The sequence below is a fragment of the Pararge aegeria genome, chromosome 24, assembly GCF_905163445.1.
Source record: "Pararge aegeria chromosome 24, ilParAegt1.1, whole genome shotgun sequence".
Classification (NCBI taxonomy): Eukaryota; Metazoa; Arthropoda; class Insecta; order Lepidoptera; family Nymphalidae; genus Pararge; species Pararge aegeria.
The window spans coordinates 3259455-3403633 of NC_053203.1; the positions used below are offsets into that span (position 1 = coordinate 3259455).

The window sequence follows — 144179 nt, forward strand, 5'->3', positions numbered from 1 at the left end:
CAAAACGTGAGTAGGTCCTCGGGCATTTACGATTGGCAATGTTTACGTGATTGTAGGCGGCTCAGGAACAGAAGAAGAAGAAGTGATTGTAGGTTTCAAATAGAGGGTGATTGAAGCTCCAAGAGCAAAAACAGATGTGTTATTCGTCATCATAAGTTTGTCTATTAGCCAGTTTGAAGTACGATTGGAAAAACTAAGTGTTGATTATGTAGCAGTACGCTGCATCCCGTAATTTACGCGGGGCACATCTTGTATTTAACTAAACACTCTTTTGTAAAATTTATGTCCTCTCGGTTACGCAAAGTTAATTGAGCCTTTACCGCCAGTAAATGCTTTATAGAAAGAAATCCAAAACTTCATACCTGTGGACACATCTTGCAGTGGTACTTCCTCGCATGGGCATGCAAAGGCTGTAGTTTCGTGGGGCCCTTGCCCAGAGGCTGGGGCACCACTAACAAACCGCTGCCAGTGTTCGTGCCCCCAACTGGTGACGATGACGATGACCCTGGGGACAGGGGATAAAAGTACATAAATATAAGCACATTAATTTACTCACAATATGAATAAGCGTTGTGAAACCGTAGCATAGTTATGTGATGTTTTGTCGTGTTCCTTGCATGCCCGGCGTAGTGTTGCTCTGTTTGTCCAAAAAAAACCATCTCCTGGTTTTCCACTAACAATCAGATGGACGGCTTGGTCCTTCAATTATAATTTAAAAAAATAAGCTGCCTTTTTACAATCTCCCTGAGTCGTCGTTGCTAAGCCTCATGCCCCTGTCAAAAACCCTGGCAATCATGCCCTTTAAACCGACACAGAGCAATGCGGTAATGCTTAGACGGCCGATTAGCGCAGTGGGCAGCGACCCTGCTTTCTGAATCAAGGCTGTATGTTCGATCCCACAGCTGAAAAACGTTTGTGTGTTTATCGGTATAAACGTAATAAGTATTTATCTAAATTATTCATGAAAATATTCAATCATCTTAGCACCCATAACACAAGCTACGCTTACTTTGGGGCTAGATAACGATGGGTGTGTATTGTTGAAGTATCTTTATTTATTTATTTTTATAATTACTTCCTATGACAAGGTTGCTTGGAAGCATCCGGCTCCGCTCTCATCTCTCATAAGATAAAAAATGTATGTTAAAATGGAAAATGTAAAATTTAAACAGTTGATGTTGGAAAAGAGCAACTTTTTTGCCAGCTTCTTCTCGGTAGAATCTGCCTTCCGAACCAGTGGTAAAGTTACTACAAACAGACAGACTTGACTTGCTTATATTATAAATTCTTGAAATAAATGCAGTTTGAATTGTATGACGAGCTCTGTCACTAAAAACTCTAACACTACTACTTATTCTATGCCACCTTGTGACCTTATGTTCATTTTGAGGATCTCCAGCACCTCTGAGCCCCAATATCCATCTATTGCCTCCAAACAAGCTCGCTTAGGATTTAATACTACTAACCCGACCGACCTGGTCCTAAACCGGATCCATACAGCATCTGGCTCATAGACTGGTGGTGACTGAGACGGTCGTCCGCCTTCTGATGACCGCCCATTGCACCATCCCCCGTAGTCATCTTGGCCTGGAATAGAAAGACATTACTTTTTTAAATATCATCTTAGAAGGAAGCTCGAATATCTGGGACATATAATGCGCAATCTAAAATACGAACTGCCCCAACTGATTATTTAAGAGTCGAATTTCCTGGCCGAATAATCTACACCAGTTGTTTAGCATGAGTGCAAGGTCTCTGTTAACTGTGTGGAACCGGACAAATCTGTACTTAAAATTTGTAATTTGCCCTTTATTTTCTAGCTAGATCCACAACGCTGTGACAATTGCGATTTTATCACAAGTTAGTTATAGCCAATTTCCCAAAATTCGTTCATCATCATCGCGCCCGCAGAGCACGAGTCTCCTCCCAAAATGAGAAGGGTTTAGAATCCACCACTCTGGCCCAGTGCGGATTTGCGGAATCGACACGCCTTTTAAAAACATTATGGAGAACTTTCAGGAGTTTCCTCACGATATTTTCCTGCACCGTTGAAGCAAGTGTTATTTTAATTGCTTAAACCGCATATAACTATGGCGGGTAGAGGTAAGGAGAGTCATCTGTGTATATGATATCGAAACTATATTTATATTGCAGAAAAGAGCTGTACGGTCAGTATATAAACTTAAATCACGCGAATCCCTCCGTGAGAAGTTTAAAGAAATAGGCATACTTACTGTAGCTTCACAATATATTTATAACAATACAGTATTTGTAAGACAACATATTAGTCTTTATAAACAAAAAGTGAACATAAACAGTCGACTTACAAGAAATGGTCATAAATTAGTGTCATCTGCATATCGTCTGCGTAAGGTACAGGGATCATTTGTGGGATTGAGTATACGCTTTTATAATATGATTCCTAAGGTGATTTTGGACCTGCCAATGCACAAGTTTAAAGAATTTGTTAAAACACATTTATTACAGCGAGGTTACTATACAATTGATGAATTTTTTAATGACAAGGTTGCTTGGAAGCATCCGGCTCCGTTTTCAGCTCTCACAAGATAGAAAAATGAATGTTAAAATGCAAAATGTAAATTGTTGATGTTGGAAAAGAGCAACTGCTGAGTTTCTTGCCGGCTTCTTCTCGGTAGAATCTGCCTTCCGAACCGGTGGTAGAATCACTACAAACAGACAGACTTGACGTTTCAAAAGTGCTTATATTAGGCCTACTTGAAATAAATGAATTTTGAATTTGAATTTGAATTTGAATATGAAAAAGTGTCGTCAAAATGTATTAAATTAGGATGGCGCCACATTTGCATCAGGGTAACTCTTAAAAGAAGCGCCAAATATAAATATTGTTAGAGTAGGCTTGAAAAATAAACAAGGAAGTCTGGAGATACAAGGAAGTAAGGTTATATTTACCACAATATTTTGTACAACGTAAGTTGTTGAAATTCTCAATAATTAACTACTTTAGTCGATAATGACATTAAATTTTTTAACTCGGCATACTTCAATTCATCTACGATTGCTACATTCATACCATACCCTGTGCATCCACCAGCGCCATTGTGGAGGATTTTTGAACTGTTATTTAGCGCAACAACTGGACACTTTTTCAACTTTTCTCCCATATAAGATGACTCTCCTTACCTCTACCCTCCATACACATAACTTAGAAAAGTCAGAGATGCGTGCTGGGATTCGAACTCGTCCGTTTGTCACCGCTAACTTATAGCTCAACCCTGGATTCGAACCCAGGGCCTCACGATTCATAACTCAATACGCTAACTACTAGGTAAGACCAAAGAGTTAGAATGAATCCAAATAAGATTGAATAAATAAACAATAGTAGGTAGAGTACGAAATATAAACTGAGATGATTCACCTTAAGTTTAACCCGCCTAACAAAAACATCTACCCCTAAATTACCCTCGGCTAAGACGATAAATAACTGAGCGATAACGGGTTACCCCCCTGTGACGGTGGTCAGTTAGTCAAACACGCGTGACTTATAAATGAGTGGTCAGATAAATCATCGAAACTTGACTGTTTTTATCAGAACTTCAACTTGGATGAAACAATCTATTTATTATGTTTGTAAATATAAATGGTTTCGAGTTTGTAAATGGAAGGGTTAGAGATGATATTACCTCTCGATTTTTCTGCTATATATCGATAGTTATACGTTTATATCACTCATTACATAAAGCAGTGAGATTGCAGTTAAGAGCAAGTAAGTCTTTGCCTGGACAAAAAAAATATCTGTGCTCTATGCTCATAAGTCGTCTTCTATGACAGCCGATTGGCGCAGTGGGCAGCGACCCTGCTTTCTGAGTCCAAGGCCGTGGGTTCGATTCCCACAACTGGAAAATGTTTATGTGATGAACATGAATGTTTTTCAGTGTCTGGGTGTTTATATGTATATTATAAGTATTTATGTATGTTATTCATATAAATATTTATCAGTCACCTTAGAACCCATAACACAAGCTACGCTTACTTTGGGGCTAGATGGCGATGTCTGTATTGTCGTGGTATATTTAGTATATGAGACACGAAGCCTGTGATCAGCATCGGAACATAAATTTGCTACGGATACGAAGCAAATTTATGTTCCGATGCTGATCACAGGCTTCGTGTCTCATATACTAAATATACCACGACAATACAGACATCGCCATCTAGCCCCAAAGTAAGCGTAGCTTGTGTTATGGGTTCTAAGGTGACTGATAAATATTTATATGAATAACATACATAAATACTTATAATATACATATAAACACCCAGACACTGAAAAACATTCATGTTCATCACATAAACATTTTCCAGTTGTGGGAATCGAACCCACGGCCTTGGACTCAGAAAGCAGGGTCGCTGCCCACTGCGCCAATCGGCTGTCATAGAAGACGACTTATGAGCATAGAGCACAGATATTTTTTTTGTCCAGGCAAAGACTTACTTGCTCTTAACTGCAATCTCACTGCTTTATGTAATGAGTGATATAAACGTATATATATATATTTACGAACCAAACAGACGGACAGACGGCCTACCGCATGGCAAGTGAAAATCGCCTATCAGATCAACACTAAGCATGGCATGCAAAGTACACGTCCTCCATGTGTTAAGCCTCACATGCACTTCACCCCTTCAGCGGAACACAGCATTGCGATAAACTGCTTTGCGGCAGAAATAAGCGATAAAATGAATGGGGATAGTACAAGTTCTGTCACTAAAAAACTACTTAATTTACTACCGGCTCTGCCAGTAGGTATACCTACTTCCCTGATAAGTCTCTGAAAATAAAAATAAAAACTTGCGTGGTAGTCTTTGGGAATTGCCGTTAGGAGTGAAAACTGAATCTATATACATTATAAATGTATCATATACAGAGTATACATACAGCTCATGGGAAGCGTTCGGAGACGATGACGCAAGTTTCATTATTTTTTGTTCACCCAAAAAGTGCTCCACGCCTTAACAAATTTTAACTTTAAAAAAAACACGTACAGTGTAACCATAGGAGGAATGCAAATTTATCTTTATAACGGCTGCTGTTACTATTTCTGTTTATCTGTGAGCACACTACCTTTTTAATCTAGAACACAGACAAACACGTTATACATTTCGGGATGCGAGTAAACAACCGGACAACTCACCTACATCGGATATCTAATCCATTTAATTTAACGCTGCGAAGTTAAGTCGAGAGAGCAAAAAGCACTTGCTATAATGGTCACTTCAGTTTTGAGTACACAAAGAGATATGTATAGAGATGCCATTACCCCCAATTTACTCAATATATTGTATGGTCGTACAAAGATTTGAATTAAAATTATGTGTTCTTTTTGGTCGCTGGCTCCTTTCTTTTTATTCCATTATAAGTAAGCCTTTGACTGTAATCCTAGTGCGAAGTCGGAAGATGTTAGGGGTATGTCAGTTATTGATGCCATAGCCCCAGTCGTTTTCTACGCGGTATTACACCGGAGTGCTATATCGCTTTGCAGCACATTTTTGGTTGGGTGGTGTCAGGCCACTGCTGAAGGTTCACTCCCATAAGACCAGGCCCAAGAAAATGGCTTCTGCTACATACCTATCTCATCACTGTGCCAAGAAGCTAGCTAGCTGTAGCAAGAACAAACAGCAATAAAAAGTTATCGGCATCATCATCAATGTCTTATTACAGTCCACTGCTGGACACAACGCCTCTCCCAACGGAAGGATTTGCCCATTGATTATCGCCATTATGGACCCACGATACCCCTGGTATCTTGGCAGTGGCGTGCACTCCATACATGCACAAAAGCACTGCATACCCTAACATTGATATATAACTCGAATAGGGGGAGAATTTGTGCCGTTTTATGGAATTTTCCTGGTGTATGCATACCCTGGTAAGAAACCCAATGCACGCCACTGTATCTTGGGTATTTTAAAGTGACACGAAACCACTGTTTTAAGTAACCGTAGTATAGTGCTCATTCATGGTTCTGCATTGCCTTGTACTTAGGTATTTCATAATCCGTTAAGTATCGCAGTAGGTGGTAATATCAGCTCTATATTAAATCGTTACCAAAATAAAGATATGTCAGGGGGCAGTGCGAAACTAATATTTTACACACCCAAGGAGCAGTAGTAATTAAGTGTGTCCGGGCGCTAAATCGAGTGTTCCTAAATCGGACGTCCTTATGTAAATTATTGTAATTTTGGACACCCTATCGCTAAGTTAGAAAATTGGCTGTGTCAACCGCTTTGTCTTGGAGAGCACGTCAAGCCATCAGTCCCGGTTATTATCACTCAGCCCACCAACCGACATTGGAGCAACGTGGTGGGTCTATGTATTATAGATATCTATATATTATCCTGTTTTGGGTATATTACGAGGCATGGTACCCAAATGCTCGATCGCATTGTAGTTAAGGACGTAACGAGCTACGGCCGAAGCCTCCCACCAGATCAGACAAGAGAAAATTCAATAATAGTAAACTCCCAAATTTCTACTGCCGAACTTGAATTTGAAATTTGAATTTGAAATTTGAATTTTGAATTTGAATTTTAAATTTGAAATTTGAATTTGAAATTTGAATTTTCGATTTGAATTTTCGATTTGAATTTAGAATTTGAATTCAGAATTCTGAACTTTAATGTGAGACATTGATATAGGTAGAACTATCCAGAGTAATCACATAAAAGTTCTGAACGTAACATTACAGTATGGTACAAACAAACTATAAATCACAAACTATTCGGACCCGACACCACCAATGGGTTATTCGTTACAAATTAATTTCAAGATAACCCCCGCACGGGACGTGAAATTTAATTTAAGCGATCACATCCGCAGTTTAGGGTTAAATTCCGTGTACTTCATTACTTTAAAATGTAGGTAGAAGCGGCGATATTGATCTTTAACGGGCTTTATAAAAAAATATGTTTCGCGTGAAATGGGACGTTAATTAAGTCGGTAGCGCTAACAGATGTATACATACAGCGCAACATAAATGCCCAAGTTAACATTTTTTCTTTAAAGAGTCCTGCCATTAAATCTTAACCTACCTAACCTGATGACAATCGGAACCATAAGAAAGTATACGTACCGTTTCAAAAGCCTTACTTATGGGGCTGGAATGTCCTCGAGGATAAAAGTATAAAAAAAAAATAAAGATAAAAAAAGCCTTATATTAAATAATCAATTTGATATTCGGCAGAGAGTAGTTAGGTTTCAGCAAAACTTTACATATATGTGTATATTGTTTCTACTACTTTTATTGTACTAAAGGTGGTGCGTTTTGATTTTTTTGGTATATTATTTTGTTTATTTTTCTTCGTTTATATAACCTAAAAAAAATCTTTTTGATGTGAAACATTACACGGAGGGTAAACCTGATTTTTGACGTGGCGACACATGCCGTGGCATCGCATCGCCAAGCTATATGGTTGAATTTTTGTATTTCGTAAGTAACAATAAAAATTAATATTAATTTTGTAATAAAACAGTTATTAACCGACTTACAAAATGGAGTGGTTATCCATTTGGTTGTATTTTTTTTATTTGTGGAACAAATTTGTAATGCTTTACCTATTCATTATGCAATAACTTACAGAAAACAATTTCGATGTTTCACATCTGCCAGGCGTCCCGTGACGGCTCACACGTTTTTTTTGACATGCTAGACTCTAACACAGACTCCGGTCAAATTGAGCTGCAGAAATAGGAAGATCCTAAGCACCAGCAATGAAATAGCTCTTTTTAGCGAGTGCTTCGATTTTATTAGATACAGAATGATATAAGTTTTCTTATATTAAACAATAGATGAAAAAAGAAACGCTTCATCACGGGATTTGTAAAAAAACTCGTGTTAGGTAAACGCGGGAAACAGCTAAAAGTTTTTTTTTTTTCAATCGATTGAAAAATGACAGAGTTCTAAGGTATCAAAATTAAAAGGCTAGTACAAACTTAGGTAGGTGTGTACCGAAGTCTGAGTAGATATTATACCTAAAGCTGTTATCGGAGTCAAATAATATATAAACCATAAAATCTAGAGTGATCACATAAAAGTTTAAACTTGGTCGAAATAACCCTAAAATGTCTATGTGGGTCGGAAAAACACCGCTATTTGTTACCGAGCGCTGCAGTTTACGTCAAAAGTCGCTATTAACTGCGATAGATGGCGCTGCTCTAAAGAATCCGCCAAGGATACGTTGACGTTATATTTTCCTTTTTACGACATGTTGCGAAAGAACTTTTGTTAGATATTGCTATTGACGCTGTATTTTAGTGTGTGGATCTTTAAACTTTTCTTATACCTATTCCTACAAGCAAGAACAAAACGCCTTAAAACTATTTTAGAATAGTAAAGCTATAGCAAAACTAAAAGCTGTGCTACGGATCAATCGTCATTTTTAACTAACTTCGGCTAAATGATTGTCCCACTAAAGGCACAATCTTAGAACATATAATCATATATAAAAGGGGGATGCTATTTAAACAGTGGCGTGCATATAAGGTATGCACGGGGTATGTAGATGTAGATGAAAGAAAAGCTATCCTTATAATAAAACTGTAACTGGAAGATTTCTATACATTTAATATATTTTGAAAATTTTAACCGGGGGATGCTTTATAATCGATACTGAGTCCAAAACAGATTTTTATTTAATTTTTGTCTGTCTGTCTGTCCGGGCATCATGTGAAAACTACTGAACGGATTTAAATACAATTTAGTATAGTCGTAGCTGATATTCCGGGTCAACATATAGGATACTTTTTATCCTGCTAAACAGTAAGCTTCCCCCGGGAAACGGGATGATATTTTTTATCAATTTTACTTCATAGCTCCGTTAAATTAGAACCGATTTTAATAATTCTTTTTTTATTTGAAAGTGTATACTATGAGACATGTGTGGTCTAATTTTAATGAAGATTTGATAAATATTGTCGGAGATAAAGGACATAACTCTTCACAAATAACAGTAAGTCGCAAGGCATATGGGAAAACGATAAATGCATGCATACCGTCCTACTAATAATATCAATGCAAACGTTTGTGAGGATGGATGTATGGATGGATGTATCAACTAATATCATGACAACAGGCATGACATTATAATGATAACCCACGATGATTATTATGTTAGCATCAGATCTATTCTAGCTTCTCGATTGACTCGTACGCGGACGAAGTCGCGATGGTCCGCTAGTCTCCAATACGAGGCATAACGACCGACTGGCGCAGTGGGCAGCGCCGTGGGTTCGAATCCCACAACTGGAAGATGTTTTTGTGATGGTCGTGAATGTTTTTTAGTATGTGTTTCTCTGTATTTTACATATAAGTATTTATTTGTATAACATTGATAAAAATATTCATCAGCTAACTTAGTACCCATAACACAAGCTACGCTTACTTTGGGACTAGATGGCGATGTGTGTAATGTCGTAGTGTATAAATTATAAAATGAAGAAAATCTCCAGTACAAGTTATAAATACTTAGTGCTTTTTATAACTCTAATAAAGCCTATACATATATATATACATATATCTGCATACCCTGTGCATACTCTCTATGCACGCCACTGCCATTTGGGAAGCCTTTAGTCCAACAGTGGACTGTTTAAGGCTATTGATGTGCTTTACAATGGTGTGTTTTAAAAGTGGATAATCGGGGATACCGATATTGTATCCTGCGTCTGCTAACCAAACTAATGAACGTTGGAGTCCCAAGCAGTGGCGTGCATAGAGGGTATGCACAGGGTATGCAGATGATATAAAATGAAGAAAAACTCCAGTTCATAAAAAAATAAGGATATGCATTGTAAGAGTTATAAAAAGCCTACCCTTAAGTATTTATAACTCGTATTGGTCCACTGGAGACTTTCTTCAGTTTATATCACCTCTGCATACCCTCTATGCACGCCACAATATGTAGATATTAGCCCGTCAATCCAAGCTGCTGTAGTGTGGACTGGCGGGCTTATAATATAACCGGAAATGAAGGCTTTCCATGCTCTCTGACGCACGGAAGTGGTAACCACATATTTACTAACTTCAGGCGGGTATTGAGGACTTTCAGAAAACATCTCCATTTTTGATGACCTCCCTGGCGCAACGGTGAGCGTCCCGTGTTCGATTCTCGGCAGGGGAAATATGGGAATTTATAATTGCTGAATTCTCTCAGGTCTTGTCTGGTGGGAGGCTTTGGCCGTGGCTAGTTACCACCCTACCGACAAAGTCGTGTCGCTAAACTAGGTGTTCCGGTGCGATATCGCGTAGAAACCGATTTAGCGGTATGTCTACCATTCTCCCTAACAGGTTAGCTCGCTACCATCTTAGACTGCATTATCACGTACCACCAGGTGTGATTGCTAACAAAATTCTTAATAATTCTTCGCCTGACCTGTGAATCGAATCTAGGACTTCATGATTCGCAGATGCTACCTACTAAAACAACGTACATAAAAAATGTTTAGGCTTTTATTTTTATGTAACGATAACTATGTATTCATTTTAGAAATCCTATTACAATTGCATGAATGTATACAAAGAATATATATTATATTCTTTATCAAATATTTGTACAAGCGTACGGTTAAATATGTTTATGCCATAATTATAAATTTCTGTAAAAAGTATTTACATACACAATTACCTCAAAAAAAGCAGTTGTTAGAATGCGTCTTTTTGACAAACACTCTGGCACAATGGTGAGAACTGTAGTCTTACAAGTAACAGAAATATCTTGGGCGTGGGCAATTTAGGAATAAATAAGTCCAGAATGTTCTGCGACAAAGCCGTTTCGCTAAGATTTTGCGATTTTGCGCTCCGGTAGGTACGATGACGCGCATTATAGATGCAAAGAGTGTATAGACTATAGTCCACTGCGGCCAAGTGCGGATTGGTAGACTTCACACTGCCCTGGAAAACATGGAGAACTCTCGGGTATGCCGGTTTCCACACGATGTTTTATTTCACCGTTGAAGCGGTTATATTTAACTGCTTAAATATAAAACGCACGTAGCTCCGTAAAGTCAGTATTGCATGCTGGGGATCGAACACGGTCTTCTTCTAAAGGTAAGCCGAAGCTTTAGCCACGTGGCTAACCGGTATTATACAGGACTACATTTTCTAGATGAACTACCCTCGGTAACCGAATTCGTAAAGCAGAACGCAAACCACTGCTATAGAGGTCGCCAAAATCTCTTTAAGTACACGTGTGATATTCTTCCTGAGGGACTCATAGAGGGTCCGGGAGTGACAAAGAACTCTCATTTGCAACTGTCTCCAGCAGGAAACACGCCCCCCATCTGCGTTCCTTGTCTGAGTTTGTTTTTTGAAATTTCACATTAGTCATAAAATTAGGTCATATTATATTATGGTCCTTTTCATCTTACTTTGTAACTTGCTCTGTAATTATCTTATTTTGTTAAGAATATTTTTACAACTTTTTATTGTAATAGTATATTGTGCAACAAGTGCGATAAGACACTTTAAAATGGGCAAACAGCACTTTTTCAACCGCAACAGCGAGTACTAAGATACAACTTATCCCGCATGAGTAATAAAAATAATTTTTTTATTACTCATGCGGGATAAAAATAAAGTAAAAATAATTAATTAATATTGAGCTGTTTAATTCTACGCATTGATTGTTCCAAATAAATTTATTATATTTTGTTAATTAATATTAATTAATTAGTATTTATTGTTTGAAGTATATTTGTTTCTTTTTTTTAAACTTTTCATCCGTTTGTTGGCACTTGGGATTTTGTGCCCACATAAATCTCCGCATTTGTAATAAAAAATAGTATCTGCAACCCGTGCGATGTTGTCGATTGCCCTTTTTGCACAATATACTATTTGTAAATCTTAAAATGTATTGCTACGTATGTTTTATAAATCTTAAAATCAACAATTTTTTTTTCTAGCATGGTCTATTTAATCCATTACCAACTCACTACAGGGTACTGGTCTCCTCTCAGAATGAGAAGGGTTTAGGCCGAAGTCCACCACGCCGGCCAAGTGTGGATGGGTAGAATTCACATTCCTCTAAGAACATTATAGAGAACTCTCAGTTTTGCTTCACTGAAAAGTTAGAGGTGCCTTCTGGGATCGAAATCGGTCCCGTTTGAAAATAAGTCCATCGTCTTAACTGCTAAGCTATAATCATTAATTGTTTACATGTATTGTAACCAAATTTTACCACACTTGCTTTAATGAAAGACATATCATTATATATATTTTTGACATAAAAAAAGAAGTAAGAAATAGTGGGTACAAGTATATTTGTACGAGTATGTTTATAATACACAGAAATAAAGAACGAATTATATGATTTACACGGTTAATCGCTATTTCTCTAGTTTTTCTAACTAATAATTCTCACGTATTTTGATTGAATATATGAATACAGTTTTATTGTACGCCAAAGAAAAAACAGTAGTAACAGAGATATAAACATAACAGAACTTTTGTATGCTGGTTACTACGTTGTATATTTTTGACAGAATTCACGTTTTTCTACCTATTTATTAATTCACATATTTATTACTAACAAATGACCACACCAGGTAAGAGGTAAACTCAGAAAGGTTGTGGGACTAATAACAAACATCTTTCCATAATAGGTGACACCGATACCATGCTTGGAGGCGGATGAATCACCAACGCACGTCACGCTTGGATGGCTGGAGTAGCAAGCACAGCAGGAAAGAGTTCGGGAAGAAGAAGAAGATATATCTATCAGTAATTACGTTATTTATAGATCTATTCTACAACTATAGTATTTTCAAGTATTTTCTACGATATTTACAGAAATGTGTAATTGCATTTCAAGTACATTAATTATTTCCTATTCTGTGTATCTATTTGGTAATTCCGCTAAATAATAATTTAAAAAAAAAAGAAATAAAAACAAAAGAAAGAGTTATGCAGTGCGTAACGGCTACAAAAGACACAAACTACAACGGCTACGAAGTCTACAACGTCTACAACATCGACAACAGCTACAATTCCTACAATTCCTACGACTCTCACCTCGTAGCCCTGCTTGATGGTCATCGCGCCCCGTGGTCGAGACCACGCGGCGTAATCCAGACCATCTTTTTGTTGGCAATGCTGTAGGACAAAATAGTATTTTTTTAATTACTTAAAAGTTTTGATAATAATCATTCTTAAATATTTTTTACCAAGGTAGGTAAGCGAGTTAAAGTTCCGGTACGATGCCGCTAATTCGATTATGGGTATAGAAGTTATACCCCTGATCGAATTAGCGGCATATATTTCGGGTTAGCCCGCTACCATCTTCGACTGCATAATAACTTCTTACAAGACACGATTGAAGCCACTTTTAGTGGAATAAAATATCATCGTATACAGCGTGAGAAATAATAAATTTTAAATGATAATAATTTTAAATAGTAAAAAAAATACGTACAAAAACCTAAAAACTTTAAATATTTATTTGATAACCTTTAGTATAAAATAAACTATAAATGGAAAAGTAAATATATTATACAAACTTTTTGAATAGGTGCGAAGTAAACTCGAAAGAGTTATAAGGTACCTGCCTTGCTACATTATGTTATGCTATGTTCAAAGTACATAGTAATTTGGGAACCCAATACCTAAAGATTGTTTGCTCAATCCGAGAATGGAACCCAGGTCCCCGTCATCTGTAGTTAGTTGAACATGCTTACCACAGCAACACGAGGTAGAGTCAGAAGGTATGATTATTGTCGGCCGATTTGCGCAATAGGCAGCGACCTTGCTTTGCGTATCAAGGGCCGTGGGTTCGATTCCCACAAATGTTTGTGTTAACATGAATGTTTTTTAGTGTAAGGGTGTTTATATATATATTGTAAGTATTTATGTATATTATTGTTGATAAAAATATTCATCAGTCATCTTACTCATAACAAAAGTACTCTTTGGGCTTAGATGGCGATGTGTGAATTGTCGTAGTATAAAACCAAAAAAAAAACTTAATGTGCCTGACTAAAAATTCATTCAATTCTTAGTTCTTCTTTATTGGAGCCGTGTGGTGGGTTTATGCTCTAAAACCCTCTCCTATGAGGGAGGAGGCCTGTGCCCCAGCAGCAGGACGTCAATAGGTTAATGGTGATACCTTCAACTTTAATAAAATATATAAATATACTACGACAATACACACATCGCCACCTAGCCCCAAAGAAAGCGTAGCTTGTGTTATGGGTACTAAGATGACTGATGAATATTTTAATGAATAATGTACATAAATAAATAGCAATATACATATGAACACTGAAAATCATTCCTACTCATCACACAAACATTTTCCAGTAGTGGGAACCGAACCCACGGCGTTGGACTCAGAAAGCAGGGTCGCTGCAAGCTGCGCCAATCGGCCGTCAAACTTACCTTTATTACTTTGTTACCTTATAGTCTTCCATATAAGAGATCGTTTCCCTAGCTGACTCAACCAGGAATCAAACCTAGTAGCCCTTTGATTAAAGCCCATTGTTCTCATTACTATGCCAAAGAGAACCAGGTTATTACGTCGCTTCTAAGAAACGCATAATAAAAGAAGCACCACACAATAGCTATAATTCTCTATTATTAAAGATTTCTAATGCCTCATACTATATAGTCGCAGAGCTAGTGCAATATTTTCATGGAGCTTTTCAATAAGGTTTTTGGCGATCACCCTGTATATTGAGACGTTAGAGTGGAAGGTCTAGGTAAGATTTCCAGCTTGTAGTGAATTACAATATCTACATTATGAATTGGGCTGCGGCTCGGTACTTTCCTATTTAGCGTACCGGTACGCTAACGCGTAGAAAACAATAATTACAGGTGTAATTTAGATAAATTCCATATTCTCTTTTATGTCTCGTTAATGTTGTGAAAAATACGAGAATATATATAGAAACTCAATATCTTGCTAAAAATTTTAATTTGATATTATTGAGCGGTGGAAACCTAGTGGTGGCTACACTTTCGAGGGACCGAGTTCGAAACCCACCACGAGCCTCGTAACTTTTCAAAGTTATGTGCGATTTAAGTAATTAAAATATCACTTGCATCAACGGCGAAGGAAAACATCGTGAGGAAATCTGCATGGCTCACAGTTCTCAATAATATTCTCAAAGAAGTGTCGAGACCACCAATCCCTACCTGGAAAGTTCTCATTGTGGGAGAAGACCCGTGCCCTGTAGTGGGCCGTTAATAGGTTGATATGATGGTGGTGATGGTGATAATGATGATGATGACGATGATTATGAGAATGATATTATGGTTGTTCTGGTGTTAAAGATTTTTTTAATTTTTTTTTTAACAAAACTGCCATTCTAACTCTAAATTCTTACTCTAAAGCGGGCTTGTCTTTAATTGCATTGTTACTGAATGAGTTTGATGAGAACAAAGTCATGTATAAACTTGTAAATGAATAAAAATAGTCATGCGCCACCTCGTAACGGATTAAAAGAATTGATGTCATATATTATAGAAACACAATTCTAGGCCTAGTGGAATTTTTATTTCATTTAACATTTGCCAAGTACCTATTTCATGAAAATTGTTCACCGACTCTTCGACTAATACGTTATACCTAGCATACTTATATGGGAAAAACGATTTTATATCCATGACCCGGCTAACATATAAAATGTTAGTCCTAAACTTATATCGCTCTCTTTCTAAATGTGTGTGTGTGAGGGAGTCGGATAATCACGTGTGACGCAGACGACGTTTGTATGTGGGACGTGAAAACTTCCGAATGGTGTGGAGTCGGTATGTTTAGTTTCTTTTTTTTAATTTTGTTACTTCAATTTAATATTGCATTATTTTATAGTATTTTTGGCTAGTTGCAATATTAAAAAAAAAAATTGGTTGTCTGTAAAGTCGGTTTACTGACGATAGTTGAACGTGACAACGTCGTAAGAAATTACTGATGGGATGGTTGCATTTTTCCAAATGATATTTTAATTTTATTTGTTTGATAGATATTATCGTTGCTATAAACAATTGACACCACATTCACTTTTCACTGCACTTCATCATTGCCGAAAACATGTAAATGTATTATTGTATAGAAGCTGTCCACGCGGACTCATCGCTCACACAAGTAGGAGAGAGACAGATGTCGAACGCGGAGGCCGACTGTGCCTCTTTGTCGCTCGTTCGTGCCGCGCTCTCGCTTGCACTTCAAGCCTTGAATGGAACGCCTCAGAGCGAGGTAACGCCGCATTCGTCATGTTTGCAGCCAGCTCCATCGAATTATAAGACGTTGTCACGTCAAAAAAAAAATGACATTAGATTACCTAATAATAATAGGTCTAAATGTCGCGATGGCAGTGTAGAAACTCAACACTTCTATTTTTTAATAAATTTCAGACGATAGGTTTTACACTAAATCGAAACAAAATATCAATCATCGATAATTCAAAAACAGAATTATTTAGGCTTGATATTTTGTTGTGTTTGTTAATACGTTGGTAGCGGTGATAGTTCAGTGGTTAAGACTTCGGCTTCACTTTCGTGGGGCCAAGTTTGTATCATAGCACGCACCTTTAACTTTTCTAAGTTATGTGCGTTCTAAGCATTTAAAATATTATTTACTTTAATGGTGAAGGAAAATATCGTGAGGTTTTTTTTCTGGTCTAATTAGATTTGTATAATGTCATAATGTTCCTATATAAAATATGTATTTCTCATGCAATATCATCAAAAATCAATACACAAATTATTTAAATTCATTTGTAAAACTATAATTTAATGCAATTTAGTGTGTTACCTATCATCGTAATCTATCATTTAAGTAAATATTTAACCTCTAGATATTCCGATTTCAATATACATATAAAAATATTTCGATGTAGAAAAAAATATTTCGTCTCCATCACATCGCTGTTCCCAAGAAAAACCCGCGACACGAGTATTTTTCTTAAGCTTTTCATGTGTGCGCCGTTTATATGTGTGTGTGCATCTATGTGTGCGTGTGGGGTAGTAAAATATTATGCTGTCGGGTCTAGAAATAACATTGTATAGATAATCAATAACAGAGCATTTTTATGTGCTATCCTGAATTCAAGACGCTCGTTTGGGGCAGGTTAAGTACTGAAGATACCGACATGCCTATAAAGACATAGTGTTAAGTATATGTTAAAATTATGTTATATATACAAATTATGTTTATTGTTCAGCGCAATAAACATGTTATTGCAACCAGGGTTTTGCAAAGTAAGACACTTTTTTTTTCCACTACAAGTTAGCCCTTGACTGCAATCTCACCTGGTGGTAAGTTATGATGCGGTCTAAGATGGTAGCGGGTTAACCTGTTAGGGAGTATGATAGTCATACCCCTAATCGGTTACAACACGACATCGCACCGGAACAATAAATCGCTTAACGGCACGTCTTTGTCGGTAGGGTGGTAACTAGCTACGGCAAAAGCCTCCCACCAGATCAAAAACACAATGCATTTTTCTTGTAAATACTCATTATAAAGAAGCCATTACGGAGTACGTATCTCCTCCCAGAAGGGAGATAAGGGTTTAGACCTTGGTCCACCACGCTGGCCAAGTGTCGCTACGTGGGCTCCAAATTCAATTATGAACATTATGGAAAGCTCTCAGGTATGTTAAATAAAGTGATATTTAATTGCTTAAAATGCTCATTCCCATTCATTTCCCAATTAATCTGTGTAGAATTTATGATTGCTGGTTTTTCCGAAGTTTTCCCGAATGCCCGTTTCCTGAATGCAATCTACGGCGAAACAACAAATTTCCACGTAATCAGTTTTATGGTGAACATGTTAGCAGTAGCGTGCATAGAGGGTACGCAGACGATATAAAATAAAGAAAATCTCCAGTACGAGTTATAAATAGTTTTTTTTTTTATTTACTTTTTATAACTCTTACAATGCCTATCCTTAAGTTTTTTATAACTCGTAGTGGAGATTTTCTTCATTTTATATCATCTGAATACCCTGTGCATACCCTCTATGCACGCCAATGTACGTTAGATAGCCACAAACCTACAGAAAGACTCACTTTAACGTTAATAATTTTTTCATATTGGTAATTGATCCGTAGAAGAACCAGAGTTACCGACATTGCTCAGCAAGTCGCAAAGCTGAAGTGGAAATGGGCGGGGCACATAGCTCGGAGAAAGATAGACGTTGGGGTTCCAAGGTGTTGGAATGGCGACCCGGCACAGGTAAACGCAGCGTTGGTCGGCCCCAACGAGGTGGACAGACGACAGCAAACAAGTCGCTGAGAGCCGCTGGAAGCAAGCGGCCCAGGACTCCCTACAAAAGACCTATGTCCAATGGATTGAACACAAATACCAATCAGTATTTGTGTTTTTAACTTTAGTTGCTAAAAAAAAATTTTGACAAAAAAGAAACGACTTTGTAAAACAACTAAAAAGCGAGAAATAAATATTTTCTGCAACATTTTTAAGTCGGTGCCAAGTAAAATGTATTTTTACAACTTTTACATAGTAGCAAGGAAAGTATCTAGTAATTATCTATTTTACTTGGCACCGCCTTAAAAATGTTGTAGAAAATATTTATTTCTTACTTTTTACCTGTTTTCAAAGTCGGTTCGTTTGTTTTGTCTGTCAAAAAATCATCAAAATCGGTGTATAGGCAGAGTAATCGCGTAACAAATATAAAAAAATAATAGTTTTTTTTTTATTGAGTATGATATCTATGTAATTTATTTTCAAATTATTTATGTAGTATTGTGGAATATTGTTAATATTTAGAGTATATTTTTAGTAGTTATCATTAAGTATATTGTACCTTTATTTGACCTTATAACACATTATAAAATCATCTTACCCACATCCTGGGTTCATCCTGGGGATGGAAGAGATCTCTTATAGAGATAAGCTTTCCTTTGTACACTTCATATATTTATGTTTGCAATCACAATTTATGGTACATCCTACTGATAGCATAAATGTGAAAGTGTGGATGTTTGTAACTCAATCACGCAAAAACGGCTGAGCGGATTAGAATGAAATTTGGCATGTAGCCTTTGACATGGAAAACAAAACAGGCTACCTTTTATCCCATTTCCGTAAGTAGTTTACGAAGGAATATTAAAAATTGTTTACCAGTTAAGCCACGGGCAGACAGCTTTGCCATTTCGTACGCATGTCACCTACGCTATGGAAACGGACATGTACTTTCTGTACCGATCTCTCAAATAGTTACAGTGGTAAGATTAAAAATTGTTAACGAGCGAAGCTTTAGACCCAATTCTGAATTGGGTCGCGTGAATCCATGCTTTCTTGTAATGCTATAAGCTGTACATGTATTGGATTTAGGATTGCTATAATACCCCTGGGGGCTGGTTGGTTAGTTGACCACAGTAAAACCTGTGTACTTTACTTCGTTACTTTAGCCCTCCGATAATAGCTTAGGGAATAGTTATATGGACTTGTTTGCGGTAGTTTTCTTTACAACTTGGCGTTTACTTTGAAACAAAGATGTCCGACGATCCAACACATTTTTTCGCATAGTTACGAGTATATCAACCATCTAACGACGGATGACTTATCAATGTTTTATCTTATATCCTTTATTAAATTGATGATATTCAAAGTCAAAGTCAAAGTCAAATATTTCTTTATTCAAATAGGCACATAGATGGCACTTTTGATGCGTACATTACATGTAAAATATGACATAGGAGTGTGTTGATGGCGATAAATAAAACTAAAGCTACGAGGGTTCCAAACGCGCCCTGGTCTAAGAAGGAGCCCACAACAAACTTAGCCGGTTGTTATTTTTTTTTGTTATCACCATCTCACATTGTCCTTTAAAAACTATTAAAGAAGCAACCTGGTTAGAGCAATAATTTACACCCAAGCATTTTTATCGTTGACGTAGTCCTTAATACTATAATAGGACTTTTCTATAAGCTTACGTTTAATACAAACTTTGAACTTTTTCAGAGACATCTCCAATATATAAACTGGTAATTTATTGTAAAGTTGTATACAATTTCCTTTAAATGAATTAATTAAACATGGTATTGTATTTAACATGTTAATAATATTATTAACACTCAAATCCCTTTATAAGAGACACTGGGTTGGTAAATTCAAATTCGAAATTCAATTATTTCAAGTAGGCCTAATTTATAAGCACTATTGAAACGTCAAGTCAGTCTGTTTGTAGTGACTACCGGTTCGGAAGGCAGCTTCCACATCATTTTATAGTTTAACAATCTTTAGAATTTTTCTGTTTTGTGAGAGATGAGAGCGGAGTGGCCTGCTTACAAGCAGCCTTGTCGTTAATCATTCATCAATCATGTAACCACGATTTCTTAAATGTGTTTTAATATATAGTTTAAACATACACACTCCTATACCAAGTGCTCAAGAGGGTACTTACCTTAATTAGGAGATATTTATAATAATAATAATAATAATAATAACAATAATGAGATTTATTGCATAAATACACGTAGATAATCAGATGTTACCAATTCAGCTTTTGTTGTTGAAACAGTGTATTACCATTAATTTGGCGTGCAACTTACAATCATATCATATGAAATAAAAACATAAATATAAAACATTAAAAAAGAAATTACAACCACAATTTGAACGCAAAAATATATAAATTATAATATCGATGGTGAAAATCATCTAATGAAATGGAAATAAGCCGTTTAGTCAAAATACAAGTATATTTTAATGAAATTAACAAAGTCATCCTTGAATAATATCCATTATGTTGTTGATGATACATGCATACAAAATTTGTCGAAAATAATAACATTAAGTGAAGTAAAAAAAATCATTAATTGAGTAAAAGCAATTAAACAATTTTCTCTTTGAATAAAGAAAGATTCATTCCTTTAATGGATTCTGTATATTTATAGGCTTGGCCAAATTTTTTAAATTTATAAAATAGTAAATTAGTTAGTTTTATTTGTATATGTATGAACGCTTCATAAGTGCCTGTGATAGGCCTAAATGAATAAAGAAATTTTAAATTTGAATTTTTTGAATGTTTCAATAATATTGTAGTATTCATTGTTTTGTATTTATTTATCTAAAACTACGAAAATTTTATCTAATAATCTAATAAATAATATATCAATACAATAATATGATGTCAAGATAATGGCGCGGATCATAAGGCGCTGTATTATTGGGGACATAAATCTTTTGCTACTTGGCTGCTATTTGCAAAGGGGTGAGTATCGCAGGGTTAAGAATGTCTTTGTTGTCAATTAGAGTGAGTAGTCTTGATAATTTTCCTTCTTAAATATAATAGGTTTAATTTTATTTTATTTACGTTTTATAACCGAACCGACCTTCCTGAGTCTAAAGCCGTGGCTTCTATTCCCACAACTGTAAAATGTTTGTGTGATGAGCATGAATGTTTTTCAGTGTCTGGGTGTTTATCTGTATATTATAAGTATTTATGTGTATTATTCATAAAAATATTCATCTGTCAGTACCCATAACGCAAGCTACGCTTACTTTGGGGCTAGATGGCGATGTGTGTATTGTTGTAGTATATTTATTTTATTTTATTTTATTTATTAGAGTAAAACGTCATCATCAGATCAGGTAGTAGTGGCACAGAAGATACTGCTGCCATTTCGTTGTTATATTTCCTTAGTCACCTCGTACGACCTCCTCGCGGGAAGAGGAGGGGTGGTGACAAATGTTTCCTGATGAGCCATCACCACCTATGTTATAAAATTAAGCGATCTAGTGACTGACTGACTGACTGATCTATCCACGCACAGCTCAAACCACTTTACGAATCGGGCCGAAATTTCGCACACAGATAGTTATTACAACAAAAAGGCATCAATTAGCTTTGTAGTTAAAATTTACCAAATCAAAAATTTTACATAACGTGAGCGAAGCGGGTAAACGCTTTCGCCCTAGATTAAGCCGCTCAGAACAACAATCTCGTACAAATTTTAGTAGTAAGTTTTGCCCATATTCCTGGATATAATGAAATTCCTTATAATTGTCGGGATTTACACGACTATTTTGAAAAAAAACATATAATTTAAAATATTGAGGTATGTTTTATTTATCAATACAATATTATGATGTCAAGATAATGGCGCGGATCATAAGGCAGTGTATTATTGGGGACATAAATCTTTTGCTACTTGGCTGCTATTTGCAAAGGTGTGAGGATCACAGGGTTCGGAAGATCTATGTAGTTAGATAGGGTGGTTTTGATAGTTTTTTTTTAACATTCTTAATTAACTGTGTTGTGATTTTGCTTATACATGCATGAATTGACGTGTAAACTTTCTACACTTCAGACTCTTCTTCTTTTCTACTTTTAGTTTCTTTCTGTCTCCTTGGACTTTTTTTTGATTTGGTTTCATCAGTTAGGGCTTATTATCAAACCGAGGATGAGCTTTAAGCAAATAAATTTATTTGTTAAGTGTGAAAACTTTTTTTAATTTTAAGAGATTTCTTTGGAGGAGTTTGGTGAGGCTTTTACAAAATTTGTTTCGTGTAAGTAATTCGATAATATCATTTCTTATACGACTGTTTTACATCAATTTTATTTAATGGTTTAAACTTGACTTCTTACTTTCTTATTTACCCTTACTTACGGTCATATATACTGAAAGTTCAAATATCATTGTTAGGATGACCACCTATAATTTTTAGACTGAAAAGGCATTACATGGATAAACATTCCAATGTGTATATTTCCAATTCCATATACGATATTGGTTCTTTTTATCGGCGAACATAAATTATGACATTAAAATAATAATGAGATTTTGACTGTATATCTGTTTAAAAATTATGTAATTTATCAATAAAATGAAGAAATATTGCAACGAATTGTTTAAACTATTTTTGCTGACACGAAATATCTAACAGTATCGCATCGCAGTGCAATCTGAAACTATCAATTTCATTCAATCCAACTACAATTATTAAACCCATTCGATTCTCATACATTGTAAAGAATAACCTAACCGCTACAGTCTTTATCATCTGTCATCGTTTTGTTAGTGCCCCTTTGTCAGGTGAGATTCACTAGTTAATCCGACGGTTTTGTCTGTGTTCTAAGTGAGATTATGCTACTCGAACAGTCAATGGGTTTTTGGATTGTTGGATGAACTTTAAGACGGTTTTTTTTTGCTGTTGGTAAAGCCGATATCTTTTGTATGAAGAAGGCAGTCTGTATAATCCGAAGTAGCATATGTATGAAATAAGTCTGTAATAATATTGATGTAAAAGATTATTTTAACTTACAGTAAAAAAATTTGAATAATAAAGTAAGATCAAGTGTCTCAGCGTACTGGTACGATGAGCATAGAAAACAATTAAGGGTTAAATTTAGTTAGCCCGCTACCATGTTAGTCTGCATCATCACTTACCACCAGATGGTATTGCAGTCAAGGGCCAATATGTAGTCCAATGAAAACTCGGTATCCTTATTTCTTTTTTATATATTGCGCTCCTACCCTTTTTAATCTTTCCTCAAGGGTTGTCTGTAAGACATTGCTTTAGCAATAAGACCGCCTTTGCATACCAATGATCATCATCATCACATCAACCCATTACCAGCCCACTACAGAGCACGGGTCTCCTCCCACAATGAGAAGGGTTTAAGGCCGTATTCCACCACGCTGGCCCAGTGTGGATTGGTCCTACTTCTGAGAACATTATATAGAACTCTCAGGCATGCAGATTTCCTCACGTTGAAGCCGTTGAAGCAAGTGATATTTAATTACTTAAAACGCACATAACTACGAAATGAAAGTGCAGTCGAACTCCTACCCAATGCGCTATCACCGCTTCCAATCAATATCAAATATTCGCGTATGCTTAATGTTCGTGTGTATCTCATCTGTTTTGTTTCTGAAGAATTAGTGTGCAACAGAGGCGTGCATAGAGGTATACAGATGATATAAGATGAAAATCTCCAGTACGAGTTATAAAAAAAAACTTAAAGATAGGCATTGTACATATTCTAAAGTTTCATAATTAAGTTATAAGTTTGCTGTCAATTTTAATGTATTCGTTAGATTTATAAGCGGCTACTTAATTGGTGTATGTGTTATTTTCTTTGTACTAAATTTAAGTATTAAGTATACTGTTTGGGCCTTAATAAATAAAATAAAAAAATAAAATATAAAATAAAACAGTTATAAAAAGCCTACTCATAAGTATTTATAACTCGTACCGGAGATTTTCATTTTATATCATCTGCATACCTCTATGCACGCCTCTGTTGCACACTAATTCTTCAGAAACAACACATATAAGATACACAAACACACAAACATTGAGCATACACGAACATTTCATATTGATTGTCATATTGATTGTTTGTCTTGAATTGTCATATTGAATGTCGACGGCCGACCGGAGCAGTGGGCAGCGACCCTGCTTTCCGAGTCCGAGGCCGTGGGTTCGATTCCCACTACTGGAAAATGTTTGTGTGATGAGCATGAATGTTTTTCAGTGTCTGGGTGTTTATATGTATATTCTAAGTTTTTATGTATATTACAAAAGAAAATATTCATCAGTTATCTTAGTACCCATAACACAAGCTACGCTTACTTTGGGGCTAGATGGCGATGTGTGTATTGTCGTAGTATATTTGTTTGTTTTGTTTGTTTGATTGGAAGCGGTGATAGCGCATAGGAGCTAGACTGCACTTCCGAGGGGCCGAGTTCGAATCCCAGCACACTTCTAATTTTTCTTAGTTATGTGCGTTTTAAGTTATTGTGCGTAATAAACTCGGTGCATACCCTCTATGCACGCCACTGGTGTACAATAAAGTGTATATCTATCTGTCTATCTATTCTAGATAGATTTTGTATAAAAACCTACAAATGCCGGTCACCGTCCACAAACAACAGCCGAAAGATCATTAGCGCGTGAGTGGGAAGAAACAATAAACAGCCAATTGCACAGAAAATGCTACCTAATAATTAGCCTACCAACGTGCGGGCGGCCTACTACGTTTTTAGTTTTTTAAAGTGCAAGAAAAAAATCACTTTTACCGTTATTAAATCATCATCATCATCATCACCATCAACTCATTACCGGCCACTAAAAAACATGTGTCTCCTCTCAGAATGGGAAGGGTTAATACCATAGTCTACCACGCTGACACGCTTTCACACACCGTTGAGAAGATTATGGAGAACTCTCATGCAGGTTTCCTCACGATGTTTTTCTTCACCGTTCAAACCAAGGGATATTTAATTTGCTGAAATTTAAAAGTGCACGAGAGGAAAGCCGAAGCCTTACCCACTAATCTATCACCGTGGCATAAATTAAAAAATGTTAATTACGCAGTGTTTAATAACATTCCAACTGACAGAACCTTTCAAATATGAAGATGTTTAAAAAGAACACTGCGCTACTAATTTAATCAGAACATATCAAATCAATGATTCCAAGTTACGCCAGGCAGCTTTTAGTTTTGCGTGTCACAAGATTGTACAGATTCGGTGTAGCAAGCCCTCCCCGGGTACACCCACCGCCATCCATCTTAAGGCCGAGACAGACCGACTCACTGGGACTCATCACGTTAATTTGTCTCTATGTGTACACCGCCTAAATAGCGAGAGAAGCGAATTGGATATTTTTGAAGATGTGCTTATCTGGAAAACGCGTGGAGCCCCAAATGATAAATCTTTAAAAATAAATAAATATACTACGACAATACACACATCGCCCCAAAGTAAGCGTAGCTTGTGTTATGGGTACTAAGATGACTGATGAATATTTCTATGAATAATAAACATAAATACTTATAATATACAGATAAACACCCAGACACTGAAAAACATTAATTTTCATCACATAAATATTTTCCAGTTGTGGGAATCAGACCCACGGCCTTGGACTCAGAAAGCAGGGTCGCTGCCCACTGCGCCAGTCGGCCGTCAAATGTTTTAAAGGGTTTAGGTCCATACTAATATTAAAAATGCGAAAGTTTGTTTGTTTGTTTTTTTTTATTTGTCCATCAGTCTTGACTTAGCAAATCAAGTAGTTTTAGTAGTTGTAGAGCTTTTGTGACAGAGCTCGTCCGGGGTAGAATTATCTCTATGCTTATTTCTGCCGCTAAGCAGCATTGCCACAATGGATTTCCACTTACCATCAGGTGGTATATCTGACTGGCCCATCAATTAATAATTATATAAAAAAAAAAACAAAATTAGCTTTTTTGGGTATACTATAATAAAGATATTTTATGATATACGTTTCTGTATAATTTTGCATTGGTGTTTTTTCACCATTTTCTGAATTTCTTTATTAAATTTTAATTGAATTTATTTAACAGGAAAACTTAAAATTGTTTTATAATAAATAATAAAATGATTTAATAAGACACTATAAATAAAAATCTCAGAAAATTATTTTATATAATTGATAACATTTAAGATTATTATTAATATAAGTAATTTAATGTTTAAATTTTGCATGTTGGCAGAATATGTTGGAACTTTATATCCCAAACACAATATTGGATAGAAGCTGGCGGAAACTTTGCGGAAAAGCATGATATATTATGAAAATTAAGCTTAATTAGCTATACTCCGCGAAAAGCAGGAGAATCTGTATGGCGTAATTTATAATTTCTTCAATCCGTATACTCCACACCAAACAGATCATTGGCAATGGGCTCTACGCACGATTAGCTCTGAAACCGGAGCATCCTCAGGAGATGTTGACTTTACAATGAATAATTGTTTAGCCTACATAAATAAATTACACCATACAGATTCTCCTGTTTTTTTGCGGAGTATAGCAAATTAAGCTTAATTTTCATAACCCTAAACACAAATAATGTAACCCACATTTAGAAAAATAAATATTTCATTTCATTTCAAGAAAATTTCTCAAACTCTCATACAAAATTTTAACTTGAAATATAACCGATATTATCCGGATAAACCACACTATCTGTGACACGTATATATCCATCAGTGTCACGCGGACTATCGCTATCTTTTACACTTTTATATATATTAACGACAAGGCTGCTTGGAAGCACAAAACAGAAAATTTCTAAAGATTGTTAAACTATAAAATGATGTTGGAAAAGAGCAATCTGCTGATTTACTTGCCAGTAACTCTTCTCGGTGGAGTCTGCCTTCCTAACCGGTGGTATAGTCACTACAAACAGACTGACTTGACGTTTCAAAAGGGCTTATACGCCTACTTGAAATAAATGAATTTTGATTTTTTTTTTGAACTAGCTTCGCTCACGGCTTCGCCATTCACCGGTACTGGTTTGATAACGATGTTGATGAAATAATCTTTAGAAGTTGACTAACACGTTTGTAGTTAAATCCAAAATTCTTCATTCATCACACGCACTTCTGAAGCGTTCATACATGTTTTCTATTATTGAGAAGTGATGGTGGCGCTTGCCTACTTAAACCCGACCCCCGAAAGTGATATTTAAATTGCTTGAATTAAAAACCCACATGTGGAAAGTTAGAGGTGCGAACTCGGTCCACTCTAAAGGGAATCCGAAGCCATGAGGCTATCACCGCTTCGTAACAAAAAAATTTAAAATATTAAATTATCATTCCCCATTCCACACACCATCGCTCTTCCGCGTTAAACGTTAGCGTCGGCGTCTAGAGGCGTCACTGCTCGCGACGTTGACGGATACGACGTCGACCCCGACGCGAATTTCGAGAAGGGGATGAACTGGGCGAAAAGTACATTGACACAGAAGCGAGGGTGTAACCAATGCAACGTATGCCGATTTGCTTTGGTAAAGCCAAATTGGCAAATTGTCCCGGGCCGGGAATCGCACCCGGGATCACTCACAAAACCCAGTCACCACCTAGCCTGAGAGGTCTTCTTTGTTGTGATATACAATGGACTACCACAAAGATACTTCTTATCAATAAAATATTGTACAATTGAATGTAGATTTTTCTGTGGTACATAGTATTAGGAAATTGGCGATGTCAACCCCATGCCTTAAAGAGCACGTTAAGCCGTCCGTCCCGGTTATTATTACTTACTTGTGATAATAGTCGTTAAGGCCCACCACCCCGCATTGGTGCAGAATAGTGGGTGGATGCTGTAAAACCGTATTTCCTTTAAAATACTGCGGATTATGTATAATTAATACAATAACTATGACCTACATACTTTTCGTTAGCAGAGATGTACGTAATTTACCTACTTACCTATATGTGCATGTGAACTGTGATTTATTTGGGTACCCACAAATATAACTATGTATTTTACTTTTTTATAATCTATACTAACTAAGTGTTTAATGTTCATACTACACATTAAACCCACCTGTGGTTTATGATGCACTTTAAGTTAACAGCTTCTGCAGGGTTTTTACCGGGGTATAAGGCAGAAAAAAATAGGCAATGCTTTTGTGAATTAATCAAGTGCACACTATTGCTTGGAACATGCCACCTCTCATACAAGAAAGGGTATCTAGAATCCGATACAGGATAACAGACTTCAACGGTTATAACTTCTTGACAGAAACGCAAATAGCATTTATTGGCCTGACCCTGGAATCGAATCCAGGACCTCGGATCCGTAATTAATCATTCTAACCACACGATCATGGAGAAAGTTTTTTTTCTAATGAAAGCTAAATAAAACCGGTAAATTTTTTACAAATTATTAATTTTTAATAAAATAAGTCGAAATATAATTGTCATATTTCGCATCTCACCTAGCAGTAATAATTATATATTTGACTAATTAACTTCCTTCGAGTGTGGGAAATTACCCTTTATGAAAAAGGAAAACAAAACTTTATAATAGCGTAAATTATATAGAACGTGTTCTGTTAACTTGCAACTCTTGTAGGATGTGACTCATTAAAATATTTCTGTCTTATTATAAAATACCTATAAAGTTTTAAAGAACAAGCAAAAATAACTTCATCGTCCTCTCAGTCGTAAACTTTTTTACAGTGGTAAACACCAAATTTGGCAAGAGATGTAACCCTACGCCCTAAACTCAGTCGAATAGAAAATCCTTATCATCATCTTCATCATCACTTCAACCGAATGACGTCCACTGCTGGACATAGGTCTCCGGTAGACATAGATCCAAAATCCATCGACCCATCCATCCATGCTCCCAGCGACTCGTTTGATGTCGTCTGTCCACCTCGTTGGGGGCTGCCCAACGCTGCGTCTACCTGTGAGGATCGAGGATTCCAGCACCCCAACATCTATCAGTTCTCCGAGCTATGTGCCTTGCCCAGTTTTGCGACTCGCTGAGCTATGTTGGTAACTCTAGTTCTTCTACGAATCTCCTCAATTCTGTAGAGATCACGTAGAAATACTTCCAACATAGGTCTCCATCAACAGCTGCGTGACTCTGAGCGAGGCGAGGGTTTTTTAACAAAAAGATGTCACGCAGTTTCCCGAACGCTACCCATCTTAGTAGGTTCATCTCTTTCTCGACATAAAAACTACCTAACTTATCACAAAATACTATTGCCAAATCATATCTTACAGGCTTGAGCTCTAAAGGGGTATAGAGCTTAAATCCTTCACGATGCCAATGCATCCATCCATCCATGCATCCATCCATCCATGCATCCATGCATCCATGCATCCATCCATCCATGCATCCATCCATCCATCCATGCATCCATCCGAAACTCCTAACTATTAGTGGTTAAAATATAAACGCCCGACCTTAGCGCTTAGCCTGCTTTAAGAAGTAGCTGACGATCAGATCACTTCTAACAATGCAGCCACCCATAAAACTTCTACAAACGATACTCGGAGGGTTTGAAAGCGGAGACCCCGTTTTCTCATTCATCAGGACTTGCTTCACGGTCTTGAAGGTGTATAAACTTATCATCCCGGCTAAGTTTTTTTTGTGGGTTTCTTAAACCAGGAGGCGCTTGGAACCCTCGTAGTTTAGTTTTAAGTTTACGAATATGTTTATAGCCATCATCTCACTAACATGCAATTCTCATGTAGTGTACGCAACAAAAGTGCCAGGTATGGGCGTAGTTGAATAAAGGTATTTTCAATTTTGACTTTGACTTTTGGCCAGTCGTCCCCCCATCATTCCAATAGTGGCCTTAGATGAGGTAAGTCCTTCTATGTGGCGCCCTTAGGCAATAGTCCTGTCAGAGCATAAAAAATGCAGAAAATCGACTCCAGAAGTGCAAAAGTGAAACACATCGCACTATAAATAATTTTAACACCGAATTTGGCAACTCAGCTGTAACCCGCGCCCTAGCCTCAGTCGAACGGAAAATCCTATTGCCAAAACATAATCAGATCCGTCCAAGTCATTAGCAATATTAATATCATTCAATTCCACTCTATTCTGGTGAAACAACGGGCATTCTCGAACAATGGTTACACATCGCACCCTCCTAAATGAAGTGGCGTAACCCTGATTAGGGAGATTTCCAACTAGCACGTATTAATTATCACCTAGAAGAGATAAAGCACTTTCGTGTATAACTATGTCATTCATCATCTTTATTTTAAGTTTCTAATGCCCGTTTTCACTAACTACGGACGAGGCAATACCGAAGTAAGTAACGCCTTAAAGAAAAAGAAGCCTAAAGAAGTTTCCTAGGCATAAATTTACCTTTCACCAATCGATTTTCAATAGGCATCTCATATAACCTTGTCTGTGGTTCTTCCCACAAGGTGTGTTTGTATTATCATATTTTTCATTTTTCGTATTAATATAAGGTTATTAATAAAACGCACTCTTAGCCTTGTAGGTTGAGAGTTAAGAGTATATGTATTATTTAGGGTCCTGGATTAGTGAAAAAATCTTTTGGTAAATTTTCATCATAGAAATAATTACGAAAAAAAATACGACTCCAATTTAGCTAGTAGCAGAATACAGCGAAGTCATCAATCATTGAACAGCTAACCATCTAGTGAAACCTATTTGCATACAATTTTTTTAATGATTTTTACCTACATCTACGAAATATTAAGTTTATAAAGTAAAAGTAAAAAAATTAAAAAGTAAAAATGTAAGATGTGAAAGTTTGTTGAGTAAAAATTCGACATAAGTAGTACGAGAAGCGTGGCTTTGTTGGCATAGCACTTTAAATTTATAAATTTGATAAGGTATTATTTGTCAGATATCTTGATTCCTAGTTTAAACCACTTTAGCTCCTTCGCTACACATATCTATGGTAGGACGGTGGCCACAATTTTGACAGCCGAGAGACCGGTCCAGGAAGATTAATGGATGCTCTACTCATCGTCGTAATGACGCCCCCTCGCAAGGTCTAATGACATCGGGAGTAGGGTGACTATTGGCACAAAGGGAAAATATTTATCGGATACGATTTTTTCTTGTACTGAATTTTTTCGCAAAACCGATCTAAAATTGTAGTTTTAAAATCACGTTTATAACTCACATAATCAATTTTTACAAATCTATCAATTTGTATATGTTAACTAACCGTTAATAAAGCTTATGTTATAATATATTTAGCATAGCATACTAATAAACTACAATATGAAAGTATATGTTAAAATTATGATTGAACACTTCATAATTTTGAAATAAGTATGACAAATATAACATTTAAATTTCTTTAAGATGACATTTTTTCAATGACTTGTAAAGAGGTTCGGAATTTGTAAAATTCTAGAAATAAAAATCAGCTGTTATGTACTAAATATTGTAAAAATATTTGCATATTATTAAATTAGTTGAATGTATTTAGGGAGACACAAATAATTGTATGACCAAAAGGTTAGCATTCATGTAGATTGTGTCTATTAATTCAGGCTATTTTATTTTTAAAAAACTTTTTTTGACCCCTGAATTTAAATAATCAATTACGACCGGTTGAGTATTTAAGTCGTTAATATGTACCAAACAAAAAAACTCATATTTAAATTTATAATATTAGAACATAAGCACTAATTAAAAATATTTCAACAGTGTCTGTGTTAAAATTGGAATATAGAATTTCAATAAAAAGTGACTATCTAGACGGTAGTCTTCCAAATGAAGACTGTTAAATTACAAAGGGAAATAAAATAGTATTAAAATAATGAATGTTTAGTGCATAAGCCGATCCAAGCTAACTTGTAATCGAATAAAAAGAAACTAAATTCAAAACTGGTTCACTAAAACGTGAAGTGTGGTCACTCGTATCGCATCCTTGGTTAATGTCTTTGCCGTAACGAAAAAAAAAGTCTGGCATGTTTATCTTGGCCGAGACGCAGAGTCGTTGCGAATTGCGAGTTTCGGCTCCTAATCGATTTTAGCCTCGACACAGGGCCGTGGCTAGGAAACAATTCTGATGGGAGTTGGTTTTAAAGATTTTTGTAGTTAATGGGTCACAACTCAAATTCATAATCCGATTTTAACAAACTGGTGCTGGAGGACCTGGAGAGTTCCTGAATAGAAAGTATTATATGTACGTCTTCAGAATGCATCCCATTTCTCTGTCACAGTTTGTCCAGTCCGATGTAGCAGCTGTGACGAATTCAGGTGACAAACAAACACGATTTTTAAAGACAGATTTTCTCTGACACACTATCGAATGGTTAGCCAGCTACTATTTAAGATCCCATCATCAAATACCATCAAGTAAAATTTCATTTAAAGGCTGATTTGTAGTGGTAATAAAAAAACAACGGACTTTTTTGCATTTTTAAGTACTCTATTTCAAAATTCAAAATTCAAAATTCATTTATTTCAAGTAGGCCTAATATAAGCACTTTTGAAACGTCAAGTCTGTCTGTTTGTAGTGATTCTACCACCGGTTCGGAAGGCAGATTCTACCGAGAAGAAGCCGGCAAGAAACTCAGCAGTTGCTCTTTTCCAACATCAAAAATTTACATTTTGCATTTTAACATTCATTTTTCTATCTTGTGAGAGCTGAAAGCGGAGCCGGAAGCTTCCAAGCAACCTTGTCATTAAAAAATTCATCAATTGTATAGTAACCTCGCTGAAATAAGTGTGTTTTAACAAATTCTTTAAACTTGTGCATTGGCAGGTCCAAAATCACCTTAGGAATCATATTATAAAAGCGTATACTCAATCCCACAAATGATCCCTGTACCTTAAACAGACGATATGCAGATGACACTAATTTATGACCATTTCTTGTAAGTCGACTGTTTATGTCCACTTTTTGTTTATAAATACTAATATGTTGTGTTACAAATACTATATTGTTATAAATATATTGTGAAGCTACAGTAAGTATGCCTATTTCTTTAAACTTCTCACGGAGGGATTCGCGTGATTTAAGTTTATATATTGACCGTACAGCTCTTGTCTGCAATATAAATATAGTTTCGATATCAGCTGCTTTACCCCATAACAAGATTCCATAGGACATAACACTATGAAAGTACGCAAAATAAACTAGCCTAGCTATTTCAACGTCAGTAATCTGTCTAATATTTCTGACTGCGTAGGCAGCCGAGCTTAGTTTACCCGCTAGTGAATCTATATGGGCACCCAACTGTAGCTTATTATCCAAGGTCACGCCCAGAAAAACTGTGGAAGTCTCTATTCTTAGTGATTCACCATTTATCATTATATTTTTATCAATTTTCTTTACATTTGGTAAGATAAATTCGACACACTTTGTTTTTTTTGCATTTAAAAGTAAGTTGTTAACTGTAAACCAGTGCGGCACATGCGACATAACACGGTTTACTTCGTCAGAGTTATCTTTACTCCTATCAGTCTTAAAAATTAGAGATGTATCATCTGCAAACAATACAATGTCGCATGTTCCACTGACATGGTACGGTAGATCATTTATATACACTAAAAATAGAAAAGGACCCAAAATCGAGCCTTGTGGGACACCCATTGAGGTATTTGAACCCTGAGACTTTGCATCATTTATGCAAACTCTTTGGGTTCTATTGCTGAGATAAGAGGCAACCAAATTTAGTGCAACGTTTTGGATACCATAGTGGCTTAGCTTAAGAAGCAAGGTTTTATGATCAACACAATCGAAAGCTTTAGATAGATCACAAAAAACACCCATGGCTTTCTGTGAACATTCCCAGGCATCATAAACATGTTTTATAAGTTTAGCGCCTGCGTCCGTTGTGCTACGACCTTTAGTAAAGCCATACTGCTCAGGGTGTAGTAAGTTATTTACATTAAAATGATATAAAAGTTGATTTAATATAATTTTTTCAAATATCTTACTAAGAGCTGGTAAGATTGAGATAGGTCTGTAATTGTTTATATCATTTTTATTACCAGATTTAAATAGAGGAATGAGTTTACTATGTTTCATTAGGTTCGGGAAAGTACCTAAATCAACACATTCATTGAAAATTATGGCTAAAAGAGGAGCAATGACGTCAATAATATGAGATATTACCTTTACCGACATTCCCCATATATCACCTGTTTTCTTTAATTTTAACAACTTGAAGTTTTTAATGATATCCGATGCATCTATATGTTTGAAATGAAATAAAACTTTGCACTCATTAATGTTGCCTCTTAATAAATTCTGAGCTGCAGTAGGTGAGGAATTTAGGGAATCTGTTAACAAAATAGGAACATTCTGAAAAAAGTTTTCAAAAGTACTTGCAACTTCTGCATTAGTAGTTTATATTATTGTATTTACAATATTAGTAATGTACATGCTATCGTTTATTTATACCTAATGATGCCTCCATACAATAATCTAATATATTAAACAAGTTAAATAAATTTTTTTAAAGTTGAATTTAGGAACTGTGAGTAAGGATACATTTGAAAATCTGCGAATTTTATTTATGCGATTATTGGTGTATGCGATAAAAAAAAAAAATTACTTTTAAGTATCTACTCTTTGTTTCACTACAATTATTATTGTATATGATATTTAAATAGAGTTTGAGAGGCAAAATTAAAATGAGATGAGGGCTCGAACCCTCCAATCCGTACCTGACCCTACATTTGGCTGCTAATCGATTTTAGCCCGGGATACGTCTAATTTAGCGGATTAATTGTGAACACCCTAGCGCACGGTTAATTTCCTTGTTTATTGTACGAGATACGTTTTGTTTCTATTGTTTCTTTTATTTGTTGGTGTACAATTAATATTAGTAGTTTCCTTTGAGTATTTCTATCTTGCGTCGTTGATCTTTTTTTCTATACAAGTTAGCCCTTGACTGCAGATTCGGATTAAGCAAGCGCGGGGCCCGTAGAAAATTCTTTTAAAGAGATCTGCTAAACCTACTGCTCTGTATGTATATATGTGTGTATGTATATGTGTTTATGTATGTATGTATGTGACCCTCTAAAAAAATTTAAGGTTTAAATACACTGGGCCCCCTTTCGCGCGGGGTCCGTAGCAATTGCTACTCTTACTACGTGGTTATTCCGGCACTGCTTGACCGTAATCAAACCTTGTGGTAAGTTATGTCCTAGCTTTAGTTTTAAGTTAACGAATGCAGTTATCACCATCATTAACATTAGTGTAACATGTTAATTGTATGAACGCTTCATAAGTGCCTGTAATAAGGTCTTCATGAATATAATATTTTTATATTTAATGAAAAAGTCTTTGAAATAAAGCTTAATATGTTTGCTGGTGTTGAACTTTATAAAGTAGGTAAATAATCCAACTTTTGATAAATTCATATTTGCCAGATATTTTACTAAATTTATTAGGATTTTTACAAACACGCCAATAATTATTATTTAATTAATAAATTGTTTTTATCAGTCATTGAGTTGGTGGGTATTTTGATATAAATACAACTGTATTAATAGACTGCAGTCCTACATGGACTCGAACGATGGAAAGATAACTACCGGAGTCATTGTCGTTATCACTAGAAAGAAATACGATCAATAGATTCAACAAATAAGCACAAAGGTGAATATACGAGTATATTAAAATCTCACTTCACAATACAGATAATTGTTACACCAGTCAGTTTCAGTAATCTCTGTACTCTAAAACAGAGGTATAACAAAGAGGCAAACCTCGCCCCTGGCTAATATTAATGCAGGGAGGCGTGAGTATTCAAAACTTTCATCCCTTACACCTGGCCACAATATAATTAATATTAAAAATTAAACAACTATGTCCAATCTACCGTGAAATCCTTCGACTCAGACAAATGAATGTGTATCGCGGCTAGGGTTGTCAGCGTAGCCACAAAAAAGTAGTTTATAATTTTTTAGCCTCAAACGCGAAAACGAACGCGGTTTTATAAGTTTGACGTGTCTGTGTGCGTGTGTGTGTTGTCTGTGGCGTAGCTTCCAAACGCATGAACCGATTTGGTTTTTTTTTGTCTGAAAGGTGAATTAGTCGAAAACATTCTTGGCTATGTTTGATGAAAACTGGACCAAGATGGCCGCCGTGAAAAAAATGGCGAAATACCTACATATTTTCCAAAAACTTTCTCAATACGGGTATCAAAATAAAATGATTGTCTAGGAAAATACTATATAATATTTCTATAGTTCTTTAATTTTATATTGATACAGTTATTACTGTAATAAAAAAAATTCGGTCTAAGCAGATAGTACACTTGATGGTAAGTGGAAAACCGTTGCTTATATGAACAGAGCATCACTTTTGAAGCCATGCAAGAAGTCTATCAAACTGATGCGTTTGATACTTGCTCTAGGAATACTAAACCCTGCATTTTTATTTAATTGGTCGTGTTATTTTCGTTTCATCATATCAACCTATAAGCGGCCCACTACAGGGCATGTGTCTCCTCCCACAATAAGAAGAGAACATTATGAAGAGCTCTCAGGCATGCAGGTTTCCTCACGATGTTTTCCTTCACCGTTGAAGCAAGTAATATTTGAATTGCATAAAACACTATGTAACTTAGAAACGTTAGAGGTGCGTGCTAGGATTCGAAATCGGCCCACCGAAACTGAAGTTGGAGTCCTACCTACTGAGCTATCACCGATAACACAACGTACGCTTCGCCGTTCCGCTTGCTTTTGACTACCCTCATTAATTTAAACTTTACAAACACATGAACAAATAAAACGTATAGATACTCAGATACTTTAAAAAAGTTGCTTGTTTTCAAGTTTCTAGAATTTATAGAAAATTCGTAATAAGATTATCAGTATACCTTACTGCAAAAGTTGGCAACCCTAATCGAAGCCTTTTCTAAACGCTGTTCATTTCTCAATTAAACAATGGTTATCAAGAGTTACACGAACAAAACAAGCAATGGATTAGACAATTAAGCGATTCTATCAAACAAAAAGGTAGGGTAAAGTAGACAATACCCGAACAACTCTTTCCCAAACCGATTGTAATAAATGATCAAGCAATATGTCTTATTCAAATAAGCTTATGCGCGTAATCGATTTTGACGTACAGTAATTAAGACGTCACCGATTTATCAGTCGGTTGGGTCTTGCATTGTGCGATTTTTCAATCGATTTTTGACGCTTGACTGATTGGTAATGCGCCTTTTTGTGTGAGAACGCTAATTATTGTGAATCGGTAATAATTTTAGAACCGGTAAATAATGATATTGATAAATCAGTTTGATACATTTCATTAAATAGGATGACTTTCAAATAATGCTAAAAAAGCCACCGTGAATACGTTTTTTCTAATACATTCTGCTTGTAAAATAATTCTTGTGTGACCTATATCAACAGTATAAACAGATAAAAAAAATATAGACTATCAGTATACAGACTAATCTGTATTGTATTTGGACTATACGACAAAGGAATACACAGTTTTTAAAACATTTACATTTAAAGTTAAAGTAAAATGCCTGGTTTGCGAAAAAAGGAAAAGATGTTTTATTTTTGAATGTACTTCTATTAATGAGAGATAAAATCCATAACGTGGACCGATAAAAAACGTAAACATAGGGCCTTTTTAATTGTGAAAATCAGTCTTCGTATTCTTTAAACTACGTACCGACTTTTCGATGACCTCCCTGGCGTAGCAGTGAGCACTGTGTAACTAAGTAGGAGGTTCCGGGTTCGATTCCCGGCAGGGGCCATTTGGGGATTTATGATTTCTGAATTTTCCCTGGTCTCGTCTGGCGGGAGGCTTTGACTGTGACTAGTTACCACCCTTTTTTTTTTTTTTTTTGTTGGCGGGGGGGAAATCTCCTGATTACTAGATACCCGAATTGTAAATAATTGGGTTATGTGGGATTTCTACCCACTAAAACCCCCTCGGTTGCCGGCCTCAGCACATGAAGGGAGGCTCCGGGATCTCCTAAGAACGCACCGGTGCCTCCCGTGTACGACGCCTTTTGGGCACGTCCCGGGAAAAAGTTACCACCCTACCGTTAAAAACGTGCCGCTAAGCGATTTAGTATTCCGGTGCGATGACGCGTGGAAACCTATTAGGGTTATGACTACCATACTCCCTAACAGGTTAGCCTGCTACCATCTTAGACTGCATCATCACTTACTACCTGGTGAGATTGCAGTCAAGGGCTAACATAAATTAATGAATAAATAAATAAATTATTGAATAAATGAATGAACGAAAGAATGAATTAATGAAAATATTTTTTATTGACTAGCACAAAAAGTACATAAAAAAAGTATAACAAATATAATTTATCGGCCTTATAGCTTATTAACAGATAAAAACCGTGATATAAATAAAAACCGAAACGAAGTAGGTTTGAGGTTCGTTACAGATTCCTCAATTGCCTATAGCCCACTGATGGGCTAAAGCGTACGCCCAGTGGGTGGGTTTGACAATAATCAAACGCTGGGCTCACGGTTTGGTGATTGCAGTAAATGGTAATACCATAGAGGACGGAGGATATTTTTTTTATTATAAATTTTTAATAGTGTTTTATCGTTTTTGTAAGCATCGTTAAGAATTAAAAAAAAATGAAAATCAATAAATGATAGAATAAATAATAATAATATATAACGATTTATTGCAAAGTACACGTCAATAAGGTTTTACATATTGGTTTAGGGTACAGTGTATTGCCCGTTATTTGGCATGCAATGTTACAAAATAGTTACATACGAGTACTCCCAATTAATTTATGTTAAAGGGAAAAAAAAATAATGACAGTCAGAATAATAAATTGTCACATTAATTAATAGCGATTAAAATATTATTATGAAATATAACATTTAAACTATTAGACACATTGGAAGTAGGATAAAGTTATTCTTTAAATTGCAAATAGTCATTTATGCTGTAAAATGTTTTAGAGCTAAGCCATTCATATAACTTTCTCTTGAATGTCGCGAATGGTAATGACCTAATATTATTTATCTTAATATATATAAATCTCCTGTCACGATGTTTGTCCTCGATGGACTCCTAAACTACTTAACCGATTTAAAATTAAATTGGTACACCGTGAGCAGTCTGGTCCAACTTAAGAGATAGGATAGCTTAGATCTTTAATTATAGTCGCAATTTTATTTTACTTCAAATTATTTGTCTATAATTAATTGGCAGTCACATGTTATATATATATACTACTATACTCATTTAAAGCTTAGCGATACTGAATACTTTAAAAACAAAATCAAACGCAGACGAAGTCGCGGGCAACAGCTAGTATTTTTATATACATATGTTGATGCACATCCCAGTAAAGTTTTTCATAAACAGCACCGTTCTAGGATGGTGTATTAAGATCAACCTCTTTGGTAGGGTGTTGGTTGGGTGTTACATATTATTTTTGTTGTGTAGTTTAGGGGTGTAGTGTTGTGTCAGCGTCAACGTCTGCAAGCCGACCTTCTAGTTGAGGGAGTAGATTGTATGGTTAAATTCGCTAGCACTTCACAAACTCTCGCCAGTGGCTCCTAGTAGCTGTTGTACACTCAGCAGCCACACCCTGGTAAACCACGTCGGCTCGTGGGCTAAACCTGGTTGAGGGGGGCCTTATGCGCTTGCGCTAGGTCAATCAGCGGTTACCTCCCGCAACTTGTGTACAAAGACTAACTCGGCGTGAAAGGCAAGCCACAGCTGATAAGCAACGGATTTTGGCGGACACGGCGAGTTAGCAAGGCCTGGTGGAAGGCTAAGGGCGGCGTTAGAGGTCAAGGAGAACGCCGGCCAGACACAGCATCCAAACCTTTCTCCGATTGTAGCGGTCTTCCGTTCCATCGGATACAGAAAGGTTGGGACGAGAGAGTGCATTTGTTTAAGCGCGAAAGCCTATGCACTTTAATATATCCTGCGCAAATGACTCGTATCTAGCTTATAGGATTAGAGTGGTTATGCCAGTCACTGGAGAGCACATCAGGTACGCTCATAATAGCTAGAAGGAGTCGCTGTGGTCGGATACGGCCAGGAGGGATATATATTATTTTTGTATAATGTATAAAAAATAGCTGTTGCCTGCGTTATTCTTCAGTGCTTATTACGGTTTTATACAAATCCCGTGGGAACCATTTGTTATCCTGTGATAAAAAATAACCTATGTTAATCTGTCTTTTCTACTAGCTCTATACCAAAAAACAAGTACTCAATTTGGTAGGTTGCCTGGTAGAGATAGCTTTTAAGCGATAAGGCCGTCTATCTACCTTTTCTCCTTTATTTTAATTGTGTATTTTTTTTTTGTTTGTTTGTTTTTAATTTTCATTCATTCATTCATTCAAGTTGATTGATAGCTTAGTTAGATTATAAAGAAAGGCCGAACATTGGTCTAGTGGTACACATGTTTGACTATATCTTGGGTTAGAATAAGTAATATTTTGCCTCACAAAGACTATACATTTACATTTATAATAATATAGTCTTTGTGAGGCAAAATATTACTCTTTATAAATCAAAAGCTGAAATTAACAATCGACTTACCAGAAACGGTCATAAATTAGTGATATCTGCATATCGTCTGCGAAAGGTGCAGAACTCCTTTGTGGGGTTGAGTATACGCTTTCACAACATGATTCCTAAGGAAATTCTTGACCTACCAATGCATACATTTAAAAAATGTGTAAAAACGCATCTAGTACAGCGAGGTTACTATACATTTGATGAATTCGTCAATGACAAGGTAGAATGGAAGCAGCCAGCCTCGCTCTCATCTCCCGCAAGATAGCTGAAATGATTGTAAATGTTGATGTTGGAAAAGAGCAACTACTGAGTTTCTTGCCGGCTCTTCTCGGTAGAATCTGCTTTCCGAACCGGTGGTAGAGTCACACAAACATGCATACTTGACGTTTCAAAAGTGCTTATAAAGTAGGCCTACTTGAAATAAATGAATTTGAATTTGAATTTGAATTTGAATACCGAGCCGGGTCAACAGAATAGAGTAGGTATAATAGAATTTGATTGCTCACTGTTTATACATCTATATTTATAATACAACTGTAACTGGAAGAATTCTGTACATTTAATAAATTTTGAAAATTTTTAACGCGGGATGCTTTATAATCGATGCTGAGTCCAAAACAGATTTTTATTTAATTTGTGTCTGTCTGTCTGTCTATCTGCCCGGGCATCACGGGAAAACTACTAAACGGTGATATTCCGGGTCAACATATAGGATACTTTTTATACCCATAAACAGTGATTTTCCTCCGGGAAATGGAGATTTTTATCAATTTTACTTCATAGCTCCGTTAAATTTGAACAGATTTTAATAATTCTTTTATTATTTGAATGTGTATATAAAGCATGTTATTTTTATTGCTTAAATTTAATGAAGATCTGATAAATATTGTCATAACTCTTCACAAATAACAGCAAGTCGCAAGGCATATGGGACAGCGATCAAATGCATGCGTACCATCCTACTAATATTATAAAAACGAAAGTTTGTGAGGATGGATGTATTTATGTATGTATCAACTAAAATAATTATAACTTAATAACTCAGTATACCACGTAAAATAGTAGGTAGATTATTATGTTCATTCATACGCGGATGAAGTCGCGAGGGTCCGCTAGTAATAGAGATACTACGACAATACTCACATCCCTATGCAGATGATAAAAAATAAAGAAAATCTCCGGAACCAGTTTTAAATACTTTAGGGTAGGCTTTTTAAAACTCTTACAATGCCTAGCCTTCAGTTTTTTATAACTCGTGCTGGAGGTTTTCGTCATTTTATATCATCTGCATACCCTCTATGCACGCCACTGTCCCCATCTAGCCTCAAAGTAAGCGTAGCTTGTGTTATGAGTACTAAGATAATAATTCTATGAATAATATACATAAATACTTATAATATACAGATAAACACCCAAACACTGAAAAACATTCATGTTAATAACACAAATATTTTTTAGCTATGGTAATCGGCCGTCCAATAAAGAGTAAGGATTCTATAAGGATACGAAAAATATAAATATGGATGTAGGTTTTAATGAATCACTGTAGTGTTAGATAAAATTGGCTTGCGCTAAATTAACACCGTTATTTCGTAAACTTTTTTGCCCGCCAAAATAGTGACTTCACCCTCCGCACGGGATTCGCCTTGTAACAATGTTTTTTTTGTCTCTTTTTTATCATTTCATTATTGCGGATCGCTTGCAGTCATCAAAACATCGTTAGTAGGGTCCAGAACAAAGTATTATATTGGCAATTTTTTTCTCGTAACTCAAAAGCTTGACTTTTGCCGTCACCTATATCATTTTTATTGTGTTTTGATACATCAATGCGGTATTGTAAGATTGCAATCTTTTTTTCGACATTTTTATGTAGTGTGAAACGTAAGTCTTTGTTGCTTAGAATGGGAATGCAAAAAAACGGTGATTTTTATCGCATTGTTGGTGTGAATAATAACTCAATTTTATATTACATTATAGTTCAGATGGAGAGTTTAAAAGCAGGTTTACGCACCTTGTTATTAAGTAGGGAGAGTTTTTTCATTGATTCAAAGGTATACGTTTTTTTTAATTCAAAGACAAATATAGTTAACCGGTAGGTAAGTTATACTGCAGACTAAATGTGAATTGTTTTTATCTACACAGTCTATAGCCAATTTTATACTTAAACTAGCTGACCCCAGCGCCATCTGTCGGCCTGATTTGTGAATCTAAACCAGCCAGGGTGCCAACCAAACGCATACCGAAAATTTCATTCAAATCGGTCCAGCCGTCTAGGATGAGTTCAGTGACATACACACGCACACATGAAATCTATATATATATAAAAGAGAAAGTGTGTGGGTATGTTCCGTATAGGCTCCGAAATGGTTGGCCGATTTCAATGAAACTTTCAGGGAATCTCTGGATTGACCTGGCGAGTAATCCTGTAAAATTTGGTGACGATCGGAGCACTCCTATTTTTGAACTGTCAAACTGTCAAATAAAGCTTTTATTTACTATGATGATATTCTATTGTTGGTTGTACATGGGTGATACATATAATCCCGCTTCACCCACTCGAGAAGAGAATAGGAGAGAATGAATACGGAGAGAAATAAATGATTTAATATATGAGACTTAAATTAAAAATTTAATGATCTAAGTTTATTGTTTAAATAAAATAAAGCAAAATCTAGCCCGGCGAAGCGGGCTGGGTACGCTAGTATATATATAAAAATACCACGACAATACACACATCGCCATATAGCCCAAAAGTAAGCGTAGCTTAAGTTATGGGTACTGAGATGACTGATGAATATTTTTATGAATAATATACACAAATAATTATAGTATACAGATACACACCCAAACATACAAACATATTCCAGTTGTGGGAATCGAACCCAGAAAGAAAGAAAAAAGAATAATAATATCACTCAGAAAGCAGGGTCGCTGCCCACTGCGCCAATCGGTTAACTTTTAAACGCACTGCATCATGTTTATCACAATTCAGATTTTACCAAATTTTAAGATTAAATGTTTTTGAATTGAAGACAACTTAAAATTAAGGATAGGTAGAACAAGGCCTTCAATCATCATCAACATATAATAACAGTCCACTGATGGACTTTAGTCCATGGGGACTGTTGTCCATGGGGACTGTTGTCCACGGGGACTGTTGTCCACGGGGGATGGGGACTCCAACGGGAGGTTTCTCCGTAATCATAATAGGTAGACGAGGGAGACTTGGTGATCGCATTAGATTGTAGTAGCACAGAGAATGTTATTATTATTATTGAACTCTTTTGTACGCCTCATCAGCGAAGCATTGAGGTGGGTATTACTGTCAGTTAACGCACACCGAGTGATTCTCCAACTTAAAATGTCACTTTTATTATTCTTTATTGCTTTTACAAGTGAATATAAATAGACAAATGTTGAGAAAAAACACTATTTTTAACACTCATGATATTTTTAAATCTCTTTATATTATTTAAACTAATTAAAAAATTGTTTAAAAAAGTTCTGTCTTGGACGTCCGTGTGTCCGTATGTGCGGATCCCGTATCTTGTGGTCACGATAAAGAGCGAAATACTTCACTTATCGAGTTGGTTTTTTTTATAGGCTTCAGTAGTTTGAGGAATAGAAGCCCATTACTTTTCACGGTATAATAAGATGTAGTTTAATTATTATTTACAAATAATATCAACTTTATTGTACGAGGCGTGCACTTTTGGATTTACCAATTATATTTGTATACCACAACATTAACATATACAATATGTAATTAAAACAGAATCATATAGAAAGAAGTAGAATACAAAAGGCGGCCTTATCGCTTAATAGCGATCTCTGCCAGGCAACCTTTGAACTAGAAAAAAACACGAAAATAGACTGCTGGTGGTACAAATTTTAAAATACATACATGCGAATAACTACATACTAATACATAAACTAGTTCACACAAATAGATTAAAAGTACATAATATAGCTAATAAACTAGCTGACCCATGCAACTTCGTCTGCACCAAATCGGTTATTACCGGAAAAAACGAATAAAATGTCATTTTCTAAAAATGAATCCTAGCTAGATCGATTTATCGCCCCCGAAACCCCCTAAATATACTATACATATACCCCTGTATACTAAATTTCATGAAAATCGCTGGAGCCGATTCTGAGATTCCAATTATATATATACAAGAATTGCTCGTTTAAAGATATAAGATAAATATAAAAAATATTCCTGCCCGATCTCCGTTATATCCCTTAGTCGCCTCGTACGGAAGCCGCGGGAAGATGACGGGTAGTGGCTACTGTTTTCTGATTCATCACACCGTATTACTATAAACTTCTTTTAGCGTTTAGCGTCAGGGAAATCTTTTGAAAGATACACGACTTCTTGGGGAGGAAGTCTGGTTATGTCGGATTCCTACCCATTTAACCTCATCTGGCCGTCCTCTGTACATATATGGGAGGCTCCGGGATCTAACGCTTATCACCCTACCGACATAGACGTGCGTTCTTAGCTATTTAGCGTTTCGGTACGATGCCGCGTACAAACTGATTAGGGGGTATAGTTATATAACTAACCTTACCTATCAGGTTAGTCCGTTACCAGCTTAGACAGGGAAGATTGTGAAGGGCTAATTTGTAGTGGAATAAAAAAAAGAAAGAATTTTCATAGTAAGCATTGAATAGAGTCTGATAACTGATAAGAGAGATCTCCCCTGTTATCATAGCGTGAAGATATTCACGGCACTTTCTATGCGAACGCGCTCGACTGTGTCGTTGAGAAAATTCGTTATCACTGTTGACATGCCTTTTTAATTGATTCTGTTTTATTTATAGCATATCAAGAAAAATAGTTAAGTTATTATTTCACAGGGTAATATTATGAAAATTAAGCTTTATTTGAAAAGCAGGTGAATCTGTATGGTGTAATTTATAATTTCTTCAAGCCTTATACTCCACACCAAACAGATCTTCGGCAATGTACCCACGCACGTTTCGCTGCGAAACCGGAGCATCCTCAGATGTTGACTTTGACACACTTATTATTAATTGTAAGGAGATGTTGACTTCACCATGAATAATTGTTAAGTCACAATTATTAATTGTTAAGTTTTCTGTCACCAGTAACTTAGCATTCGAAAGAACGCGTGAAGCTTAAAATAAAACGTACATCGACGTACCAATAGTATTTAAGAAAACTGAACTAAATTATACAATTTTAATGACATCACAAAACTGTAATATATTACAGATCGCTTTCACACATCTTCCCATACAATTATGCAAAAATATCACTGTTGAGAACAATATGAAATACTCTCTAACCGACCTCAAGAAATATTAGTAATGATTAATCAAATTTAGGCATTAGCCCAATCCGTCATTCCTAATACATTCATCAAAAGATGCCATTCGATAATCATCTTTATATTTATCGTGCATTAGGTTTTAATAAAAAAAAAAATATTAAAAATGTATAAGAAATTATAGTTTCTAAGAACATTCGACTGTAACTAACAAATAAATAAAGTTCAATTTTTTTTATAGTGATTTTCCATCGAAGTTGGATGTAAAATTTGGGACAAAGGAAAACATACTTTAATTGTTTCAATTTAGAGTACAATTTCGAATGATAACCAGTCAGGGTTGTCCAAAAATTATTTGCATACAAGCACCGCGGGCGTCGCTATTGAAAAAATTGCAAAGGACACCTAACCCTTTTTAAGTCGGTTTAAATAGTGGTAATGATGCGTTCTGAATTGCTAAACGGGTTTTTTTTCCCCGTTTGTCTACTTGGTATGTGGGTACGGTGCACATTTTTTCCCTTATTTTTTGCAAATGATCTACTTCATGCAAATCGTGGGAAGAAATGTTGCCAGTGAGTATTTGGGCCGAGACAAATCTTTATTAATTACCCCTCAATGGGATCTTGCGTTTTGTCATCGGATTTAGGTAAGAGGATAATGGATCGTTGCTGATAAAAATGTGTGTTCTTTTATTTTATAAATTATTTTGTGTTGAGTAAAACATTGTTATACATAACTTAAACGAGGTAGGTATATACTATGTTATACCCTCCGGTAGGTACCTATAAAGTTAAACAAAGTGATTTTGTTTGGTTGGATTATCTTCTTTTCCACTAGCATGTTAGCCCTTGAATGCAATATCGCAGTCCAAGAAGGTAGCGGGCTAACCTGTGAAGGAGTATGCCAGTTATATTTAAACCATACCACCTAATCGGTTTCTACGCGATATCATACCGGAACACTTAATCGCTTAGCGGCACGTCTTTATCTGCACGTCTGACGGCCGATTGGCGCAGTTTGCAGCAACCTTTCTGAGCCCAAGGCCGTGGGTTCGATTCCCAAAACTGGAAAATGTTTGAGCGATGAGCATGAATGTTTTTCAGTGTCTGGGTGTTTATATGTATGTTCTAAGTATTTATGCATATTATTCATAAAAATATTCATCAGTCGTCTTAGTACCCATAACACAAGCTACGCTTACTTTGGGGCTAGATGGCGGTGTGTGTATAGTCGTAGTATATTTATTTTTATTTATTTATTTTATCGGTAAGGTGGTAACTAGCTACGGCCTAAGCCTCCCACCAGACCAGAGAAAATTCAGAATTCACATATAAAAGTTTAAGTTTTTTTTTGTATAAGTAAAACAATTAAATACCTATTAATTGTTTTACTTATTAACCGAATTAGGTTGAGTCCTTAAAGATTCAGTTTTGTCATAATCATCTGCACTCCTTATAAAAGTCCCACTGCTGGGCACAAGCCTCTTCTACGCGAGACTGTTTTAAAATATAGACCCACCTCGCTGCTCCAATGCAGTTTGGTGGACGGGTAATAAATAAATAAAAAATAAAAACTCGTCCAGCTAAGCCACTTGCCAGTAACTCTTAAGTCTTCGACGAATACTTTCACTTAGTGAAATATAGAAAAAGTACTTACATCGACTACCCCATTGTTCCAGGGTGGCAGCGCGTAGTGGGAGGGGTCGTGGTGCCCCCCTCCCATGTGCTCCGCCATAACCGACATCCAGTGAACTAGGCCCTGCGCCCCGCCGCCGCCTGATGTACCTGCCGGCAATAAGAGAACGTTAGTTCAACAAAAGCTTTTCTTCTCCTTTTTAACTTAAGAGCCAAATTCTTGTCAGTGTAGCTCTACAATCTTCTCTATCAATATCCCTCTCTTATTCTAGTTTATCTCTTACTCTACCCCAATCTTTCGTTTTATTTGTTCCCACAAAATCACAAGCGCTACTTGCTGCTTGGCAGAAATAAGCAAGGTAGTACCTACTTTCCCGTACAAGGTCTGACACAATAAGATCTATAACGAGTAGATTAGCTCTCCCTAAAACCCTCTATTATACCTACATAATATGGTAATAAACCTTGACAACTCTAAAAATCATATGCTGTTATATATATTTCTTAAATACGGGTATATATACCATGATAATACTTTTGGATTTGTCGATATTTCGATCGAGTTGCATGGATCATGGTCACGACGGTAATGCGTAGGTACGGTACGGTAGGGTATCCATGCAACTGGGTCGAAATATCGACAAATCCAAAAAATAGTATTTTTGGATTAGTGGTATGTGCCCGTTGAACTATATTTAAGAAATGTTGGTTAACCAAGAAAATCTTATTTTTAAAATCTGTCATATATGCATTGTGTCTGTTATATGCACGTCTGAAATGGCAAACTGTAAGCCCCAAACTTTTAGCTCATAAGACCATTATATGTACAGTTTATGCAATAAATGAATTATGAAATATTCTACATAATATGGGTGAACTTGATAGCTCTAAAAAGAAAAGTAAATAAAAAAAATATTATAAAACATGCAGAACAAACTAGTCAATTAAAGCGAAGAAGTTCTAAATTCTAACTAAAATCTAACAAGAAACCGTCTGGCGTCTACCGGAGCTCGAAATGATGTACCGCAAAAATCTTGTTTGAAACAAACACAGTTTTTTTAATCTTATATGAAAATAATTCTCATTTTTTAATTTGGAATTCGTAACATGAGAACTTATTCTATATCTTGGAATTCATTTATGATCATCATCAAGAATTCCAACATCCTATGTGCTCTGGACATAGGATATCCCACAGCTGGACAAAGGCTCTCTCTTATGACAGATTAAGCTTAAATATGCAGAGTGTTTGATAGTCAAGCGTGTACGTCATATTTGCCTGCAATACCACAAGGTCGCCAAATCGTATAAACCTGTATTTTAATAAAGTTGACGCACAAATGCAGTGCGTTTGATATTGAACAGAGTGCGTCATAATATTTGCCTCCAATACCACAAGTTCGCCAAATTGTATAACGCTGTATTGTGATAGAGTTGACGCACAGTGCTTTTGATATTCAATTGTGTGTGTAATATTTTCTTCTCAAATCACAAAGACTTCTAATGTATGACGATGTAGTGCGATAGAGTTGACGCACAAATGCACTGCGTGTGATAACGTGCGTGCGTACGTGCGGGCAGGCATGCGTGTGTTAGGAAATAGGGAATTACAGCACTTTATCTATGATAAACCCGATGATTATATTAAATATATCAACAAATAATAGTTTGTATACTCACTGATAATGTATTGAAAATAGAATAATGGACTTTAGTAGACTGTCAAATAAAAGTATAGGATCTATGGCGGGAGACGCGAGTTTGACAAGTTAGATTGGCGGCAAAGATAAGTGAGGACGGATTTAAAAATGAATTAATTAAGAAAAGGAGATTAATTAAAGTATTGTGGATAGAACGTTACAAATTGGGTTGAGATGATTTATAATGGAAACGATACACTTAAAGAAATATTGTTGTGGCGAAACAAGTCGTATGTACTGGTGATGGAGTTGTTAAAAGTTGTTGGTACTATGGTTGTACCTGATGTTGCATTAGATAAGTATATCTCATCCTTTGGTTTATTTAGGTATCATATATGGAGCCCTAGCATAACTTTATACCGACAGTTTATGTAGCAGAGGTTGCTCTATACAAACAACTTGTTCCAAAAGTCCTGATGTTATAAGTGATAATAGTAGTTATGTTTTACCTGTCTTAAAATATGTCTTGTATCAAAGGGCGTAGCGTTATTGCATATGACAATGTTGTAATTGTGTTGATAAGTTGTTTTAATTGATTGAATAAAAGAGCAACGGTAGAGTTTCTTGCCAGTGGTCTTCTCTGCCGAAGACAGCATTCCGAACTGGTAGTAGAGTCATTTGAAGGTAACAAGTAATATGAATTATAGAGAAGCTTAATATACAGTATTAGAGTCAGTCCAGTTGTTTTATTTCACTCCTTGGGAAGTCAGGTTTATAGAGTACAGACCCACAACACTGCTCTAAAGCAGGTTGGTGGGCTTTAAAGATTTCTTTTATAAAATGAATACTTTAATAGGAAGGAAGAATAATAGTTATGAGAATAAATGATTACTGATAAGAAACTAGGTATTTAGCTTCAATAATACTGTTAATTAATGAAAGATCTAAGTGCCATCCTGAACATTGTGGGTATTGCAGTGAATATCTGAATACCTGGGCCCTCCATTATTCTCTATATTTTTTTAGCATCAGAAGTTGGATCCTATTCATGTCCAATTTATGCCTTTCTCTAATGCAGATTTACTTTTTTTAGAACCATCCCGTCAAATATGGACATAGTAAAGAGTTTGATGATTTTGATGATGCCTCAACTTTTTGCTGCTATGTGCTAACACAGAAACACTCTGGAGACAAAGCACCATGCTTGTTGAAATTCTATTTAAGGATATGTGGTCCGAGGAACCAATTAATAACCATCCCGGCAAATGTGGATATAGTACATGGTTTGATGTTTTTGATGAAGTCTCAACTAATAGCTGGTATGTGCTAAAACAGAAACACTCTGGAGACAGAGCACCAGACTTGGTAAAATTCCATTGAAGTATATGTGGTCCGGGGAACCAATTGATGTGATATTTTTATTTATCTTTTCTTTTTGTGGTTTCTACTTTTGAAAGATAGTACTTATTACCTGAAACTGATATGGCCTAGTGGCTCTTTGTTTATTTTGCTGAAATGATTAAGTTTGTTTGTGATAACCAACAAGTCAAGTTGGCCAAACAGAATGTGTAATAAGTTTGATAAATTTGAATTATCAAGTTTTATTTAACTAGTCTGGTTATACAAATGGAATTTGTGTTAAGCTTTATTTTATTAGTCTGTCAAGGTTAAAATACATAAACTGGTCAGGTTAGCCGAACGGAATGTGTGATATATTTTTCCTATGATTCTTATTTATTACATACAAGATTTCAAGTTTAAATTGAGCAACTAGTCAAGTTGGCCAAACAGAATGTGTGATAAGTTTGATAAATTTAAAATTTCAAGTTTTATTTAACTAGTCAGGTTAACCAAATGGAATTTGTGTTAACTTTTATTTTATTAGTCTGTCCAGGCTAAAATAAATTAACTGGTCAGGTTAGCCGAACGGAATGTGTAATAGATTTTTCTTTTAATTCTTATTTATTACATACAAGATTTCAAGTTTATATTGAGCAACTAGTCAGGTTAGCCAAGCTGTCGACTTTTATTTAGGAACTATTCTATGTACTTCGAGATCGAAGTACTTGTCAGGAAAGCCGAGATAGGAGAGATTGTGTAAATTATTCAGAACATATAAAAGAATACACATAAAACAAAACAAAACAAAAAAAAAAAAAATTTTGTTGGTAGAATAGAATAGAATATGATTGTGTCAGAACAATACATATAGGGAAAATTACTACTGAATAGCTAAATGAAATAGTTTAGTTTCTATGTTGGGTTGTGTGAAGAAAAGAATTAGGAGTCAGCTTAAATGTTGTGGGTTAGGTTAGGTCAGTGATCTTTCAGTATGATGTTGAGAGAAGTTTTTAAAAATGATATAAATAAAATACAATTATAAACTAAATTAATGTTGCTGCTGCAAAGGAAAATATATTAGTTGCATTATAAATAATTAGATTATACTTAGGTTAACAGTTGTTTAAATTATCAAATTTTATGTGAAATTTTAAGAGTCCTTGCATGATAAATGATTCTGTTAAACAGGTGGTTTAATTGATGTTTAGATTGAAATAAAACATTGAATAATAGAAATAACAATTGAACAAACATTGAATATACTTTGGCTTTTATGATGAGATGATAAAAAAAAAAGATGTAAACTAATAGAAATAATTCCATCTTAGCGTTTTTATATTAATTTATTTATATTTATCTTATATATTACTTGACTTGGACAGTGGAAAAAATATGAATATCACCAGTGGGTGATGATGTTATTGATATCACTTGAGAGTGATGATGATGTGGATATCACCAGTGGGTGATGATGTTATTGATATCACTTGAGAGTGATGATGTTGTTGATATCACCAGTGGGTGATGATGTTATTGATATCACTTGAGAGTGATGATGTTGTTGATATCACCAGTGGGTGTTGGTGTTTTGGTATATATTGGTTTGACTATTAGACTGTACTGATTGCATCTCTGACTAAATAAGACTAACAATGCAAATAACAGAATTAAGGAGAAATACAATTATGTGTATATTTTGATAAAGTTTGACTGGAGGCAAATGGATAAATTGTTTGAGATTTATATTGAGATGGAAATATTTGGATTATGATTGTACATGTTAAAATGTACAAGATAAATGAAAATGAGTATTTTTGATTTACATTGTTGAAAATTAATCATTTATTTTTTTTACTTTAATAGAAGTATTTCATTGTTATAATATGTTAAATGGTGTGGAATTTTGATGAAAATTTTTTTTTTCGGTCTCTTTCACTTTAATTATAAAATGTTATGATTATGCCTATATTTTGATAAAATATTGTTTACAGTTTATTGATAAAAGTGTATACAGAATGTAACTGATTTGATGATTTTTTAGGCTTATATACCATTTGAACTAATGTTATAGAGGTGTATATAAGATGATGTACTTATAAGGATGTTCTTTGAACCTAAAGACTTATGATACAATACATATACCTAAAAAGAATAACCCTATGTACTTCGAGAACGAAGTACTTGTCAGAATGGCCGTGTTAGGAAATAGGGAATTACAGCACTTTATCTATGATAAACCCGATGATTATATTAAATATATCAACAAATAATAGTTTGTATACTCACTGATAATGTATTGAAAATAGAATAATGGACTTTAGTAGACTGTCAAATAAAAGTATAGGATCTATGGCGGGAGACGCGAGTTTGACAAGTTAGATTGGCGGCAAAGATAAGTGAGGACGGATTTAAAAATGAATTAATTAAGAAAAGGAGATTAATTAAAGTATTGTGGATAGAACGTTACAAATTGGGTTGAGATGATTTATAATGGAAACGATACACTTAAAGAAATATTGTTGTGGCGAAACAAGTCGTATGTACTGGTGATGGAGTTGTTAAAAGTTGTTGGTACTATGGTTGTACCTGATGTTGCATTAGATAAGTATATCTCATCCTTTGGTTTATTTAGGTATCATATATGGAGCCCTAGCATAACTTTATACCGACAGTTTATGTAGCAGAGGTTGCTCTATACAAACAACTTGTTCCAAAAGTCCTGATGTTATAAGTGATAATAGTAGTTATGTTTTACCTGTCTTAAAATATGTCTTGTATCAAAGGGCGTAGCGTTATTGCATATGACAATGTTGTAATTGTGTTGATAAGTTGTTTTAATTGATTGAATAAAAGAGCAACGGTAGAGTTTCTTGCCAGTGGTCTTCTCTGCCGAAGACAGCATTCCGAACTGGTAGTAGAGTCATTTGAAGGTAACAAGTAATATGAATTATAGAGAAGCTTAATATACAGTATTAGAGTCAGTCCAGTTGTTTTATTTCACTCCTTGGGAAGTCAGGTTTATAGAGTACAGACCCACAACACTGCTCTAAAGCAGGTTGGTGGGCTTTAAAGATTTCTTTTATAAAATGAATACTTTAATAGGAAGGAAGAATAATAGTTATGAGAATAAATGATTACTGATAAGAAACTAGGTATTTAGCTTCAATAATACTGTTAATTAATGAAAGATCTAAGTGCCATCCTGAACATTGTGGGTATTGCAGTGAATATCTGAATACCTGGGCCTTCCATTCTTTATATTTTTTTAGCACGTGCGTTCGTGCGTGGGTGTGTGTGTGTGTATTCCCTTGTGTATGTTTGCCTGTGACATCGTAGCGTGCTGTGATTCGAACTAGGTCCCCCGCAAGCGATATCGAGCTCCTACTTACTGGGCTATAACCGCTTACTTATACTGCGATCATCTATTATATTCTAATCATAAGTTTTTACGTAAAATTTCTCCACAGTCCATTGATGGCGTAACGTGTGATGACAATTTTCAAAAAATAATCAAAAATTCCCATCACGAACTGCTTTCGTGTATAGACTGAGATTTCAATGCCATTATAATTAAGGGTCACATGTGCTTACTTTGTTGTATAGAGAGCAAAGGTTAAATATTGAGATATAACTCACCTGATGGCACGGCGGCGGGCTGCGAGGCCGCTTGCTCCTGCCCCCCTCCCCCGGTGACCCCCCCGCCGCTCCACACAAACGCTGATGATGCGCCCGCCTTCTGGAACAAGAGTACGTGTGAATGACGGAACATACAACAAAAATAGTCCTACTATATTGCTGTGAAAATCTTTTGCGATGGGAAAAACGTGGGTTAAAAAATGGGTTTTTTGCGTCGCGACGCACAGTGTGTAATTATATTTTATTTATGATAACTTAATTGTATCTTTTGTTTTTCTAAATTTATCGGCTTTAATAAACCAATCGTTCATAAATATTTTCTGTACGAAGTAGTTTGATCTCGCACATCGGCCTGATCGTCTCTAATATATAAAAAGTTTTTGTTCAAATAGGAGTTACCAAATTAAATGTGTACATAAATTATGCCTGTGCCTTTTTTGTTACAAAAAGGAGTTAGTTTATGTCCATAGTACCAAAAATGTAGAGTAACAAAAAACATTAAGAATATAAAATGCCACTTATGCACAGACTTAAGATGGAGATCAGAGTGTATATGTTGATTCGTCAAAAAACTGCTTCACTAGGAAATAAATTCAGTATTCACGTTTTTGGGATTTAAAAAAAAAATCATATCACGATTAGTCCAGTTAACTCATTGCATCATTTGAGGACGGATAAACTGATATGGCCATATATATTTTTCAATATTCGTAATAATCCTTAAGTAAAATTAATTAAAAAAATATCACATACCAATAGAGAAATCGGAAATGCAACAAAAACTTTTTCATATAATTTTTTGAAAGAACTTTCACAATTTCGATTTTTAAAATGAATATGCTTTATTTGGCACATTTACATACTCTAAAACCACGCTACAATTGTAAACGAATAAATATTTACAAAAATAGTTTAACTCTATTACAATATATGTAAATTAATGATCATTTACCCATAAGGAAATGCATAATTCATGTTATTACCCAGTAGACAACAATTAGAAACGATCATTGCCACCGAGCAAATAATAGTCATTTCCCAAGACTTAATTAACCTCTTCGGACACACTAGAGATCCGGTATGCATTTATTTATTTCAATTCCTTATTAATTTTAAGTTAACGATTTGAAGAAGAAGCTTTGAAATTGGAATTTGGAATTGGAACACGAAAAGCAGCCTTATCGCTTTATAAAAACTCTTAGATTTAATAGACCGTAAGTTAAATACCGTAACTGATAGTGGTGTAAACAACAAGGACTAATACATTATATAAATCATATATAAATCTACATTCTACGTTAACAAAATCATAACAAGTCATAAACATACTATGAAATATACGATAGGATAAACACCCAAATAATAGTAAGCTTAAACTTATCTGAGCAAAATATTGAGATTAATAAACTAAATTTGTTCCCTTTTTAGACACTATTGAAGAAAATAGATTAAGAAATAAAAGTTGCAGTCGTCCTGTTGTTATAGATACGATAAGTTAAAATATAAATAAAAAATAGATAAAACTTAAAAAGTAAAAGTAATAATGGGCGTAGTAACGTATACATAGTCCTGTATATAAAAGCACAATAGCTAATATTTTTTTATTGGCAAGCTGATACAAATTGGTAACTAACTGAAATTTCAAAATTCATGTCAAAATTGGCACGTTTAGAAAATTTATTATGACAAAATAAGTACTATAAGCTTTAAAGTTTTTGTTTTTCATTTTAGTTTGAATTACATTATTATTTTTTTTCTTTTTTTTGTATAATAATTGTTTGCTAGGTACTTACTTACTCCTAAGCAATTGTGGTTAATGTTATCGTGTTATATGTATAACAAAGTTGTGGAAACTTCATTGGTCTATGTGATACAAAAATACGGCATTACTTGTATGTATAATTATACTGCTTGTTCCCCTTGAAAAGCTAATAAATAAATAAATAAATAAATTCCGAAATTGAAAGCCGTTAAAAGCCTAAAAGAAGGAGTGGAACTGGAAGGCTAAACAAAAATTTATGATAACTGACCTTTATCTATAAATAGGCTATAAATAATAATATATTCAAATAAACACAAATTATTTGTAATAAATGAACTTTTTATTAAAGACGAAAACAAACGCATAAAACGGAAACTATGTTTATGATGTTACTCACAAAAAAAAGAAACAAAATGGAAAAAAAAAGTTTTAAATTCCTGCGTAATCATCGGAAAAGTGATGTTTAAGTAACATAGGCAGCTTTACTACACAGAAGTAAGTTACTGGCTATCCTTCAAATGAATTCAGCCAGGGCCATCCACCTTACTCTGTATTCAAAATATTATTTAATTACAAGTCTTATTTACAAACCATTCAGTTTAATTACCTCATCAGGAGAGTTAGAAATTCTGTCCAGATTGTTCTCATCATCAGATGTATCCAAACTAAATCCATTAGAGAACAACATATTTCTTGAGTACAAAGAATAACAATCAGCAACGTTGCGTCTTCTTTTACCGAGGGTTGCGAGAAAGCTCTTATAAAGTTGAGTGGGTAAGAGAAACGGTGATCGATTTTGGAAACCATCTTTGAACGTTAGGTTTTGATTTCTAAATGGATTTGTGAAATCCAAATCTGGTAGGAACTCCTTCTTTATGAAATCTGCTACAGGGTTTAAAGTTAAAGCGTTTTCTGAATAATCTAATGCTGTGTTGACTTCTTCGTTTGGATTATTTTCTACGTCACTCGCTTCGGAATTCGCATCGCTAAAACTTTCATTCCTCTCTTTGTTTTCTTCACTGCTGAACTCTTCGAATTCACGTTTCATTGGATAATTCATTTGCTTCTTCAAAAACAGGTTCGAATTCGAAAGTGTCACAGACATATTACTTATTGGCACCAAATTTCACTTTGCTTTACTTACAAATATATTTTTCTTTTTGCTTTGTTAAATTCTTACACTAAAGTCTATATTTATCATTATATTTTTAAAATTAAAATAAATATTTCTTCATAATAATTACAATAAAGTTATTTAGGTATTTTTAGGAACTATCGTTGGGTTAGGAGGTGGCTGGACCGTAGCTGTAAAGTTTAAAGTGGAGTGTTGTTGAATTTTGAAGTTAGTTTTAAATAGTTTAAGAGTATCTTCTTTAAAGTCTAGGTAAAACTTCACCCGTTTCGTGATTTTTAATTTAGAAGTTTCATTTTTTGTGAAAATATTATTTTAATATAACAGATTGTAAGCTGACGTTAACCGGTTTAATTGAAATTATAGTTTGTTCAACGATTGTATATATTATTATTGTATTGTAAAAAAACGTGCTATTTCATTTGCAAACTGTATGGGCGTAGTCGTGAAATAATTGATAAATGTAATAAATGTATTATATCAAAATAAAATACTCAAAAGTTAATGAGTTTTTATTATAATTAAAAAATTAGTTTCCTATAAATTTACCTACATCGGATTCGGAATCGAAACCAACTTTTTTTTTATCTTCATTATTTCGGGACCAATCTTTATATATATATATTTCTCGTGTGAGTGTGTATGTAACTAAACTCCTCCTAGACGGCTGAACCGATTTGAATGAATTTTTCGGTATGCGTTTGGGTGTCACCCTGGATTGTTTAGATTCACAAATCAGCCCGACATATGGCGCTGGGGTCAGCTAGTTATTTATAAATTTGACAGCTGTATTATCAGGACCAAAAGGCTCTTCTTACGGAAAGGGTCACACATATCAATACGCTGGGCAGACGGGTCGGTTATCGCAGTATATGGTAGTAGCAGCACAGAGGACGCTGCCCGTTCTTTACTATAGTGCCTTAGTCTCCTTGTACGACACCCGCGGGAATAGGGCAGGTGCTGACAACTGCAGATCACCACACTGCGCTGATCACGACATATGATATAGATGCACTAGCTGTTGCCCGCGACTTTTTCTGCTTTTGATTTTGTCTGTGCCTTAAATGAGTATAGTAGTATATATATAAATATAAATATATATATAACATGTGACTGTCAATTAATTACAGACAAATAATTTGCAATAAAATAAAATTGCTATCCAAGCTATCGTATCTCTTAAGTTGGACCAGACTGCTCACGGTGTGCCTATTTAATTTAAAATCGGTTAAGTAGTTTAGGAGTCCATCGCGGGCAAACATCGTGACAGGAGATTTATATATATTATAAGATATGCTTATAAACATTACCCTGCTGTAAGTGGGTAAATTTAGAAGAACTCTCATATCGTGATAGTTTTCCGATGTGAGGCTCACGCAGACAAAGATGTGCCGCCAAACGATTTAGCGTTCCGCTGCGATGACGCGCATAAACTGATTAGGGGTGCGGCTTCCTTCGACCCTGGGAAGACAGCCGCTTGCTAAATTCTGATGCAAAGCAACCTACATGAGGTCGGGACTCATTCTTACCGGGACGAGCTACAAGCGTTGTTCAAGGGTAGCACCGGTGCGTTCCTTGGAGACCCCGGAGCCTCCCAATATGTACTGAGGCTGGCTAGCGAGCGGATTTTAGTGGGTAGAAATCACCACATAACCCGAATTCTCCTGCAGAGAATCGGTTATCTTTTAAGAAGATTTCCCCCAGTCAACAAAAAAAAGGTAGGGGGATTCTATATTTCTATATATAAAATTGAACCTTTTTTTTCAACGCTATCTTTATTAAGAAGAAGAAGAAGAAATACTTTATTGCACACAAACATCAGAATATACATAAAATATAGAATAAACAACAACAAGAATTGTAGGCATGCAAAGGCGGCCTTATTGCTGCAAGCAATCTCTTACAGGCAACCTCTGACAGAAGGAAAAGCTGCAAGAGAGCGGGATAGTGCAATTATACTACATATAATATACATATATATTCGGCAATAAATAGACATACATATAATATAAATAAATATATAAATACATATATAATAAATATATATATAAATACATACATAATTAAATAATGAAAAAAGAAAAATACAAAAAAAAAACACATTAATTACGATATTTGTTCAAATTACTTCACTCAAAGACAGATAGTAGTCTTTAAGACGACATTTAAATATGGGAAGGGATTGACTTTTACGGATGTCAGCAGGCAAATTATTCCAAAGAACAACAGCCTTAAAAGTGGAAGAGTTACCGAAGAACTTGGTTTTGCAAAATGGGAGTACCAGGCGGTTATCGTATCGGATCGGAGGTCAGTATGTGAGGCAGAATCAGAAATATAGCGAAAACGGTATTTAAGGTACGAGGGTGTAACTGGATTATTATTTTATTTATTACATATATTATAAATGAGAAAGTGTGTCAGATTGTTTTTAACGTATCTTTCGCATTTTTAAGATGGACATAGGATATTAATTATACTGGTTAAATTTACCCGCAAGATTAAAATTGCACTCGTTATCTATGCATGGCTTAACTTAAACATAACTTAGCATTGGGAGAAATTACTGTAACTTGTAGTGGAATATAAAACCAAAATAGTTGCATAAATAGCTACCTATTGATCTTCACATTTATATATATTGTACGTCCGATTCCCGGCTATAGGTAGGTAAAGACGCGAGCAAAAGCTTCTAGAATAATAAGAACGACTTGGAACTCTTCCCAAGTATGTTAAACTTTGAAAAACCGTTATTTGCGACTTTTATGAGACGGAAACGTTATATTATACAAGAGTTATACGAGAATGAATAAAGGAAAAGTCTTAAAATAACACCAGTAACACAAGATGGTGTTTTTAAAACTAATAATACGATTACGGAAAAACGAAACTTACTAAAATTCATTGTAGAAACAAAGTAAGTTATGTCTTTTTTGTATGCAAATATTTTGTATTTGCGTGTGCTGTTTAAATTTTTTTATTTAGTGTTATAAATGTAACCCGGGAACGGTTGGGAAACTAGTGCTAATGCTCTGGATATAATTTAGTGAGAACCCAATAAACGACTAAATATAAATAAATATTGAAGAGAAACAAAGTAATTAGTAAACCGAAACTACATTTAAGGCATTATCTAGGCAAGTAATTCCCAACCTAGATTTCAGGCGCGATCGACAAGCGAAAGGTTATTTCATATAGGTATAAAAAATTAATAAAAACCATTTTCTTAAAGACCAGTGTATCTACTACATTAATGGAAAAGTTAATATTTTAAAGACTTTTTGGATTAAATGGTAGCTTAATAACCTCTCCACATGTCCACCTATCCACACTGGGCTAGCGTGGTGGTCTACGGCCTTAACCGCTTCTCATTGTGGGATGACACACGTGCCCTGTAGTGGGTCGGTAATGGGTTGATATGATGATGATAAATAAATAATTTTACTACGACATACACACATCGCCATCTAGTCCCAAAGTAAGCGTAGCTTGTGTTATGGGTACTAAGATAACTGATGAATATTTTAATGAATAAGATACATAAATACTTATAACATACATATGAACACCCAGACACTGAAAAACATCTATGTTCATCAAGCAAACATTTTCCAGTTGTGGGAATCGAACCCACGGCCTTAGACTCAGAAAGCAGGGTCGCTGCCTACTTTCCCCGGGCGCCTAACAAAGGCAACAGGAACAAGCCGTGGTGGTTTTTAGTTTTGATATACTCCCTTTAGAGGGAGTCCCACATACCCTACGTCCTGCCCAAGGGTCATAGGTAGCATTAAAGCTTTTACACCACGCCAAAAAAAAAGGGTCACTGCCCACTTCGCCAATCACCCGTCAATAAATTATAGAATTGCCCTTGCCAGTTCACAGACAAACAAAACTCGCTTGGTGAATGAAATCATATCTAGAAAACCCACTTGTCTGAGAATTCGCCATAATATTCTCAAAATAATAACTAGTAATAAATAATAAAGAAATAAATATACTACGACAGTGCACACATCGCCATCTAGCCCCAAAGTAAGCGTAGCTTGTGTTATGGGTACTAAGATAACCGATGAATATTTTAATGAATAATATACATAAATAATTATAATATAGTACGGATAAACACCCCAGTCACTGAAAAACATTCATGTTTATCACTCAAACATTTTCCAGTTGTGGGAATCGAACCCATGGCCTTGGATTCAGAAAGCAGGGTCGCTGCCCACTGCGTCAATTAATTATAGATTTCTAAATTGCCATTGTCGGGGAAAACCCTAACTAGCAAAGTTCACAGACAAACGAAACTTGCTTGGTGAACGGAATCATAGTTAGAAAACCCACTGGTCTGAGAATTCGCCAAAATATTCTAAAAAAGATAGCCCGTAATGGGTTGGCTATGAAACATAGCCTGTTAAAATAAAAACTCCGAAGTCGGGTAAAATAAAAGCCGTGAAATTAAAATCGATCGCGCGACGCTATTCGCGAATGTAGGTCGTAGTTGAAAACTTGAAATATATTTGTGACCTCTCATATTTTTATCCTACAGCACAGAACGGTTTGGGACATTGAGAGATCGAGAGAAAATAATATTGTAACTGGAAAACCTTCAAAAGAAAGAAGAGTTTTATATTTGAACCGTTTTATTATTGGGTAGTAGTTATTATGAATCTAACTAGATTTATTTTTGTATCCGAGTTGCATTCAAATGTCAATTCTAATTATTAATACAGGATGAATTTCAACAATTTTCAATCCTTTTTTGTATTCCACTACAAATTTGACTGCAATCTAACCTGGTGGTAAGTGCTGATAGCTAACCTGTTAAGGGGTATGGTAGTCCTCCCCCCTCATCGGTTTTTACGCGAAATCGCACCGGAACACTAAATCGCTTAGCGGTTCGTCTTCGTTGAAAGGGTGGTAACTAGCCACGGCCAAAGCCTCACCAGACCAGACCAGAGAAAATTCAGAAATTATAAATTCCCAAATTGCCCGTGGCATGCGCTGTGAATTTAAGAAGGAGATTCCGGGAAGTGAACCCGGAATCTCCTTCTTAAATTCACAGCGCTCATCGTTGCGCCAGGGAGGTCATCTATTTCTCTTTTTATTTTTTTAAGTCCATTAAACGGACTTTAAAAAAGAATACAATATTTGTATAAAAGTGTTTTTACCTGCACTTGGAAGAAATATTAAGTACATAGATTTAAAATGCCTTTAAAAATTTCAGAACGGACAGTATTTAAAATTGATATATTTAAAATAATAAATCTTTAACACATAAATAAGTGATTTAAACAGCAAAAAGATATGAAACGAATCTTATAAAAATGTAATAGGAACGATTGTAGTTTTGTCTTATTAGAATTAAAAATTTAGTTTTTATATTTATGCTTAAACTTGACGCGACTTCCTAAAATAACGAAAAACTGCACCAAAATCCATGCAATATCTCTGAGAGCCTTTTATAATATACTCATAAATTTAACTTTTCTAATGTTTTTAAGCAATAATGAATCTTATTACGTAGAAACTAAAGTTACAAATTGAGCGAAAAGGAAAATGTGTGTGTTGCTGCGAATAAAGGCTTTGAAAACGGTAAAATTTCTACTGAAAAGCTGAAAAAAGAAAATTGATAGTAAATAGTTTATAACTTAGGAGCCTGGTAGTGAAAACAAAAATATTGCTTTGTTAAGTGACGTTAAGATGAGAATTGGATTGGTGAGCGATATAAAAAATCCCTTAGGAAAGGAAAAGGTAAATAGGCTTCATTTTATTGGGATAAAATAGGCTTGAATTTGAATCGGGGATGAAAAAGTTTGTATGGAAGTTCGCCATTATCCAGATAACCGTGGACGAAGTTACGGGGATCTGCTAGTTGTTCTAAAAGTTACCTAAAATAATAATTATGAAAAAAATATAATTGAGTCGTTAAGAGTTTGTTTAGTCCATTAAGGTTTGTCGGGAAAACCTCTTATTCAATCGCATTGCATAAACTTTGGTTATGTTAGCTTTACTAAATAAGGTAGCTCAGGTACGCCTTATGTTAAGGGGAATTGAGATAGTTAACTAATGATAAACGACTAAGACACCTGGAGGTATGTTTGCATCGTTCGAGTCCATGTAGGACTGGAGTATATCGATAATGCAGTCGTATTTATATCGAAATACCCACCAACTCAATGTCATGAACATTGGTTGTTAATGGAATATAATTTTAATTGTTTCTTGAAAACTATCTAACAAATATTAGCGTATTTGTAAAAATCCTAATCAATTTAATAAAATATGAAGCGATATGAATTTATAATTATCTAAAGTTTAATTATTTACCCAGTTTATAAATTTATTGTAAAACTAATTTAATTAAGATTGTGATTGCAGATTTGATATCAGTAGGTACCTATACAACGTTGTAATTTGCAATAAAAAAAACTACAATATTTTTTAATGATAATTCCCGGTAAATGTAGGAACTTGCAACGACTGGACACTAATTCACATACTTGGCTAGCCTAGCTGTTGCATGCGACTTAGTTAGACTTTATTGTGTAAGAAGAAAGCATAATTACTAGCTGGTAAAACTATTGTAAAGTTATTTGAATTTTTATAATTATGGTTTTTTTTTGTATAATTTAATCTACTATGTATTCAATTAGTATAATTGGCGTCAACCGTACTAATGGAATTAAGAAAAAAAAAAATTGTCCGCGTTAATTTTGGAACTTAAAATTTTCTCTTTATTTTCCTGCGAATAAATGTATCAAGTGGCCGTCTCCAGCATTTGGGAGTATATTTTTGATGACCCCTCTGCTGGAACGATGAGCGCTGTGAATTTAAGAAGGAGATTCCGGGTTCACTTACCGGCAGGAGTAATTTTAGAAATTTATAATTTCTCAATTTTCCCTGGTATGGCCCGGTGGGAGGCTATGGCCGTGGCTAGTTACCACCCTACCGACAAAGACGTGCCGCTGAGCGATTTTGTTTTCCTTCACCGTTTAAAGCCAGTGATATTTATATTAAAAACGTACATAACTCCGTAAAGTAAACTCTCGGTCTCCACGAGCGGAAAGCCGAAGCCTTACCCACGAGGCTAACATCGCTTCTATCGATTATAACCTAGACATCCCCTTAAAAAACGTTTCACCAACTCTTAGGTGATAACTTCTTATAGGTGAACATCAATGATGTATGCCTAGGAATCTCCTTAGTCATAGACGGTAGGGTCACTAGCTATGGTCGAAGACTCTCACAAGACTAGACCGGAGAAAATCAGAAATTATAAATCAGGAATTTATAATTATTGCCCCTGCAGGGTATCAAACCTGGAACCCCCCTACTTAAAACCACAGTTTTCTCCGCTGCGCCAGGGAAGTCGTCAAAAAATAACTAAATTAATACCATATTACGACTGTATGTACTGCCTTTAATATTGTATTAATTAATCCAACAGCCACGAAGGTAGAACAATACTACCTTTATTTTTTAATAATTTTGCTATTAATTAAGAACTGAACTCAACCACCCTTCTTCAGAACACAATGTGATATGATAAACAAAAACCACTAGTAAAAAAAGCAATAAGATAAAAAATTCAAGAGCATCTATAGATTAATTTTTGAGTTTGGCAAACATTTTTTATTAATATTACTAGGTGAACCCATTCACGCTTTGCTATAGCCCAGTCTGATACCTGAAATAAAAAGAAACTGTCTTTTATAGAAATGACAAAATCAAGTTAAATCACCCATTACTTTATGACTTTATGCTAACACTGCCATACGAAGCGGATTCATAATTATTGATTTAAATGTAGATGAAACCTGATTTCCACGATCTGAATACATCCCATTGGAAAATATCTCCAGCAGTTTAGATTATTAGTTAACTCACTCAACTTTCAAAACGATTATATGTAGAGGGCAAATAAACAGAGATTATTCGCCTTAAGTAAAAGGATGTTATGTAAAAACATGACAACATATTATATATTACGATTTACGTACGTAAAACGTACGAGTTTAAGTAATATTTAAATTTCATGAAATTCCATGTAGGTAAATTACAAATAAATTTATCATAAAGCTAAAACAAACTGAATACATTGTTAGCTGAAAAATTTAAAAATAACCCTAGTATTTTTAATTTAAAAATAAATAATTAATGCTCATTGTTGAAACAATTTCAAATTAGGAACGCATCACGTCACAGTATTCAAATGCCGCGAAATTTTTAAACACGCCGACATTCGATTGCAATCTTACAAAGACACTGCACGCACACAGCTACACACTCATTAACGTACACATTTACATCACTAATACGACACGTGTTTTCAAACATCAACATTAAACTCCGAGCTTTCGATTAATTTCATTTAATTTTCACAGCTATTTGGCGCGAATAGCCAGACTTTTATTCTTGTTTTATTTGTATTCAATTGTTCTTTGTATTCAATCTATCAATTTCCGAACGCTTTTTTTACAACGGGTGAAGTTTCGCCGACCGTAGCTGATCGATTTATTAATTTATTTCTAAACGATCGCGAGGGGACCGTTCTAATTTTGAATTTTAGATTTTTTTGAATCTAGAGAACGTCTAGATGTCTTTACCGCGAGGTTTTCGCTATGAAACTCTCCTCAGTTGCTGCAAGGAAAAGCATTTCCACAACACATACAAGGTTTTCTTGGATGCGCGTGTGTGTTTGAGATTCGGACAGCGTCATACGTGTCTGTGTATCGAGACTCGGGGAAGGTACGCCTGTGTGTGGGTTTTGATAGTGTGTGAGTATTTTATGACTCTGAGTGCATCCCTTTCGAACTGCATGCAATTTATATGTGTGTGCTTTATTTTTTTTCTAAACTCGGCGGTTCCGTGTGTATGCTTCTGAAAGTTTCATGTATGGGTGCGCTGTTTTTTTGTTCTGCATCGTGGAATTTCTTACGTTATTGCAAGGTACGAGAGTCGATATTCGTGTGGATATATTAAATGTATTTTTCAGTTTTATATCGGCGATATGAGAATCGCGGATGGAAAAGAACATTGGGTTGCTATTACACCTAGAGGGATATTTTTTAATATCGAACGCGACAAAAAGTAAGACCCTCTATTAACACTGCTTTAATTTTTTTTACATAAATCTATTTATTATAAATAACTATATCTTACTTTTTGAATACACACGAGAAAACATATATATGTTATTCGTTTAGAGTTAAAGGTTTTGTTTGTGCATATGTTAGTTACTTACCTTTTTTAGAAAGAACTACAATTTATCCGATATTAAAGCAGTTTTGCTTGAACTATGCTCTTTTAACCTTTGGTCAGATTTTTTAATGCGTTTTAACAGTTACAAGCCGCAAAAGGCTGCCTTTATCGAATTTATATAGAGTTTTTTTTATTTTCAAAATCCGCAGAAAGAGTGCCATTTTTGAATCTATATCAGATTAACCTTTACGAATTGTTAATCTTATAAAAAACCATGTTAGAGGCTAGAACAAGTATTGGAATGGATTATTCTTATCTATACCTACTGTTGAAATGAAATTAAACCGAAATTCCAATTGGAATTTAATTGCGACTTGCCTAGGTTTTGGGCACCTAGAGTTGATAACATCTCACTGGAAAAGAAAACGTAAGAGGAATAAAAAAATGCATGCATCGTACATTTTCAGGTAGACACATTTTTCTTTAACCCATTTATAGATGTTTTTCAATGTGTGTGTGAGCTTGCATCTAGGGGGGTGGGTAGTCTTAAAAGGGTTGGGGGGGGTGAACATATAAAAATGATAACGCATCGCAAGACGGCTGCTTTTATGGTTTTTCTTTATTTTTTAAAGGTTTTTTATTATTGAAGCGAAGTAATATGTCCGTCGGAAAGTACATTTTCTTGAGTGGAAATGTTTTGAATTTAAAGAAAGTTTTCTAATACGAAACTGCAAAATCATCTTTTTAAGTACCTTTACGCAATAATCGGAAAGTTCGACGTTACGTAGTTACTAAATTACAAAATAACGCATTAGTCAATTTTACTCACACCTAGTCAAACTTTTCTTAATTCAATGACCTTTGCTACAATCCATGACAAACAGACAAATCAGTAAAATGCATCCTTATTACCTTACTTATAATAAATACTAATCTGAGCTTGTTTACCTTTTAACTACATTGTGATAAAATTTTGTATACATGCTTGAATGAATGAATGAATGAATATACTTTTAGTGCACACCACAAAAAGTAGATAGAACAAAAAGAAAAGTATAAAAAATCAACGTATACAATTTGGCGGCCTTATCGTATGCTTATAGGGGTATAGAAGAGAAGTTAGTCACCCAACTAATGACAGCCCTGAGAAGGTAGCGTGTAGTGTCCGCCTCCCCTTGACCCTTGGGCAGGACGGAGGCTATGTGGGACTCCCCCCTCTAAAGGGGTATACCCAAACTAAAAACCACCACGGCATGCCCCTCTTGTTGGACGCACGGGGAACCCGTTGTATCATCCCGGACGTCTACCAACAACCCCAACCGATTGTTGGGGCTCCCGAGTGCGCGCCTCTCTGGAGGACTTGGCAGCGAGCAGGCCGTCGACGTGGGGACCCGCAATCCATTGGGGGTCAAAACCTTGGCGAGAGTGCGGTGAATACGCAAGTGAATCCTGAACTCTCACTTGAGGTAAAGACACATTGAGTTTTTAATGGGTCATCATAATCATATCAACCCATTACAGGGCACGGGTCCCACAACGAGAAGGGGTTAAGGCCTTAATCCACCACGCTGGTCCAGTGCGGATTGGTGGACTCCACACACCTTGGATATCATTTTGTAGAACTCTCAGGCATGCAGGTTTCCTCACGATGTTTTCCTTCACCGTTGAAGCAAGCGATATATTAATTACTTAAAACACACTTCACTTAGAAAAGTTAGAGGCGCGTGCTGGGATTTGAACTTGGCCCCCCGACAATGAAGTCGAGCTCCTACACTGGGCTATTACCGCTTCGGATCGGCTTATGGTGTACAGAACAGGGATGAAAAAATAACTTAAACCAAAATACAACCCGAATTCACGAATTTTACAATAACCCGTGCGATACCGATAGCAGAAACCAGTTAATTTATAATTCATTTTATCATTTGAGCCCACCACGCTGCCCCAATGCTGCTGCGTGCGGGTAGGTTTTAACTGTAAGTGATAATGACAGGGACCGAGCTTAACGTGGACACCAAAAATTTTCCGGGCAGGTTTCGTATTAAAAAAAAAAAAACCAATATTATAAATGCGCAAGTTTGTTTTCACGTTTTCCTCACAATGTTTTTCTTTACCGTTAAAGCAAGTGATATTTATTAGTTAAATTAAAAACATTTTGACGGCCGATTGGCGCAGTGGGTAGCCACCCTGATTTTGAGTCCAAGGCCGTGGGTTGGATTCCCACAACTGGAAAATGTTTGTGTGATGAACATGAATGCTTTTCAGTGTCTGGGTGTTCATCTGTATATTATGAGTATTTATGTATATTATTCATGAAAATATTCATCAGTCGTCTTAGTACCCATAACACAAGCTACGCTTACTTTTAGGCTAGATGGCGATGTGTGTATTGTCGTAGTATATTTATTTATTTGTTTATTAATTTATTATCATCATCATTAATTAACCCATAACCGGCCCAATACAGGTCACGAGTCCCTTCCCAGAATGAGAAGGGCTTGGGCCGTAGTCTACCACGCTGGCCAAATGCGGATTGGTGGACTCCACACACCTTAGATATCATTATGAAGATTTCAGGCATACAGTTTTCCTCACGGTGTTTTCCTTCACCGTTTAAAGCAAGTGATATTTAAATTGTATAAAATAAAATAAAAACTCATATAGCTCTGAAAAGTTTGAGGTGCGCGCCGGGGACTGAACTCGATTCTTCCTAAAGGGAAGCCATACCTCTAACCACTAGGCTATCACCGAGCTTTATTATACACAAGCACTCCGCCCGCGTATAAGTCGACCTTAAAAGACAACCTCTCTTCGCGTCGCAGACCTTTTGTCATACATTATTTTATCGAAACTAGGAAAAAACCTCGGTTATTAAACATTCAATGATGCTCTTATTAGTAATAGCATGATATATATCCTTCCTCAATAAATGAGCTCTCAAACACTGAAAGTTTTTTTCAAATCGGACCAGTCGTTCCTGAGATCATCGCGTTAAAGTAAACAAACATACTCTTCAGCTTTATATATTGGTAATAAGATATATTGAATATATTCCTATATTACTTACTTATTAAGATTATATTTAATATTCTGAATTACATATAATAATAGATATAGATATAGTTATAAATATTCAAAGTTAGGCTGGTATGCGGGTTGTTGCAGCTAAAGAAGCGAATTCAGCGGTTTCCATTTTTTTTAAGGTCGTTGGGATATTGTTTGGCAGAGAAATTGCCCTGACAGCCGCTCCATTTGTCAGCGCTTGGCGTGACGCTCATACCTACTTCGCACTTTGTTTATTTATCGTATTCCGGAGTTATATCACAGCGCTGTATCACAGTAAGAAAGTTTTGAATTATATTTTTACTAGCAGTCGTCATTAAGTTATTGCATTATTACCCGCGTTGCATCGCCTCCCTACAGGGCAAGAGCAGGGCTCACAGGCAGGAGACAAAAATTATATCCCCCGATTATATACGCCGACAGGGGATATAATTAACATGTCCACCTGCTATATCACTGGTACATGGAATAGGAGAAGTTTAACCCCGTTTATTAATACACATATACAATTTGGATTTTATTTCCACTTGTGTGCCAGTGCTCTAAGAGTTGATAAAGCTGTGGGAGAAGATAAATTTTTATCCCTTCCCCGGGGATATAATCCTGCCCATGCTAACCGTGCTGTTGCCCAACTCCTAAGGACTCTCGATTTTTGATACTCGACTGTTAGTTTTAGAGATAAGTGTGTTAAAACAATAAGCTTCCATTCCCGATTTAAAATCCCTTTGAAAGTAAAACTCTATAAATCCTGCAACATTTATTTTAGCATGTCAATTGTTAATCTTAATACTAAATTACATCGACGTAATTTAGTAAATTACTTTTCAATACATTACTTCAAATACTTTCAAAACTTTCATCCATTATTCATCCCCATTGGGTATGAAATTTTAAAAAAGTTGTTTAAAAATGTGGCTATCTAATGCAAGAACTTTTTTTAATAGGCAGTGAAAAAATGTCTTATTCTCACCATTCAAAGCCAGAGACAAAATTTTGACAAACTTTTTTTTTATCAACTTAGAGTTAAACAATTTACGACTAGGTATCTCACCTCATCTCTAAATACACAGGGTTTACGTGTCAAGGCATAGTGATTTTTTTTTCTTTTTTAATTGTTTTATTATACCTTTAATTAAATGTGTCTATCCTTTATCATGTCTCATAGGACGAGAAAAAAATAGGGAATATCAACTCGTGGCGCTTATGCTAGTCGGACTAAGTTTCAACAGCAATAATAAAATTACAATATCTCATCGGTCGTTTAATACTTGCATGTTATAACTTAAAATTTCTAAGCAATAGGTTAGTAGGCCGTTCTGAACTCCGAACCAATATTTTTAAAAAGTCTGGTTTTAAACGGCCTCGAATTTTCCCAACTTATATTATACGCAGCACAAAAACCATCCAACGAAAGAGCCGGGGCAAAGAAAAAAAAAATAACCTAAGCTTATACATAGGGAAAATATAAAATACGGCAAGTAAAAAATATATAAAAGCAACAAAAATATATTATTCTCAAGACGAGTACCACACAGGTGTACTACGTTTGTCTGCGTGGACTGTAGCAGTGTGAGTTCAATGCCTCAGAAATCTGTAGAGCCGTTTTATTTACGCTATATTTCGTTGCTTATAATTATTTAATACTGTTTTCTGTCGAATATTTTTAAATCATGAAGATTTTAGCTCTATAAATTCAAAAAAATTCAAAATTCATTTATTTTAAGTAGGCTCATATTTTAGCAAAATTCAAAAAAATTTAAAGCACTTTTGAAACGTCAAGTATGTCTGTTTGTAGTGACTCTACCAGTCTCTATTGGTAGTGATAGTAGGTAAGGCTTCGGCTTTCCTTTCGTGGAGAGCGAGTTCGATCCCCGAGACGCACCACTGACTCCACCTCACTGGCCCTGTGCGGATTGGTGGACTTCCACGCCTTTGAGAACAATATGGAGAACTCTCAGGCATGCAGGTTATTTTTTTTTTGTTATTCCACCAATAGTAAGCCCTAGACTGCAATCTCACCTGGTGGTAAGTGATGATGCAGTCTAAGATGGTACCGGGCGAACCTGTTAGGGAGTATGGTAGTCATACCCCTAATAGGTTTCTACGCGACATCGCACCGGAACACTAAATCACTTAGCGTCACGTCTTTGTCGGTAGAGGGGGAACCATCTACCAGACCAAAACAGAGAATAATACAGAAATTATAAATCCCGGGACTTTCTATTTCTCATGATGTTATCTTTCACCGTTGAAGCAAGTGATATTTTAAATACTCAAAACACACACGTCTTATTAGATTTAGAGAAGCTTACTGTGATGTGAACTCAGCCCCCCGAAAGTGAAGCCGAAGTTCTAACCACCGGGCTATCACCACTTCGTTCATATAATAGGTTTATAATATTGATCAAATATCTCAATAGAAATTTTGTTGAATTTTATTTCGGAATAAGTATCAGAAGCTTTTTTTAATTATTGTTGTAACTAATTGTTCAGAGAACCATTTTTATTTGAAGCGTTATATACCACTGTCTGTGTTGAGCGATATAAAAAGCGTGAGATTTACACAAAAAATCAAACTAATTAGTAAATTAATGTTGCCTAATTTTTATTGAACAGTAATTTAAAATGTTGTAGGAAAAAATATGACGACAATTTAAAAGTGAAGTCTCTACAGATGTCCCAAACAGTTATTCCTAGACGGAATAGACGGATATATATGTGTGCGTGCGTGCACCTCGTATGAAGTATTAACACGGACATTAGAAATGAATACTAGACTAGATGTGACTCAATCTGTTTTATGAATAAATAATGTATGGTTTTTAGTTTATAAATAAATGAAACGTTCGTATGGAATATAAGTTATTTTCTTCAAATATAGGTATAGAAGACTATATAATGTATGACATTTCCACAAAACTACATTTGTTATGATAAAATAATTGAGATAATAATCCTAACTAATAGTATAAATGCGAAAGTGTGTCTGTTTGTTTATACTACCTTCACACCCTTACTAAGCATGGTTGCTTCAACAAAATGTTTAGCAAAGAATGAATGAATAAATATACTTTTATTGCGCTTCACAAAAAGTACATTAAAAAGAAAAAGTACATCAAAACAAGGTATACAATTTTGCAGCCTTATCCCTTCATAGCAATTTCTTCCAGGCAACCAATGGCGAAGAAAATGGCGTAGGTGGTGCATATATACATATACCCTTAAAAAAATATTTCATCACTAAATAAATAAATGTAATATATATAAAACAATACTTGTAACTAAATACAAAATCAATCAACAGTCTTTTGAAAGATTTAGTCGAGAGTAACACAGACAAATTTTTATTCCAGAAAAACAATCGTGGGACCCATGGGACTTGTAAAATACCGTACAAAACGCGGACAAAGATTGCGGACAACAGCTAGTTCTACATATAAATATGAAAGAGAAGATGATATTTAACATGCAATTAGTCCAGGGTTGATTTGCAGTCTAATATATAGTTGCTTGTGAGGCTTTGGCCGTGGCTAGTTACCACTCTGAATCAAGTACCTTGTGATCTATAAAACACGGTAACCACGACACTAAGGAGGCAGATCTTATTCTTGGCAAGTCTAGTAAGTTCTCCCGTCTAATATCTATGTTCACGCACACACAGTCAAATCGCATGTACATGTATGGTAGCTCATATCGTACTTACGACCTTCTTGCGTGGCGTACAAGAATACACGTTAGGCAAAAATAAGTGTTCACTAGTCAAAAAGAAAATTTAATAAAATAATTACACATTTTGTAACATTGCCTATTTTATAAAATATGTGATTATTTCCGTTGAACGCGATAAACTCAAAAAGTACTGAATTTTGTTTCCAACTATAGGAAGGGTTAGAGTTATAAATTATTGAGGTTTTCTGAATAGCGCCGCTTGAATTCATGTGGTAAATGTTTATATTACTCATCATTACAGAGAAAGAAGTCTGACTATTAGCACACAACACACCCAACACTTTAACAGATTTGTCTGTAATATTAGCGAAGTTACTGAGTAAAATCTGAATATATTATTTATAAAGACACTGGCTGCGCGGGGAACTATATAAATAAGTATCAATAAACACTTTTTGGGTTCTCATTTGTTATAAAATGAAAAATATAAACAGTTGATGTTGAAAACGAGCAACTGCTGAGTTTCTTGCCGGCTTCTTTTCGGTAGAATCTGCCTTCCGAACCGGTGGTAGAGTCAATACAAACAGACAGACTTGACGTTTCAAAAGTTATTTTATTAGGGCAACTCGAAATAAATAAATTTATTGAATTTTTTGAGTTTTATAATTAGCCAATTGTAACATAAGCATAATCGAAAGGCGATGAAAATTCGCATAATGATACGAATCCATATCAAATTAAATAGTAATATCTACTCGTTTAGTAAATTCGACTTAAAATTATTCGGACCTGTGTTGGAACATTGTTTTTTGTAATCTAGAAACAACTGAATTTGAGTTTGTTATCCTACATTTTGAAATTTGCTATCGCACAATACTAATTAGAAAATATTCTAATTAGAATTGTGTTATTTCTCTTAATTTTTGGAGGTCTAAATTACTCCGTCTAAAACCTCATAGCCCTCAAATCTTTCTTTTTCGTTAATTAAAATAATGTCGCATGCATATTCGACGGTAATGTACATACTCGTATTTAATTTATAATCCATTTGTTTAAATAAGTAACTGGTGTAAATGATATCAGGAGCTAAAAGAAGATTTATTATCCTTTCACATTATAAAAAAAACAAATCTTAATTCAAATCAATAGTAGTTCAGTGAAGATTTACCATTGTATGCTAATGATGTGAATAAAATAGTTACCTACAAAGCAAAAGTACATCAAAACAAGGTATACATTAAAGACAACAAAAGAAATGAAACATTGGATGAACTTAATTTAATAACTTAATATAAGACAATCGAAATCACTTCCAATTTGAACTATCTGAACTAATATATTCTTTAAAATACTATGATACTGAAGTTGTATGTAAATCTAGGTACCATTATCCTTCTTACTATAAAATCTATAGTCTGTGTGATAACATTATGTTCCTGACATTATAATATATTTTTTTTTTTTAATATAAATAATATTACCTGAAAATAAATCGAAAGACCTACCTTAACACAATCGAAACAAAAGATGAATGCATTAGAAGCATTTGATATAAGTACTTTATTTTAGACGTTTATCTATTTGTCAATTGCTATTTATTTTGAAAAAAAAAACATGTCTGAAACTTCCACAAAGTGGTTTGTTGTTGTGTTTTTTTTTTTATAAGCTCGTGCGCGTGAGTTTTTAATTTAATGTAATTTTTTTATCAGAATCATTTCAGATATAATATTACAATTGAGATTCGGTTATTTTTTTTCGACAACCGAATTTAATGGCTGGAAGTGTAAACGTAGAACCTCGTACGGTCAGAAAATGCATAAAATATTCTATGAATTTATTTTCAGAGGATTTCAAACACTGCTGCAAATATTGTACGAATCTTATCGCTTGTGTTTTTTTCTCTTCTCTTTCCTAAACTTTTTAGCTCTTTCACTTTGAACGCAGCATTAAATTTCATGAAAGGAAAGCCTACTTTGAATAACCGACTTGTTTCAAGTGCATCTCTGTACTGTAATTTCGTTTGAAATCAGGTCAGATTTTTTTTTTTTTTGTTACTTAATAACTCACATCTTACCTAGAACTTTAGGGAAATATGAGTCTTCCTACCTATTCATGAATGTTTTTTTTTTAATAAATATACTACGACAATACACACATCGCCATCTAGCCCCAAAGTAAGCGTAGCTTTTGTTATGGGTACTAAGATGAATATTATTATGAATAACATACATAAATACTTATAATATACATATAAACACCCAGACTGAAAAACATTCATGTTCATCACACAAACATTTTCCAGTTGTGGGAATCGAACCCACGGCCTTGGACTTGGAAACCAGGGTCGCTGCCACTGCGCCAATCGGCCGTCAATATTAATAGGGTTTTTTGTGAGACAGCTCGTCCGGGCAAGTACCTTATTGTAGTACAAGTACAAGTACCGTGTTTCTTATTTCTGCCGCCATTACTGTATTCCAGTCTGAAGCGTGCAGTATCCGTCGAAATTACAGTTGACCTTTGCATGCCCTGTGGCATGGCCCTGTGTATAAGCGATGGTTTTCCAATTACCTAAAATAAAACTCAACTAAAAGAAAAATGCAGTCTCTATTCTAAAAGTTTCTCTCTTGAAAAAGAGAGAGGAAACGAGAGCAGTGGCAACCTCCCACATTATAATCCTAGTAACCGTTTACTAACGACAAAATAATAGTATATAGTATAAGTAACGCCTAATCTAAGGAGATTCCTCGGCACACATCAACTTGACACCTAAGAGTTGCTGAAACGTTTTTTTCTACAGACTTAAATCATTAGGCATCCGATTTAAGCGATGCCTAGATTTATTAAGAACGGGCATTATTCCGTAGGTCACCACGCTGGCCACGTGGGATGGTGGACTTCACACGCCTTTGGCAACATTATGGGGAACTACAACTTCCAGGTTTCGGCTTTCGATGTTTTCCTTCACCGGTAAAACAAGTGATTTGTTTTAAATGCGTATTGGAGATCTAATTTCCGCTTCATATTATCACTAAAATCCATACTAATAGCGTGTGTTTGTTTCTTTGTATGTCCATCCTTTACACCCTAACTAAACAATCATTTTTCGCATTGTTAGTTGAGAGGACGTCGAGTAACAAACGCTACTTTTTAGTTTTGGAAAAAAATAAAATAATAAATAAATATACTACGACAGTACACACATCGCCATCTAGCCCCAAAGTAAGCGTAGCTTGTGCTATGGCATGTGCTATGGCTTGTGCTATGGGTACTAAGATTACTGGTGATTTTTTTTCCATGAATAATATACCTACATAATATACATATATAAACACCCAGAAACTGAAAAACATTAATGTTCATCACACAAACATTTTCCAGTTGTGGGAATCGAACCCACAGCTTTGGACTCAGAAAGGATCGCTGCCGACTGCGCCAATCGGCTATCAATAATTCCAAAGGATTCACAGGTCTTTCCTTCACGTTCTAACAACCAAATAACCAAACCAAAAGCGTAAGTAGCTGGTGATCAAATTATCTTCAAAACAAACTTGCCGACGGATATCAAAATAGCATGGTGGGTCAATACTCAAATAAACGCTCCGACTTAGGAGGAGACTCGTGCCCAACTGTGGGACTGTGAAGATAGATAAAGAGTTTCATAATGGCATTGTTTAAATCACGTACGTTAAATTACGTTAAACCTTCTAATTAAATAATACCAATCACTTAAAATAATAAAAAAAAGTAGCTCTGCATTTTTCTGCCGACTGTCCAACTATCTTTCTTGCTATAACTTATAGTTTCGGATAATGCATTAGAGAAGTTCTTTATGGAATAGAAAATTCTCATATCTATGTATGGAAGCTATTTTATCGTGTATCGTTCATTATTTTATAACTACCCGTCCTGTGTACCGCAACTTTGAGAATTTTTCTGGTTATAGCCAGAATTTTCTTTGTAAAACTCACTTTTATTACCTTAAACTGCATTTTTTTTGTTCCACCGCGAGTTTCTTTAATGGTTGCTTGGAAGAGTTCACTATCATTGATAAGGCCGCCATTACACCCTACTTTAGTTTATGTTGTTTTTGTATTATATTTAGTTTTGGTGTGTAAAAAAGAATTTAATTATTATAACTTAGTTGTGGAAACTTCATTGGTTTATGTGATATAAAAATACAGCATTACTTTTATGTGTAATAGTACTGTTTGTTTCCATTGAAAAGCCAATAATAATATAATAATAATAAATTATTATTAACTTTTGACTGTAATCTCACCAGTTGTCAATTGATAATGGACTTCCCTTCTCATACTGAAAGCAGACTCGTTCCCTGTCGTTAACCAATTTAAGATGGTCGTAGTTTCTAATTAAAATCAATAAACATTATAATTTCTTAAATAGGCGTGTATTGCATTATTCTATTGAAATTTGACTAACAAGGGAAAAAAGCAAGAAACAAATTGTATCAATCGAGTTAGCAAATCGAATTATGCAAGATTAATCAATTATTAATCGATAAATCGTTATGGTTAGAGGCATTGTAATGGAAACCGGGCGTTTTGGGTAATGTTTATTAATTGATTGTTGCATTTTAGTTCTAAGCGCTTATTTTTGTTTTGGGATTATTCAATTTGCAAGGCAATAAATGATGACAATACTCTTTCAAACTGTTGCGTTGTGCTACGTTGGTTTTGTGGTAAGCAAGTTCAACTACGGATCATGAGTTACTGGGTTCGAATCCAAATGCCAAAAATTACATATTTTTTATTCCACTTCAGGTTAGCTCTTGACCGCAATCTCACCTGGTGGTAAGTGATGATGCAGTCTAAGATGCAAGCGGGCTAACCTGTACATGTATATCCTAGGGTGTATGGTAGTCGTACCCCCTAATCGGTTTCTACACGACATCGCACCGGAACACTAAATCGCTTAGCGGCAAGTCTTTCTCGGGAGAACGGTAACTAGCCACAACCAAAGCCTCCCACCAATTGTATAAATATTGTGTATTTTCTACTAAATTATTTTAAGTATCACGAATGCGGAAATTAGCGGTGTCAATCCTCGTGCCTTGGAGAGCACGTTAAGTCGTCGTTCTCGGTTATTATTACTAACTGGTGGTATAAGTCCCTAAAGCCCACAAACCCGCACTAGAGCGTGTGTGCAGTGTGGTGGGTGTATGCTCTAAAACAGACTCAATAAGTCAGACGAGGTTTTGGTCCAGCAGTGGGACGTTGATACCTCCCTGGCGCAGTGGTAGGCTTCATCATCAAGGGCGTGTAAAGTCCACCAATCCGAACTTGGCCAGCGTGGTGGACTACGGCCTAACGCCTTCTCATTCTGAGAGGAGACCCGTGCCCTGTAGTGGGCCGGTAGTCGGTTGATGATCAGGACTAGTTGCGCCCATCGGCATTACCCGCGGTGATTAAATCGCTTGCTTTCGTAGAACGTGAATAAAAGATAACATCATTAAAATAATAATGTTTCTGTAAACCACCCTTGGGAACTTGATATTTTTCAAGGCCCTAAGCAGCCTTTTTTCTCGCCATCCTTCCAACTAACTCCGAAAGTCAAGAAGCTTCGACAAACACACTAATACATTAATAATATTAGTATGGATTAACGTATTCGTATGGATATCCCACTGCTGTGCAGTACACTATACGAAGAAATAAAGTTTTAGAGCACTGACCCACCTTACGTCTCCAAACTGGATTGGTGGGCTCGAACACGATCTCCACGAAAGGAAAAACGATGCCTTACCCACTAGGCTATCACCGCAACTAGTGATCATGAAAAAAATCATTTATTACATTATGTCGTATTTTTAATCTAAACAAATATTCAAATTTTAAAATTGCATCGGCACCCTATTAAGAGTTACCTGCAGTATCAAAATTTCTAAGAAAAATTTCATTAGTGCGATTCAATTTTGGCGGCAAAAAATCGGCGAACCAACGAGATCAAAAAGTAATCAATTCAATACAGCCACCGGGTTACCCCGAACAATCATCATTAGCCCGAAAACAATAATAAGAGAGAGAAAAAGAGAAAACACGAGAAAAAAAGGCGTAACCATTAACGCGGAGAAAAAAAGAAAAAAAATCGTGGACGAAAAAGAAAAAGTTCTAAATTCAAAATTCGAGCGGAAGCTGCGCGTAACGAATTTCGGTATCATTAGGTTTCTTAGGGTACCTTAGACAATACATAGAAACCTCAGTTCCCAAAGTACCTTAGCTTATTTTCATCATCATTAATTAAATGTTATCCCAATTCTGGGGATAAGTGCGAACTTCATACATGCATTAAATCACTGCCTACCTTTAAATTACTTTGCATTGAATTCTGTGACGATAAACTAAGATTGAATCATCTGAGAAGGAGATTTTATTTATTTTGCTTCCTCTAAATGGATTTATACTACCATGGATTTATGAAAAATCACCAAATGAAATCTTTGAGATGTCTCTCAATTAGTTATATTAAACGTAAACTTATAAAATAACATATCAACATATGAAAGTGATGGAGTGATGGTGATAACAAAAAAAGCCGGTTAAGTCAGTTGTGGGCTTGTTTAGAACCCTCCCAGTTTTAGTTTTAAGTTTACGATACATTCTGCCAGTAATCGCCATAATAATGAAAATAAATATGTAAGAACGCGTCATGAGTGCCTTGCCAAATATAAAGAATTTCGGAATTTTTAATTTATGGTATTGTCAAAATAATCCTAATATTAGCTCAACAAAAGGCAGCACACTTCAACTTAATTTATTTCATACTTGAGGAGAGCAGTAGTAGATCTTTTTTGGGGCTTAGGTCGTGCGGGGAAGTACTATCGCCATGCTTATTTCTGCCGCTAATCAGCATTGTTGCATTACTGTGTTTTGGCCTGACGGGCGTGGTTGCCGGTGTCGTTATAGACACGTGAGGCTTAACACCTTCGCTGCGAATTGATGGACACAGGGCGGCATGTTGCAGGACGTGCTCCTTGCATGCCCTGAGAAGTGGGTATGCTTCGTTCAAAAAAAAGGTTACGGAACCCTCAGTTATTTATATCGACTCGCCCTTTCTAAGAATATTATTTTCTGAGTGGAACTCATTTGTGGGCCGATCTTTATTAGAACTATTTGTTTTATTGCCGGCTGGATTATGTTGTTACCGAGTAAGGCTATCGACTTGAGTTACCTGCCAAGTGTATAACATGCTACAATCCATGCCGTATAACTACCGAAAAATAAAATTATATAAATTATATTCGGAAGCAACGTAGCCGATAACACCCTGCATGGCTAGCATGGGCAGGAGACAATTATCTCCCCTACTGAATATAACATATCTGCTCCCACTGCTTTATCGAATCTGCGAGCAGTGGAAATATCCAAATAATATACGTGTAATAATAAAAGGGTGGAATGTTCAGTCGACCGTTATTGTTCCGATCGTCGTTACAGTCTATGGTCTTCTCGCGAAAAGCTTCGACCAACATCTTAAGAAGCTTTCGCTTGGTTGTTGGACCAAGGGTCGGATACAGAAGGCGGTAGTCCTTAAAACGGCGCGTATTGAGAAAAGGTTCCTCACTCTGGAGCCCTGACCGCCGGTTGCTTGGGCATTCAAAAGCCCCGCTAGCGGAGGGTGGATGTTTTTTAATTTTCTTTTTAAGCATTGTTAAGAGTTTAAAAAAAAATTAAAAAGAATAAATGATTGAAAATAGTTAAGTGTGTAAACTTCTCCTATTCCATGTTCCCGTGCTATAGCAGGTGGACTATATCTCTATGCTATATAGGTGGGGTATAATTTTTGTATCCTGTCTGTGCTAGCCCCTTTTTTTATATACAGAGAAAATGCCTGACGCATACCACTCCGTTGGGGGAAACGGAGTAGTTATGTGGAACTTGCACCCACTAAAAACTCTGTGTGTCCAACGATAGACCTATAAGTGCGAGCACGGGGTTCACTTGCGTATTGACATAATGACATGATTAACGCACTTTCATCTAAATGCAAAATGCTGTTGCTGCTGCCGCGAATCCAGCTCATCAAAGATGCAGCTCTCTTCCTCATTACACAATGAAAGTTATCAACGTGAGCATCTGCAGACATCTGTGATGCGCTGCACCAGCGAGGCAACCCCAACAGCATCCTGAGGCCATTATTGTATTGCACACGTAGGTCATTGTAAGCCCTCTGCGTATATCTTACTTAATCTTTACTTCTGCATTACATCGTGCAAACCTACGAGCCAGCATATTGCATTTGACGGCCAATGACCTACGTTCCCTTTCAATGTCTCAGATATATCTTCTGTCACGATGTGCCCCAAATATTTAAATTCAGTCACCCTATTAAGCTGAACGCCGCTAAGTGTTAGAGGAGGAATGTCATCCACAGCTTGTCCTTTACATTTAAAAACAAGAAGCTCATTCTTCTACCCATTATAAACGAATCCATGTGACGCAGCATACGATATTTCTTCTATTCTTATCGATCTTTTTGATAGATATTTTTTTTTTAATATTTTTATCTTGTTACGCTAAAGGAGTATAACTTCTAACACGTGTACATAAGTACTCACACGTTATTTTTGACTCTTTTCTCTCCTTTTTGGAGTTTTCTTCTCTCATTTTCAGTATAATTTTTTTTTTATTTAGCTATCATCGCGTTAAATAGTACACAACCAAACTCTTTAGCTTTATATATAAGTATAACATTTCTCGTCTAAATCGCCATCTGGAATTGGGTGTAGCTGTAACCGATATCGTTAGTGGTGCACCGCAAGCCGGATGGGCATTACGATGGCAATCAGGAAAAATGACTGTTCAGCTCTTAAAGGGTGCAATCGGACGTTTCTATCTACCCATCAATTTGATAATTACGGCTTCTATGTATATAAATAAATAAATATACCACGACAATACACACACCGCCATCTAGTCCCAAAGTAAGCGTAGCTTGTGTTATGGGCACTAAGATAACTGATGAATATTTTTATGAATAATATACATAAATACTTATAATATACATATAAACACCCAGACACTGAAAAACATTCATGTTCTTCACACAAACATTCTTCCAGTTTTGGGAATCGAACCCACGGCCTTGGACTCAGAAAGCAGGGTCGCTGCCCACTGCATCAATCGGCCGTCAAGTCTGATCTGACTTTCATCAAACGTAACTAATTTACTTTTCAAACAAAAAAAATTGGTTCATCCGTTCGGGAAATATCGTATTTAATATCGACACAGACATACACACGCATACACGGATAAGTTAAACTTATAGCACTATAACAATACAGTATCGAACTTAAAACTTCCACCATAAAACGACACTAACTATCGCTATGCCAGAAAGGTTGCATATAAACTCGTATGTACGGACCATAGAATAAAAAACATACAGAACCCTCATTCAGCTTCTATCACATGAAGTGAGTATTGGACAGAAGCAGGCGTTACTTTGCGGAAATCTTATATAAATTTTAAATTATAAATTATAAATTACACCATACAGATTCAGAGCAAATTAAACTTAATTTTCATAAGTGCATTGGGTTCAAAAATAGTAAAAACGTCTGACTTCAAATCCGCGGCAATTGCTCTAGCTCATAAACTTATTCGTATTATTTCGATTTTATGGTAAACGTTTAGAACATTAGAGTTAAAATAATTACTGTCAACTGCTAAATACCAGTGACAAACAGCCTGTTTGAGAAATACTTCTAAAGTGGAGTGGTTTTTGACGCTTCAATATTAGTCGTGTACATGGTTTCTGTACGTTCTTAATTCAGTGGTTCGGATCTTACGAAAATTAGTAACTCCATTGTGAATCTCGTAAACATAAAGGTATCCTGACAGACTGGGCGTAACAGCGCATACATTTTAAACAAACAGACTGACATGTCAGCCCTTTCACCGCTCCGTACCTTGGGTCTTACATGAATTACTTTAAACAGATAAAAAAAAAGAGTTTTCCGATTCTCACATAGTTTTTAAGTGTTCAAGTTGTTTTGTAAAATTGAGTACCTATATATTTAAACTTTTGATAACTGACAGATGTGCTAGATATTTTGATAAATTGATTAGCATTTTTACAAATCCATAATAAATAAAAAATGACAAACTGTATATGTATGAATGTTTGTCTGTCCTTACTTCAAACCGTAACTAAGCTATGAATATACTTTATTTTGGGCATAGAGTTACTTAGGACGGAGAGTTACAAAGTTTACTTCCGGTCCCGATAAATATCAATTTCCAGAGGTAGTTTACAGAAACATTTGTATGAGTATCTACGAAAAACATTGTCCTTTCTTCATGTCCTTACGATGCGACTTAATACCGTATTTATCCCGGGTAACACCGCGGGCTAGCTAATATGCTAATTATTCTATTATTTGACGCCGATTGGCGCAGTGGCAGCGACCCTGCTTTCTGAGTCCAAGGCCGTGGGTTCGATTCCCACAACTAGAAAATGTTTGTGTGATAAATGTTTAACAGTGTCTAGGTGTTTATCTGTATTTTATAAGTATTAATGTATGTAATTCTTAAAAATTATTCATCAGTTAACTTAGTATCCATGACACAAGCTACGCTTACTTTGGGCTAGATTGCGATGTGTGTATTGTCGTAGTATATTCATTTATGTATTTATATATTCTGATTTAATTTATAGAATCATCATTATTATCATATCAACCCATTTCTGGACTTATACAGGGCACGGGTCTCCTCCCACAATGAGAATAAGGCCGTAGTCCTCGCTGTCCCAGTGCGGATTGGTGGACTCCACACACCTTTGAGAACATTATGGAGAACTCTCAGCAGGTTTCCTCACGACGTTTTTATTTACCGTTAAAGAAAGTGTATTTTAATTCCTAAAGAAACGCACATAACTTGGAAAACTTAGAGGTTACTTAACCATTAGGCTAATTTATTGCATACTTTTCAGGTAAGAATTGCAATAATATTTGAATCACAGCTAAAGTTCATGCATCAATATGCGGGTGGGTATTTCAATATAAATATGGGTACATTCGCGATACACTTCATCCATCCGACATTTGCAACCTCTCATGGTTGCGTATTCGTTTTACTGACACAGCAAGAGCTAAGCGTCACTCTCAGGGGCCTTAACGCATCCTTCACGACCCTGATGATCAGATAACTAATGATTATGTACTATCAAGACACAAACAACCGCACAGCTTCTTCAAAGAACACGAGGTTTTGGCTGCAATCTCACCCGGTGGTAAGTAGTGATGCAGTCTAAGATGGTAGCGGGCTAGTTAGGAAGTATGGCAGTTATATTAAACACATACCCATTATCGGTATGTGTGTGTGTGTGTGTGTTTGTGTGTGTGGATGTTAACAAAGCAAACAAAAGCAGAGTGTTGGTTTTTGCGCGCAGTGCCAAACATGCAGCGTAAAAAGTTTTGTAGGACTCCCACTTCAAGAAAGCTTACATTTTTTAAAGCGAGTTATGTTCAAAATTGGAAGCTTTAACCATTAAAGCATCAATGTTCACGCTTCAAACAGTCGAAAGTCTGATTTTTACAATCGTAAGGCGTGCCCACATAAAATACCCACGTAACGCGAACGAAACTCTGAAGCCTATAAAATTGCCAGTTCATTAAAAAGGCTATAAATAATACCGTTTTGTATTTTGGAATGAGGGAATACAGAGTAAATAATCCTGAGCAACTCGTTGGTGTTATGGTAGCATGTCGCGAGGTCCAGAGTTCGACCCAGATCGGGCCACCAATTAGGTTTGTTTTGTTTCTTTATTCCTCTACGAGCGGGAGTTGAAAAAGAGCTATCTGCTGACTTATTTCCTAAAAAAAAACAAAATCCCGCTACTAATTCTTTGTTGAAAAAATAGTTTTATCATCAAGGGTGTTTATAAAAAGTAAACTCCTTTTTAATTAATTTCAATTGGGCATTCAATTTTGAAGCTATCGCGAGTTTAAGAAATTTTAGGACTACACGAAATAAAACAGCTATTTTTATTAGATAGAACATTAAAATTACACTTATTTGATAAATTTATTTTTGAAACTAAACCTGATTTTAAAAATAGGAACCTAAAAATATCTGTCTGCATCTTTAATTAAATGCCACAGATCTTCCAGATAAACTGTTCCTTCAGGATGCTTTAAAAACAAAAACAAAACCGGACGAAGTCGCAGACCACAGCTAGTTTTATAAATTCAAAATAAAATTCAAAAATGTTTTGTTCATGTAGACCTTATCACAGGCACTTATGAAGCGTGCATAAATTTAAAATGTTAACACTAACGGTAGGTGATGGTGATTACTGCATTCGTTTACTTTAAACTAAAGCTAGTTGGGTTCCAAACGCGCCCTGGTCAAAGAGCCCACAACAAACTTAGGCAGGTTTTTTTTTTGTTATCACCATCTCACAGTCGAGTTAATATTTAGCTATTAAAATTAGAGCATACCCAAGCTATTTTATAAACATGTAATCCTTATTCTAGGACTTTACCATAGGCTTACGTTTAATACAAACTTTAAACTTTTTATTGTAAAGAGACGTCAACAAACGAGAAACACTGTAGTGAAAAATAGCGCCATCTACTTTAAAACAGGTAAATTTCTAAGCTAGGATACCTAGTTTATGTTAGAACCACTGCCGCCTGCAGAGTGCTCCTTTTCTGGAACCTCCACATTCATAACTAAATAATTCTAGATTCATTGCAAATATAAAATTTTCACTTTGAAATATAGTTCGTAATCAACCCTTACTTTTAAATAAGTTTTTCTGTTAGTAATCAATTATTTTGATGGTAAAACTAGCTGACTTCCGCGATTTTGTCTGCAAGTTTTTGATTTCCTGTTGGATTAAGAAATTTTGCCATGTTGCTCATGCCCGTCTCCATAAAGCATGTTACAGGCAAATGCTGGCGAATTCAATAGTTCATATATAAGATGGCCACATACATACAGAATTTTTAATATATCTTTAATAAATATTCATACAGATTATTCTAAGCGAAGTTAAAAAAAACCCTTTGTAAAAACGTTCATATGAAAAATATTAAATAGAAGTTAACTTCTAAAGCATATGATTCTTGTACACCCATCAAACCCAAATTCCGACCTCTTTGGATAAAATTATTTCTTAACTTATGTCCATGATTTAAAATAAACCAATTTTATTTATTTCTTGTCTGTCAACTTAATAATAAAAAAAGAAACAGCAACAACTTTCATCCTTTATTTGACCACCCTTAAAACGTAATATTCAAGTACTTTTCGTTCAACCAATAACGTTAATATGAATTTTTGAACTCTAACTTCAAAAATATAGGAACTAAAATCCACCTACTTGCTAAATTTAGCTTCATACGTCCAGTAGTTTTCGAGATTTATTTTTCATGAAGTCAGTCAGTCAGTGAGTGAATTTTCGCTTGTATATCTAAGGAAGATGTGAGAATGTGTATGTTTGATCATGCCACAACGGACTAACTTAACCCAATTTTTAGAACGAGGATTTCCAATATATCTTTGGGTGAGTTTAGACTCTAAGTTAACACATAACTTTTGTTTTAAATTAATTTGGATATTTTTAATTAGTCGTAGTTCTTATAAGACCACGCAGACGAAGCCACGGGCTAAAATTAATATTATAATAACCAAACAACAGTATGACAACATAGTTACAACATATTGGCATATAAATATACAAACATCATGACTTTGAAATTGATCATCAACAGGTGGTTATCATACGTCATCGATAACTTCTAACGCTCCTATAACATACACTACGTTAAGGAAAATAACCCTTAAAAGCGGCGCTGGCTACTACAATTCAATATAAATCAATTAGTTTCAAACCACTCACCTGTGTTACATCCTCATATAAATCGATACGATCGTCGAAAAGATCCCAAAAAATTAGCAATCCGTCGTCAAGAACGTATTAAACAAATTCACATCGTTTTCCCACCAAAACTGATAACTTAATACGCAAACTTCCACCACAACATAACCTAGACGTATAAACAACTAAAAACTTCGACCAGCCACAAGGAATTGTGGAAAACAACAATTTTTTTCGCAGAGAAAACGTTTTAAAGGTACCCAGAAACAGCCAGGCTCGCAGGCAAATTAAGTCGATACGTAATTAAAACTGGCACAACGCACACATAGGAAGGATCGACATAAAAATGCGGGAGAGGAAAAAAAAGTATAGGTTTAAAATTTACCCGGTATAAATTTGTGTTTTTTTCCCTCACCTACTTATGTATAGGGACATGCGCAGTAAAGGGTTAAGATGGTGTTATCCGGCCGAGTTCTATGGTCATTTTTTAACTTGATTCTTTTAGTGTGGTGATGTTTACTTGCTTTGGTCGCGTTGTAGAGACTAATTAGCGTGTTTTTTATGTTTTTTTTGGTGGTGGCGCTAGGTAACTCGTCAATACAAGTAAGTCTAACCTTAAACTTTATTTCAGATATTTCTGAGCTTAAAATTACCGAAATATACGTTTATAAAGTACCAGTGAACTTATCGTATTCAAATTTGATAAATATTATGTGTTTACTATCCAAATCTGTCAAATATGCACAAAAAATTCATTTTAATCGTCGGAATAAAAGTGATATAGAGTGGTTACATTTACTTCAATGAGTATGCTACAAATCTGAAAACATTGAGTCTAATTACGACTAATGATTCTAAAGTGAAGTGTCCAGATTACTCGTACAAGATTCATAAAGTAGGCGCCTAAGATTTGATCATCGCGTACCTTTAATAACCACACAAAATTAATTTTAATAAAAAAATAACGTGTGTATTGTGTTATTGTGCTAGTTATTTTATATTATATCAACCACGAAATAGTTTCTAAGGATTATTTAAAAAAACAATTTATTATGTTATTCTAATCGAAATTAAGAGTGTTTTATATATAGAAGATATAAGTATAGTGTTATCTAGGAATGAATAAAAGATAATTTAGGTAGATATACGTAATTGCTTTTCTTCAAAGTTAAATAAAAAAGTGCTCGACCACTTTTCTTTTACACCAACGCCATCTGCCCGCGCCTCGCTGAATTGTTTTTCAGTCACTTTTTCAGCGCAACCTGATGAATTGCTAAAAAAGTGCGAGAGGGCGTCACTAAGCGACGCTTTTTAATTTCCTCAGATTTCCCATTCTAACAAGAAATCCGTAAAAACCCGCAAAAAACTGTAAAAACCTAATCGAATGCAAGCCTTTAGAATAAGTGATGGTGAACGTTTGATTTCACGTGACTGGCAGTTTAATGTTTATTTTTTAGCAATAGCATAAATGGGTGACTCCAATTTTTTCTGTTCTGCAAAATAATTGTTTGGTGAGTTTTTCTTTTTTCTCGTAAGTATTATATGCCAATAACCACTGTTTTAAAACACTGTGTGAAAATGTTGCTTGAAACCAGTGCTTGACACACAGAAAAACTAGCAATTTTTCAAATTTATAGGTAACTAGCTGATTTCGCGTTTTTAACTCGGGGAAACCATGATTTTTTCTGGAATACCTTTGTGGTGTACGTACTAAAGGATGCAGTAATCTCTCTCTGTAGTGTCTCTTTGTAAGTAATTTTACCCAATTGTGCAGCGGATAGCCGGATTTAGAGAGAAATATGGTAAAAAGTAATACATCTATTTTTGATTGTGAAGACTTTCCTGAATTTATAGTGTGTATAAATTCAAAAATTCGTTATTCATGCAGACCTATCACAGGCTTCATAAATGCCGTTCATACATAAATGTTTACATAAATGTAAGGGGGTGGTGATAACTTCGTTCGCCAACTTAAACCTAAAGCTACAAGGGTTCCAAACGCGCCCTGGTCTAAGAAGAGCCCACCTAACTTAGCCGGGTATTTCTTTTGTTATCACCATCCCACAGTCAAATTATATTTAGCTATGAAGTAAGAGCTACTCGAACCAATGCTAATTTATCGTTTGAGTAGTACATACAGAATATTATAATTGGTGTTTTCTATAAGATTACGTTTATATTAACCTAGTGGGGACTAGGTAGACATAATTTTATCTTTTATAGTAATTCTGCATGGAATAAGCAGGTCCACCTGATGGTAAGTGAAGAACAAACATGTACACGAGACAGTTATCTCCCCTGAGAAAGGATAAAAATGTCTCTGTTCCCACAGCTTTATCAACTATCAGAGCACTGGCGCAAAAGTGGAAATAATATCCAAATAATATATGTGTAATAATAAACGGGGGTAAACTTCTCCTATTCCATGTTACCGTGCTTTAGCAGGTGGACATGGTAATTATATCCCCTATCAGGGGGATAGGATCAGGGGATAGGATCGGGGGATATAATTTTTATCTCCTACCTGTGCTAGCCCTTCAGGGTATATAGGGTTGCCAGACGGTCGGGAATTGGCGGCATTCTCCCGAATTTTTGTATGTCCTCCCGACTCCCGACAAAGCAAATAATCTTCCGAAAAACAAGTTCGATAACTTTAAGTTCACATTTTTGTACACAAACTTGCAAACACACAAAAAAAAATGACAAACACTTATGGCAAGAACAAAAACAATGAACATGCTCATTCGGTTCTTATGTTATGTGTCACAAATATCTACTTTGTTTTTTTTTTCTTATACCTACAGTGCAATGCAAAAATATGTGTGTCTACTTAATATATTATGTACCTATAATTAATATTAATAACTTATTTTTTTATTTGTCCCGACCAAAGCCCTGAAAAGAAGTTTTGCTTCAAAAGCAGATTCTATCTGATGTACGGTGACGTAACTAGGACATCCACCCTCGAGTCACAGATTAAACTAATACAAAATAATCGAAAGAGGGGGGTGTGGGACCGAGGGTGAACGTGTCGCGGTGATGATCGTGAAAAATTGCTTTTTTTGTGACCCGCCACGCCGAGCCTTGACGACATCTCGGATTTATTATCTTTATGAATGGCGAAGTTTAGTTAAACCAACTTTTTTTACGGTTGACTGTATTTGAGGTGTTTTCGACATGTATGATTAGTGGACAGCATTGTCCCGTGAGAATATTGAATGACCTTAACTTCAATATTCGCAGAGTATCACTATAGAACACTATATTAATATCTAACTTGTATAATGTTTAATGTCAAATTTCATTCATTTATCTTATAGTCATCCATAACTTATGAAATCCTATCTAGTTAGTGTAAGTGGCTCTTCGTCCTAACAAGATGTAAGATAACAATTATAAATTAAAAAAATATATATATATTTCCTTTCAAAATTCAAAATTCAAAATTCATTTATTTCAAGTAGGCCTAATATAAGCACTTTTGAAACGTCAAGTCTGTCTGTTTGTAGTGATTCTACCTTCACATTCTACATTTCAATAATATAGCCCTTTCATTTGATACCCACATTGACGGAGTTGTAAAAAACAAAGTGTATTTTACCATTTTGTGGTGGCGGCCATCTTGGAACGTTTTCAGCTAACATACCTAAGGAAACTCTACTAATACACTTTTCAGACGCGAAAAACAAAATCAATATTGATACATCCTTTCGGGAGCTACGATGCCACAGACAAACACACAGACACGTCAAACTTATAACACTGCGTCGTTTTTGCGTCGTCGTTAAAAATTGATTTAAAACCGTGAGTGGTTTTACGATAGATTTACCAAAAAGACAACATTCATTATAGAATCAATCGGAAGGTTTTGTCTATTTGTTATCTTATTATAACGTTTAATAAAGCAAAAAGAAAAAACTAAACTTAACTAAAGTGCAATAGTTAATAATGATTTAACGAACTATAAATCAGATAAACAGTCACGCAACATGCATTATGCCTTTTGCGTTAGCAGTTATACTTTTAGATTAATTTAATGAATTAATGGTTCTGGAAAACGGTATTTTTTTAATCCATCCGTGACAGATTTGCGCTTAAAGTACGGTTTCATTTGGTGATAAATGATGATGTAGTAGCTGGAACATGTAGACTTATATCCTAACTTATCACAATAATACCCTAAAGGTGCTTGTTTGTATGTTTGTTACACCTTCACGTCTCTTTTGTTTTCTGACACGTTAGCCCTTGATTTAATCTAAACTGATGGTACTCGTATGCTGAAGTCTGATGGGAGAGATATGGAATTAATATTTATATATCTCTTTAATCTTAAATCTTTAAACGAGCAATTCTTGTATATATATAATTGGAATTTCGGAATCGGCTCCAACGATTTTCATGAAAATTTAGAATGCAGGGGGTTTGGGGGGCGATAAGTCGATCTAGCTAGGATTCATTTTTAGAAAATGTCATTTTATTCGTGTTTTCCGGTAATAGCCGATTTGGTGCAACGAAGTTGCACGGGTCAGCTAGTATTTATTAAATTAAGTAATAATAGAATGAATTTTTTGACTATAAATCTATGTAATTATTTCTCATTGACATATTCCATTCGTGTAGGTAGATAAGGTCGCCTTTGCATATACTATAGGTGCATCCCGTGTTTTCCTGTATTTTTTTAAACATCTCAATCACAATAAAGAGGCTTATACAATAACAACAAACTACTAAAGTCGACATAATTATATAAGTATATAATTATTTCGACATATTCGTATTAGTTTTTAATTATTCTGTTATATAATAAAGTAAGTGGGTCATAATTACCTTATAAAAAAATATATAAATATATATATATATATATAACAAATTAGCGGAAAATCAATAAAATATACAAAAATCCCAACAAACAGAGTCATAATAAGCCCGCACCTGTCCAATACAAAATAAATACAATTAAATGTTGAATAGATATAAGGTATAGGTATGTCGCAAAGCTTAACATACTTGCCACATACTAGCATAGTTTAACAATCATACAGTAGGGTTATAACTACAAGTAGTTTACAAATTGACGAAAACAAATATGATCAATTGTTAACTATTTTTCGTGATAATAACTGTTTTGTTGGCATTATTGATAAATATAATCAATTTATAGCATGGCCAAACTAATTCGTTGGCCAAGGTAACTGCCCGCTCTAGGATCACCGGTAGACTCGATAACCCTTTTCGATAATTCTTTGAAAAGGGCTCTTGCCTCCGGACCTGGAAAACACATATGAAAACCTGGATAGCAGCTTCATTTTTGTGCCTTTTGGTGTAGAGACTTTGGGACCGTGGGGTCCGGAGGCAAGAGCCCTTTTCAAAGAATTATCGAAAAGGGTTATCGAGTCTACCGGTGATCCTAGAGCGGGCAGTTACCTTGGCCAACGAATTAGTTTGGCCATCCAGAGGGGAAATGCTGCCAGCATCTTAGGAACTGTGCCTCGCTGCGGTGGTTTCGAGGACGTTTTAGATTTTATTTAGTTTTTAAATAGTTTATTTTAGGTTATAGTTATGTATTAATAAAAATTATGTAAATAAAAAAAAAAAAAAAAAAAAATTATAGCATCAAAACAAAATAGATAAATGTAGTTCAAGAATACACACATCGCCATCTAGCCCAAAGTTGACGGCCGATTGGCGCAGTGGGCAGCGCTTTCTGAGTCAAGGCTGTGGGTTCAATCCACGCAACTTGAAAATGTTTGTGTGATGAACATGTATATTTTTCAGTGGCTGGGTGTTTATTTGTATATTATACATATTTATGTATAGTATATTATTCATATAAATATTCATCCGACATCTTAGTACCCGTAACACAAGCTACGCTTACTTTAGGGCTAGATGGCGATGTGTCACAGTATATAAAAAAAAGGATTACCGTAATAAATCCGCACAAAGAACGCTGGCAACAGATAGTCATTTATAAAACGCACGTGGAAGAAGCTCTTATTGGATCTGTTCTCCAACAAATTATGAGACCACGGGAATTAAATAATGCAATTAAATCACAGTTTGTTGTTCTTTATTTGTGTTACGGTGTCTTATCCAAGGGTAATAGAAACTGCACCTTACTTTAGTCACCATCCTACCCAATTCTCCACCTGCAGGACTAGCACGGGCGGAGATAAAAATTATATCCCCCGATTATATCTATTGATGGAAACGTCTGAATTAAATGATTATTATTATTATTATTATTATTTATATCCCCTGACAAGGGATATAATTAACGTGCCCACCTGCTAAATCTAAATCTAAAGGGAGAATATTTACCCCCGTTTATTAATACACATATATTATTTGAATATTGTGTCCATTTGTGCGCCAGTGCTCTGAGAGTTGATAAAGCTGTAGAAGAGGATAAATTTATATACTTTCCCCGGGGATATAATTGTCTCCAGCCCATGCTAGCCGTACTGTACGATTGCTATACTGTTGCACTATCTATATACCTAGTACATAGAAGTTAATCGTTTATATCAAGTAGGTATGCCATACGCACGTGCCGAGCACATTAGCTTAATAGTTGTTATTGAAAGAATTATGTGTTTCTAATGTTTATCATTTCTTGACTTCGAATTACATTATAATACGAAAAAGATAATATACCTGAGACAGGTTGAGGGTTTTTTGACGTGACAACGTCTTATAATGCGTTGGTGCCGGCTGCACGCACGAAAAAACATGACGTATGCGGCGTTACCTCGCTCTGAGGCGTTCCATTCAAGGCTTGAAGTGCAAGCGAGAGCGCGGAACGAGCGACAAAGAGGCACAGTCGACCTCCGCGTTCGACATCTGTCCCTCTCCTACTTGAGTGAGCGATGCATCCGCGTGGACAGCTTCTATACAATAATACATTTACATGTTTTCGGCAAGGCTGAAGTGCAGTGAAAAGTGAATGTGCCATCAGTATTTTCTTACGACGTTGTCACGTTCAACTATCGTCAGTAAGCCGGATTTACAGACAACCAATTTTTTTTTTAAAGGTATATATATATATATATGCGCTGGACTGTAATTAGTAGTAGAAAGCTTTCTGTGACAGAGCTCGTCCGGGGTAAGTACTTTCGCCATGCTTATTTCTGCCGCAAAGCATGGTTGCAATTTGACAGAACGTTTGTAAAACAAAAATCAGAAGTTCAGGATTTGCGACTTTGAACCGAGTGTCATTAGGTCCGTTTCACTTTGACGATACAGAGTTTGATATGGAAAAACGACTCCTATATCAAAAATATTCGAATAGTTACTTAACTATTCGAATATTTTTTTTCTGATGCATGATACGTCTGATATTGGTTGAATTGGCCCGCCGCCGCACGGTGCAGGTAACACTCCATGTTGGATGCTTCTTATACATCACACTACTAAAGTATTTTTTTAACCTTGAATAATGGGAACTGGACACTTTGACAATAACTAAATCACTGTTGAACGTGGTAGGTAAGCATGATATGTTAAAGAGAGGAAGCCACGTTTATTTCCTCTGTAAATGGAAGGCTTGCCAAATGGCATACTGATATAGCGTATAGGTTTTTTATAAGTAATGCGATTTTAATTTCATATTATTTTTTAGAAATGGATGCCATGTCTGTATCTAAAGATTATTACCAGACATTACAACCATTTCTTAAAAAAAATCCAAATTTAAAAAAAAACAAAAAAATATGTCTGTAAATAAAGATTATCATTATTATTATGTTTCCTGTATTTTCGTATGTTTTAAAAGTTAACCTAAAAATCGTTACTAAACGTATCAATTTAAAAATAAATGAGAATATGTATTTTGTGATTATTATTACTTCTTCAATATTTATACTCCACACCAAACAGATCTCCGGTTTCGGAGGGAAACGTGCGTAGCGGGTACATTCTCCTGCTTTTCGCGAAGTATAGCAAATTAAGCTTAATTTTTCATAATATATGATGGAATTTCTCAAAGTAAAGCCTGCTTCAATCCAATATTTAAAAATGTTTTGATGCTTTAAGAAAACCAATGAATTGAAACGATAGGAGCAGAATTCCACACGCACATTAGATTTTCCCACGTATATAGATAACTGTAGAAGGCGTTACTTTTTGTCGCCCATTAAAATAAATTAACCAGTATAATTTCACAGCAATAATATGACGGCTGGCAGCATTTCTCAATTAAAACCTCTTTTTAAGGCGTTCCGTCAAACGCTGTCATACCGTAAGGACCGGTCGAATTTCACTTTTTTACTTAATATTACATAAGATTTAGAAAAAACTACATCGACACCATGTTTTATGTGGGCACTTTTAAAACCTAGTGATTATATTCTCTTTAGGTACTTGTTAAGATTTGATTTTGTTCTAGTAGAACTTTTTGGGACAGAACTCGTCCAGGTAAGAACTACCATGGGTATTTCTGGCGCTAAGCAGCATTTTTTTTTTTATAAATATATATACTACAACAATACAAACATCGCCATCTTGCGCCAAAGTAAGCATAGCTTGTGTTATGGGTACTAAGATAGCTGATGGATATCTTTATGAATTTAATACTTATAATATACTGATAAACACCGAGACACTGAAAAACATTCATGTTAATCACACAAACATTTTCCAGTGGAATCGAGCCTACGGCCTTGCACTCAGAAAGCAGGGTCGCTGCCCTCTGCGCCAGTCGGCCGTTATTGTTGTACTTCTGTTCTTCTGAAGACTGGAGCATGGTTGCCGGAGTAATTACAGACACATGAGGCTTAACACCTTCGCCTCAGGTTGACGGACACAGTTTAGAAATTCGTAGGACATGTTCTTTGCAATCTCTGTGGAGTCGTACTCTATTTATAGGGGACTAACGGACCCCGGCCACTTCTTCCGCTAATAAGTCAACTTTAAAAAATAGTCGCATATCTACCCGATCTGTTTTTAGAACTTTAAAGAAACAATTCTTACAATAACGACTTAATTCCGTCGTTCTGGCGTTTTCTAAGTTAGGTAGGTACGTTTTAAGCAATTAAAATAGGTATCACTTGTTTCAACGGTGATGGAAAACATCGTGAGGAAACCTGCATGCCTAAGAGTTCCCCACAATGTTTTTAACGGTGCATGGAGTCCACCAATTCGCACTGGGCCAGCGTGGTGGACAACGGCCTTAAGTACTTCTCATTATGGAAGGAGACCCGGGCCTTATAGTGGGCCGGTAATGGATTGATATGATAATGACAATGACGATAAAAAAAATAAATTTGTTCTTGTTAAAAACTTAAACTCTTACTGATAGATACGCAATGTTTTTCTTCTTTTCTCTAATTTCAAATTACTGACGACAGGTAGAGAGAGTTTATATCCTCTTTGTAGCATATATTGGCTAAAAGCTTAAGTTAAAATTTAAAAAAAAAAGTACCTGATTGTTTGATATTGGTTGAAGAGTTTTTATAAACAGGGGTAGTGCGTCAGTTATGTAGGTATAAGATTTTTAAATCAATGAAACCTCAATGATAACTGTTTATCTAGAGCCATTCAACTTTATAAGGTTAGGAAAAAATAATTCGATTGTCTTTAGAAATTTTACTGGCAAGCATTGACAAGTTAAAAAAGTAATTGAAACACTGATTTACTAAATTGTAACGGTTACCCGTTGATTTGTTTCGGTTTTTATGCACAAATGATTTATCGGCTTTTTCTACGTCGAAACCTATTGAGCAGTCTTAAAACCGCTTTGCAAAAACCTTGTTGTATTTAATGAGATTTTTAAAATGAAACAAATTAATAATATGAAGAATACAAATTTTAATTACAATAGCTACACCGCTCGTTTACCAATCTCATACAAAAACAATTTTTATTTCTCTAAAACGAGGGTTTTAGGAAAGAGGTTTCCTATAAGAAAAGACGCCTGTGCCCAACATCTAATAAGAATCTTTTACCTTACAAACGTTTATCTGTTACTCTACACAATCTTATCTATGACCTACCGCGTCGCATCACACTCCAGTAGAATTAATTCATTCGCTCGGTGTCTAAAGGTTGATCCCTGAAGTTCAAAAGCTTTAACATTTCTTAAGAATTAAGTTACCAATGCAAAAATATTTTTGGAAACTTTTCTGAAGACAGAAATAAAAACAAAAAAATATACTCTAGGCCCAATTGCCTAGTTTGCCTAGTATTTGTTATTTCTCATTAAATGGCAACCCAAATACCAAGAGCATCTCATTTTTGTTTTAGTCTGAGCCAGACTCAAATGAACACTATGTATAAATATGGTGTAAATTATACAAAATATTACATTTGTTTTTTAAAATAAATATACTCGTACTACGACAATACACACATCGCCATCTAGCCCCAAAGTAAGCGTAGCTTGTTTAATGGACACTAAGATGACTGATGGTATACATAAATTCTTAAAATATACATATAAACACCCGGACACTGAAAAATAATAAATAAATATACTAAATATACTACGACAATACACACATCGCCATCTAGCCCCAAAGTAAGCGTAGCTTGTGTTATGGGTACTAAGATAGCTGTTGAATATTTTTATGAATATAATACATAAATACTTATAATATACATATAAACACCCAGACACTGAAAAACATTCATGCTCATCACACAAACATTTTACAGTTGTGGGAATCGAACCCACGGCCTTGGACTCAGAAAGCAGGGTCGCTGCAAACTGCGCCAATCGGCCGTCGGGAAAACATTCATGTTCATCACACAAACATTTTCCGGCTGTGGGAATCAAACCTACGGCTTTGGACTTAGAAAGCAAAGTCGCTGCCACTGCGCCAATCGGCGGTAAAACACGTAATATGCTTCAACTTCAAAAAACTAGATACTTCTATCAAATAGAAATGTGCCAACACATTTATGTAGGAATCCTTGGGTAGGGAAATTCTATTAGCCCTTAAACAGTTTAGTGTTATCTGATACATGCAACATTCTCAGGGAATTATGTCAAATCATTCATATTTGGCTAATAGGCGATAAAATATGGAAAAATATTAAAAGTGATTGCAAAATATTATGATAAATACCGGATTGTATATGGAATGAGATTAGATGTAATTGGAATTTATATACAGTATGGAATCTGTGCAAATCATATCAATTATAATTATTATTTCCATTTTCATAGAGCGTTATGGTAAATCCAAAGATGGTAGTGTCATTGATTGCATAATTTTTGCAAACATTTAACTATGAATAATGAATAAATCTCAAACATTAGGTCATTTAATGAGAAGGAAAAAAGAAAATTGGGCTAAAGATATAACAGAGTGGTATCCTAGAGACGATAAGGGAAGAAGGGGAAGACCATTCCGAAGGTGGGAAGATGACTTGAGAGCGACAGCAGGACCTCTGTGGACCAGGAAACCCCATGATCGCGAAGCATGGAAGAACCTGGATGAGACCTATGCAAAGCAAGACAACCAACCATAACCGGTGTCTCGATAAGTAAATAATCAGTAAGATATGATAGATAGATAGATAGATAGATAGATAAAGTCTTTATTGCACAAATTAAAAGCGAAAACAAGAAATAACAAAACAATAAAATATATATATATATATATATATATATAAGATGCGCAAAGGCGGTCTTATCGCTTTAAGCGATCTCCTCCAGACAACCCTTTATGGTAGAGAATTAGGTTAGGGAAAACGGGATAGTGCAACCAGTGATACAATTAAGTTAAATACACATAATTATAATATATACATACATATGAATATATATAATATATATATATATATATATATAAACATACAAAAGAACAAACATACACTATATCATATTAGATAAATAAAATTATTTTAGTCGATATGATTGTTGAAAAGTCTATAAATAAATAAATAAATAAATACATATACTACGAACTCCCTGGCGCAACGGTGAGCGCTGAGAATTTATGCAGGGGGTCCCGAGTTCAATTCCCGGACGGGATTTATAATTTCTGAATTTTCCCTAATCTGGTGGGAGGCTTTGGCCGTGGTTAGTGACCACCCTACCGACAAAGACGTGCCGCTAAGCGATTTATTGTTCCGTTGCGATGTCGCGTAGAAACCGATTAGGGATATGACTACCGTACAGGTTAGTCCATCTTAGACTGCATCATCACTTATAATCAGGTGAGATTGCAGGGCACAGGCTAACGTGTAGAGGAATAAAAAAAACGGCAATACACACATCACCATGTAGCCAAAAAGTAAGCGTAGGTTGTGGGTACTAAGATGACCGAAGAAAGAAAGATTTTTTAAAGGTTTTAATAGGTAACTTTTATGTATTTTTCGGTTGAGTGAAAAGTATTCAATCGATTAAAAAATATAAATAGACTTGACTAGACTGTAATGCAAATTATATACACGTAACAATCAAAATATATACCTATATAAAATTGTACTCTCTTTCTTTGTATTTATGTCTCTGTAACTACTTTTTTTCTTTGGCTTACAATAAAAGTGTATTCAGTGTAAAAATTCATACACTTCATTTTTCCTCACATCTTTTATGAAGATAGTTGTGATAATGTTAAAAAATATTAAAAGCATTTAGTTCACAAAGAATGTATCTTTCATTTTTATTTAGGTATTTGAACACGTCATTGGTTTCGTTCTATCTTTAAAACATGCTTTGCACTAAAAAGTAATGATTAGATTGTTTGCGTAATAAGACAAGTTACATGTACACAATATATAAGAAACAAAAGTCATCTTCATCATCATATAAACCAATTACCGACCCACTGCAGGGCACGGGTCTCCTCCCACAATGAGAAGTGATTAAAGCCGTAGTCCACAATGCTGGCCCACTTAGGATTGGTGGACTCCACACACCTTTATTAAACATTATGTTTTCCCTCACTGTTTGAAGCAAGTGATATTTTAATTACTTAAAACGCACATAACTTTGAAAAGTTAGAGGTGCATGCTGGGATTCGAACTCGCCCCTCGAAAGTGAAGTCGAAGTCCTAACCTCTGGAATAGCACCGCTTCTAAAATAGAGTACCTATCTATTAACATTCTTAAAGAACCTAAATGAGGTAACTCCGGCCAACATAGTGATGTCGCCTCCAAAGATCCCGAACAATTAATTTAAAAGACAATCCCTGTTCTTTCAGCCGCACGCCAACTCGCTTCTCCATTAATATGTGAGTCTTATGGGGGCGCCTTCACGTGGAACTTTGATAAATTAAACATGGCTGCCGCTGACGCTTTCAATGGACGTTTTAAAACAAACTTTACTGAGCTTGAGAAGCTGCAGGAATTAACCTAAAATTCCTACTGATATTGTTAATGTGTTAATGTGTTTCTTAGTTTGTACTTTTTTCTTCTCAGACAAGCAAATTGCTGCATAGATGTAGATACTTAAAGATTTTAAACTAAGATTTTCCTGGTCAATCAATACTTACTTACAACAGGTCATATAGCTGTATCCAGATAGAGAAATTCGGAAATTCGGAAGCACGAAAACTTCAACCGTGGGGACGGTATTAAATTAGCAAGTGTGTGGAATCCACTGGTAGAATTATGCAAACCAAGAAAGCATCGTACAGTCTTTCAATTAAAAAGTGACGTTGTCAGTGTAGCGAGTCGAACAGTTTGTGAAATACCGACAAAAAGAACACGAAAGCAGTTAGTCAGATTCTGCCCGTGACATCCAACTTGACATCTCGCAGTCCCGTCGTGACCACGATCCATGCAACTGGGTCGAAATATCGACAAATCCAAAAATATTATCGTGGTATGTACCCGATGAACAATATTTAAGGTATAGATACATTGACGGCCGATTTGCGCAGTGGGCAGCGACCCTGCTTGCTGAGCCAAGGCCGTGGGTTCGATTCCCACATCTAGACAATGTTTATGTGATGAACATGAATGTTTTTCAGTGTCTGGGTGTTTATCTTCATATTATAAGTATTTATGTATATTATTCATAAAAATATTCATCAGTTATCTTAGTACCCATAACACAAGCTACGCTTACTTTGGGACTAGATGGCGATGTGTGTATTGTCGTAGTATATGTATTTATTTATAGATATATATATAATAGAAAAACTTTATTGCAACACAACACAACAGGAAAACACAAGGAAAACAGTGATAGCACTTAATAAGGCTAGCATTAAGTGCTAGTGCTCAGGCGTCTAACAAAGCCAACAAGAAGGACCATGCCGTTGTGGTTTTTAGTTTGGGTTTTTTTCCCCCCTTTAGAGAGTGGAGTCCCACATAACCTCCGTCCTGCCCAAGGTAGAAATAAAGCTTTTCCACCAACCAAAAAAAAAAAGATGTAAAGGCGGCCTTATCACTAAAAGTGATCTTTTAAAGGCAACCTGAGTGTGCGAAGCCGATAAAAAGGTGGAAAGTGGATGGTGTATAAAGTATATTACAAACAGTTAAATATCTGTTACTTTTCATTCCGAAAAAATGCAAGATCATATCTCAAACAAAATCTAGTGTATATGTGTGTGTGTAGCCTATTAATTAGTTAAATAAAGGCTCCACACGATGTTTTCCTTCACCGTTGAAGACAACTTTGGATCAATGATTTGGAATTACTAGATATTGGAAGCTTCTTTTAAAGCGATTCTTGTACGAAATAACTATGATTTTGTCCCATCGCTAAAAATATCCGGAAGCTAAACAAGCGGGGATAAATTCGCCTCATCCTCCGGGACGGGGGTGATCGGGATAACGACATCTCGCTGCGACGTCATTAATCAACTGCACACACGGGGGTACCTACCGACCCCGCAAGAACTGCGTATGTGACAAAATTCAGAAATTGGGTAAAAGTAGGCGTTATGAAGCCCAAAGGCTAACCCTGGTATTAATGAGAGGCATTAACCCCAATGTAGCTTCATCATACGATAGACACCAGATATTTTAATAAACCCATTTTAGGAATAATAATATTATTATTAATGTATCATTTATGGAATAATTTAGAAAAAATATGTAATTGTCTTACCGCGGATGTTAATGGTCTAACCATCGGTGGGGTTTTACACAATCAATTTTCTTTTCAAATAGACTTAAAAAGTATTATTTTCTAGGTTGTGATTTGATTTTTTAAGCTACAAGCATAGCTGGAAAATATACTACAAACTTTTCATCCCTTCGGGGATGGAATTATTAATAAATGTGTAACACTAAAATACCGATTTCAAAGCAAGAAATTACCTTCATACAAACTTGCATTCCCTATTTCAATGCTTTAGATACTGTGAAAACACGTGTTTCTAAAGTATTTAAACCAACTAAATTTCCGAGATTTATGGATATATGAAATGAAAATAACAGATTGTCATACAAACTCTCGCTGTTTGCTGAAACTCCTTAAGTGAATAATTAAAAAAACCTTTTTAAGTAGGTAGGCACCTCGCTCAGAGAATATTAAATTTATTTTTATTATTACTACGTTTCAGCCGTATTAGCCTATATGTTTGACCTATAGGCTGTCTACGTTATTCAGGAAAAGCTTCTTGTAGTAGATTAATAAAACAGTTTTTTTTTTTTAAATAAATGATTCACTTAATTCATAGGTATATATCGAAAAAGTTTAAACGCGCCATTTAAATTTTGACATAAAAACAAAACGCTTGGGTGTATTACAGCGTTATAGTTTACCGCAGTAGTATAAACACATCAAGATAAACATTGGACGGCGATGATTCTCCATTGGAGTTTTGAGGAAAACCGTTTTGCGGATTTCGGTGTAACTAATTGTCTTTGACAGATTAGAAGATAGAATATTTTTTTGTGTAGAATGTTTTCTTTTTTTTTTACAAGGCACAAGCAAATTGTGTATCTAGGTCTATAATATCTAGGCCTCCAAGTTTACTGAAGCAAATAATACTTTAATATATTATCCAGGTTCAGTTCCCATGATGGACTTGAAATTCATAAATATTGGGGTTTTCTGATGACTGATTGAGCCCAGATAACGGTTTGAGGAGCAAGTTAAGCAATAGCTTTAGTTATAATGGTCGCTGAAGACTTATTTAGAGCTTTCATACTACTTTTCATACGTGGTGAATTACATTCACGTGGTATAAGTTTGTCGTGTCTGAGTTAGTATGTGTCTCTGTAAATGTGTGTGTCTGTCTGTGGTATCGTATTTCCCAAACCGATGAACCGATTTTGATTTTGTTTTTTTTTTTGTTTGAAAGGTAAATAAGTTGGGGAGGTTCTTTGCTATGTTGCATAAAAATCGGTACAAAATGGCCGCCGCAAAGCGGATTATATATTTTTTCACAACTCATACAATATGGGTATCAAATAAAAGGGCTTGACCTAATACTATACACCGGTGGGGTGGTAATGGGCTACTGATGCGCTTGTATTCGACCGAGTTTTTTCAGTTGTTTAACAAATCCCACTGGAACTGTCTGCGCTTTGCCATTATAACATTACGTTACGACTTATAAGCACGGGTGAAACCGTGGGGAACAGCTAGTTTATAATATAATTCCAACGGTGTATGCAAAATTCTTTAAATAATCATTGAAAATAACTAATTGCGTAATGCATTTAAGGTTGAACGTAGGTGCATTGCGATATCGTTTAGCGTTCATGTATCCAATGAGAACAATGCAATTGTCAGCGTTATATGTAAATAACTTGTTTCCACATGTTGCCAAACACCATGCCCCATTGATTATCATAAAATTATGGCGTACTCAATGATTATTCATGATATTGGAAACAATAAAAATTTCACTGCATCCCTATTTGAAGTGAACGATTAAAAACAATTTACAGTTAAAATACACGTATGTAGGTACTTGTGAGAGCAACTTACCTAAGGTATTAAAATATATGCAAGTTAGCCCTAGGCTGCAATCTCACCTGCAGGGCCAGCACGGGCGGGACATAAAAATTATATCTCCCGATTATATCCCCTGACAGGCGATATAATTAACTTTGAGCTTTCTGAACTTCATTGATACTTTATTTTTACATCATTGTGTGGTGGTGTATAACATTCAAGTAATTTCTTACCCCGACCCAAAAACGACAGTGTATGATTGAGAACACCCTTGAGAACATTATGGAGAACTCTCAAGCAGGTTTCCTCACGATGTTTTCCTTCACCGTTGTAGCAAGTGATATTTTAATTACTTACATAACTTGAACATGAAAAGTTAGAGGTGCGTGCTGGGATTCGAACTCGGCCCCCCGAAAGTCATGCTCCTACCCAATGGGCTAGTAACGCTTCCCACGTATTTGGTTATTATTAAGTAAATAGATCAAGCTGATTGGTCTCCTTATTATAAGTGGAAAACCATCGCCGGGCAACACGTAGGTGGTAAACCTCATCATCATCCATTACCGACCCACTCCTCTGAGAATGAGAAGGGTTAAGGCCGTAGTCTACCACGCTGGCTCAGTGCGGATTGATAAACTTCACACGCCCTTGAGAACATTTCGGAAAACTCTCAGGCGTACAGGTTCATCACGATGTTTTCCTTCACCGTTTAAAGCAAGTGATATTAAAATTGCTTAAATTATAACGCACATAACTCCAAAAAGACAATGGTTCGTGCCGGAACTCGAACTCGGTCTCCACGAAAGGAAAGCTGATGCCTTACCTACTAAGCTATCACCGCTTCCTCCTTAAACCTCATGCACCTTAATTTAAACGGCAACCACGCCTTTTGGACTGAAACAAAGCAATTCTGCTTGGCAAGAGAAATAAGCATGGCTGTGGTAAAGTCAAAGTCAAAGTCAAATATTTCTTTATTCAAATAGATGGCACTTTTGATGCGTACATTACATGTAAAATATGACATAGAAGTGAGTTGATGGCGATAACTAAATTCGTCAACTTAAAACTAAAGCTACGAGGGTTCCAAACGCGCTCTGGTCTAAGAAGAAGCCCACAACAAACCAGGTTGTTAATTTTTTTTTTGTTATCACCATCTCACATCTATCACTATCGTTTTTGTTTTTTTGTTAACCTGGTTTTCTAATTGTATGTGCAATAAAGACTTTTTCTTCTTCTTCTCACATTGTCATTTAAAACTATTTAAGTAAAAGTAAAGTTACTGATAGGCTTAACATTTCTAAAGTAAGCCTACACGAAATGAAAGATTTTGTATTTGTGTTACTTTGTTGAATCCAAACTTCTTGTCACTAGTAGCTGTTAATGACAAAAAGTATCAACGTTTGCAGAGCATCTCAAAATGGCATTTTTCTTCCAAAAAAAAGAACATAAACTCGTCGAGTCACGATTTAAGTCGCCGAAATAGCTTCAACATTTTTTTCCTTTGCAACAACAGTAACTTATTATGACACTGTTTGTAAAATCGCCGGGCAAAAAATTAAACACTTTTAGAAACACGAATTAATAGAAAATTGGCGGTAAAAATAGAAAAAAAAAGCTTCAGCTCGTTTCCACTAAATCACCCAAAATTTTCGACCAATAATGAATAGAGAATCGTGAATAAATTTTGTCATTTTATAAAAAGTTTACAAAAAAATGAATCGATTCGTATTCAGAAGAAATGATGGAAAAGTTTCGTTTTTGAACTTCGTGATTGCCTGTTTGTTGGTTTGCTATTGTTGTTTTAGGGTTCCGTATCTTTGCTTCATTATCGTCAACACATTACACGGCACGGGTTCCTCGAACTGAGAAGTGTTTAGGCCGTAGTCCACCACGCGGCTAGATTCGAATTGGTGGACTTAGCACTGCTTTGTGAACTTTATGCAGAATTCTCAGACATGTAGATTTTATCACATTTTTTTCCTTTAGCGTTGCAATTGATACAATTTATGAAATGATTTTTATTTTGTTACGCCAAAGAAGTATAACTTCTTACGTGTGTCCATAACGTACGTAACGTTTATTTTATCTTTTTATCTTTTTTTTTATTCCACTGCAATTAAATAATTATTTTTAAAAAAGTATTCTTATGCTCGCACTTCAAAAGGTTTTAAAAATTATTTATCATTAAGTCCACCTTTTGTTTTAATTATTTTATGATTAAAAGGACTAATACTAAATGAAGTGAAAATAACAGAAGCTGTATATTATATGATTATCGTATTTTTTTTATTCTACTACAATTTAGCCCTTGACTGCAATCTCACCTGGTGGTAAGTGATGATGCAGTCTACGATGGTAGCGGGCTAACCTGTGAGGGAGTACGGTAATCATACCCCTAAATGGTTTGTACGCGAAATCGCACCGGAACACTAAATCGCTTCGCGGCACGTCTTTGTAACTAGCCACGGCCAGAGAAAATTCAAAAATGATATGTTCCCAAATTGCTCCTACCTCCTACTTAAATTCACAGCGCTCACCGTTGAGCCAGGAAGGTGATTATATACATAATATATATATATATATATATATATATATATATTGTATATTTTGAATTTTGAATTTTGAGTTGATTACAGATTTTCCTTATCACATTACCCTAAATCTGGGAGGTCGACGATCTACATTCTGTTTTCTTGTATATATCTTAAAACGTGATATGATATTCAAATAAAGAATAATAATAATGAAAATATTAATTCTCTTTTGAAGTAATAATGAGTAGATTGAGTGATATAAAGTTCACACAAGTAAAAAACAAATCACACATTTTAAAAGTCCTTGTTGTTTTGTCCTTGAACGGAACTTCGTGCGTAGATACCAACTCGTACTTGGCACGTTTAACTTTTTTTTCGCTACGCGTTTTGTTCATTGTACAAATAATTGAAATCATAGCTTACTTTCTATCTGTTGGTGACAAAATGTTACTATTTTAGTTTTTTATTACTAACTGATTCCCGCGACTTCGTTTGCTTCAATTTACATTGTACGCGTATGTACAATAATTTATGCTCTGTGGGGAAGCTTGGGCTGTGGCTAGAGTACCACAAAGAGATTAAGAGTTTCTGTACGATGTTATGTAAAAATAGGTATAGGTTTGATAAAAGAGCCATACGTCTAAAGTGGTAACAGACTGATCTGAAACTGCATAATCACTTACCGCTAGGAGGTAATGTTGTCAAGGGGTACCTTGAATGGAATAAAAAAAACTTACTCCACTTCAGGAAAATGGAAAAAGTTTGTGAGCTAGCAACATTCCGCAGATGTGAAGTGAGACGGGAGGCGTTTTCTGTTTCGGATTTTTATCTTATTACGCCAAAGAAGTATAACTTCTAATGCGTGTTCGTAAGTACACAACGTTTTTTTTTATCTTTTTTATTTATTCCATTGAAATTAAATAATAATTATTAAAAAATATTATAATAAAAGGAATAAAATAAAGTTAGGCAAACTTTAGGAAAATGGAAAACAGTTTGTGAGCTAATAACATTCCGCAGATGTGAAGTGAGACGCGCGCGGGGCGTTTCCACTATTTTTGGACACTATGCACTGCATACAATAATGGCTGAATGAGGGTTCTGTATATTCATAATTCTGTGCATTCTATATTCAAAAAATTAATTTATTCTATATTTATCTAAATAATCATAAAAAAAACAATAAGCTAACGAGAGTGATAAATAATAAGTCCTTAAAAATTATACACCCCTAAATGTGGGTAGGACAAAAAAAACCTAAATCTTACGAGAGGAATACAGGCTATTTGTTTACGCATCAAAACTAAATAGTTTCTGGTTATATTAATATTTTTATTGGTCCCTACGGTAATGAAAGGAATGTAATGCACAAGTGTCGTGTATGAACGCTTTATGTATAATTATAATACTGACGGCCGACTGGCGCAGTGGGCAGCGACCCTGCTTTCTGAGTCCAAGGCCGTGGGTTCGATTCCCACAACTGGAAAATGTTTGTGTGATGAGCATTAAGTGTTTTTCAGTGTCTGGGTGTTTATATGTACTTTCTAAGTATTTATGTATATATAATTCATAAAAATATTCATCAGTCATCTTAGTACCCATAACACAAGCTACGCTTACTTTGGGGCTAGGTGGCGATGTGTGTATTGTCGTAGTATATTTATTTATTTATTTATTTATAATATATTACGACAATACACACATCGCCATCTAGCCCCAAAGTAAGCGTAGCTTGTGTTATGGGTACTAAGATGACTGATGAATAATTACATGAATAATATAAATAAATACTTATAATATACATATACATATACATACCCAGCACTGAAAAACATTCATGTTCGTCACACAAACATTTTCCAGTTATGGGAATCAGTGGCGTGCATAGAGGGTATGCACCGATGTAGATGATACAAAATAAAGAAAATCTTCAGTCCATGTTATAAAAAACTTAAGGGTAGGCATTGTAAGAGTTATAAAAAGCCTACCCTTATGTTTTTATAACTCTTACTGGAGATTTTCTTCATTTTATATCATCTGCATCGGTGCATACCCTCTATGCACGCCACTGTATATGTATATTATAAGTGAGTATTCATGTATTTAATAAAAATATAATGTGATAGGCCTACATGAATAAAGAGTCTTAGAATTTGAATTGATCACCGAAGGCTAGACATTCTGGCTGGGTGTAAAAGAACCGAGCGTCACCCATTCACCCAGCATGAATGGAGCTGGTCATTCACCGCACAAGTGACTAAGTCAACAGATAACGAGATGATTGTCCACGTAGATGAGACGTGACGGTTTTTCTGACCGCGACCGCAGCGCACGGATCCAATAGGAAGCAATGGAAAAAAGATAAGGCGCAATGGAAAAAAGAAACTTCGGTAGATACCTCTTGCGACTGTTACAAATCAGGAAATTGGTAAGTGACAAATTATTAACTTAACTTTACTATAAGCTATACGTTTGATTAAAAGTCCACCCTAATTTGGTTGCGAAAAAGAGAAAAAAAAAACATCCCATATGACAGCTGATCGGCGCAGTTGGCAGCGCTTTCTGTATCCAAGGGCGTGGGTTCGATTTCACAGCTGGAAAAATGTTACTGTGATGAACATGAATGTTTTCTGGTGTCTGAGTGGTTATCTGTATATTATAAGTATTTGTGTGTTTTATTTATAAAAATATTAATCAGCTATCTTTGTATCCATAACACAAGCTACGCTTACTTTGGGGCTAGATGGCGATGTGTGTATTGTCGTAGTATATTTATTTATAATTTTTTTATTATTATTTATATGATGCAATACTACGAAACGCGTGACGAAATGAATTTAATCGTAAAATTTTTATTACTAGAAAAACATCATCATCACATCATCATCTCAACCAATTGACGTCCACTGCTGGACATAGGTCTTTTGTAGGGAGTTCCACAATACACGGTCCTGGGCAGCTTGCCTCCAGCGGCTCCCAGCTACTCGCCTGATGTCATCTGTCCACCTCGTTGGGGGCCGACCTACGCTGCGTTTACCGGTGCGGGGTCGCCATTCCAGCACCTTAAGACCTGAACATCCATCGGTTCTCCGAGCTATGTGCCCCTTCGCGACTCGCTGAGTTATGTCGGTAACTCTAGTTATTCTACGGATCTCCTCATTTCTGATTTATACAAGAAAAACTGGGAATAAAAAAATGGGAATTTCTAATATTTGTTTTCGCATGTCCTCACTGGGCAAGTTACGATATATCTTGGTGTGTATACGCAGGCAATGGAGAAAGCTTTGCCAGGCATATCTGTAAATGATCCAATCAGAAATGTGGGAGTTCAAGAAGAACCAGAACTTCCGACATAGCTCAACGTGTTGCAATACTAAAGTAGCAATGGGCGAGGCACACACATATGCACTAATAATTTTAAATGACAATGAGAGATGGCGATAATAAAAAAAAAACACCCGGCTAAGTTTGTTGTTTGCTTCTTCTTAGACCAGGACGCGTTTGGAACCCTGTAGCTTTACTTTTAAGTTATTGAATACGGTTATCTCACTACCGTGTAATACTCATGTAATGTACGCATCAGAAGTTGCCTATGGGCCTACTTGAATAAAGATATTTTTGACTTTGACTTTGACATAGCTCAGACAAAACCGATTGACTTTCTGCTGGTGACCCGACAACGGAATATTTAGTTTGATAAACCCTAAATGGACAGACATAAAGGTTTTGCAGAGTAGATAGTCAAATTGTAACGTACTCTTGAAACTGTATGGAATTTATAGCATTCTAGTTATTGCCCCCGTTCCTCGCTTGTGTATATTACGGGTTTTTTAAATGCCGTGGGAACCGTTTGTTTTCCTAGCATTAAAAGTAACCTTTTATTTAAAATCTGTTCCAAAAATCAAGTCAAATGGATGCTTTAGTGTGATTAGGGCAATAATCCTTTATGTGAGTAAGGGCAAAACACTTTCGCATTTATAATTTCAGTATGGATTTATTTTGTAATTCGGTGTTTTCCGATGACATTTCGAGTTTGCTAATTCAAGTCTTCACAGTCGACTTGTTTTATTTTGGTTGAAACTGCAGTTTCCGTAACTTTGACACTGATATTTGTTTTGGCATTAAGCTTAAATACCGAAAAATTATTATGGCGCTAATTTTTTTTTAACAAATGAATATACTATGAAAATACACACATCGCCATCTAGCCCAAAAGTTAGTGTAGCTGGTTTTATGGGTACTAAGGTGACGGATGAATATTTTTATGAATAATAGATAAACACCCAGAAACTAAAAACATATATGATCATCACAAAAACATCGTCCAGTTGTGGGAATCGAACCCACGGCTTGGTCCGCTGCCCCCTGTTCGAATCGGCAAATTGATACAAGTGAATTCATGGTCGTGAATTGATCACGGAAACTGTTTATCTCAAGAATGTAATTGAATAAAACAAAGTTTGCTTAAGCTGCTTACTGAGTTCTGATTTAGAATAGCCGTGATATCGCCCGGTGCCAAACCGTAGAGAATTGTAGGCGGTCGTGCGTTAAAGTTATAAAACAAGTTGTTTAGCTTTTTTGTCACAAACCGGGGCACGGGCAAACGGGAGCGAGGTGTCACTTGAGGAGATTTTCTTAAAATCTGACTTAGATTAGAATAATTGTTGCCGTTTAACGGTATCTTAAATCGATGTTGATATAAAATCGTTTAATGAAAAATGTTGTGTTTATTTTATTTCTTGTTCTCGCATCGTTTATTACTGAGGATCGTTATTTTTTAATTGGTGTCATCCGTCTTCTTCCAGCTTCTCTTAGTCTACATTATCGAGTCTTTACCGGCCCGGTGCGGATTGGTGGACTTCATTCGCTTTTGAAAACATTATATAAAACTCAACGGCATACAGGTATCCTTACGATCTATTTCTTCACCGTTAAAGCAAGTAATATTTATTCGGTTATAACTTAGAAAATTTTGTGGTACGTGCCGGGGTTTGAACTAAGTCCTCACGATCACTGCTTCAGCTTTGCCACTTATCTACACTTAAAGGTAATATCAGTATAAATCACGAAACATAAATACTCAATAATGTACATATATACTTATTAAATATATATATTTTAGTTTTAAATAGTTTATTTTAGGTTATATTTATAAAACAATTATTTTATAGAATACCTATATACCTCGCATTATTTTATCACTGAAATCACATTTTCTAAATTAAAACTAAATGGTTAAGTTTTCACCTAACCCAAAATTAGTCAAAAATAAATATAATTAATAATACATAATAAAATATAATATATACTAGCTGTTGCCCGCGACTTCGTCTGCGGTTGATTTTGTTTTTAAATTATTCAGTATCGCTAAGCCTTAAATGAGTATAGTAGTTATATATATGTATAACATGTGACTGTCAATTAATTATAGACAAATAATTTGCAATAAAATAAAATTGCGACTATAATTAAAGATCTTAGCTATCCTATCTCTTAAGTTGGAGCAGACTGCTCACGGTGTGCCAATTAAATTTAAAATCGGTTAAGTAGTTTAGGAGTCCATCGCGGACAAACATCGTGACAGGAGATTTATATATATTAAGAAAGATTATCGCTTTGACATGTTTAAAGTTCAGAACACACTTCTAATCATATTCATAATTATTTATTGCAAAATACACGTCAATAAGGTTTTACATGTTGGTTGAGGGTACAGTGTATTGTAAATTTGGCATGCAATCTTACAAAATAGATATAACCGCCCAACTAATTGATGTCAAAAGAATATAATAATAACACTTAATTTTATAAATTGTCACATTAATTATTAGATTCAAATCTTATTTTGAAATATAACATTTGAACTATTAGGCTAATTGGATATAGGCAGGCTGATAATAAATAAAAAAAAATTATGAAGTTATTCTCTAAATTGCAAATAGTCATTTATGCTCTTAAATGTTTTAGAACTAAGCCATTCATATAACTTTGCAATAAATGGTTATGATTATCAAAGATTTTAAACTGAGATAAATAAATATACTAAGACAATACACACACCGCCATCTAGTCCCAAAGTAAGCGTAGCTTGTGTTATGGGTACTAAGATAACTGATGAATATTTTTATAAATTGTATACATAAATACTTATATATAATACACATATAAACACCCGGACACTGAAAAACATTCATGTTCATCACACAAACATTTTCCAGTTGTGGGAATCGAACCCACGGCCTTGGACTCAGAAAGCAGGGTCGCTGCCCACTGCGCCAATCGGCCGTCAAAATTTTCGTGGTTAATCAACATTTCTTAAGTATAGTTCAAAGTGAGTCCCGTCGTGACCACGATCCATGCGACTGGGTCGAAATATCGACAAATCCAAAATATTATCGTGGTATGTACCCGTTGAACTATACTTAAGAAATGGTTACGATTATGTTTGAGAAGACCTTTATGGGTTATTAATAATTTAAGTTCCTTGAACCTCAGTTTTCCAGTGATACAGTAAGCCCTGCCCTAAGACCCAACGCTCGAACTTCGGGGTCAGGGTTAAAAATATATACTTGTCCATTCCAATCGCGGAATGCAGGTACTTAGCTCTAGTAAAAGTACACTGGCACTTGGCAGCACTGGTGTAATTAAATTACTCGCAGATAGCGGGCTATGCTCCGTGCAAAAATGCTGATTGCGCTGCTGAAGGATGCATCCGAGATGTATTGCTTCTGAGGCAATTTATATGCGAGACTAAAATACTTCAACTGTATATATAATAATGTAAATAATAAAAAAATAAAATGCCTTTTATTATTCCTTGATTGAAAACATAAACAAAAAAAATAACATTATAAATATAAAAATAGATAAGAATGAATGAATGAATGAATACACTTTTTTTGTACACCAAAGAAAAAAAGTAGTTACAGAGATGACCAATGGCGTAAACGACTAAGAATATAAGCTTTTGCAAATTTGTTAATTTTTTTTTTTTTTACAAATTGAGTTATGAAACCAAGGAGCCCTTGTGGGTAAAGGCCTCTTCCATTTTCTGCCACTCAGCTCTGTTTAGCGCTCTTTTAAGCCAGTTCTCGCCACTCTCCAATTCAAATTCAAAATTCAAAATTCAAAATTGCTACCACCCTTTTTTTTTTTGGCGTATTTGAAAAACTTTATTGCCTTCTTGACCTCTTACTCGTCTTATGACCCTTGGACAGGACAGGGGTTATGTGGGACTCCCCCCCTTTAAAGGGGTATAACCACCACGCCATGCACACGCACTCTTGTTAGACGCCCGGGGAACTTTTGCTACCACCCTTTGACAAAGTCGTGCCGCCAAGCGATTTAGCGTTCCGGTACGATGAAACGTAGAAACCGATAAGGTGAATGGTACTATAACTGATGTAATAAAAATTTTAAGTCCATGACTGCTATATTCTAATATGGGCTGACTAAATTCTAAGTCTCGGATAATGCTCACCAGCCTCAAAGGAGAGTAAGTTGTAGAGTTTTGACCGACCACACTGCTAATTCTAGATTAGAGTTAATATAATTTTCTTAAATTTTTACTAGGCTTTAGGTATTATATGTAATATACATAACCCTTTTGTGATAAATTATCCAAACGATGATAAGAACCGCTTAATATCCATGGCTTGGTTGAGGAGATAAACAGACAGACTCAGAAAGCGACTTTGTTTTAAACTATATGTAGAGGGAAGAGATTCGAGCGATCTGAGTCTGATTAAAATGATATTATTATTACCCGTTAGTGATAATAGTGACAGCCTCTTTGGTCTAATGGGTTAAATGTTCGTTTATGGATCACAAGGATTACGATTAAGGTTAGATTCAGGAATATTCGTGAACAGTTGTTAAGTGTAAGATTTTTCTGTTAATCGCTTCATAGCGATTTGTTCCAGGCAACCAATGGCGAATAAAACAGATTCAGAAAATTGTAGGTGGTGCATATGTACCTACATATACCGGTAAATATATAATATATATATATATATACAACAATACTACTAAATAAATAAATATGTAAATGCCAATATAAATATAATGTATAAAAATGATATTTATTTATTTATTTATTTATTTATACTCTTTATTTGTACACCACTCAAGCAAAGAAACAAGACAAAAAAAGAACAAACACATGAAGAATGAAGCAGGATACAAAAGGCGGCCTTATCGCTAAGTAGCGATCTCTGCCAGGCAACCTTAGGATTAGGAAAACTAAAAAGAAAACAAATAGGTGGGGTACACTATTTAGTACATACATACAAATATCTACATACTAATACATAAACCAGACTACACAAATAAAAAAAAAAATTAAAAATTCTATTGATAAATATAAAAAAAATAAATATACTAATACATATCCTAATATACCATAAATACTTAAATATGAGTTTGAGTAGATAAATAAATAATAATAAATAATAATAGTCGTCTTTACTGAGCGAGATAATGAGCCTTAACAGCATTTTTAAATATGCCCAATGACTTCGACTGTCTTATGATCAATGGGAGTGCATTCCACAATTCAGTAGCTTTGACAGTGAACGAATGCTTATAAAACTTCGTTTTGTGGAACGGCATGCTCAAAGTCAGCGCACGACTCGATCTAAGTTCCGACTGCACTCCAAGAATTATTTACTTAAACATAACATAATAAATATTACAGTAATTTTATAAAGTTGTAAATAATTAAACTTTTGATAACTATATGCCAGAATACGGCAATAATTATTATTTAATCTATAAATAGTTTTCAACAAACAATTAAAATTATATTTGATTAACGACCAATGTTCATGATATTGAGTTGTTGTTTTGATATAAATACGACTGCAGTCCTGTATGGATACGAACGATGCAAAGATAGCTCCCAGTGTCTTTATCGTTATCATAAATTAAATATAAAAAACAAAAAATAATTATCCTCAAACATAACATCTTTTATATGTTTGTGGTGTGCAATTGAAGTATTCATTATTTATTCATATTCATTCACTCATTCATTCATTCTTAAAAAATAAGAATAAAAAAAGAGAAGAAGGGATCAGTGAACTATCACGGGTCAGAGATCAGACGATGAGACTAAAAATGAACTTTCACAAGTTTTTTAAAGATTTGGATAAATATCTCAATCAATGATTCAATCAATTTTAGGGGTCAGGATTCCAAAGATTTATCGTACTAAGTTTTTCTTATAAATATTTTCTGTTTCTATTTTTCTCTCTTTTATAGCCAAAGGCAAGGCATTCCAAAGCTTAGCAGCCTGAATAGTGACAGACTTATGGAAGAAAGAAGAATTAAAATAATAACAAAATAATAACAATAATCATTTATAACAGGCTTTACCCATAAATATTTAATTATATTGTAAATCAGTTTACAAAATTAAATTAAATGCAATTAAAATAAATACATAAATTTGAGAAGACACATATCAAAAATAAATTTATTAAAAATAAAATAAGGAGGCACCTTTAGGACCAGTCAATCTATAGAGACCACGTCAAAACCCATAGGAAAAGCCTAGCAACAATGACACCTTATTTAGCGCGACATAATGAAACATTTAATTGTACTTTGTAACATACAATCTGAGAATGCGCAAGCCTAGAACATTTCTCATCCTAATCGAGCGATCGTGATGAACTCAGGTTACTGTTTTTGCCGACCTGGATACAATCCGTTAAGGGCTGGAGGCATGTTTAACATCCTCGTGATAGCAACGGAAAAATCCATACAGATTTCTAAATTTAAATTGCGTTGGTATCCCATAAAATTTTTCATAGTTTCATAGTTACAGTTACATTGCCTGATTTTAACGTAATTTTATAAAGTGGGTAAATAATTAAACTTTTGATAACTCAAACTCGATGTGTCACAGATATTTTATTAAATAATTTAGCAATTTAACATAATAAATCGTTATAATTGCTATTTAATTAATAAATAACAATTATAACAATATACTCGTATAAAATAGTTTTCAAGAAATAATAAAAATTATGTTTTATTCACAGCCAATGCTCACAACATTGTTCTGGTGGTTATCTATGTAAATATATATATTCAATTCAATTCAAAATTCATTTATTTCAAGTAGGCCTAAATTAAAGAGCACTTTTGAAACGTCAAGTCAGTCTGTTTGTATTGACTCTACCACCGGTCCGGAAGGCAGATTCGACTGAGAAGGGCCGGCAAGAAACTCAGCAGATTTTCTCTCTTTTCCAACATCATTTTAAAGTTTAAGAATCTTTAGAATTTTTCTGTTTTGCGAGAGATGAGAGCGGCGTGGCCTGCTTCCAAGCAGCCTTGTCGTTAAGGAATTCATCAATCGTGTAGTAACCACGATTTGTTAAATGTGTTTTAATATATAGTTTAAACTTAGGTAAAGGTAGATCTAATATTACCTTCGGTATCATGTTATAAAATCATATACCCATCCCCACAAAGGATTTCTGTTATTTTCTCATACGAAATGCAGATACTTTTTGTTTATTATTACTTACTATTTGTTTAATAAAGATTATAATATTATAAATATATAGCGAGGCTACTGTAAGTATACCTATTTCTTTTAATTTGCCACGCAGGGATTTGCGTGATCTAAGTTTATATATCGATCACACAGCTCTTTTCTGTAGTATAAATATAGTTTCTATATCAGCAGCTCTGCCCCATAACAAGTTCCCTAAGAATTCAAGGTAACTCCAAGAAAAACTGTAGAATTCTCCATTTTTAATGATTCTTCATATATCATTACTTTATCGACTTTCTTTACATTTGGTAACATAAATTCTACGAATTTTGTTTTTTTATTTGCGTTCAAAACTAAGTTATTAACAGTAAACCAGTGAGATACATGCGCATGCGCATCATGGGCAATAGACTGATAATGACCACGACACCAGTTTGACTGCCATCTTCTTAATACACCAATGTCGATAGTGTAAACGTTGCCTATATAGCACCGTTATACTAGTGTAAACCGTACCTTACAAAGCAATGCTGTGAATGTATTTAAAAAACGCCGATGCTTTTTTGCAGTGTGTGTGTGCTTTGCAAGTTTTTCCCGGAATAAAAATTCTGGTCTGTGAGAGAAAAAGGCTGGCGTAAAAAAAGTAATACGTAATACTTCATACCTGTTGATTTCTTGTTTGTATTTAGATGATTCAGGGTTTAAGCGCACTGGGGTAGACCACATGCGGTTTTTGTAGACCAATTTCTTGGTCTTAAAGTGAAACCTTATGTATTAAGTTGCATTGAGTTAACGTTTTTGTTTGTAACCATTAATTTAAATATTTATTTAAGAAAGAGAAATCATTATTCGTGATACGGCCGCCTTTGTTACACAAATTTAAATGACTTGTACCTTTGTTCTCTTTTATTTATTTCTGTTTCGTTCTTGTGTGCAATAAAGTATATTTGATTGATTGATTGATTTATTAAAGGTTTACTAACGATTTTTACAAATGGATTAAATTTTCGAGCATGTACAGCGTATAATGTGAAATCATATAAAAGTAAACACAACATGCATTTTCGGCAAAAATACTTAACATCACTAAAAGAACAATTGTATAACAACTGGATGCCTAAAATTCTTACATTACAATAAAAAATTTGAATTCTTGTGCGAAATTTACAATCACATGAATTAATTTTGAGAAATATTTATAATATGTTTAATATATAATAATACAATCAGTCGATATATTATGTAGTAGTTGTGGTTTATTATGACTTTAACATATAGGAGGGGCCAGTGCCCTCAAGTCTGCACAGTATCAAGTACTTCTGCCCGCTTTAGACGTGTCAATAAACTTAGTGACACAAAATAAGTTTAATGGCATTAAATTCGTCAGTGTCAGGTGTAATCAGTTTACACGTAAAATAGTCATGAAAAAACATAGTTAGTGCTAATAGTTTCGTAATACCAACTTAGGCAGACAGGTGCAAAATTAATAAAAATCTTAATGGTTTGCCAGTTAAAAGCTCCCAGTTAATATGACACTAAAGATAACAACGGGCTATTTTTCATTGGATATTGGATAGAAGCAGGCGTTACTTTGCGGAAATCCATGATATATTATGAAAATTAAACTTAATTTGGTATAGTCCGCGAAAAGCAGGAGAATCTGTATGGTGTAATATATTATTTCTTCAATCCTTATACTCCAAGGGCGACACACTTTATGAAGTCAAATTTCAAACCTGTATATGGTCATATCCCAGCGTATGTATTGTATTGGTTGAAGTGGAGTTAAATAAAATACCATTGTACTTTAATTGCGGTTTTAAATCGTATCGTCAGTTTTGATATTGCTGCTTTTTTCTCTAAACCGCGAGAAATAACAGTTGTGCGTTACCTCCAACTGATAAACTTGATAAACATCTAAGATAGATTTTATCAAGTTTTATTTGTTAATATTTTGCTAAAATGAAGATTTATATTGAAAACAACGTCAAAATAAATCTATAGTTTCATTATTATATAAAATAGAAATGTAGTATTTTACCTCCTATCGTGTTATGTAAAAATAAATCAATCTTTAGGTAGGTAGGTAGGTACTATGCACGTGTTGTTTTTTATCTTCAATAGGGTTGTCACAAGTAAACACTGAGAATGTTTTGAACTCGTTTGTATGGAAAAATAAATATGCTACTTTTGATTTAATATTTTTACAGGGTGATTCCTTATGTAATATACTTCTTCACCCTTCAACAGTGTTTTGTAATTTCATTACACGTTGTATATAGAAGCGGCGTCACTTTTGGGGGGACGAGTTGGAATACTAACTTTTCTAAGTTATCAGCGTTTTATGCAATTAAAATATGACTTGCTTCAACGGGAAGGAAAGCTCGCATGGGTCTCCAGGAAGCTTGCTTCAAGGAGACCCATGCGTGGCAGTTCGCTGGTAATCGGTTCATATGATGATGATGACGCCATATTGCAATTTTGACGTCACTACAAGATTTATTGATATTGAATTGCTTAAATAGTTATGATTTGCTTTATATAATTTGTTAAACATCTTATCTAAATATTAATTGGTTTCTGAATAGATTAATAATTATGGAAATAATAATACCGAAACTAATATAGTAAAATATCATTTTTGGTTTGTTTTGGTGTCAACATTGTTAACGATAGATATCCGTATAAGAGAAGAAGTATTGCATTGTCAAGCATGAATTTTGTAACAAGTATTTGTTTGCTCTGCCCCATTATACATCTTATAACAATGTGTTTTATTTATTTATTGGGTCCACCAGCGCTTTTATATACAATTACAATATATGCATTACGCAGGGTATGCAAAACTATTAAAGGTAAACCCTAATTGCTAAAGTTTAAGTAAGTCACACAAACATGTGGCATCTGAAAGCTATCTTGGCGTGCGCTGCATAAATCTGAGTAAGATGGAAATACAGGTAAAACTTCCTTACCTTAATCGGCGGAGCATAATCCACCGCCATCATACAGTCACTATTTACACCAGCTTCAGTCTTTATCATGGGGGGCCCGTGGTACAGTTGCCCCATTTGATGATGGTGCATCCCCCCCTCCCCACGGCTGTACCAAGTGGTGTACATCCCACAGCTCTGCTCGCAACAGTCACTCATAAATACCGCATGTTCTCACTCGCACTTTGAAACACTTTACGAATAACCTTTCACTTTAATTCACTTTTCGCTTAACTTATACTGTAACATTATATACCTCCGTTTAAATAAATAGTCATCATGTCATATTTGTCACTTCACTTCTGAACTTCTGAATTAATGTTTCACTTTTCAAATGCGACTTAGTCTTCAAGTAAGTTTATTCAGAATTTACAATGTATTTTTTAAATTCCTATTACGATATCTAATAACGATCTAAAATGCGTCTTTTTTTTCACTTATGATTTTTTTATATGAAAATTAGTCTTAAAAGAAGTTAAAATTTAAATAATAAATCTTAAGAAAACGAATACAAAATAAATTGAGTCTAGTTATTTTTTTATTAATAAACACTAAGTGATTTATTACACTGGACCCGTTTAACAAATAACTTGATTTTCAAATCAATAATTTATATGAACAAGTATTGCACTATGTACATTTAAATGTAAATAATATTATTTTAAATGTAATTCTGTAAGCGCGATTTTTTATGGCCGAATGTCCGATGAGCGGCATCTGAAACAAAGAAAAGCTTTATTAAATCCATAAATACAATAGACGACTGGTTTATTATTTAACTCTTTATTTATAAACCACTATGAAGTTTAGAAAAAAAAAACAATAGAAATACAAAGACAGAAGTAGAATACAAACGGCGGCCTTATCGCTTAGTAGCGATCTCTGCCAGGCAACCTTTGGATTAGGAAAAGATGAGCGAGAGCGGACCGGTGGTGTAAAATTATTATAAACCTACATTCAAATAGCTAAATACAAATACATACACAAAATTACACAAATAAGAAAAATATAATAAATAAATACTTATGAACATATAGATAATAAAAATAAACATAATCAAGGTACTAAAAGTCGTCATTATTGTTTAGTGGTTAACGTGTTCAAATGCAGACCTAGGTTCAAAAACATGTAGACTAAAATAAATTATCCATACCAGCATCTTTGCAACGTTCGAGTTCATACAGGACTCCATACACCCGTATTTTTATCAAAATACTCACTGGCACAATGTCATGAACAATGACTATGAATCAAATATAATTTTGGATTTTTTCTTCAAAACTATTTATTAATTAAATAAGAATTATCAGCACATTTATTAAAATACTAATCAATTTAATAAAATATTTGGCATAAATCGAATAACAGTTATCCAAAACAATTTTCGAAAATTATAATAACAACGTTTTAAAGAATTACTGTAACACATTATCAGGTTTTGGTTGTTTGGTCGAACCCCAAAGACGTGGACTGTCGACAACGACAACGAGTCGCGAGTCCAGGACCTTGGATTTTGGAACTTCCTACAAAACCTATGTCCAGCAGAGGACGCCAATCGGTTCAAGTGATGTTAACAATGATCAGGTTTTACTGATAATTGACTGCAACCAACGGATTGCTCGAATATTCAGTATTGTAAAGTTTTAAGGTGAGAAACTAATTAAAGTATTAAAATAGCAATTAATTATTGGTTCATAATTCGGACCTACAGTTTCCTACACCTGCCCACCTTAATAGGTGAGAAAAAATATTATCGCACATATTTTATTCCATAAGTAATTTTTTTTGTTGTCTAAGTAGCTTTTTTCATTTGTCTAGATCACGTCTTCCAAAACTAGGCGCCGCGGCGTAGATAGTACAGAGACGCTCATTCCGTACTTCAAATCAAGTTTTTTTTTATAGTGTGCGGTGTCACGGGATGTCCCCACGAAAAATGTATGGAGATCACCAAACTCAGCCATCCCATTGCTAGGGTAGCTTAATTTTAATTTATTTTTTGTTAAACTTTATTTTATTAACTGAGTTAGTGTGCGACGAGACAAATTTTTGAACTTGTAAGACCGCGCTGTCTTAATAAGGTTGAGAACCCCTGGGATGGATAGGTAAAAATAGGTTTACATACCTGTATTCATTTTAATATTATAAATGCGAAAGTATATAAAATTATACCTTGTCCCTAATTCTCTATTAAATATAAATATAACCTAAAATAAACTATTTAAAACTAAATAAAATCTAAAACGTCCTCGAAACCACCGCAGCGAGGCACAGTTCCTGAGATGCTGGCAGCATAGCCCCTTTGGATGGCCAAACTAATTCGTTGGACAAGGTAACTGCCCGCTCTAGGATCACCGGTAGACTCGATAACCCTTTTCGATAATTCTTTGAAAAGGGCTCTTGCCTCCGGACCCCACGGTCCCAAAGTCTCTACTCCAAAAGGCACAAAGATGAAGCTGCTATCCAGGTTTTCATATTTACGCCTCTTGGCCTACTCGGCACTGGTAGCAGCCGCACCTATCATTGACAAGGTGGCCTAGATGTGTGATGCAGCTAGGGTATCAACACAAGTTGCATCCCACAGAAGTGACCTTCCAAGCCTCCAAGGTATGAGCGTCATACCATCAGGTCTCTTGCCATCGCAACGCGCCAAACCAATAGGTTCTAATACAGCTGAAAGTATATTCGTTTGTTTTTTACCTTTGTTAGGCTAAAATATGCCGATTTTTTTTACTATATTTATCGGTATGGTCGTTATTTGCCACGGCCGGGGTGGCCACTTAAAACCACAGCTCTTACCGCTGCGCCTAGGCGGTTAATCTTAAAGTATCTCACAGAGATAACTTGCGTGAAAACAAAACTACGGAACCAAAACGTAGACGGTGTGTGAAGCACAGTAGTATTCAAGCACTATAAATAGGAATTTCCGTATAATTTGTACGTGTAGATGGACGGTTACCTTAAGTAGAAATTTCCGCCTGCGACTTGTTTTGTGAAAAATAAGAAAAAGTACGGAGATATTTCCGTGCGCTGCTTACGATGTTTCAGTTGTGAATAAATGGGCGGCTACCTTTGCTTTACCTATTGTTAATAATAGGAATCACAATTTTAATATGACAATCCAAAACGCTTCTATTAAAAATGACTAATTGGACACTTTCTCTTTTCCTCTCATTAAAAATCCTATATGTATTTCCTTCCTACCCGTCTTATGGGGTTCGCAAATTTATGAACAAAAAAATTCGATCTCCGATTACCGTCGCGCGCGCACGTACTATTCGTGTGAAGAAAAATTAAGAAAAAAATATAAAAAATTAATATCTTATAAAAATTAAGGTTAATTTGCTATGCTCCGCGAACAGCAGGAGAATCTGTATGGTGTAATTTATAATTTCTTCAATCCGTATACTCCACACCAAACAGATCTTCGGCAATGTACCGTGAGCATCCTCAGTAGATGTTGACTTTACAATGAATACTTGTTAAGTCAAAAACATACAAAATACAAACATCATAGCAAATTTAGCTTAATTTACATAATATATTATGGATTTCCGCAAAGTAACGCCTGCTTCTATCCAATATTCAATAAATTAATATCGATTTTATAAATTTAAAATGCATATAAAAATTTTCAGAACCGACTGGATTTGAACCTGCGACTCTCGGGCAATCGCGGCCTGAGCGCTTTCACCAATTAAGCTACGGCTCTCCTACCGTCGCTGCCGAAAATTAGTATATGCCTTTCACATCAGTCTTAAAGCGACTGTAAAAACACTACTAAAAAAGTATAAATTAATATCGTTTCGCATAACGCGTTATTGAGTATTGTGGTGGTGAATTGTGTGTACCAAAGTGGAAATAATTGACACTCTGGATTCGCGAAAGGGTACCGTGAGTTGATTCCTTTTAATCCAGACAGAAGACTAGGAAAACACGTAACACAAAAACTAGGAAGACACAAAAACTTTTCCTAGTCTTTAAACATCTTTCTTTATCGCGTGTCAATACAGTCACCTTTTTTTTTTAAACTTGTATATTTAAAGGGGTGCTACCTATGGAAGCTAAACATAACAAATAAGAAACTATCACTGGTTTACTCTCCTCTTTAATACAGTCCACTTTCATTAAAATATTACAGCTCTCAACACGCACTGACGTGCCTATGCTAGAATGACGTATAGTTTATATGGTACGACGACTTTGTGTAAGAATGTCGTCGTGCAATACGTACGGTGCGTACGGCGCGAATAGATGTGCGATCACCTTAAGCAGGAATTTCCGTAGTTAGCGGTCATAGAATTGCAAATGGTCTTACTAAACCATGCCATATAGAGGCATGTTATGGCATCCTCTAGGGTTCAAAGACCGGCAGGGCCACGCCCACCCGTCCCGCCTATACAACGGTCCGCCTATTCATATTTTTGGCACAAGCACCTTATTTGAATACTGATTAACGCACGTGACTTTACCTGCGTGGTATCCTACTCCGGCATAAAAAGTTATATTATACAAATAGAGTACTGTAAATATATGCAATAGCCCTACACTGCAATCTCACCTGGTGGTAAGTGATGATGCAGTCTAAGATGGCAGCCGGCTATGTATAATGCATGCAATATAATACATCTCTTAGAGACAACTGTATGTATAATGTTTTTTTTCCACTACCATGGTTCCAATACCAAGGATTATGGGTGTCATAACCAAACCCCCCCCCCCCCTCCGGTTTCTAAGCGACATCGCACCGCAATAGCACGTCTTCGTCGGTAGGGTGGTAACTAGCCGCGGCGAAAGCCCCCCACCAGACCAGACCAGAGAAAATGTAGAAATTATAAATTAGCAAATTGCCCCTGCCGGGAATCGAACCCGAGACTTCCTACTTAAATTCACAGCGCCCACCGCTGCGCCATGGAGGTCATAAAATTTTTTTCTAAGCTATGTGCGTTTTAAAAAATTAAAATATCACTTGCTTCGGTGAAGGAAAACACCGTGAGGAAACCAGTGTACCTGAGAGTTCTCCATAATGTTCTCAAAGGTGTGAAGCCCGCACATCCGCACTGGGCCAGCATGGTGGACTGCAGCCTTAACCCCTTCTCATTGTGGGAAGAGACCCGTGCCCTGTTGTGGGCCGCTTACTATATACTATGTTAAAATGTTGCCACATAATATTTCGTGACGGTGCATTGCGATTTATGTTTTTTGCAACGTTCGCTTTAATCGGCGGTGAATCGCGATTATTGAGTGCCAATTGTAATTAGCGGATATTGTTGTTTGTATAGCTCTTTAGCGACGCATAACTTTAGCGAACCTCGTTGAACTAGTGGTCAGCATGTTGTCTGCGCCTTAGGTTCGAATACCGAGCCGGGCCGATATAGCAGACCTTTATTGCTTACTGTTTACACATAGCAAGGCCCAAAAAACCATTCAAGACAGTTTACCTTTGGTCAGGCGTACAATAAGTATAAAAATGTAAGTCACAATGTAGAACTGGTCTCTGTCTGTGTGTAGTGACTCTACCATCGGTTCGGAAGGCAGATTCTACCGAGAAGAAGCCGGCAAGGAACTCAGCAAATGCTCTGACACTCCCATTTTGCTTTGGAATAATTTGTTAATCCGTAAAAGTTGCCTGTAAGAGATTGCTTGCAGCAATAAGGCCGCCTTTGCCTATAATTCTTGTTCTTTTGCTTATTCTATATTTTATGTATTGATGTTTGTGTGCAATAAAGGATTTCTTCTTCTTCTCCCTCTTCGTTTTCACAACATCAACAGTTTACATTTTAACATTCATTTTTATATCTTGTGAGAGATGGAAGCGGAGCCCGATGCTTCCAAGCAACCTTGTCATTAAGAAATTCATCAATGGCATTGTAACCTCGCTGTGTGTAAAATGTTTTTTAACATGTTCTTTAAACTTATGCACTCAAATGATATTATATCTTAATATATATAAATCTCCTGTCACGATGTTTGTCCGCGATGGACTCCTAAACTACTTAACCGATTTTGAATTAAATGGGCACACTGTGAGCAGTCTGGTCCAACTTAAGAGATAGGATAGCTTAGATCTTTAATTATAGTCGCAATTTTATTTTATTGCAAATTATTTGTCTATAATTAATTGACAGTCACATGTAACTATGTATGTACTACTATAATCATTTAAGACTTAGCGATACTGAATACTTTAAAAACAAAATCAAACGCAGACGAAGTCGCGGGCATCAGCTAGTATATTATATATCTATGCTTAATATTGATATGCCATTGTGTATAAATCAAATGTGAAATGTTTTCTAACATTTATTATACAGATAGGCAGCTGTCATTAATAATATTTCCGAAGCATCACCAGCTCCAGCTGACAATCCGTGCTGCTTTTAAACTGGGCAGGGCATGCAGCATAAACTGATCTGGAAACTTCTACCAGGTTGTGCCACACAATATGACTAGCGATATCCTGGCGCTTCTGTATTATATAGATAGATAGATAAAGTGTTTATTGCACAAATTAAAAGCGAAAACAAGAAATAACAAAACAATAAAAATATATATATAAGATGCGCAAAGGCGGTCTTATCGCTGTAAGCGATCTCCTTCAGACAACCCTTTATGGTAGAGAATTAGGTTAGGGAAAACAGGATAGTGCAACCAGTGATGCAATTAAGTTAAATACAAATAATTATAATATATATATATAAATATACAAAAGAAGATACATACACTATATCATACTAGATAAATAAAATACTTTTTAGTAGATTTTTAAATATATTTAATGTCTGTGACTGTCTCATATCTCTCGGCAATTCATTCCACAGATTCACCACTTTTACAGTAAATGAGTTACCATACGCCATCGAACGACTGGCATGAACGTCCTGTTATCATCTTTAGCCCGTAAAAAGCTCTGAACGTTGCTACCAAGAAAGTTGAATCGCTCTTTGAATACGGTGGAGTTTGAGGATAATATAAAATGGAGAACAAAAGTGAAAGAGCCTGCAAGTTTCTGTATTATTTATACAGTGGGAGCGTCTGGTGACACTTATGTTATTTACCTACTTGCAACTTCATCATCTTCATCACATCACCTATTACCGGCCCAATACAAAGCACGGATCACGGGTCTTCTCACTACTCACACACTCACAGTGAGAAGGGGTTAAGGCCGTAGTCCACCACGCTGGACAGTGCGGATTCGTGAACTCCACACACCTTTGAGAACATTATGTAGAACTCTCAGGCATGCTGGTTTCCTTACGATGTTTTCCTTCACCGTTGAAGCAAGTGATATGTTAATTACTTAAAATGCACATAACTTCAAAACCTAGAGGTGGTTGCTGGGATTCGAACTCGGCCGTCCGTAAGTGAAGTCGAGCTTCTATCCAATGCGCTATCACTTGGAACTCAAGGTGGTGCAAATGTGTGGCATAAGTAATAAACATAAAAACGTTTGTATGTTTGTTCTCTCTTCCTGCCCTAACTTAACAACTAATCGGCTTGATTTTTGGTATAAAGTTAGTTGAAATAATGGAGAGAAACATACGCTTCTTTTTATCCAAAGAAAACCAATGGATTCGTAAAAACACGGACGAAGAACGCGGCAACATCTATTCAGAAGTAGTAGATCGAAACTGCAACGTTTCCTACTAGATGACGCTACAGTCGCTATAAGACTGATGTAAAAAGGCATATACTCGTACTTATTTCGGCAACGACGGTAGGAGAGCCGAAGCTTAATTGGATAAAGCGCTCAGGCCGCGATTGCCAGAGAGTCGCAGGTTCAAATCCTGTCGGTTCCGAAAATTTTTATATGCATTTATAATAAAGATATATTTATTCTTTCTTTTGTAATGTCGATTCCCACAACTGAAAAATGTTTTTGTGATGAACGTTAATGTTTTTCAGTTTTCGAGTGTTAACACGTTAATTTTATCCCTTGTCAGAGGATATAATCCGGGGATATAATTTTTATCTCCCGCCCGTGCTAGCCCTGCTGCATTGCAGTCACGTGCTCAGGGTTTTTGACCAGAGTAGGCATAAAATGAAAAAATACTTGGCGTTATACAAAAATTTTAGGGTAGGCAGAGCTTTTGTGTATGTATGAAGTGCACGCCACTGCTGCAGTGGTATATAAGTGGTAGGTATACTTGGTAGGATTTATAATCGCGTGACTCAAGCATCTATATATTTAATAACTTTACTAGCATTCGTACTGCCAAAAGTTATGAATATACTACCTTAATGCTCGCTTCAAGACGTTACATAATATGCAAATACAAAAGTCAATAATTTGTAATTGAAAAGAACGCAACACGATACCAGGTACTTACGCATATCTATTTTATTTTTAACACTAGCTGTTTGGCGCGGTTTCACCGCCACAGTGGTCAAATAAATTTTCCATTAAGACCGTAGACCACCACGCTGGCCCAGTTCGGAATGGTGGACTCCACACACCTTTGTCAACATTATGTAGAACTGTCTGGCATGCGGGTTTCCTCACGATGTTTTTTTTCACCGTTGAAGCAAGTGATATTTTAATTAATTAAAACGCACATAACTTAGAAAAGTAAGAGGTGGTGGGATTCGAACTCGGCCCCCGAAGTCTAGCTCTTACCCAATGTGCTATCACCGCTTCCGCGTATTGGAATATAATAATTAAAGTAATACCTCGGTTTATCAAACTCGATCACCCCCATCCAGTTACCGACTTGGATCAATGTTGCTTAACCAAACCAATGAACTGACCACTTTTCATAAAATTCATGTAAATTATTAATCACGTTAATTAACGTTTTCATAAACATGTAACAATCTCGTGTTATCAATTATGATTCTTGTTGCAGAAAATTCCGTGCACGTTCAAACTAAGTCATAAAAATGTTTTAGTTTAATGTCCGTGCGATACCGATCTAAAAGTTATACAATGTAAGATATCATATTTACTTGCATCATTATCTCAACCAATTGACGTCCACTGCTTTACATATGTCTTTTGTAGGGAGTTCCACAATACACGGTCCTGGGTCGCTTGCCTCCAGCGGCTCCCAGCGACTCGCCTGATGTCATCTGTCCACTTCGTTGGGGGCCGACCTACGCTGCGTTTACCGGTGCGGGGTCGCCCAACGTCCATCGGTTCTCCGAGCTATGAGGCCCGCCCATTGCCACAAAATTGATCAAATCCACTCAATTTGTCTATTTATAACTTGCATGAGTAATGCAGCTGAGACATGGACCATTAATGCAGCTGATAGACAACGTATAAACGCTTTTGAGATGTGGTGCTGGAGGAGAATGCTGCGGATCCCGTGGACGGCACACGGAACCAAAGCATCGATGTTGAGACAGCTTAAAATTACAAGAAGGCTATCAACCACCTGTCTTAAGAGGATTCTCGAGTACTTCGGTCACATTGCCAGAAGAGATGGAGACAATCTTGAAAAGATAGTGGTGACTGGCAAAGCGGAAGGAAGGAGACCGCGATGACGTAGCCCGATTCGTTGGTCGGATCTAATCCGCACTGCTCTCAACACCAAAGTGCATATTGCTTTAAAATTTGCTAAAAGCCGAGTCAAGTGGCACAAAATCGTCCAAAAGGTTGTAAGTGGAAGGGGTGACGACCCTCAGTAATGAGGAACACGACGTAGAGAGAGAGAGAACTAGCTACCCGGCCGCGGTATGCTCTGGCCCAAACTGATAGGAATAAAACCATTAAATTATAAATATGTATCAATACATAACTTTTTTAAAAGGAACCAAGGTTGATTAGTAAAGAATCATCATCGTCATAACAACCCATTACCAGCCCACTACAGCGCACCGGTCTCCTCCCACAATGAGAAGGGGTTAAGGCCGTAGTCCACCACGCTGGCCCAGTGCGAATTGGTGGACTCCATACACCTTTGAGAACATCCAAACTTTTCTAAGCTATTTGCGTTTTAAGTAATTAAAATATCACTTGCTTCAACGGTGAAGAAACACATCGTGAGGAAACCTGCATGCCTGAGAGTTCTACATAATGTTTTCAAAGTTTTGTGGACTAATCCGCACTGGGCCAGTGTAGTGGACTACGCCTTAACCCCTTCTCATTGTGAGAGAAGACCCGTGCCCTATAGGAGACCTGTCATGAGTTGATATGATGATGATGAGGAATTTAGAAAGGTTTTAGGTATATTCGCCCGCGTACGTTAGGTACAAATTTTATAAGTTACCTATTGCAAAAAATACCGCAGGAATGATAAAAACATAAAATGCTTTCCTGAGTAGGTGTTCATGGGATTTTCGGGAGTCTGTCCCCACAGAGTTAAAAACATGCAGGAACCGTGTACACAACTAATATTGAAGCATCGAAAAGCACTTCAATTAGTGTTTCTCGAACAGAAGGTTAGTAACTTCATACCATTTAGCAGTTGACAGTAACCTCTAATGTTCCAAACGTTTACCATAATATGGGAAAATGGGAAAAACTTTGTGAGCTAATCACATTCCGCGGATATGAAGTGAGACGTGGGCGGGGCGCTTTCACTGTTTTTGGACATTGTGTCCAGCAGTAGTGGCTGACTGAGGGTTCTGTACGCACTTAATTCTTTGTCAGCTCTATAAAATAAAAACTCCTTTGTTCTTTTGTTGCGTGAAAAAAACAAAGACTTTTCCAGGATCTATTGTTTAATAGGACCAATGCTAACTGAGTGAGTATTATATCTAGATACCGAGCTTATATTATAGTATCCTAGATCTAAACTATACAATGGCGGAGTGTAAAGAAATGCCTACAAATGGTCTCCAGAAGGTTCTAGATAGGTACAGCTGTGGACAATGGACATCTCTTGGTTGTAAGAATAGCCAGATTTTTGTGCATTTCGATTAAACGAATTATTGATAGAATAATTAGATTTTAAACATTTTAAAATTTTATAAAGTTCGAAGGGACATAAAATCGGTAGTAAATACTAGAAAAAAAGGTTTAACGTATAATTTAATGCTTTCGATTAAAAAGAGATGGGACTGTTTAATCGATAGGACGCGTTTGGAACACTCGTAGCTTTAGTTTTAAGTTTACGAATGTGGTTATCGCCATCATCTCACTACCGTGTAATTCTTATGTACGCATCAAAAGTGCCACCTATGGGCCTACTTGAATAAAGATATTTTTGACTTTGACTTTGACTTTGATATACGTAATGAGGGTCTTTTGAATTTAGATAGCAGGAATTTTCTTCGTTAAAATAATATTTTATTGATAGAGAACTTACAGTGCCATATTTGTATTTCTGTATTTAATTAACTAGCTTTTGTTCATGGATTTGTTTACTTCGGATGCATTAGTAGCATTTCTTCTCTTTAATAATATCTTTATAAACAATCACGATTACCTTTTGTTTCTTTGCTGAGTAAAAGAGGAAAACTAAAAAGCACTAGTGTATTTATTTAGAGTGCTGAAAAATGGTGGGTTTATAGCGCGTTTGCCTCCTCCTTTAGAGCATAAACCCACCACACTGTGCAGATTATCGAGCTTTGCCGAATATTATATGTAAGTAATAATAGAAGGGATCAAAATTTTAATTATTTCAAGTAGGCCTAATATAAGTACTCTAGTATGTCTGTCTGTAGTGACCCTACCACCGGTAAAAATGGTAGATTCTACTGAGAAGAAGCCGATAAGAAACTCAGCAGTTGCTCTTTTCCGACGTTTTACAATATAGCAATGTTCTATCACATACAAGATAGAACAATGATTGTTAAATTGTTGTGATCGGCGGCTCAGTTTGCTTACTAAAGAACGGGGGTGGATAACATAAATTTGCTAGTTTGGTACTGAGAAGTTTATCAGCAAAAAACTCGACAACTTTTTTAACAAACATAGACCAGTTAATGGAGTACAATTCAAAATAATCATGAAAATGTCTCATAACTTTTTAAAGTGCGACTCTATCAAGGCTGCGCTTTAAGCAAGCCTACAATCTTCAGGTAGGTACTACCAGAGAAAATAAGAAAGAGAGATAACATCATTATGTAACTCCCTTACCTAAATGTTATTATAACTCTTGTCTATTGTATAAGTCGACAGTCAATACAGCCACGCTGGTTTAATGCTCCATAGAGCTTTTCTCTAATAAAAATGTGTTGATATAAATCAATATCAAATGTTTCGCTGTGAAATTATACTAATTAGTCTTAAGGCAAGATTGAATGAATGAATGAATGAATGAATGAATACACTTTTATTGTACACCAAAGAAAAAAAAGTAGTTACAAAGATATAATTACATATAAAGAGAGTACAATTTGGTGGCCTTATCGCTACATAGCGATTTCTTCCAGGCAACCAATGGCGTAAAAGGAAAAAAACATAGAAAAGAGGTAGGTGGTGCAATAAATAAGATTTAAAATTATACAAGTATATGAATAAAATATATATATAAATATAACTATAAAATATATAACATAAATACCTATATAAATATATAACAAATAACATCCTCAATTTATATGAAATACATAAATAATTAAAATTACACACTTAAAATGATCCGCTTCAGCGATGTTCGGCTGAAAGAGACAAATAATTATCCTTCACTAGTTTAGTTCAAGTTCATTAGTTTCAAGATTGTAATTTTAATAAAAGCTCACGCGTGCGTAAACTACACGCATTTTTTGAGGGGAAAAAAAAGTTTGGCGGGATTTTTTTCTTGAGTTTCCCCGGATCGTGAAACTTTGATCCAGGTATTCTTACTAACATTATGATCGCTATAAATTGATTGCCAACCCAATACAAGGGACAGGTCTCCTTTAAGAATAAGAAGGATTCAGGCCATATTCCAACACGCTAGCATAGTGAAGGTAGACTTTACACACCTTTGAGAACATTCCCGGAACTCTCAGGCATGCAGGTTTCGTTAAAGCAATGTCATAATCTCCGACAAGTGCATGCCGGGGACGGAACTCGGTCCCTTTGAAGTTATAACCACTAGGCTATCACTAGGTAATAGGTAATACCTGTTCATGCTATATACCTACCTAACTGTCATACTTACAAAAATTAAAAAAAAAAAAACATTTATTTCAATTAGGCCTAATCAATAAGCACTTTTGAAACGTCAAGTCAGTCTGTTTGTAGTGACTCTACCACCGGTTCGGAAGGCAGATTCTACTGAAAAGAGCCGGCAAGAAACTCAGCAGATTGCTCTTTTCCAACATCATTTTAAAGTTTAACAATCTTTAGATTTTTTCTGTTTTATGAGAGATAAGAGCGGAGTGGCCTGCTTCCACCTGTACGTATGGACAAACATATAAGTATCTCAAAGATATAAAAGTAGAGCATATCCCATAGTGCATCTATTTATATTCATGCAGTTCACTATAATATCGTAAAACGATAGATACCAATCGGAAAATACTATCTTACACATAATCGATACGCGCTCACACTTACTCTAATTCCTTACCGTATCGATAATCGATAATTACCTTCACAAACAAAAACAAACAACACTAGCACGCACATCACTCAAAAAGCCACAGTCAAAAAAACAATAGACACACACGCTTCACTATTAGTGTTGGGAAAAAACCGGCATAAAAAATGGTGGGGCGGTTTTTTTTTGCGGGGTTTTTTGTGACCCCAGCTGTTTTCTAGACGACGGACTCGCGCGATGTCTTTGCGACAACTAAAAACGCTTGACTGAAAACGCGTAGGCGTTATGCATCCGTGCGAGAGGGAAATAGGAAAATGGCGGTGTGGGAGAGAGATGGTGGGTTTCACGTGGGCGTGTTAGGGGGGGAGTGGCCTAAGTTTGCATAAGGCTCCATTCGCTACGTGAGGCGATATTTTATGCGGTTTTTTGTACGGGTGCATTGTCTTTGCTTTTTTTAAAGGGTTCGGATGGATCGGTGGATGAATTAGGTTTTGTTTAAGTGTTGATTTTTGTTGGGATGTAAAGAGTATACGATTGTTTTTCTTTTTTTTTTTTAAAGCATATTATAAATAACAATTAAAAATATTACCTAGCCTTTATTAAGAGTGAATTCGTTTCTATGCTATTTTTGACGTAGTTTAGTAAATCTGTACGTGGTAACTAATATAAACGATCAAAATATTTATTACATGTTAATATAATAATAACGATACCTGTGATATTATACGTTGATAGCCCACGAATCCATTCTGGAGCGGCTTGGTAGGTTTGAGCTCTAACTCCTATCCTATGAAAGATAGAGACTGTTCCCAGTAATAGGACGTTAAAAGGTCGATTATAATAATCTTAATGATGAATGATACTTATTTGTGGTTTTATAAAAAGAAAACTGTCAGATATTGTGTAGATACTACATAAGTGTGAATTTCTGTTTGTTTGTCTGTAGTACCTTAGGAACAAATGATGAATAAAGTTTCTGTCAGTTATTGTGTGGATACTAGGTATACAATTATGAACCTTTTTGAATTTCTGTTTGTGTGTCTGAAATACCTTAGGAACAAATGATGAAAAATCTATTTTGGACTTTAACTACCAATAAGAGAGCTAATTTAGCTCTTTTTGATGTCACAAAAACTTTTACTTCGAAACTATTTTACTTAATTTATTTATTTATTTATTTATTCGTAATCAACAGCGTTACAATAAAAATATATTTATAAATACTTTTACTTAAATCTAAGGCCACAAAGATTACATAAACATAGCATTTTGAAATAGTCTCGGATTTAACATAAAAATAATTAAGTATTTTGAATTAATAAATATTTAAAAGAGTTAATAACATAAAACAAAGAAAACTATTAAGACTTATCTAATAATAATGATAAGTATAAAAAATATGATATTAATGTTATTTTTTATAATTTTTTTTTATTCCACCACAAGTTATTTATTTTTATCTTATATCTTTAAATGGGCAATTCTTGTATATATATAATTGGAATCTCGGAATCGGCTCCAACGATTTTCATGAAATTTAGTATACAGGGGGTTTCGGGGGCGATAAATCGATCTAGCTAGGATACATTTTTAGAAAATGTCATTTTATTTGTGTTTTCCGGTAATAACCGATTTGGTGACGAAGTTGCACGGGTCAGCTAGTTTAATATTATTTATGTACCATCATAATTTTTTTATTATCATTTAAATTTATTTATAACATGTCTGTCCTTTTGTATATCATTGTATCTCTTGTTTTGTTTGTTTACCTACCTTCATTTTAATGTATTTTGTTAAGTTTATTTTAATTGTAATGGAAGAGCGGAGTCTTCTGACACAGGGGTAGTAATACTACTCTTAAAAGAAGGCTTCAGCAATATATTGATGCCACTTTGTTTCTTACCGAAATAAACTATTTTTTTTTTTTTTTATCAATTGTGATTATGAACATAAGCTACATGAAGTGTTCAAAGGAAGGCTTATCTCTATAAGGGATCTCTTCCATCCCCAGGATGTGAGTAAGATGATTTAATTGTGGTATACCTAGGTTAAATAAAGGTAAAATATTCTATATAATAACTACTAAGGATAAGCAATATATCTAAATATTAACAAAACTCTATACTAATACAATAAAATTTTAGCCCTTGACTGCAATCTCACCTGGTGATAAGTGATGATGCAATCTAAGATGGTAGCGGGCTAACCTGTTAGGGAGTATGGTTGTCATACCCAGTTGCGTGCATAGAGGGTATGCACAGGGCATGCAGATGATATAAAATGAAGAAAATCTCCAGTAAGAGTTATACATACTTAAGGGTAACCTTTGTACAACTATTACAACGCCTATCCTTAAGTATTTATAACTCGTACTGGCGATTTTCTTTATTTTATATCTACTACGCGCCATCGCACCGGAACACTAAATCGCTTAGCGGCACGTGTTTGCCGGTACGGTGGTAACTAGCCACGGCCAAAGCCTCCCACCAGACCAGGCCAGAGAAAATTCAGAAATCATAAATCTCTTCTGAAATTACTACGATTTATATGGATTAAAAAATTACTTATTTTGAATAGTTACCTCCTACACACTTTTATTTCTGAAATAAACCAACTACATATTTTGGACGGCCGATTGGCGCAGTGGGCAGCGACCCTGCTTTCTGAGCAAAGGCCGTGGGTTCGATTCCCACAACTGGACAATGTTTGTGTGATGAACATGAACGTTTTTCAGTGTCTGGGTGTTTATCTATATATTATAAGTATTTATGTATATTATTCATATAATTATTTATCAGTCATCTTAGTACCCATAACACAAGCTAAGCTTACTTTGGGGCTAGATGGCGATGTGTAACACAGTCGTAGTATATTTATTTATTTTATTTTGTTACTGTTAAAGCAAGTTTTATTTTAATTACGTGAAACGCACATAACTTAAAAAGGTTAGAGGTGCGAGATGGGATTCGAATTCGGCTTAATAGCCTTCAATTCTTCATTATCAACTTTGGTCTCCCGCAGTCCAAGGGGCTTGTTCTGCAGGTCGAAATTTCCAGAAACAAAACGTTTGGAACTAAAACGCACTGTGGTTTCTTTTGCGCCACCGCTGCCATACACCAAAATGTAAACTCAGGGAAGCAAAGGAAAAATCAAAAGTGAAAAAAAAAATTAAACGGGGTTTTCAAAACACAGAAGCATAAGTAAATAGTAGATATAAATTTGAAAGTGGAATTCCTAACCAAAGAGGAGATATTTTAGATCATAATGGCTGGAACGACAAAACGCTAATTTCAAAAGGATCCAATACTTTAAATGCGAATATATATTTTATTTATATATTTGTATAATTTGAAATCTTATTTATTACTCCACCTACCTCTTTTCTATGTTTTTTTTTCCTTTTACGCCATTGGTTGCCTGGAAGAAATCGCTGTGTAGCGATAAGGCCACCAAATTGTACTCTCTTGATATGTATTTATATCTCTGTAACTACTTTTTTTTCTTTTCTTTCTTTCTTTTTTTTCTTGTACAATAAAAGTGTATTCATTCATGGGAAAATGTGATTGTTTTTTCATCCATATTTCACGCTATAACTTAGACTCTTTTCTCGTTTAATATTTGTTAATGATTGTGTTCAGTCGTTATTGTAGATTTTTATGTTAAAGACAAAGATAGTAATAAGGTTTAAATAGTAGGTAGGTTTTAATGGTAGGTGCGGCTGCTTCCAGTGCCGAGCAGGCCAAGAGGCGTAAATATGAAAACCTGGATAGCAGCTTCATTTTTGTGCCTTTTGGAGTAGAGGCTTTGGGACCGTGGGGTCCGGAGGCAAGAGCCCTTTTCAAAGAATTATCGAAAAGGGTTATCGAGTCTACCGGTGATCCTAGAGCGGGCCGTTACCTTGGCCAACGAATTAGTTTGGCCATCCAGAGGGGCAATGCTGCCAGCATCTTAGGAACTGTGCCTCGCTGCGGTGGTTTCGAGGACGTTTTAGATTTTATTTAGTTTTTAAATAGTTTATTTTAGGTTATAGTTATGTATTAATAAAAATTATATTTTAGAGATAGACAAAGTAAATTATTTCTTTATTCAAATAGGCACATATCTGGCACTTTTGATGCGTTTATATATTTACTAGAAATACTGTATCTACGTGAACGCTTACTTTGTTTTAGTTTTCGCGAGTACAGCTTTGAAATTCCCTTTGAGAAACTTGACAGGCGATCAATTTGAAGCTTATATACCTACAAGCGGACCTCAGCGCCATCTGTCGGGCTAATTTGTGAATCTAAACCATCCAGGGTGCCACCCAAACGCATACCAAAAAAATCATTTAAATCGTTCCAGCCTTTTAGGAGGAGTTTAGTGACATACACACGCACACAAGAAATATATATATAAGATTATTACATGTTAAATATGACATAGAAGTGAGTAGTCACGGCGATAACTAAATTCGTCAACTTAAAACTAAAGCTACGAGCGTTCCAAACACGCCCTGGTCTAAGAAGAAGCCCACAACAAACTTAGCCGGTTTTTTTTTTGTTATCACCATCTAACATTGTCATTTAAAACTATTTAAGCAGCAACCTGGTTAGAGCAATAATTTACACCCAAGCATCTTTATCGTTGACGTAGTCCTTAATTATAATGTTAATATGTGGAAAGTAGGGAAATTAAAGTTAAATGTATATTGAGTTCAAAATCATAGCATATGTGTGTTTCTGTGCTGTCTTAGGTTAAGAACTAGCTAATCACAACTATTTCTTCCTAGGTACGTATTCAAAATTATTTTCTCCGATCAATCTCCTTAGTGCCTTTTCAATCTACAAGACATTGGCGAAGTGCCCAATTTGTACAGATAAAAGCCATGAAAAATAATTGAATTTAATTTGAAATAAGCAATCAATCAAAATGAAATTTGACACATAGACTATTTCTCCCAGAATAACCAACGGTTCCCACTAGATTAGTAAAAACCGTCACAAACGCGAACGAAGAGCTCAAGCTACAGCTAATCCTACCAATCCTTCTATCCTACTATCCTACTATCCTACTATCCTACTATCCTACTATTCTACTATCCTACTATCCTACTATTCTACTATCCTACTAATCCTAGTAATATTATAAATGTGATAGTGTGGATATTTGTTACTCAATCACGCAAAAACGGGTTAACGAATGAATGAGATTTGGCATGCATGTAGCTTTTGACACGGAAAATAACATGGGCTACCGTTTATGTCGTTTTCTTGGGTAGGTAGTAGAGCTAAGCCGCGGGAATGCAGCTTTGAAATTTGGTATGCATGTCACCTATGCTATGAATTGTTCCACGTGGCAAGATTAAAAACTGTTAAAGAGCAAGCTTTAGACATAATTCTGAAGACCACGCAGACAAAGTCGCGGGCACAAGCTAGTAGTCAATAAAGCACATATTATAACTTGAGAAGCTGAGTACTCCAAAATGAGGTAAATAAATATAAAATGTATTAGATTTTTTACAGCCCAAACAAGACATATTATTCCATTGACCATATTTCTGAAATAAAGTTTTCACCAAACCTAAGTATTGCCTAAATCGAATGCCTAATGATATAGGCGACGTCTATAGAAAAACATCGTTTCACCAACTATGAGCGCTATTGGTAAACGGTTGATGTCTTTATTTTTATCATGTAGATATACTCCTAGCATAGCTCTCTAGTCTTTCCATTGGTCGCTGAGCTTGTCTGTCTGTTCTTATAAACCCATTTGCAAAAAAAACGGACACCCAAAACTTTTCTGTGTAACTATGGTAATCTTAAACATACGAGGTTTTAGTTGCACTCAATTCATTAAAACCACTTGTCTACGCATAAAAAAGTACGGGGATAAATAAATGTTCCAAATTTGAAATTTCAAAATTAACTGTTAACAGAAATGGTGTCAGTTAACAGATGGCAGCGGCGTGCACTTCATACATCCACAAAAGCGCTGTCTACCCTAACATTTTCATATAACTGGTAGCGGAGGAGGATTTTGCTATTTTATGTCATTTGACTTCTTTATGCTTACCCTAATCCAAATCCGTGTGCACGCTTGATGTGTATTGTCGTAGTATGTTAAAAAAACTGGGCCTAAAACTGCATGTCTGGAAAAAACAACGAGGCCAAGTTACTCACATTCAAGTGACTAAGCGACTCTAAAGTTATAACGTATCAATGCCTGTCATTCTATTAATGTTAACTCCCTAACGAAATGGCATTTGAAAATAGAACACTAGCTTTTTTTTTTCTATATATTTGGTAACAACTCACAGTTTCTTTTTATAAATAATAGTTACCTTATCTGTACATATCCAGGTATGTTTGTTATAATTGTACTATAAATGCATTCATGTTTTCTCTCTAACCCTAAGGTTACCTTATCTGTAGATAGTGCAGTGCGATGAGCGATAAGGCCGTTTTTGTATTGTAGATACCTTTTCTTTGTCTCTGTATTTCTTGTTCAGGCATTTAAGAAGTATTTTATAAACAGATCATTCAGATATTAGTACATTTTTGTGCAAGTGAACAAGTTTGGCATTTCACATAAAAATAGCAGTAACAACCCGGACACGGATACGGTTGCCATCTTTACTCAAAAAAAAAAAATGTGTGCGTGTACTACGTACTCACGTAAAAAGTGTAACTTCTTAAAGACCTTATTTTTCGAAAAATGATCTGCTGCAACTTTACAGAAACTGGTTAAATAAAGTTAAATTAGATAAAGTTTAACAAAAGGCTTTTATTATCATGGAAATGAATACAAATAATACAATTATGTCGTTTTACTTTATTACTACTAAGATTATTACAGCTTTAATTTAATTGTAATATTATTATTATGGCTTATGGTAACTGAAATATGAAATATAAATATAAATAAATAAATATACTACGACAATACACACATCGCCATCTAGCCCTAAAGTAAGCTTGTGTTATGCGTACTAAGATGACTGAAGAATATTTTTATGAATAGGTAATATAAATAAAATACTTATTATATACATATAAACACCCAGACACTGAAAAACACTTATGTTTATCACACAAAAATTTTCCCGTTGTGGGAATCGAACCCACGGCCTTGGACTCAGAAAGGGTCGCTGCCCACTGCGCCAGTCGGCCGTCAAATATTGTTTACATTCCATAAAAACTCCAGCAATTTTAGTGCCGGATCTTGTTGTTAATGTTTGAGGACTTTTTTTTAATAATATATAAAATTCAAATAATCTTTCAAAAATTCAACTAGCTTCAAAGATTTTTCTGATGCAGATCGTTTTTTTATCATTATTGCAACCGAGTATAGAGGCACGAAGAGGTAGGAGGAAGAAGAAAATTAATAATATCGTCCAACTTCTGATTTGGACATATATAAAGTGCAACAATCAAAATATTCATCCTATTTTCCATTTGGCATTGTGCCATACATAAGTCAGGAGAAAGAACAGAAAAATCTATCGATGAAGTTACAATGTTAACAACATCAATAGTATTATGATATATGCTTACGTCTTCAGCCGTTTAAATTTTGCAATGCATTTGAAGTTCGAATAAACTCGAATCAACCGTGGTTGGGACAAGAAAAAGACGGCGCGTAACGAAAAAATGTGACGCGTAACTGAAAAATGTTACACTAAATTTTTTTCCAACCCCGATAAAGAAGTTCACTTCAATAATTGTTTGCACTTAATTTCCTGTAGTATATACAATCTGTAATACGAATCGAGTATAGTAAAATATTCTTCTTTATACAATCTAAACTTAATAATAAGCCATATATTGTGATAATGGACCGGGCGCAGTCTAGGGTGTTTTTGGTGGACATCACGATTCCGTATGACGGGAACGTCGTGAGAGTTTAGACCGAGAAATAACGTAAGTATCTTGTTCTAGCTCACGAGTTTACCGCCATGTGGCACGTGGAGTCCGCTGAAATCTTCCCTATAGTTATAAATAAACTCGTTTACTAGGCTACACAAACTTGCAAATTCATTCAAGGGCAATTGTATATTATTTTATAACAAATTACCAAATATTTTATATAAAACGTAAGCTTACAGAAAGATCCTATTGTATTATTAATGATTACTTAAACGATAAAAAAGCGTGGATGTGAATTGCTCTAGCTTAATATAAATTTACTGTGAGATGGTGATAACAGAAAAAAATTTACCCAGCTAAGTTTCTTGTGGGCTCTTCTTAGACCAGGGCGCGTTTGGAACTCTCGTAGCTTCAGGTTTAAGTTGGCGAACGAAGTTATCACCACCCCCTTACAATTATGTAAATATGTATATATGAACGCTTCATAAGTGTCTGTGATAGGCCTACATGAATAAAGAAGTTTTGAATTTGAATTTGAATTTTCGGCTAGGATAGTCCGTCGCTTTCTTAGCCTGTTCGTCTGACTTCCGGCCCTCTGTTCTGGTCTGGTCTGATGTAATTCTCCGCCCGATGCAAATATGTTTTTATGTAATGTATATTATGTAATGTATATTATGTAATGTATATTTAAGTGTATTAATCTCTATATATCTAAGTAAGTATATTTATGTTGTTTTAGCTCATTATATGTATTTATTTTGATTATAGCCCCCAATTATATAATTAACGTGTCTAACTGCTAAATGTAGGGAACATGGAATAGGAGAAGTTAACCCCCGTTTATTATTACACATATATTTGGATATTATGTCCACATGTGCGCCAATGCTCTGAGAGTTGATAAATCTGTGGGAGAAGTTAAATTTGTATCCTTTCCCCGGGAAGATAATTGTCTCCTGTCCATGCTTGCTGTGCTGCGGCTGTAAAAGCCGTCTCCTTATTTTTCCATTTGCACCAGTCCCTTGCAAGGAATGGAGTACTCCATGTCTTACCCGCAAGTTTCGCGATGTCGTCCTCCCATCTTTTCAATGGATCCCATGGTACTGCCAACATAGATTGAAAGAGTTCAATCCACGGGATGCCAGTTGGCAGTGGCGTGCATAGGATTTGTGACCAGGGTATGCATAAAGCAGGTACATGGCATAAAATGGAAAAATTCCCCTCCAGTAAGAGTTATATCAGATAATTTGGGTATGCAGTGCTTTTGTGCATGTATGAAGTGCACGCCACTGCCAGTTGGTAACAATTTGTGTCCATCTACTATCTTGACATCTTAATACAAGTAGATATTATTACCAAGTATGCCTACCGATAGTAGACCTGTAGCGGTGATGGCCCAGGCTTCGACTTCACTTTCGAGGAACCGAGTTCCTCTAACTTTTCTAAGTTATGTACGTTTTAAACAATTAAAATATCACTTGCTTCAACGGTGAAGGAAAACATCGCGAGGAAACCTGCATGCCTGAGAGTTCTATAATTTTCTCAAAGGTGTGTGGAGTCCACCAATCCGCACTGGGCCAGTGTGGTGGACTACGGCCCTAACCCCTTCTCATTGTGGGAGAAGACCTGGGCCTTGTAATGGATTGATATGATGATGCCTACCGATTGTCATAACCCGAAATGTATACTGTTTACTGCTAATATTGACTACGGTTTACCCCAAGCGAAACTCAGACGTTTCTAAACGCAGTCAACTTCAGTCGGTAGTAGCAGTAGGACTTTTTTGAGAGAGCTCGTCCCGGGAAGTACCTACTACTACCGTGCCTATTTCTGCCGCTAATCAGCATTTAATTTAATTTAATTTACATACAACACAACGGTAACGCACACATCGCCATCTAGCCCCAAAGTAAGCGTAGCTTGTGTTATGGGTTCTGACCGATGAATATCTTTATGAATAATATACATAAATACTTATAATATACTAGCTGTTGCCCGCGACTTCGTCTGCGTTTGATTTTGTTTTTAAAGTATTCAGTATCGCTAAGTCTTAAATGAGTATAGTAGTATTTATATATAACATGTGAGTTGTGACTGTCAATTAATCATGGACAAATATTTTGCAATAAAATAAAATTGCGACTATAAAGTGCTTATATTAGGCCTACTTGAAATAAATGAATTTTGAATTTTATAATTAAAGACCTAAGCTATCCTATCTCTTAAGTTGGACCAGACTGCTCACGGTGTGCCAATTTAATTTAAAATCGGTTAAGTAGTTTAGGAGTCCATCGCGAACAAACATCGTGACAGGAGATTTATATATATTAAGATATATAAACACCCAGACACTGAAAAACATTCATGCTCATCACACAAACATTTTCCAGTTGCGGGAATCGAACCCACGGCCTCGGACTCAGAAAGCAGGGTCGCTGCAAACTGCGCCAATCGGCCGTCCAAATGTTTGTTGTTGCAATGCTGTGTTCCAGACCGAAGGGCGTGGTTGCCGGTGTAGTTACAGGCTCATGAGGCTAACACCTACAGCTTAACAGGTTGACTGATACAGGAGGGTACGTTGCAGGACTTTTTCGTTGCAAGTTATGGCTCTGTTTAAGGGCGATGGTTTTCAACTTACCATCAGCTGGGCCATTTGCCATGGCGTGCACTTCATACATTCTTAAAAGCACTGCCTACTCTAATTCATAATAAATAGATATAACTTACAGTAGGAGGATTTTTCCATTTAATGCCATCTTCCTGCTTTCTATAAAAAGTAGTTAGGGCGTAAACAAGAGACAAACAGCCAACAAACACATTATCTCGTTTATAACATTAATATAAATAAATAAATATACTACGACAATGCACACATCGCCATCTAGCCCCAAAGTAAGCGTAGTTTGTGTAATGGGTACTAAGATGACTTAGGAATTGTATTCAAAAATACTTTAATATACATATAAACACCCGGACACTGAAAAACACACATGTTCATCACGCTAACATTTTCCAGTTGTGGGAATCGAACCCACAGCCACTCTAGGTGCTTTACCCACGCTTAGGGTCGCTGCCCACTGCGCACGTCAGCCGTCAATATGGATAGTGATGTGCGGAAAATACACAAAAATATCTGCATTTTTTATAAC

At 35.4% G+C, this 144179-nt stretch overlaps 1 protein-coding gene across 1 annotated transcript; it reads right to left on the reverse strand.

Annotated features, from left to right (window-relative positions):
• Positions 1–356: 356 nt before the first annotated feature.
• Positions 357–57071, reverse strand: LOC120634630. The gene is made up of 6 exons (XM_039905363.1): positions 56631–57071; positions 54262–54361; positions 47667–47794; positions 13044–13124; positions 1467–1587; positions 357–505 (listed from the first exon to the last, which is right to left on the reverse strand). Exons 1-6 carry the CDS (start codon positions 57069–57071, stop codon positions 357–359), a joined length of 1020 nt encoding a protein of 339 aa, XP_039761297.1.
• Positions 57072–144179: the final 87108 nt, after the last annotated feature.

Coding starts and splice junctions, on each gene's coding strand:
- LOC120634630 (XM_039905363.1), bottom strand. CDS start 57,071: ATGAAACGTGAATTCGAAGAGTTCAGCAGTGAAGAAAACAAAGAGAGG. Junction 47,795..54,261: donor GCCCGCCGCCGTGCCATCAG/GTGAGTTATATC, acceptor TATTGCCGGCAG/GTACATCAGGCGGCGGCGGG. Junction 506..1,466: donor TTTAGGACCAGGTCGGTCGG/GTTAGTAGTATT, acceptor CCCTGTCCCCAG/GGTCATCGTCATCGTCACCA.